General features: G+C 39.0%; 7 protein-coding genes across 8 annotated transcripts; all 7 read left to right on the top strand.

Annotated features, from left to right (window-relative positions):
* Positions 1–45,267: 45,267 nt before the first annotated feature.
* Positions 45,268–50,656, top strand: LOC127137550 (uncharacterized). The gene is made up of 8 exons (XM_051064008.1): positions 45,268–45,467; positions 45,705–46,755; positions 46,916–47,187; positions 47,266–47,497; positions 47,722–47,867; positions 49,001–49,088; positions 49,201–49,347; positions 50,371–50,656. The coding sequence occupies exons 2-8, from the start codon at positions 45,727–45,729 to the stop codon at positions 50,617–50,619; spliced, it is 2,163 nt and encodes a 720-aa protein (XP_050919965.1). The 5' UTR covers positions 45,268–45,467; positions 45,705–45,726; the 3' UTR covers positions 50,620–50,656.
* A 6,429-nt stretch (positions 50,657–57,085) lies between these two features.
* On the top strand, positions 57,086–57,913 carry LOC127137549 (U11/U12 small nuclear ribonucleoprotein 31 kDa protein). The gene has a single exon (XM_051064007.1). The coding sequence runs from the start codon at positions 57,086–57,088 to the stop codon at positions 57,911–57,913; it is 828 nt and encodes a 275-aa protein (XP_050919964.1).
* A 5,376-nt stretch (positions 57,914–63,289) lies between these two features.
* Positions 63,290–115,870, top strand: LOC127075509 (U11/U12 small nuclear ribonucleoprotein 31 kDa protein). Of its 2 annotated transcripts, XM_051016971.1 has the most exons (4): positions 63,290–63,500; positions 63,738–64,676; positions 104,979–105,128; positions 115,638–115,870. In XM_051016971.1, the coding sequence occupies exons 2-3, from the start codon at positions 63,760–63,762 to the stop codon at positions 105,091–105,093; spliced, it is 1,032 nt and encodes a 343-aa protein (XP_050872928.1). In that variant the 5' UTR covers positions 63,290–63,500; positions 63,738–63,759; the 3' UTR covers positions 105,094–105,128; positions 115,638–115,870. The 2 variants fall into 2 exon arrangements, with proteins under 2 accessions (XP_050872928.1, XP_050872927.1); XM_051016970.1 differs by lacking the exons at positions 104,979–105,128; positions 115,638–115,870 and having other exon boundaries at positions 63,300–63,500; positions 63,738–64,814.
* On the top strand, positions 64,609–68,689 carry LOC127075507 (protein NCA1). Its single transcript, XM_051016968.1, has 7 exons — positions 64,609–64,826; positions 64,933–65,220; positions 65,299–65,530; positions 65,755–65,900; positions 67,034–67,121; positions 67,234–67,380; positions 68,404–68,689. The coding sequence occupies exons 2-7, from the start codon at positions 64,955–64,957 to the stop codon at positions 68,650–68,652; spliced, it is 1,128 nt and encodes a 375-aa protein (XP_050872925.1). The 5' UTR covers positions 64,609–64,826; positions 64,933–64,954; the 3' UTR covers positions 68,653–68,689.
* LOC127137548 (U11/U12 small nuclear ribonucleoprotein 31 kDa protein) lies at positions 109,984–110,808 on the top strand. The gene has a single exon (XM_051064006.1). The coding sequence runs from the start codon at positions 109,984–109,986 to the stop codon at positions 110,806–110,808; it is 825 nt and encodes a 274-aa protein (XP_050919963.1).
* Positions 112,043–113,022, top strand: LOC127137546 (protein NCA1). Its single transcript, XM_051064005.1, has 3 exons — positions 112,043–112,308; positions 112,387–112,618; positions 112,843–113,022. Exons 1-3 carry the CDS (start codon positions 112,043–112,045, stop codon positions 113,020–113,022), a joined length of 678 nt encoding a protein of 225 aa, XP_050919962.1.
* On the top strand, positions 114,014–119,386 carry LOC127137545 (uncharacterized). Its single transcript, XM_051064004.1, has 8 exons — positions 114,014–114,213; positions 114,443–115,493; positions 115,654–115,925; positions 116,004–116,235; positions 116,460–116,605; positions 117,739–117,826; positions 117,939–118,085; positions 119,109–119,386. The coding sequence occupies exons 2-8, from the start codon at positions 114,465–114,467 to the stop codon at positions 119,355–119,357; spliced, it is 2,163 nt and encodes a 720-aa protein (XP_050919961.1). The 5' UTR covers positions 114,014–114,213; positions 114,443–114,464; the 3' UTR covers positions 119,358–119,386.
* The last annotated feature ends 15,292 nt before the right edge of the window (positions 119,387–134,678 follow it).

The following is a 134,678-nucleotide window of genomic DNA, read 5'->3' as shown; positions in this document are numbered from 1 at the left end:
TGTCTTCCGTTTATTTCGGAACCCGTGAGTCTGATTGATGATTGTTTGTTCCTCAGATGGTTATGATCAGTTCAGAGTCCAGATTCAGTGCAGATGATCAGATGGCTTGGAGGATGGCAACGCATTGCATTCATTCATCAGCATCATTACATTTTGCATTAATTGCATCTAACACATGTTTACCCATATGCAGGGACACTTTCGATCGAGATTCTGGTTGAGAGACTTGCTGCTCCGATATGAGGACCGGTCTGAAGCCCGATGTTGTGTACAGTTTCTTTGATCCTGAGATTGGTGTGCTCAAGGATATGATAGCATTGATTACTCCCGACCATGTGGGGATGTTCAGAGAGGCATATGGTGGTATCCTGAAGATGGTTTTCAGACTCAGTGACAGTGACCGAAGTGCTGTTCATACTCTTCTTCAGTTCTATGATTCAGGGCTGAGATGTTTCGTGTTTCCAGACTATCTGTTGGGACCTCTGATGGAGGATTATGTTAGCATCTTGGGTATTCAGGTCCGAGATCAGGTTCCTTTCCATGTTACGAGGGTAGATCCAGATATCCTTGGGATTTCCCGTGCTCTTTATTTGAGTCCGGGGATGGTCAAGGAAGGGTTGAAGGAGAAGGGAAAGTTACCTGGATTTCATTTGAGTTTCTTGGAGGCTAATGCCAAGGAGCATGCTGCCATGGGTAACTGGAAGACGGTTTGTGCTCTGATTGCTGTGAGCATTTATGGGATTGTTCTGTTTCCTAACCAGAAGAATTTCGTGGACCATAATGCTATCAGGTTGTTTATGCAGAGAAACCCTATTCCTACCCTGATTGGAGATGTGTACTACTCAGTGCATAACAGGAATGAGAAGAGGCGGGGTGGTCTGGTCAGATGCTGCTCTCAGTTGCTCTTTAAGTGGTTCATGGGATATTTGCCTTCCCGAGGTGCCTTTGCTCAGATTGATCCTAGTGTGAAGTGGTCCTTTCGATTGATGGGTCTGCGGGCTGATGACATTGCTTGGACTCATAATGGTTTAGCTGGTCGGGACTTCATTTGCAGTTGCGGGAGTTTACCTAATGTGCCTTTGGTGGGAGTTCAGGGTTGCATTAATTACAACCCGATGCTTCTCCGGAGACAGATGGGGTTCGCTATGGAGGTTCCTCCTCTCGGGCGAGAGATTCAGGAATCCTTTTACTTTCCGATTGATGGCAACCAGGCCAAGCTGAGGCAAGTGTTAGACGAGTGGCGAGATATCCAAAGGAAGGGTAAGGTTCCGTTTGGCAAAGTCAACAGTCGGTATTTTCCACTATTCGAAGATTGGTTGCGGAAGAGGATTGAAGTTACATTTTTACCATTTCCTGGGGGTGATTTGGGGTGTCCTATGATCGAGGGACCAAGTTCTTCTGTCAGCATGGAGGAATTCCTTGAGATGAAGAGGGCCAGAGATCAGTTACTTGCAGAGAAAGCTGAGTTGGAGAGAAGTGTTGCTCATTTTCAGGCAGTTAATCAGGAGATCAAGATAAAGATGGAAGATCAAGACAAGCGACATGCCTTGGAAGCCAAACGCTTCGAGATGGATACAGCCTACTATGGGAAGATCAGCCAAGCTTTAGCATCATCCAACCGGGAGCATGATGTCACTAAGGATAAGCTGTTCAGAGCATCGAAGGTCATTGAAGATGAGAAGAGAAGGCAAATCTTGGTGAAGGATCAGAGGGATGACCGAGTCAAGGGTCTCATTGCTGAATGGGAGGCCAAGTTGAAGGTCAAGGAAGCAGAGAATCTGAAGATCACCGCTGAGAGAGATCATTACATGGCTGAGAGAGACCACTACTTCAGGCAGATGAAGATTCATCAGAAGGAAGTGGGGAGACTACAGCAGGAGAATACCGAGCTCAGGTTTGCCGTGGAGTTCGCGAGGATGGAAGAAGAGATAGGGCCATCTGTGGGACCCTCATCCAGTTAGATCTTTCATTTGTGTTGGATTACCGTCAGGCTTGTTGGCGGAATTCACTTGTCTGTATTTCTTTCCTATTCTGGAGGATTGTATTTGACTTTATTTGACTTGATGTATGACTATGGCACTGATTGTGCACTCTCTGGCTATGTGATGGTTATATTTTCAGTCAGTGATTGACCTTCAAGCTTTATTTGCTTTACCGTATGCACTTACACAAGCACGCACATGGTTGGGGGTATCATGCTAAATCACATATCTCCGATCTGCACGATGAAATCAAACGCTGAATACAGAATATTGATGTCGGATTATTATTTGTCTCGATGATGCCAGGATCGAGAGACAAAGTGTCCTTCATATGGATAGACACTGCATCCATGCATTGATCATAATGACTGTGTTTTATTTTGCAGGTGTTTGGTACTAACGTGCTTGTTTGTGACAGGAATCATTGCTCGCGCTCGAAGAACGGTACCTTTGCACTCAACACGCCCTCACAGATATCATACCAGAAGAAATACTCCCAGACTCATGGAGCTTCCCAGTGCAGATATGCTTGAGCTAAAAGATAAAATGAACGAGCTGATCAACATAATGCAAGGTTTCGCAGTTGGTCAGAAAGCGTTGGCAGACAAAGTTGAAAAGCTCGAGCGGGCTTCTGCAGCAAACAGTGGGGTTAACCTGGATGGAGTCTCCAACCAGGGGCAGGGGTCTAGAGACGGCGGAAAGAGGACGACTGTGGGTCTTGTGAATAATACTGGCGGTCTTGGTGGTGCTGGTGGCCAACCGGGTCAGAATCAGAAGGACCACTGGGTGCCTCCGTTCTTTGGGTTCGATGAAGACCAGGAGGAAGATAGAGAGGCTGATCAGTTCTCGATGCAGAACGAGCCGTTTGTGCCTTATAATGTTCCTCCTCAGAATAAGGAGATCCAGCTGCTGGCTGAGAAGATAAAGGTGCTCGAGAGCTATGCCACGCCTGGGGTGGTAAATATGTCTAACATGGGGCTGGTAGAGGGGATTGTGATTCCGCAGAAATTCAAGGCGCCCAGTTTCGACAGATATAATGGGAGTTCTTGCCCAGAGACGCACTTACAAGCTTTTGTTCGCAAGATCTCTGCATACACGTCGGATCAGAAGTTGTGGATGTACTTCTTCCAGGACAGCCTGTCTGGAGGCTCCCTGGAGTGGTATACTAAGCTGAAATCTTCTGAGATAAAGAGTTGGCAGGATCTTGGAGATGCTTTCTTCAAGCAATACCAGTTCAATGCAGATATGGCTCCGAGCCGTACCCAGTTGCAGGGTATGTCTCAAAAGCACAATGAGGGCTTTAAGGAGTATGCCCAAAGATGGAGAGAACTGGCTGCGAGGGTTCAGCCTCCGCTCGTTGATCATGAGATGTCGGACTTGTTCATGGGGACCCTGCAGGGGCCATTTGCAGAAAGGATGGTGGGTTGTCCTGTCACTAATTTCTCCGATATTGTGGTAGCTGGAGAGCGGATTGAAAGTTGGTTAAAGTTGGGTAAGATCCAGGGTACTGCTTCTGCGTCTTCTTCCGGTTCGAAGAAGCCATTCGGTAATGGGGGGCAGAGAAAGAAGGAAGGAGACACCAGCGCTGTGTATACTCAACGTGGACCCAGTAGGGACCGTTACTTCCAGCACACTGCTGCGGTAACAATCCCTGCTGAGCCTCAATCCGCACAGCAACAACAGCAGCAACAGCAACAGAGACAACAACCCTTTCAACAGAGGCAGCAAAGGGCTGGTTATCAAGTTCGGGGCAGAGCACAGGATCGTCAATTTGATAGGCCTCCGGTGAGCTATGCTTTCTTGTTCAAGAAGCTGCAGGATTTGGGCCTTGTGCAGACCAGAACTCTGGCACCTTTGAGACCTGATCAAAGGCCAGCCAATTATGACGAGAATGCTAAGTGTGAATTCCACTCGGGTGCGCCTGGGCATAACATTGAGAACTGTAAAGCTTTTAAGCACACAGTTCAAGATTTAGTGGATTCAAAGGCTATTAATTTTGCTCCATCTCCCAATGTCAATGCAAATCCCATGCCCGCGCATGGTCAGAGGGGAGTAAATGCCATCTCCGTGGAGAACGGAGTTGGGTTGTCTGGTGTTGATCAGTTGAAGACGCCTTTGGCTGAGGTCAAGAGGTAGTTGTTGAAGAATGGGGTGTACCCGGGCTGTGGTGTTGTTTGTGTTGAGTGCACAGTTTCTGTGAATGGTTGCAAGCTTCTGAGGAAGTGTGTCCAAGGGCTGATGGACGAGGGGGTTATCCTGGTTGAGAGGGCTGATGAAGGGAAGGAAGAGGTCTCCACCATAACCATTTATTATGATCCGGTGGATTTGTCGAACCTTAGTGAGGAGGCTCCAGTTACCATCACGGTACCTGGGCCGATTCCTTATGACAAAGATGATGCCGTGCCGTGGCATTATGGTGGGGAGGTGTATTGTAACGGTGAGAAGATTGAAGAGCAGTCTGCAAGTGAAACCACCGTGCTAAAGGTGGATAATGCCGGTCCTAGTGGTTTCACTCGCAGCGGTAGATTATTTGCTCCTGATTCATTAAGAAGAGGTGAAGAGGAAAAAGATAAAAAAGAAAAGGCCGAGGCTTTAGCCAGGGCAAAGGGAAAGGCTGTGGTGGATAATGGTGATACTCCTGTGATGACACCGGCGCCTGCGGGGTCGGATAACAAATTTGATGATGAGGCGGAAGAGTTCTTGAGAATAATTAAAAAGTCGGAGTACAAACTGGTTGATCATTTGCAGCAAACTCCTTCCAAGATCTCAATTCTTTCGTTGTTGTTGAGTTCAGAGGGGCATAGGGAGGCCTTATTGAAAATTTTGAAGAAGGCTTATGTTCCTCAGGAGATCACGATCAACCAATTGGAGACGGTCGTATCCAACGTGCATGCTAGCCATGGGTTGGGCTTTACTGATATGGATTTGACCGTAGATGGAAGAAACCACAATAGGGCGTTACACATTGCAATGGAGTGCAAAGGAGCCGTGCTTTCGCATGTGCTGGTAGATACCGGCTCCTCGTTGAATGTGTTGCCTAAGAAAGCCTTGGCAAAGCTGAACTGTGAAGGGCTGATTCTGACCCCGACTGATCTGATCGTGAGAGCATTTGATGGGTCTAAGAGGGCCGTGTTCGGGGAGGTGGAATTGCCAGTAAAGATTGGCCCCGAGGTGTTTAAGTCCACATTCTATGTCATGGACATTCAGCCGGCATACAGTTGCCTGTTGGGTCGCCCATGGATCCATGCTGCGGGAGCAGTTACCTCGACTTTGCACCAGAAATTGAAGTATGTCTGGGGAGGTCAAGTCGTCACCGTCTGTGGAGAGGAGGACATTTTCGTCAGCCACCTGTCTTCATTTAAGTACGTGGAGATGGATGGAGAGATATGGGAGACGCCTAGCCAGGCATTCGAAACCGTCAGGGTGGAGAATGCTCTGTTTGCTAAGCAAGAAGAAGAGAAACCATCCATCGCTTCCTACAAGCAGGCTGCCGAGGTGGTCAAGAGCGGAGAGGCTCCTGGTTGGGGCAGGATGATGGAGATCCCCGAGAAGAAGGACAGGTTTGGGGTTGGATATCAGCCGAGTCGAGGCTTTGGGCCGAGCAGGAAAGGTCGTATGCCGGTTACCTTCACGAGCGCTGGAATGCTGGATCCAGATCAAATTTGCATGCTGGGTGAAGACACTGATAGTGACTGCGACATCGACCAATGGATAAAGCCGTGCGAACCAGGGATGGAAATCCAAAACTGGAAGGCCGAAGAGATCATCCGGGTCACTCTCCTCGAAGAGTAATATTTTTCTTGTTTCCTTCTTATATGCATGAAAACCTTACGTGTTGCCCGACGCGTAATGGTTCATTGTAAGGGCCACCTCATGTCATAATTTGCAAATTCTTGCATCATGAATAAAAGGATGTTTTTCAATCAAAAAAAGCGGTGTTCCCTGTTTTTCATTTATTTTTGCAGTTTAAAAATAAAAACAAATAAAAATGGCAATGTTTTCATTTTTCTTTTCTAATTTTCTCACACCGGTTCTAAAGCAATGCATGAATCAACATTCATGCAGATGCGATTCTTCTCCGGATCTCACTGATAACAATCCTGTTACACCCTTGTATGACTTCGACAATCCAATCTATCTTGCTGAAGAAGAAGACGAAGAAGATTGCGAATTACCAGGGGAATTAGCCAGGTTGTTGAAACAAGAGGAGAAGGTGATTCAGCCGCACGAAGAGCCGATCGAGGTAGTGAATCTGGGTACCGACGAGGTTAAGAAAGAAGTGAAAATCGGGGTTGCTTTGGAGGAAAGTGTAAAGAGCAGAATGGTGGCATTGTTGAAAGAGTATGTCGACATCTTTGCCTGGTCTTATCAAGATATGCCAGGGTTGGATACCGATATCGTCGTGCACAAGCTACCGTTGAGAACAGATTGTCCTCCAGTGAAGCAGAAGTTGCGCAGAACTAGACCTGACATGGCAGTGAAGATCAAAGAAGAGGTGCAGAAGCAGTGGGATGCTGGTTTCCTTGCTGTCACTAACTATCCGCCATGGGTTGCAAATATTGTGCCAGTCCCGAAGAAAGATGGGAAGGTGAGAATGTGTGTGGACTACCGAGATCTGAACAGAGCTAGTCCGAAGGATGATTTTCCACTACCTCACATCGACGTGTTGGTAGATAATACAGCTCAATTCTCGGTGTTTTCCTTCATGGATGGCTTTTCTGGCTATAATCAAATTAAAATGTCGCCAGATGATATGGAGAAAACAACGTTCATTACACCGTGGGGCACTTTTTGTTACAAGGTGATGCCATTTGGTCTCAAGAACGCCGGTGCTACTTATCAGAGGGCCATGGTGACTTTGTTTCATGATATGATTCATCATGAAATCGAATGCTATGTTGATGATATGATAGCAAAGTCCCATACAGAAGAGGGGCATTTGGTAGATCTGGCTAAGTTGTTCGACCGGTTGAGACAATTCAGACTGAGGTTGAATCCGAACAAGTGCACGTTCGGAGTGCGGTCCGGTAAATTGCTGGGGTTCATTGTAAGCGAAAAAGGAATCGAGGTTGATCCTGCGAAAGTAAAAGCGATAAGAGAAATGCCTGAACCGAGAACGGAGAAGGAGGTTCGTGGTTTCTTAGGTAGATTGAACTACATTTCACGGTTCATATCTCACCTAACAGCCACGTGTGAACCGATATTCAAATTGTTGAAAAAAGATCAAACGGTCAGGTGGAATGAGGATTGCCAAGCGGCATTTGACAGAATAAAAGAATATTTGCAGGAGCCTCCGATTCTGATGCCTCCTGTGGAGGGAAGACCATTGATTTTGTACCTGACAGTCCTCGAGGGGTCTATGGGGTGTGTATTGGGGCAGCATGACGAATCTGGTCGAAAAGAGCATGCCATATACTACCTTAGCAAAAAGTTTACCGACTGTGAAACAAGATATTCACTGCTCGAGAAAACTTGTTGTGCTTTGGTCTGGGCTGCTCGCCGACTAAGGCAGTACATGTTGGTTCATACCACTTTATTGATTTCCAAGATGGATCCAATCAAGTACATTTTCGAGAAGCCAGCATTGACCGGACGGGTTGCGAGGTGGCAAATGATTTTGACTGAATATGATATACAGTACACCTCTCAGAAGGCTATCAAGGGGAGCGTATTGTCTGATTACCTTGCCCAGCAACCTATTGATGATTATCAACCGATGAAGTTTGAATTCCCTGATGAGGACATCATGTTTCTCAAATCGAAAGATTGCGAGGAACCAATCCCGGAGGAGGGGCCTGACCCTGAATCCGAATGGATTCTGATGTTTGATGGGGCCGTTAACGTGAATGGAAGCGGTGTTGGTGCTGTTTTGGTTACGCCGAAAGGATCCCATATTCCTTTTGCTGCCCGGCTAACATTTGAGTGTACCAACAACGTGGCTGAATATGAAGCTTGCATATTGGGGATTGAGGAGGCGATTGATTTGAGAATCAAGAACCTTGTCATATATGGAGATTCAGCTCTGGTGATTAATCAGGTTAACGGAAAATGGTATACGCATCAATCTCATTTGGTTCCGTATCGAGATTATACGAGGAGATTGTTGACGTTTTTCACCAAGGTGAAGCTGCATCATGTGCCCAGAGAGGAGAATCCTTTGGCGGATGCTTTGGCTACTCTAGCTGCCTTGATTAAGGTACAGTGGTGGAATCAGTTCCCCAGTGTTGAAGTGGGACGTCTGGATAGACCGGCTTATGTGTTTGCTGTGGATACAGCACCTGATGATGAGAAGCCGTGGTATTATGATATCAAACGCTATCTTGAGACTCGAGAGTATCCTGAGGGAGCATCGAAGAAAGATAGAAAGACTCTGCGGAGGTTAGCCATGGTATTCTACCTGAATAAGGATGGGGTTTTGTACAAGAGGAATTTTGACTGGGTCTTGCTCAGATGTGTTGATGATGCAGAAGCAAGCCAATTAATGAAAGAGGTTCACGAGGGATCGTTCGGTACCCATGCCAGTGGGAATGCAATGGTAAAGAAGCTGCTAAGAGCAGGTTATTACTGGATGACAATGGAGGCCCAATGTTTTAATTTCGTGCGGAAGTGTCATAAATGCCAGATTTATGCTGATAAGGTGCACGTACCTCCAAATCCGTTGAGCTTAATGTCGTCTCCGTGGCCGTTTGCTATGTGGGGCATTGATATGATCGGAAAGATAGAGCCTACAGCTTCGAATGGGCACAGGTTCATATTAGTGGCTATTGATTACTTCACCAAGTGGGTAGAAGCGGCCTCTTATGCGAACGTGACGAAGCAGGTCGTTGCCCGGTTTCTCAAGAGAGACATCATTTGCAGATATGGGGTTCCCGAGAGAATCATTACTGATAATGGTTCTAATTTGAATAATAAGATGATGGAAGAACTGTGCCGGGAATTCAAGATTGAGCATCACAATTCTTCTCCCTATCGTCCAAAGATGAATGGGGCGGTTGAGGCAGCCAACAAGAATATAAAGAAGATTGTGCAGAAGATGGTGGTAACCTATAAGGACTGGCATGAGATGTTGCCGTTTGCGTTACATGGGTATCGAACGTCGGTGCGCACATCTACTGGGGCAACTCCGTTTTCCCTGGTATATGGAATGGAGGCTGTATTACCTGTTGAGGTTCAGATTCCCTCGTTGAGAGTCCTGATGGACGTGAAGTTGCAAGAGGCTGAATGGGTAAGGACCCGGTATGAAGAGTTGAGCCTGATTGAGGAGAAGAGGCTAGCAGCCATCTGTCATGGGCAGTTGTACCAGCAAAGGATGAAGCGTGCTTTTGACAAGAAGGTGCGACCTCGGGTGTATCACGTGGGTGATATGGTGCTGAAAAGGATCCTTCCTCCTCAAAACGATCGAAGGGGAAAATGGACACCGAATTATGAAGGTCCATTCGTGGTCAAGAAGGTTTTCTCTGGCGGAGCCTTGTTGTTAACGACCATGGATGGCGAGGATTTTCCATCCCCTGTGAATGCGGACGCAGTTAAAAAATACTTCGTATAAATTGACCCGCTGGACGAAAAGAACAAAATAGTCCAGGCAAAAATGGGCATCCCGGCGAACCAAAAACAGAAAAAGGTTCGGGCAAAAATTAGGGATAGAATGAAAAATGTACACCCGGCAAGTCGAAAACCTGAGAAGGCGACTTGGGCAAAAATGGGTATCCCGGTGGACTGAAAACCCGAAAGGGCGGTCCAGGCAAAAGAGGGATTGAAACGAACAACTGCGTCTAGCATGATCGTTTGCGCTTTGTTTACAGCATCATGGATAATACCCGGTAGGGATCAATCAGAAACGTCTTGTTCAGAAGGCAGAGAGCATGGAGAGTCTGAGGACATATGGGGTGTAACCGAGTTGGAACTCGATGAGATCACGGGTTTCACATTGCCATTAGGATAGATTTTCCTTTTGAGCGCAATTACCTCTTTTCAGGAATTGCTTCCTTTTGTATTGCTCATTTGAGCCACACTTTTCTAATCAATAAAATGCATATTCAGTCAAATAATGTTGTTTTTGTTTTTCATTACCGCTTTGATTGCAAAAACATCCGATTATTTTGATAAAGGAACTTTGCATTTTAAAACATACAGGTCCCTTCCGATGCATGTTTATAAGATTGAATGCTTGAAATCTTATTTGGAAGGTTGAGTGACCCAAGTGTTGGAATCTTGACACGCCTGGGGCACGATTTTATCTAACGGTCTGTTTTGCAGGAACTGTTAGGTATTTTCACTCACTTGCAGGTTGTGATGTGGAAGCTTTGTGATAAGTCCCAGAGAGTTTGCTCAGGAACGGTGAAGCGAAGACGTTGCGACGTACGACGACCCTTGATGGTAATCAAGAAGACTCTTCAAAGTCGGAAGACTTGAGAGTGTGTAATTCCCCGCAGAGTTCGATCAGGGACAGATGAATGGGTAGAAAGGTGGTGAGAGACGACGAGGGACGTCCGACGACCTTTGGAATTAATCAAGAAGACTCTTCAAAGTCGGAAAATTGAGATTTCTGTATAAGTCCCAGGAGTACGTTTCCGTCGAGCACGGCGCGCCCTGGAATACAAGATGATGGAGCAGAAAAGGCCCAGACGAGTCCGGGAGTTCTCAAAAGTGGAAAGCGGATACGAGTTTGGGAGGTGGATACCGTGGTTCGACGAGTCGACGGGTGTTCTGTACCAACTTTTCTCATTTTCCAGCTAGGTCCCCGAGCAGAGTTAAGAGGACCAACTCCCTAGCAGATGCCAGATCTGTGACTTCCCCAGCCGAGTCGGGAAGGTTATCCAAGGCAGGTTTACGACGGTGTTTCCTTAAGCAGCCGGGTCTGAAGGTTGCTATTCCCCGAGTGGAGCGGGTCTTTTTCAAAGAAATATATCTCCAACAGTGTTCATCCTACCAGCGGATTGAACAAGTTCCCGTAGCGGACGAATTTTTACATCCCCAGCTGGGTATTCTGCATATGGATTGCATGGGTTGTCCCCCAGCGGAGTGGTATGCGTTTCCCTAGCAGGATCAAGGTGGTTATCCCCAGCAGGTGATAGAGTGATATTTCCCCAGATGAGTCTGGAGCTTGCTATTCCCCTAGCAGAGTCTCTGTGAGTATTCCCCAGTGAAGTCAACAAATATCTGTGAGGGTTTTCCCGAAGCGGAGTCAAGATTGATATCCCCAGCAAGTCAAAAGATTGTTGTATCCCCACAGAGTGTTGGTGGTACTTATCCCCAGCAGTTTCTCAAGTGGATTGGGTGCAAAGGAGGTTCTTCCCAGCAAGGGTTGCCTTATTCCCAGCAGCAGTGCTATTCCCCAGCAGGGCGGAATCGGAGATTGACAAGTTCCTCAGCAGAGTGTCTCGTGCTCCCCAGAAGAGTCCCTTGAGGGGGATATTTCTTTTTTATGCATTCATCATGAAAAAATAACATGGCATATTGCATAAAAAAATAAATAATAGCGTAGCATTTCCATGATTATGGAGCATTACGCAGAAAAAAATCAATCATGCATCATTGCAAGCATAAGCTAGTCTCAAGCTGTGGTTACCGTTTGAGAAGTGGTTCTTGCCAGACAGTGAAGGTGTTGCTCTGAGGAGTTTAGCCTCATGATTAGATCAAAGGTATTTCCCCAGTAGTGCGATACTGGAGGAGGTTTTTGTCGTGTGAGACAGAAGGTGAAGATGTTACTCTGAGGAGGTTAGCATCACAACGTCAGATCAGCAATGTTCCCCCAGTAGTGCGATATTGGAGGAAATGTTTCCGTCGGACAGAGGTGGAAATGAAGTCAAAGGACGTTACGCGATCAGCGCGATTCCGGGGTTCAAAAGGAGAAAAGGAAATGTGGAGACATTTTCTGGAGATGGGGTTCAAATGGAGAAAAGGAAATGTGGAGACATTTTCTGGAGAGCGGGGTTCAAATGGAGATAGAGTTGAAGATTATATCCAGGATGGGGTCCGTAGGATTATCTTCTGTTCATGTGTCACCCTAGACTTTGGCGGGTGCCAGTGGAAGTTGTTACGGGTGTCTTCTGAGGAAGAGATACACATGCTACCTTCTTTTATGAAGGTTTACCCTCTGACATGTCGCCCTCAGAGTGGTTTGGTGTTATTTCCGGCGTTGCCAGCGGAATTATCACGAGAGATTGGAGAAAAGGATATGCTGAGGCATTTTCCTGGGGTTCAAATGGAGAAAAGGATATGCTGAGGCATTTTCCTGGGGTTCGAACGGAGAAAAGGAGATGTTGCGACATTTTCTGGAGCATGGGGTTCATTCTGGCGATCGAGAGTTATCGTCAGGCGACTGGGGTTCAAACTGGAGATGGGGTTCATTATTTTGGCAAAGAAGGAGTGCTGAGGCATTTTCCGGGGTTCAAATTGTCGCATCGCGCGAAAAACCGGCGGGAAAAGAAAGAACAACAGAGCCGCCACCGTGCGTTATTTATCCCAAAAGAGGGAAAGGAAACGCTCAGAGTAAACCTGGAAAGAACATGGTCTCGCGACCAAAGAGAATGGGTTCGGGAGTCGGTTATGCGAAGGGAAGGTATTAGCACCCCTACGCATCCGTCGTACTCGACGGGATCCACGCACAATAGAAAGGAAATTGGTTGCTAAACACTGCTCAAATACTCACACACACTGGCTGAAAGATACGCAAGAGACTGACTGAAACTGACTCGGCAGGATATCGTATCCTGGGCCTACTTAGTCTATCAGGCATAGACATCAGAGTCGAAGTAGTTCGGACTGGGGAAACGACACATGCTCGCTAGGATATCGCATCCTATGCATACGTATCTTCTCGGACGAGAGAAGAATCAGAGCATTCGTAGCTCGGCTGACACGCACACAAACAAAACAAAACACAGGCAAACGTGGAGCCCGACTGCCAATCACTGGACTTATATCAGCATCCGAACCTAAACACACGCACACTGGAACCCAAATGCCACTCGATGGACTTACATCGGCTTCCAAGCACACAACAACACTACAGGTTGATAGGGAGTCGGGGACTCGAACCTATAACTGTCAAACACACACTCAAACAAGACAGACAGCAAATGCTAAGGAGTCAGGGACTCGAGCCTAGCAAAGGTCAGACAACACACACAAAAAGAAAAAAGGGCGCCCGGAGAGATCAGCTCAATCTCCTGCCTACATACTTCATCTGGTGTGAAGATCAGGGCGATGTAGTTCCCCTATGCAGGGATAAGGATCTAGCCTAACCGGATAACAGAGGGAGACACAACTAGGGAGACTACGACTCGAGCCTAGATGTTATCATGCAGGATCATCCCTAAGTTAAGGTTTCTAGCTAAATGGTACGAGGGCCAACCTATCCTAAGTATGGCTCACACAGGGAGCAAGCCACACACACTTAACTTGCACAGGAAGCAAGCCAAGCAAAACCCTACTTGCACAGGAAGCAAGTCTAAACTAATCCTAACTTGCACAAGAAGCAAGTCAAACAATCCTATCTTGCACAGGAAGCAAGTCAAACAATCCTATCTTGCACAGGAAGCAAGTCAAACAATCCTACAAGCACAGATAGCACACACTATACACAAGCAAGAGGCTCAAACAAGGGTTAGGTTTTAGTCAAGGGGTCATATCAACCTCAACAAACAAACCTCTGGAATGGGGTGAGTGTTGCTCTTAACCTTGCCATTGAGGGGCTAAGGTGAAGCAGATGAAAGGATGAAGTGAGGATGAGACCTCACAGCTCTTGTCCCTGGCCTGGGAGAGCTCAAGACAAGAATGTGTGGGTTCAGAAAGTGGGAACCCTTCTACACATTTAAAACTGACTCAACTGTGCAATTGCACAAGATCTTGGGTTTGTATCTGCAATGCATCAACACAGTGGTGTGAGCAAAGCAGATGACACACTGAATAGTGGGGGATAGATTGCATATCCCTACCTTCCACCAATTGCCTCTTCACTTAGGAGGTCTTTGACTCTATGCAAGGACAAAAGTAAACAGTCACAAACATTGCCTCTTAAGGAGGACTTCAGACAGTTGCCTGGCCAAGTAACAGGCCAGGTCTTCCAGACTACATGAAGACAAAGAGACATACCTCAATGCAAATTGCTTATACAAGCAAAGCAAAGCAAAAGTTCACAAGGAACTAAAAGCAACTAAAGTACCTGAAATCAGTCAAGCACAGTTAGTATACAAGTCAGAGTTAAATCAAAATGAAACAGACATCAACCAGTCAACACAAGCAAGTGAATGTGCAAGGCACAAGGCTTAAGGCATGTGAGCCAAGCCACCTATAAAACAAACAAGTTAGACAATGATATTCAAGCAAGCTCAATCAAATTGTAATGATCTCTTTGAAGCATTTGTAGCTTAACCTGAAAACATAAGCTCAAAAGTGAGTACCAGGACCACTAGGGCAAGCCTAGGGTCAAAAATAAATGAGAAAGTCAAAACAGCAAGGGATATCCAATCAAAGTCAAGTTTAAACATTCAAGAAACAAACTCAATTGGGTTCACATTCATATCCATCACTATCATCATTTCATGAACCATTTAGGTCAAAGTATGGCAAACAGAAGCTCATAGAAGTCAACAGCAAGACTTGCATCAAAACCAATCTCAAACATTTCCAAAAATCATTAAATAAATCATGATCAATCATAACCCACAGCATGGTAAGCATGTCAAATTTCATCTCATTTGGACAAGTGGAAGGCGGTCAATGAAAATCTTAAAGTCAAAGCCATTTTGAACATGCTCAAAGAAGTCAACCAAACATGCATCAACTTAGAAAATTCATAAATCAGTGATAGCATATGATAAATGAATGGGACTAAAACCATGGCAAAGATGAGGATGTCTAGTTATCTCATGTAAAATTTCATGTCCATCCAATAAAGTATGAGAATTCCACAAATGAAATGGGAACATGTGTCACACAAAGTCAATATTTGACCAAGCAGGGGAGAAAATCTCAAACAATTAGGAAAATGCCTCAAATAATTCCAGGAAAATTCACATGTAAACTAGACATACAAGAGTAGGTTCATGCAAAAAATCAGATCAATTGGAGGTCAAGAAGTATGGTAATGAAAATCATGAAGTTGGGCATCAATGGTGTGACACAAATTGTCACACCCTAATTCAAAAATTCATAACTCACAAACCACAAATGATAAATTCACAAACTTTACACCAAAATCACCACGAGTGTGTCTAGTTTAAGCACAAAAAATTTGGGAGCCATTGGATACATTCTCATCATTTCACAAATGTTTTGGCAAAGTGTACAAGAATTTGGTCACATGTCACAAACCCTAGCACCATTTAAAATTCGACCATGAAAAAATTCTGGAAAATATATGACAAAAAACTAGAGATCAAGATGGACGCAACACAAAAAATCCCATTAAATTTGGATTAAAAATGAACAAGTTATGATTTTTGTAAGTTTGAGTGATTAAATGAAATAAAAATTGAAAATTAAATGGATTAATGGAATAAATAAAGAAACAATGGGGGGGGTCAACGCCCCGGTCAACGCGCCCAGTAGCAGCGCTCCTTTTTAAATATATATTTTAGAAGGCATTTAATAATTGAATTGGCATCGCGCCCCAGTGGTAAAACACTTGGTATTTGAAGCAAAGGTCTGGGGTTCGAATCCCCCTCGCCCCAGACCTTTTGACATTTATTTAATAGGCTTTGCTACAGTAAAAAACAGAAAATCCAGCATTCATATTGCAGTAGTATTCATATTGCAGAGAAAAAAAAACTACAGTAGCAGCTTCAACAACTACAAACCCAGGTTGAATTTTTTTTGCTTCAAAATTAAAAAAATAAAAACACCAATATGTGCATCTAAACATGCTCAAACCTAAACCAAACTCCATATTCACTAAATCAAACTAAACAAAAAGAAATAAGCAAAAACAAGTTTGGATGCGAAACTTCAACTCAACATAACTTGCTAAATACTAAACCATTTTCAACCATTCAAAGCTCATAATGATCAGGGAAAGGAGATCTACAAAGTGTGTATCATGATTTTGGGAAAGGTGAGAGTCGAAATTTTACCGAGTTGGAAGAGCAGTGCTGATTCGGTTGTTATTCGGCCATGTTAACGCGAAACAGGTGCTTTAAAACCCTCCTAATGATGAATGGTGAAGATGCTTGGTTCAAAACAACTTGCAATGGCTTAAAATTTGGACTGGTTTTTGAAAATGCACAAAATGAAGCTTTTTTAGAATGAGATGTTTTTGTGTTTTTTGCTGCAACTAAGGTCTTCTATTGACAGAAAATGATGCTTTGGTCTGCTGTTTGATGTTGCTTTTGGCAAGGCAAAGCTTGGTCTTTTGGAAGTTTTTTTTTTGACAGGTTTTGGAAAAAATGCCAAGAAGAATATGAATGAATGAAGTTCTGTTGTGTATGGTTGCTTCTAGTCTTCACTTGACAGAAAAAAAATGATATAAAATCTTTTTGCTAAGAGATACAAAGCATGGCTCATGGATAGTATGGATAGGTATGGTTGCAAATTGTACTTTTTCTCCAAAATCAAGCAAGCAAGCATGGCCTTTGTTTTGCTGGTTTTTTAGGCTGCAAATGAGGCTTCAAATGACAGAAAATGATGCATAATGCTGCTGTCCTTTTGAGGTACAAGGCATGGTATGAAGTAGCATGGTTTAGCATGATGAAAGTGTCCTTTTTTTGCAAATTCCAAGCAACCAAGCAAGATTCACATGTGCTGCATAATTTGACTTTGCAAACACATTTAAAATGATATTTATGAGCTGTCCCAATTGGCCAAATGCTGAAAAAATGTTTGAATCAAAAAGTCAACCCTTGGTCAAACTTCCATTTAAATGAAAAAGGTCAAAATATGCTATTTTGATTGGTGAAGTTTTGGGTCATGAAATTTATATTTTTGGAAAGAGGATGAAAAATGTGGTTTGTAGGAAAAAACCCCACCAAATTTGGCCAAACGGTTTGGGAGATATGGCCCTTTGAAGTTCAAGATTTTCTAAAATCGATTCGATCATAACTTGCCAACCGTACATGGGAATTGAGAGTTCTAGGACTTTTTGGAAATGGGAGAACAAGATATTCAACTTTCATGTTGGGCAAAAATTCATTTGAGGCTTGTATCACAATGTAAGTTTGAGGATCAAAACTTTCCATTTTTGGTAAGTTTCAGTTACAGGCCCAGTTTCCGTTTTGGGAAATTCATGATCTGGCTTCAAATTCTTCCATGATGGTGTTTGGCATGACATATAATGACTATTTGGACATGAATGAACTCCCACAAACCAATTCCAATCATCAAATCTCTGATTAAATGGACAGTTGACCAACAGTTGACTATTAGGGTTTTTGTCTGATTATGCATTGACTGATGAATTCCAAACCCTAATTCCTTGAGAATTTGACTTCAAATGATGTCCCAAGTTGTATGAACTCTTGATTGTTGACCATGGTGCCCAAATTCCACAAGAATGACCACCATCCACTGCTTTGACTGACAGTTGACTTTTCTAGGGTTTTTGACTGTCTGGGCATGAACTGCTGACCTCTGAGCCCTTAACCCTTGACATGAACACTTCAAATAGACCTCCAAACCATGTGAACTTGTTGGACAAACCCCAAGGCCTTGATTCAATGAGAAATTCCTTTGCTTGCTTGATTGACTGATCAGGAGATTAGTTTGACCTAATTCTTGACTGCTTGCACTTGAGGCAACTGAGGAACAATGCAAATGCTATGCAATGGATCATGACATGCTATGACCTAATATGAAAATGTATGTATAATGATAGGTGCAAATTTGAGGTGCTACAGCTGCCCCTATTCAATCAGCTGGGAACCCGAATGGATGATAGCGATGGCTGTCAGACTTTCAGGGTAAACAGGGATTGAATACCAAAGAACCGTAGAATTTGCACAGACTGGATATAATACAAAAGAACCACGTCATTTACCGATGACAAACTGCATGACAGCTTCAGAAAAGCAAAACCATTTACCGATGGTTGAAGAACTGGGAACTTGATATTTACCGATATCAACTTCAGCAAGACCATTTACCGATGGCGGCTTCAAAGAAACTTGACATTTACCGATGTCAACTTAGCAAGACCATTTACCGATGGCTGCTGCAACTGGGAACTCGATATTTACCGATATCGAAGAAAACGGGGCCATTTACCGATGGCGTCTCCACTTGGGGAGGAACAAAATCTTTGTGGTGATACCAGACAAGACGTTTACCGACGACTTCTGGGGATTTTGATTTTATTGACCAGACATTTACCGATGACTGGGATGAGACTCGATGTTTACTGACATCGAAAGATGATGTTTACCGACATCAAAAGAAATGACCAGACATTTACCGATGACTGGGAATGAGAAATTTATTGGTGAGAGACAAACAAATATTCGTAACTGGAAACCAGATAGGACATTTACAGATGACTCTACCGGGGATTTCTAGCTGGGGATTTATCAGACATTTACCGATGACTGAGGAAAAAGACTTGATGTTTACCGACATCGAAAGATGATGTTTACCGACATCAAAAAATGACCAGACATTTACCGATGACTGGGGAAAAACTCGATGTTTACAGACACCGAAACAATGGTGTTTACCGACACCAACAATAATAACCAGACATTTACTGATGACTGGAGAGAAACTCGATGTTTACAGACACCGAAACAATGGTGTTTACCGACACCAACAATAATAACCAGACATTTACTGATGACTGGAGAGAATACCGATGTTTACAGACACCGAAATAATGGTGTTTACCGACACCAAAAATGATGACCAGACATTTACTGATGACTGGAGAGAATACCGATGTTTACAGACACCGAAATAATGGTGTTTACCGACACCAAAAATGATGACCAGACATTTACTGATGACTGGAGAAAAACTCGATGTTTACAGACACCGAAACAATGGTGTTTACCGACACCAACAATAATAACCAGACATTTACTGATGACTGGAGAGAATACCGATGTTTACAGACACCGAAATAATGGTGTTTACCGACACCAAAAATGATGACCAGACATTTACTGATGACTGGAGAGAATACCGATGTTTACAGACACCGAAATAATGGTGTTTACCGACACCAAAAATGATGACCAGACATTTACTGATGACTGGCGAAAATACTCGATGTTTACCGACACCGAAACAATGGTGTTTACCGACACCAAACGAATAAGCACACGCGGGTGCTGGCGTGACACTTACTGGTATCACAAGAACGACATCTGAGATATGTCAAGGCAAGGTTGACCACTTGCTGGGGGTCTTACTGAGGAGAAACAAACTTTCTGTCACCATCGGGTGAGGAAATAAACCTCTGTGGGGAATAAACAATTCTGAATGCTGTCAAGAGCAACTGTAGCAGTCTTGCTGTGCTGATGTTGAATGAAATGATCCGCCTCTGCCGGGGATACGGTCTGGTGAAGTTAACACATGAATGCATATGTTTGAATTTTTCTATGGCGTAATGCTCCATATTGAATGGGAATGCTACGCAATTTTTGAGGATGCAATGATTACTACATGCAAAATGCAAATGAACCCTGGCTAGGGAGCCGAAATGATCAGATACTCTGACTCTGTGGGGAGACTCCTCTTGGGGAAATATTCTGCGGGGAACTCTGCTTGAGGAATGGTAAAGCGACTTCACACTCATGTTGGAGAATATCACTGCTGCTGGGAAAAGGTAAACTCCGCTGGGGATATCCTTCAGTCCACAGATAGGATAAATGCTGGAGATAAAATTCAATGAACCTGCCTCGCTCGGGGAGGAAATCGGCAAATACAGGCCTGCTGGGGATAGGCAATCCTCAGATCTGTTGGGGAATAGAAGGCACTATCCACAGACGTCTCTGCAGGGGAACATAGCTCTGGTAGCTTCCAAACTTGCTTGGGGAAAATATCTACTGAGGGAACGTTCTCACAGATGCCAATCTGAAAAAGAAACAACAAAATGCCCCCAGGGGATACATGGACAAGATACGCTCAAGTGTCCTCAACATTCAAAATGATTTTCAGATGTTTCGTCATCCTGCGAGTTATTGTGTAGCCTCCATGTTTTATATATGCAATGCTTATCAAAAATTCGGACATTTTGCAAACAAAACAGTAAAAATAAAAACAAGAGAGCTATTTATCTGAATAACGACTTTTATTGATTGAAAATGTGCCTGAAGAGGCAAAATACATTGGGAAGCAATTCCTAGAAAGAGGTAATTGCGTACAAAAGGAAAAATCTATCCTAATGGCAATGTGAACACGGCATCCACTATTTCCCAATTCTGTTATAACTCACAGATCATCAGTTTTCCTCCCAACTCCTTGCCTTCTGAGAAGAATGACTGGACAGATCACATCTTTCGAGATGGCAGACGACAAAGCTCGATGAAGTACAGACAACTCAGACTGTAGTCTTCGCTTTAATTCCTAACTTTTGCCTGGATCGCCCTTTCGGGTTTTCAATCCACCGGGATACCCATTTTTGCCTAAGCCGCCCTTGCGGGTTTTCGACTTACCGGGTGTACAAATTCTTTTTATTTTATCCCTAACTTTTGCCCGAACCTTTTCTTTCTGTTTTTTTTTTTTTTTTTTTTTGGTTCGTCGGGATGCCCATTTTTTTGCCTGGACTCTTTTATTCTTTTTGTCCAGCGGGTCAATTTATGCGAAGTACTTTTTGACTACATCTGAGTTGACAGGAGACGGAAAATCTTCACCATCCATAGTTGTAAGCATCAAGGCTCCACCGGAGAAGACCTTCTTCACAACATACGGACCTTCGTAATTAGGAGTCCACTTGCCCCTGTTATCTGTACCGGGAGGGAGGATCCTCTTCAAAACTAAATCACCGACCTGATAGCTTCGGGGACGCACTTTCTGATCAAAGGCTCGCTTCATCCTTCGCTGATACAAATGTCCATGACATACAGCTGCTAATCGTCTCTCCTCGATAAGGCTCAACTCGTTAAACCTTGTTCGAATCCACTCAGCTTCGTCCAGCTTGACATCCAACAAAACTCTCAGAGAAGGAATCTCTACTTCAACAGGTAGAACAGCTTCCATACCATACACAAGGGAGTAAGGGGTTGCCCCGGTCGACGTACGTACTGAGGTACGGTACCCATGCAAAGCGAAAGGCAGCATCTCATGCCAATCCTTGTACGTGACGACCATCTTCTGCACAATCTTCTTGATATTCTTGTTTGCCGCTTCTACAGCACCATTCATCTTCGGTCTGTAAGGAGAAGAGTTATGATGTTCAATCTTGAAATCTTTACAAAGCTCTTTCATCATCTTGTTGTTGAGATTCGAACCATTGTCAGTGATGATTCTCTTAGGAACTCCATAACGACATATGATCTCTTTCTTGATGAATCGGGTAACCACTTGTTTGGTAACGTTAGCATAGGAAGCTGCTTCCACCCACTTGGTGAAATAATCAATCGCAACCAAGATGAAGCGGTGTCCATTCGAAGCAGTAGGCTCAATCTTCCCAATCATATCAATGCCCCACATAGCAAACGGCCAAGGCGAATTCATGATATTCAGAGGGCTTGGTGGTACGTGCACCTTATCAGCATAGATTTGACACTTATGGCACTTCCGAGCATACTTGAAACAATCGGATTCCATAGTCATCCAGTAATAACCCGCTCTCAACAATTTCTTAGCCATTGCATGTCCGCCGGCATGAGTACCGAAGGAACCTTCATGAACTTCCTGCATTAACATGTCTGCCTCGGGTCTGTCCACGCATCTGAGCAAGACCATGTCAAAGTTTCTCTTATACAACACATCATCCTGATTCAAGTAGAAGCTTCCAGCTAGCCTCCTCAGGGTTTTCTTGTCATTCTTCGACGCACCTTCAGGATACTCCTGAGTCTTGAGGAAATTCTTGATGTCATAATACCACGGCTTCTCATCAATCACAACAGACTCGGCTGCAAACACATACGCAGGCCTCTCAAGTCGATTCACCGCAACATGTGGCACATGATTCCACCAATGAACTTTGATCATAGACGACAAAGTTGCCAAAGCATCCGCCATTTGATTCTCATCCCGGGGGACATGATACAACTTTACTTTCTTGAAGAACGTCAGTATTCTTCTGGTGTAATCTCTATACGGAATCAAATGCGGCTGATTCGTATTCCAATCTCCGTTAACTTGGTTGATTACTAGAGCTGAATCTCCAAATATGTCAAGTGTTTTGATCCTCAGATCAATGGCTTCTTCTATCCCCATGATACAAGCCTCATACTCAGCTTCGTTGTTGGTGACGTCAAATGTCAATCTGGCAGAGAAAGGTATATGAGCACCTTTAGGATTGATCAATACTGCCCCAACACCGTTACCGTTCATGTTCACAGCCCCATCAAACATCAGTGTCCATTTGTCATCCGGGTCCGGTCCTTCCTCGACAAGAGGCTCTTCGCAATCTTTCATCTTAAGATACATGATGTCTTCGTCAGGGAATTCAAACATCATAGGCTGATAATCTTCAATCGGTTGCTCGGCGAGGTAGTCTGACAGAATACTACCTTTGATGGCCTTCTGTGACGTGTACTGAATGTCATACTCTGTTAAGATCATCTGCCAACGGGCAACACGTCCGGTGAGAGCTGGCTTCTCAAAGATGTATTTTACTGGATCCATCTTAGAAATCAATAAGGTAGTATGGTTCAACATATACTGTCTCAGTCGGCGAGCAGCCCAGGCCAAAGCACAGCAAGTTTTCTCGAGCAGTGAATATCTTGTTTCACAGTCGGTAAACTTTTTGCTAAGGTAGTATATGGCATGCTCTTTTCGACCAGACTCGTCATGCTGTCCCAATACACACCCCATCGAGTTCTCAGTCACTGAAAGGTACATTATCAGTGGTCTCCCTGGAACTGGAGGAATCAGGATTGGAGGTTTCTGCAAGTACTCCTTGATTTTGTCAAAAGCTTTCTGACAGTCATCGTTCCACTTGATTGCTTGATTCTTTCTAAGCAGTTTGAAAATTGGTTCACATGTAGCAGTTAGGTGAGATATGAACCTTGCAATGTAGTTCAACCTCCCTAAAAACCCACGGACTTGCTTCTCCGTCTTCGGTTCAGGCATCTCTTGAATAGCTTTGACTTTTGCTGGATCAACCTCAATCCCTTTCTCACTGACAATGAAACCTAAGAGCTTCCCTGATCTCACCCCAAACGTACACTTGTTCGGATTCAACCTCAGCTTGAACTTTCTCAACCGGTCAAACAGCTTCTGCAAATTAACCAGGTGCTCCTCTTCTGTCTGCGACTTCGCAATCATATCATCTACGTACACTTCAATTTCTTTGTGCATCATGTCATGAAAGAGAGTCGTCATTGCCCTCTGATAGGTAGCACCAGCATTCTTTAGCCCAAATGGCATCACCTTATAGCAGAACGTGCCCCAAGGTGTAATGAATGTCGTCTTTTCCATGTCCTCTGGCGCCATCTTGATCTGATTATATCCGGAGAAACCATCCATGAAAGAGAATACCGAGGATTGAGCCGTATTATCAACCAATACATCAATGTGAGGTAATGGGAAATCATCTTTCGGACTCGCTCTATTCAAATCCCGGTAGTCGACACACATTCTGACTTTACCATCCTTCTTCGGCACAGGAACGATGTTGGCCACCCACGGTGGATAACTGGTAACAGCCAGAAAACCCGCATCCCACTGCTTCTGAACCTCTTCCTTGATCTTAGTTGCCATGTCAGGACTCGTTCTACGAAGCTTCTGCTTGACTGAAGGACATCCTTCTCTAAGAGGTAATCGGTGCATCACAATATCTGTATCCAATCCAGGCATATCTTGATATGACCAGGCAAATATCTCCACATATTCTCTCAGCATCTCAATCAGCCTCCTCTTGACAGAGTCTTCTAAAGCAGCCCCAATCTTAATTTCCTTTTGGCGTCCTCAGTACCCAAATTAATAGTTTCCAACTCCTCCTGATGAGGTTGGATGACCCTTTCCTCTTGCTTCAGTAGTCTGGCCAATTCTGCAGGGAGTTCACAGTCTTCCTCACTCTCCTCTTCAGCTTGGTAGATGGGATTGTCGAAATCATACTGAGCCATAACAGGATTGTTCATAGTGAATGCCGTAAGATCGCTTCTGCATGTTTTATGCTTTGTTTTAGAAAAAGAGTTCGAGAAAGTCACAAAAAAACAAAAATATTGCCATTTTTTATTGTTTTGAAAAAGTGAAAACAAAAATAGAAAAAACAGGGATCACAAAGTTTGATTGCAAAAAATGTCCTTCATTAATGATAATCATTAAAACATGATGAGGCCCTACAAAATGAATCACTACGCCTTGGGCAGAACGTAGGATTTTCATGCAAAATGACAAAACAACAGAAAATTACTCTGTCAGAAGAGTAACTGGAACCACTTCTTCAGCCGTCCAGTTGTTGATAGACCCCCCTGGTGCACAAGGGCGAACCCAGTTGTCCAGATTACAGTCACTGTCACAGTCTTCACTACTGGTTGCAGAGACGTCGCCATGATTCATCAGCCCAGCGCTGGTAAAGGTACTCGGACCCGCTCGACCATTCTGCTCTGCCTGGAGAGGCTCGTAACCAACACCAAATTTGTCTTCTTTAACCGGCAAATCCACCATCTTGCCCCAGCCTTCAGCTTTTCCAGAATCAACAACCTCCTTAGCCTGCTTGTAAGAAGTAATTGAAACACCTGGCTTCCTCTGCTCAGCGTACGCCACTTTCTCAAGAGCCACAGTCTCAAACGCCTGGCATAAGGTTTCGTGGATCTCGCCATCCACCTCAACATATTTGAACGAGGATAGATGACTCACCAGAATCTCTTCTTCACCGCACACAGTCACAATCTGACCGTTCCAGACATACTTGAGCTTTTGATGGAGAGTCGACGAGACTGCCCCTGCTGCATGAATCCATGGACGCCCCAACAAACAACTATAGGCAGGCTGGATGTCCATAACATAGAAGATGATATCAAAAACCTCAGGACCTATCTTCACAGGCAAGGTAACTTCTCCACACACAGAACGTTTGGATCCGTCGAAAGCACGAACGATCAGGTCACTGGGATTAAGCACAAACCCTTCCGCATCAATCTTCCTCAGAATCTGCTTAGGCAACACATTCAGCGACGACCCGGTGTCTACCAATACGTGAGACAACACTGCCCCCTTGCACTCCATGGTGATGTGCAAGGCTTTGTTATGGTTTCGCCCTTCAGGCGGTAAGTCCAAGTTGGTGAAACCTACACCATGCCTGGTGCTCACATTGGCCATCACACCCTCCAGTTGATTGACAGAAATCTCTTGAGGCACGTAAGCCAGATTCAACATCTTCAGCAAGGCATTACGGTGTGCCTCAGAGCACATCAACAGTGAAAGTATAGAAATCTTGGACGGAGTTTGATTCAACTGGTCTACAATCTTGTAGTCACTCTTCTTGATTATCTTCATAAACTCCTCCACATCTTTCTCAAATGACCCCTCGGGCGCTTCTTTCTGAACAGGTTCTTCCTCAACCACAGCTTGCTTACCCTTTGCTCTGGCAAGAGCCTCAGCATTATTGTCCCTCAAAGGCTGCGGTGCGAACAGGCGACCGCTTCTGGTAAAACCTCCTGGACCCCCTACATTGTCCACAGCCGGACCAACAGTTGCAGGAACTCTATTCGGTAAACCAATTGTCACTGGAGTTTGATTCACTGGTCTTGTCTGACTTTCAGCCCTTCTGTAATTGCGGTGAGCATTATCATACTTCCACGGCACGGCTTTACTATTCTCAACAACCCTTCTTCCAGACGCCACGGTAGTAGTCGGAACACTGATGGTTACAGGCACGGGAATGGTAACTGGGGTACCATTCGTTGCGGGTGCACTGACGATCCTTTGTCCACGTTCTTCAGACGGTTTAAAGTAAATGGTGATAGTTGATGCTGTTTCACGATCTTTTACAGCCCTACTGAATTGCAAACAACCTTCATCCATCATACCCTGGATACCGGTCCTCAACTGGTCGCAACCATTCTCAGATTCTGCACAGCCCAAACAATTCTCATCACAGCCCGGGTAGACACCCCCATTCAGCAGACGGCACTTCACAACTAGCAGAGAAGTCTGAACATCATCCACATTAACAACCAGATCTTCAGCTTCTTTCCCTTCAATATTGTTCACTCTATGCCCACCATGCTGAGGCATAGGGTTGTTTACGACATTAGGCACTGGAGCGAAGTTGATTGCCTTGGCATCGATCAAATCTTGAACCTTGTGCTGGAGAGCTCGACACTTCTCAGTATGGTGGCCTGGTGCCCCAGAATGAAAGTCACATCTAACATTAGCATCATAGCCAGGAGGCAGCACTGTAGGCGGAGCCATTGTACGCAACTCAATCATCCCCAACTTGAGTAGTTCGGGTAATAACTCTGTGTAAGACATGGGCAGAGGATCAAATCTTCTATCAGCCTGCAATTTCTGTCTGGGCTGATAAGGACGTTGCTGTTGTTGTTGTTGTTGTTGCGGTTGTTGAACTCTTTGTTGTTGTTGTTGACGAGGTTGAGGTGTCGGAATGGTTACTGCAGCAGCTTGACGGTATTCAATTCTATTCTGATCTCTGCGGTGTTGAACAGCATTAGTTTCACCCTCTCTTCGACGAGGTGCCCCAACAAACGGCTTCCTAGAAGAAGAGGAACCAGCATCTTGAATCTTCCCAGTTTTGATCAAGCTCTCAGTCCTCTCCCCACAAATGACGACATCAGAAAAACTACCGAATGGGCAGCTCCCCATCCGGTCCATAAACACACCTTGAAGAGTACCAATAAACATGTCTGTCAACTCCCTCTCCAGCATAGGGGGTTGAACTCTAGCAGCCAGTTCACGCCACCTCTGAGCGTACTCCTTGAAGCTTTCATTGGATTTCTGACATAGACTCTGCAGCTGAGTCCGGCTCGGTGCCATGTCCATGTTGTGTTTATACTGTCTGAGGAACGCTTCACCCAGATCTCTCCAGCATCGGATCGAATCTCTCTTCAATTCCATGTACCAGTCCAAAGAAGCCCCAGATAGACTATCTTGGAAAAAATACATCCACATCTTTTCATCATCGGTATACGCAGAGATTTTCCTGTAGTAAGCCTGCACATGGGTGCGAGGGCAAGAAGTACCGTTGTATTTGTCGAATGACGGTGCCTTGAACTTGTGAGGGATCCTCAAACCTTCAACCAATCCCATATTAGTAACATCAAAACCAAGAGAATTTTGACTTTCCATAGCACGGATCTTCTCAGCAAGAGCTTCAACTTTGCGGTCTCTCTCATTAACCCTTCCCAGAACGTCTTCGTCTTCACTGAGCAGAGAGAACAAATCCTCTTGTCTGTCAACAATCGGAACAGGATTGCGGGCCGGAGCACGGACTACTCTGGCATTAGCGGCATCTGGAACAATAGGTTGACCGTTGATTCGAATACCCCCCAACTCATCACCTGCAGCATAGTTGTTGACGGGTACAGCAGCAGCAACATTGTTATCATTGACCGGGCCTCCCTCTGGCGGAGCATGGTTGATCGGTGGATTTGCAGCCTCTTGTCTCTGAACCATGGCTCGGAGTTCTTCTTGACCTTGCGCAACCCCTTGCATCATATTCATAAACTGGGCCATGCTAGCCTTCATCTCAGCCAACTCAGCTTGAAATTGATCCATACTTCTCTGTTGATTCAGTCTTGTTGAGTAGCGGTGCGGACGTTGATCAGCTATCCTGCCTGAACAGGAACCAAGAGTGAGAAGCCACGATCAAGAACACCTGTTATGTAAAATGATATGAGTATGATGCTAATGATGCGTATGATGCACATGATATGCTCATTTCTCAGGCATTCAAAGAGCCTGACCCATCCTGAAAAGATGGCAACCTGCAGCAACAAGAGAACAAACAGATACAAGGGAATGCTGACATCCTTATACATACATAAAGGTAAAAGGCATACAACCAATGTCAACAGAATATCTGAATAAACAACGTACAAAGAAAAAGAATCCCATCCAACAAGCCTGGAGGTGATTCTCATCAAAAAAATCCAAGAGATGGCTTACACGCAAATGAATCCCATCCAACAAGCCTGGGGGTGATTCTCAACAAAATACAATCAGAGATACAAACTAAGACAGACGGTCTTCCGGAATGAGGGTCTTCAGGTAATGGCACTGGTCTATCAACAGCGAGCATTCTGAGCAATCTGGTAAAGGAGTGATCTTCTCTTTCAACTGTCTTCTGAGCTCCAAGACTTCTCCTCCAAGGTGGTCCTCTGATCTTTGTCTCAACTCCATCTCCTTCTTCAACTGAGCATCTTTGTCTCTGAGTTGCTTCTCCAAGTCTCTGATCTTCTTCTGATAACTGGCTTCTGCTCTCTGCAGTCTCAAGCGCTCCCGGTGTTCTGCATCTAACATACTCTCCATCTCCTCGTAGGATCTCTTCTTACTTCTCAGTCTGCTAGCCTTTTCTCCTTGCACCTCCCTGAGTTGATGGGCCAAGTGCAGCTTATCAGCCTGAGCTTTGTACAACTCCATCTGGGTGTCTTGCTCCTTCTCCCTCAAACGGCGATTCTCCATCAGGGCTTGCTTATAGTGCTCAGCAGGTACACTATCAGCAAGGATCAAAGGTGGTTGCTCCTGCAACGGCTCCATCCTATCATAGGGTAACAACAAAGTTTCCACTCTCTTCTTGACCCAATCAGTGTAATCAGGCATAGCAACGGCAAACTTCTTCCCTAAGACAGATCCATCCTTCACACCAATAGACTTCCAAGCTCTCCCTATCTGCTCCAATCTAGCCGGGTCACTCTGCTTCTCAAAATACACACTTTCAGCTACCTCAGCCTCAAGTGGTCTTCCCTTTATCACAAACCCCAACTGGCGAAGAGAAAGAACCGGGTTGTAATTGATGCAACCCCTAGTCCCTATGAGTGGCACATTACGGAATCCTCCACAGCTCATAATGACGTTACGCACATCCATCCGGTAAGATTGCCACCTGATATCATAGGAGGTAAGAGACATAACCCTCTGAGTCCACTTCAGAGTGCTCTGGGTATCCACAAATGGCCCACTGGCTGGCAGGAGAGACATGAACCATTTGAACAGAAGAGGTAGACAACATCTGATGGCTCCACCCTTACCATGCTTGCTGTGAATGGCATAGTAAGTATCTGCTAGAAGAGTAGGGATTGGATTCCCTCTGATGAAAATGCTGACTGCAGCATAGTCAACAAAATTCGGCATACTCGGAAACAAGACGATCCCATAGATCATGACGGCCAACTGAGCATGAAAGGCTTCCCAACTTCCCTTCTCTGCTTCTTCTCTAGCTACCCTCAACAGAAATTTCAAAGGCAATCCCACAACATCCCCACAGGGTTTCCAATTCTTACCAACCTCCTCAACACTCAACCGGAGAGCTCTGGCAATCAATCTGAAGTCGACCTCCTTTGGGACGTCCAAGAAGGGAGTCTGATGCTGAATAGGAACACCCAACAGAATAGAGTACTCCTCGAGAGTAGGCGCCAACTGATAATCCTGGAAAGTGAAACAACGAAGCTCTGGGTCGTAGAACTGTAGAAGAGTCTGCAACGGCACCGGATCGACTACCATCTTCAACAGTGTCAGAATATCTCCATACTGGTCAACAAACCCCCTCTGGTTACCACTGGTCACAAGGTTGCTCAACTCAATCAGAGACGTCAAAGGTTCACGGTGAAAGCTGTAGGAACAAGTCTTCCGCTTCAACTCTGGGACTGTTGCCATCTCTATCAGTGAACAAGCTCTGGAATGTACCTGAGAAATGATATGCATGCAGAGATTAGTTTTTTTTTTTTTTTTTTTTTTGATTTTTTTTCATTTTCTTTTTTTCAATGCGTTTCTTTTGAAAAATAAATATGCTATGATGCACATGATGCAGACTGGACTGGCTGGTTGTGCAATCTCTGATCACTAGGTCGGAGCTTCAGTCAAAATCAGAACATAAATCCAACTTAAGGTCAACTGAACACTGTCTGAACACAAAGTCACCATCAGAACCAAGTCACCAACAGAACCGAGTCACCAACGGTACCTGTAATGAAATAACCCTTCCCCACTCACGGGTGTAGTCTAGGCCAGGGTAAGGCTGAGAGAAACGCAGCATAAATAACCTTTCGCAGAATACTATCATATACACACCCGAAGTATGTAATGACAGCATCCCACCAGGGTCTGAACTGCTCGTGATATCAATGTTCCGCTAAGTGGCGCCATACCACCCGCTTCCCATGAATCACTCTATTCCTAGGTATCCTAGATTGCACTCATGGTCTGGGTATTGGACCTTTTACCTCAACTGACTCTTCCCCCCCACACAGAGAGAAACAAACAACCAGCCAGGTGAACAGATGAATAAATGCAAACATTAATGCAAACATAGATGCAAACAATAAACAATGAATGCAAACAGTAAATAATGAATGCAATAAATAAACACAGCACAAAGCAACCAAGCCCTAACCTAGAGAGCGCTAGGAGAGACTCGCTCAGGGAAGATGGACCAGCATAGGTCAACTTCTCTATGTCCCCAGCAGAGTCGCCAGCTGTCGCATCGCGCGAAAAACCGGCGGGAAAAGAAAGAACAACAGAGCCGCCACCGTGCGTTATTTATCCCAAAAGAGGGAAAGGAAACGCTCAGAGTAAACCTGGAAAGAACATGGTCTCGCGACCAAAGAGAATGGGTTCGGGAGTCGGTTATGCGAAGGGAAGGTATTAGCACCCCTACGCATCCGTCGTACTCGACGGGATCCACGCACAATAGAAAGGAAATTGGTTGCTAAACACTGCTCAAATACTCACACACACTGGCTGAAAGATACGCAAGAGACTGACTGAAACTGACTCGGCAGGATATCGTATCCTGGGCCTACTTAGTCTATCAGGCATAGACATCAGAGTCGAAGTAGTTCGGACTGGGGAAACGACACATGCTCGCTAGGATATCGCATCCTATGCATACGTATCTTCTCGGACGAGAGAAGAATCAGAGCATTCGTAGCTCGGCTGACACGCACACAAACAAAACAAAACACAGGCAAACGTGGAGCCCGACTGCCAATCACTGGACTTATATCAGCATCCGAACCTAAACACACGCACACTGGAACCCAAATGCCACTCGATGGACTTACATCGGCTTCCAAGCACACAACAACACTACAGGTTGATAGGGAGTCGGGGACTCGAACCTATAACTGTCAAACACACACTCAAACAAGACAGACAGCAAATGCTAAGGAGTCAGGGACTCGAGCCTAGCAAAGGTCAGACAACACACACAAAAAGAAAAAAGGGCGCCCGGAGAGATCAGCTCAATCTCCTGCCTACATACTTCATCTGGTGTGAAGATCAGGGCGATGTAGTTCCCCTATGCAGGGATAAGGATCTAGCCTAACCGGATAACAGAGGGAGACACAACTAGGGAGACTACGACTCGAGCCTAGATGTTATCATGCAGGATCATCCCTAAGTTAAGGTTTCTAGCTAAATGGTACGAGGGCCAACCTATCCTAAGTATGGCTCACACAGGGAGCAAGCCACACACACTTAACTTGCACAGGAAGCAAGCCAAGCAAAACCCTACTTGCACAGGAAGCAAGTCTAAACTAATCCTAACTTGCACAAGAAGCAAGTCAAACAATCCTATCTTGCACAGGAAGCAAGTCAAACAATCCTATCTTGCACAGGAAGCAAGTCAAACAATCCTACAAGCACAGATAGCACACACTATACACAAGCAAGAGGCTCAAACAAGGGTTAGGTTTTAGTCAAGGGGTCATATCAACCTCAACAAACAAACCTCTGGAATGGGGTGAGTGTTGCTCTTAACCTTGCCATTGAGGGGCTAAGGTGAAGCAGATGAAAGGATGAAGTGAGGATGAGACCTCACAGCTCTTGTCCCTGGCCTGGGAGAGCTCAAGACAAGAATGTGTGGGTTCAGAAAGTGGGAACCCTTCTACACATTTAAAACTGACTCAACTGTGCAATTGCACAAGATCTTGGGTTTGTATCTGCAATGCATCAACACAGTGGTGTGAGCAAAGCAGATGACACACTGAATAGTGGGGGATAGATTGCATATCCCTACCTTCCACCAATTGCCTCTTCACTTAGGAGGTCTTTGACTCTATGCAAGGACAAAAGTAAACAGTCACAAACATTGCCTCTTAAGGAGGACTTCAGACAGTTGCCTGGCCAAGTAACAGGCCAGGTCTTCCAGACTACATGAAGACAAAGAGACATACCTCAATGCAAATTGCTTATACAAGCAAAGCAAAGCAAAAGTTCACAAGGAACTAAAAGCAACTAAAGTACCTGAAATCAGTCAAGCACAGTTAGTATACAAGTCAGAGTTAAATCAAAATGAAACAGACATCAACCAGTCAACACAAGCAAGTGAATGTGCAAGGCACAAGGCTTAAGGCATGTGAGCCAAGCCACCTATAAAACAAACAAGTTAGACAATGATATTCAAGCAAGCTCAATCAAATTGTAATGATCTCTTTGAAGCATTTGTAGCTTAACCTGAAAACATAAGCTCAAAAGTGAGTACCAGGACCACTAGGGCAAGCCTAGGGTCAAAAATAAATGAGAAAGTCAAAACAGCAAGGTATATCCAATCAAAGTCAAGTTTAAACATTCAAGAAACAAACTCAATTGGGTTCACATTCATATCCATCACTATCATCATTTCATGAACCATTTAGGTCAAAGTATGGCAAACAGAAGCTCATAGAAGTCAACAGCAAGACTTGCATCAAAACCAATCTCAAACATTTCCAAAAATCATTAAATAAATCATGATCAATCATAACCCACAGCATGGTAAGCATGTCAAATTTCATCTCATTTGGACAAGTGGAAGGCGGTCAATGAAAATCTTAAAGTCAAAGCCATTTTGAACATGCTCAAAGAAGTCAACCAAACATGCATCAACTTAGAAAATTCATAAATCAGTGATAGCATATGATAAATGAATGGGACTAAAACCATGGCAAAGATGAGGATGTCTAGTTATCTCATGTAAAATTTCATGTCCATCCAATAAAGTATGAGAATTCCACAAATGAAATGGGAACATGTGTCACACAAAGTCAATATTTGACCAAGCAGGGGAGAAAATCTCAAACAATTAGGAAAATGCCTCAAATAATTCCAGGAAAATTCACATGTAAACTAGACATACAAGAGTAGGTTCATGCAAAAAATCAGATCAATTGGAGGTCAAGAAGTATGGTAATGAAAATCATGAAGTTGGGCATCAATGGTGTGACACAAATTGTCACACCCTAATTCAAAAATTCATAACTCACAAACCACAAATGATAAATTCACAAACTTTACACCAAAATCACCACGAGTGTGTCTAGTTTAAGCACAAAAAATTTGGGAGCCATTGGATACATTCTCATCATTTCACAAATGTTTTGGCAAAGTGTACAAGAATTTGGTCACATGTCACAAACCCTAGCACCATTTAAAATTCGACCATGAAAAAATTCTGGAAAATATATGACAAAAAACTAGAGATCAAGATGGACGCAACACAAAAAATCCCATTAAATTTGGATTAAAAATGAACAAGTTATGATTTTTGTAAGTTTGAGTGATTAAATGAAATAAAAATTGAAAATTAAATGGATTAATGGAATAAATAAAGAAACAATGGGGGGGGGGGTCAACGCCCCGGTCAACGCGCCCAGTAGCAGCGCTCCTTTTTAAATATATATTTTAGAAGGCATTTAATAATTGAATTGGCATCGCGCCCCAGTGGTAAAACACTTGGTATTTGAAGCAAAGGTCTGGGGTTCGAATCCCCCTCGCCCCAGACCTTTTGACATTTATTTAATAGGCTTTGCTACAGTAAAAAACAGAATAGGCTTTGCTACAGTAAAAAACAGAAAATCCAGCATTCATATTGCAGTAGTATTCATATTGCAGAGAAAAAAAAACTACAGTAGCAGCTTCAACAACTACAAACCCAGGTTGAATTTTTTTTGCTTCGAAATTAAAAAAATAAAAACACCAATATGTGCATCTAAACATGCTCAAACCTAAACGAAACTCCATATTCACTAAATCAAACTAAACAAAAAGAAATAAGCAAAAACAAGTTTGGATGCGAAACTTCAACTCAACATAACTTGCTAAATACTAAACCATTTTCAACCATTCAAAGCTCATAATGACCAGGGAAAGGAGATCTACAAAGTGTGTATCATGATTTTGGGAAAGGTGAGAGTCGAAATTTTATCGAGTTGGAAGAGCAGTGCTGATTCGGTTGTTATTCGGCCATGTTAACGCGAAACAGGTGCTTTAAAACCCTCCTAATGATGAATGGTGAAGATGCTTGGTTCAAAACAACTTGCAATGGCTTAAAATTTGGACTGGTTTTTGAAAATGCACAAAATGAAGCTTTTTTAGAATGAGATGTTTTTGTGTTTTTTGCTGCAACTAAGGTCTTCTATTGACAGAAAATGATGCTTTGGTCTGCTGTTTGATGTTGCTTTTGGCAAGGCAAAGCTTGGTCTTTTGGAAGTTTTTTTTTTGACAGGTTTTGGAAAAAATGCCAAGAAGAATATGAATGAATGAAGTTCTGTTGTGTATGGTTGCTTCTAGTCTTCACTTGACAGAAAAAAAATGATATAAAATCTTTTTGCTAAGAGATACAAAGCATGGCTCATGGATAGTATGGATAGGTATGGTTGCAAATTGTACTTTTTCTCCAAAATCAAGCAAGCAAGCATGGCCTTTGTTTTGCTGGTTTTTTAGGCTGCAAATGAGGCTTCAAATGACAGAAAATGATGCATAATGCTGCTGTCCTTTTGAGGTACAAGGCATGGTATGAAGTAGCATGGTTTAGCATGATGAAAGTGTCCTTTTTTTGCAAATTCCAAGCAACCAAGCAAGATTCACATGTGCTGCATAATTTGACTTTGCAAACACATTTAAAATGATATTTATGAGTTGTCCCAATTGGCCAAATGCTGAAAAAATGTTTGAATCAAAAAGTCAACCCTTGGTCAAACTTCCATTTAAATGAAAAAGGTCAAAATATGCTATTTTGATTGGTGAAGTTTTGGGTCATGAAATTTATATTTTTGGAAAGAGGATGAAAAATGTGGTTTGTAGGAAAAAACCCCACCAAATTTGGCCAAACGGTTTGGGAGATATGGCCCTTTGAAGTTCAAGATTTTCTAAAATCGATTCGATCATAACTTGCCAACCGTACATGGGAATTGAGAGTTCTAGGACTTTTTGGAAATGGGAGAACAAGATCTTCAACTTTCATGTTGGGCAAAAATTCATTTGAGGCTTGTATCACAATGTAAGTTTGAGGATCAAAACTTTCCATTTTTGGTAAGTTTCAGTTACAGGCCCAGTTTCCGTTTTGGGAAATTCATGATCTGGCTTCAAATTCTTCCATGATGGTGTTTGGCATGACATATAATGACTATTTGGACATGAATGAACTCCCACAAACCAATTCCAATCATCAAATCTCTGATTAAATGGACAGTTGACCAACAGTTGACTATTAGGGTTTTTGTCTGATTATGCATTGACTGATGAATTCCAAACCCTAATTCCTTGAGAATTTGACTTCAAATGATGTCCCAAGTTGTATGAACTCTTGATTGTTGACCATGGTGCCCAAATTCCACAAGAATGACCACCATCCACTGCTTTGACTGACAGTTGACTTTTCTAGGGTTTTTGACTGTCTGGGCATGAACTGCTGACCTCTGAGCCCTTAACCCTTGACATGAACACTTCAAATAGACCTCCAAACCATGTGAACTTGTTGGACAAACCCCAAGGCCTTGATTCAATGAGAAATTCCTTTGCTTGCTTGATTGACTGATCAGGAGATTAGTTTGACCTAATTCTTGACTGCTTGCACTTGAGGCAACTGAGGAACAATGCAAATGCTATGCAATGGATCATGACATGCTATGACCTAATATGAAAATGTATGTATAATGATAGGTGCAAATTTGAGGTGCTACACAAATGCAAAGATCCGAGGATCGTTTGCGCAGAGGAAAATTTCGGGGTCCAAGAAAAGAAAAAAGAGCAGAAAAATTTCGGGGTTCAAGAAAAAGCATAAAAAGAAGAGATGATAATCCCGCGTGGATGTGTGGTGTTCAAGCCATGGTTGTCCCTGTGTTACCATTTATTTTGGTATCCAGGTCGACGTTTCCGAAATTGTTTCTTCGCCGATGCTGACAGGCGTTGTTAATTATTATCCCATCAGAGTGCAAATTGTTCGTCTGTTCTTGGTATTCAATCACTCTTCATCCTGATCATCCGAAAGCCGAGGCTATTTCGTATCGACAGGTTCACAGTGGATTGAATAGGGGCAGCTGTAACACCTCAAAATTTGCCCTCCTCTCTTGGGACTAGCATTAACATATTACATATCATTTTTTAGGTCATTAGGCATTGCATATTGCATATCATGTGGTTACATGGTGCAAGCCATTCTCCCAAGTCTTGGTCAGAAGATGGAGAAGTCAAAGTGCAAGCCTAGGGTTTATTGATTGATCATGGGCCATCTGAGGATTGGGCTGTGAATGAGGGTTTCATGATTCTCAAGGGATATTGGTCTTTATCTTGATTGAAGTGATACATCATCATCATCATGGTTGGATGTCATCAGAAGATTGAAGCAAGATTCCTTGCGATTAGGGTTTTGACCACTGGTCAACCCTAATCAGTTGCATTGGGCCAATCAGGGTTTAATCAGGAGATGAGGCTCATGATGGTTTTGAGGTGCATTCTTTGGTTATATTGTGATTATTGAAGCTAGGGTATCATGCTTGAGCCATTTCAGTTGGAGATTGGGGCTTAAGTTGATCAATGCATTGCCTGATTCATCTGTCAGTTGAAAAGTCAACTGTGGTCAACTGTACATGATCTGATGGATTTGGAGGTGGAAAACAAGTAAGATACACTTCATTCATGTTGGAACAAGTGTTGAATGACATCTCAAAGCTTAAAAATGAAGAAAATCAAGTCAAGACAAAAACTGCCAAAAATAGAAAGTGACTTGTAATTGAAGTTTCCAAAAATGGAAAGTTTTTTGACCTCAAGGCCACGTGTCCAAGGAAGCTTCAAATGAAAATTTGTTCAACATGAAAGTTGTAGATATTGTTCTCACCTTTCCAAAAAGTCCAAGAACTTGAAAATCCAATGTATGGTTTGAAAATTAGGGCTCAGTGAAATTCAGAAAAGACCTGTAATCAAGAGGCCATAATTTCCACATACTTTGTCCAAATTGCAAGTTCTTTATATGCACAAACTCCATTTGACATGTACTTCAAGGGTGCATCATTGGATTTGTCCAAAAATGGCCAAGGCAAAAAGTCACTTTTCAACTGGACAGCTGAATTGGACCAGGGGCAAAATTGTCCAACTCTCAAAATAATTGGAATTTTTGGATGGGACTTTTTTCTACACCTCATAATTGGCATTTTAAACTTGTTGGAAGCATCATTTTATGGCTAATGCATATGGTTTGAGAATTGGCTTGAAGAATGGAAATGGCAAAAATGGACAAATGCATCCACATGGTGATTTTGAGATTTACACAACCAATGGGCATGAGGAAAGTTTCTACAGCTCACATATGATAATTGGAAGGTGTATGTGCTGTCAAAACAGGTGGCACTAGCTGGCATAGTGAAATACCATTTTTACCCCTCACTTGAAACAACCATTTGCACTAACATTCCATTTTTGCTAATTAACATGATTAGTGGAGGATTAAGCTACCATATATAATCTAAATCATTGCCTAATCATAACAGAAACACACATTTCCCAAAGTTGGATCAAGAACCATTCCAATTCTCTCAAACCCTCAAGAACACAAAAACCTTCAAATCCAAATTTCATCATCAAATCTTAACCAATTTACACGATTCTTGTTGCATTCAACCACAATAATCATCCTCTCAAACTGTTTTGGGAGATTGAAAGGAAAGGTGCATCGAATCTTGACTGTTGCATATGGAGCATCAATGGTGAAATGCGAATTTCCTGCTCTAGAGACCATAACAATTGAAACTGAGCACATCACTCGACTTCCTGAAGCTGTTGGCGCATCTGTTTGAGGTTGATTTGCTCAAGGAACCACGCGATTAACACTGCCATATCCAAGTGAGTGAAATTCGAAACTCATGTTTTGCTCAATAATCATATGCTTTCGAAAGTGCGTGTTATGTAGATCATCATGATAGTTTTAGTTTTGCAAATGGATGAACCTAGGGAGAGATATCTGGATTCGAAATTATGAACACAAACCCTAAGTGATTCGATCCGTTCAATTTAGGAAGTGTTAGGTTAAGATAAGTGGATATTTGGATTGTGTGTGGAGAGACGAGTCCAACGGATATCTACTTGTTCATTTCCATGAACTTTTCGTGTTCTTCGAATTTTTGAAAATCTGGAAATTTGTTTGGTTGAAGACGATGAGCTGAGCTTGCTAGATCCAAAATCCTGTTTGAAAGTTCAAATTACATGTTTCCCTCCCGCGCCAAATTAATTACCAAATTGCCATTATGTATTTTAATTAATTTGTTTAATTCACAAAAAAATTCTAAAAAATATTTTAACACATGAAAAAATTCATAAAAAATAGTAGAAAAATCAGAAAAATATGGAGATTTTTTCTATGACTTCCTTGTTGACTTTAGGACTTTTTTGACCTATTGGTCAAAGTTGTGCTTGGTAGAATTTTCATTTGACTTAGGCTTTTCTCACATGTATGATATTTTGATACACTTTGCCAATTGTTTCATGAAATTCTCATATTGTAAAATAAATTCTTGCCAATTTTTGTGGTGATTCTTGACTGGTTGATGTTCATTTATATGTAAATTTCATGCATTTTTGATACCTGGCCATTGAGATATGATTTTTGGAACTTAGGTGTGACAATTTGTGTCACACCTCTTGATGTCAACTTGTTGAATTTATTTGATGGACCTATACATGTTGAAATGAGATGAAATTTTACATGAATGTTGATTTGCATATTAGGAAGCTATGAGAATTTTTGTGGAATTTTTCATGTCATTTTCAAATTGATTGTGATTTTTCATTTCTGTTGACCAATTGTGCAAATTCATATGATACATGTTGGTAGATTGATTGAGAAATGCTCATATTGTATTGTATGGTCATGAAATTTGGTATGAATGTTGTAGACACATAATGTGACATCCCTGTTTTGGTCCCATCCATTTCTTTTTTGTTTTCATTGAGATATGAATTTTTGAAGTGGATGCATGTGTTGATGTTGTGAATTGAAGCATGTAATTGTGTCTGTTTTTGTTGATTTTCATTGACATGGTTCCATTTGCCCAAATGAGCTCAAATTTGACATGGTAGACCTTGAATACCCCCTGTTTAGGTGTAAATTATTTGAGAATTTTTGGATGTGCTTTGGTATGGATTTGAATGCAATACTTCTGTTTGTATGCTTGGTGCTTCCTTTGAGCCAATTTGCCTTGTTTTGTGCATAGCATGAGTATAATGAATGATCTAAACATGAGACCAATGATGTTTGCTCTTGTTTGATGTTAATTTGAGATTGGTTGGTGAATACCTTGCTGTTTTAAATTTTTTCTTGCTTTTGGACCCTAGGCTTGGCCTAGTGGTCTAGTTGCTAATGTTTGCTTGATTTTTCAGGATCAAAAAGCAATGCACATGGAGAATGATCTAAGTTAAATGCAATTGATGTTGTTGATGTTTGTACACTAATATAACATTGTTTTGTAGGTTGTGGAGCTTGGGCTTAGGCCTTAAGCTTGCCTTGTGTTGTGCATTGAGTTGTATATTCTAATTGTTTGAACTTGTTGTTTAGCTTTGTCTGTCTGAATACTAACTGTGTGTGACTGTTTCCAGGTACCTTTAGTTGCTCAGTTCCTTGTGAACTTTTGCTTTGCTTTGCTTAAGCAACTTGCATAGAGGTATAATATTCTAACTTCATGTAGTCTGGAGACCCGGCTGTTACCGGGTCGGGCAAATTGTCTGAAGTGCTCCTTAAGAGGCAATGATTGTGGTTGTTTATTTTTAAGCCCAAGCAGGTGAAAGTCCTTTAAATAAGGCAATTGGTGGAAGGTAGGGGTATGCAGTCTACCCCCCACTATTCAGTTGAGTCTTCTCCTTGCTCCCATTGCATGGTTGAAGCATTGAGATCCAAGCCCAAGATCCAGTGCTGTGCACATTGAGTCAGAGTCTCTGAGTATAGAAGGGTTCCCCCATTCTGGACCCATGCTCATTTGTCAGATGCTCTCCCTGGTTAGGGATATGAGCTGTGAGGTCTCATCCTCACTTCACCTTTTCATCTGCTTCACCTTAGCCTCGTAATGGCAAGGTTAAGAGCGCATAAAAACCATGTACAGACGACTCGCTTCGGCGGTCAAACCCATTGATTGAGCCTCTTGTTTGGTTATAGTGGGTGCTCTGTGATTATTTGTCTGACATGCCTGCTTGATTTGTCTGTATTGTTTGAGATGCCTGTTCTCATTTGATGTATGCTTGTATGCTTTCTTCTTTCCTGGTTAGGATTAGATTGCACTGATGCAAGTAGGTTAGAAACCTGAACTTAGGGCGACTTTGCATGACAACATTAGGCTCGAGTCTCAGCTCCCTAGTGTCGTGTTTTCCCCTCGGGTTCTGGTTAGGAGAGTTTCTCCCCTGTTTAGGGGAACTACATCGCCCTGATCCTCGTTCCAGACGAGGTATGTAGGCAGGTGGTCGTGCGAGACCACTCCGGGCGCCTTTTTTCTTTTTTGCGTGTGTTATCTTGTTATCTGATTGTTTGTTTTGGCTCGGATGCCGACGTAAGCCCAGTGATTGGCTGTCGGGCTCCACGTTTGCCATTTTGATTGCGTTTTGGTTCGGATGCCGACGTAAGCCCAGTGATTGGCTGTCGGGCTCCATGTTTGCCATCTGTTTGTGTGTTTGTGTTGTTTGGCGTGCGTAAGCCGAACTACAGTGGCTCTGATTCTCGTTCCAGACGAGATATGTAGGCATAAGGTGCGATGCCTTATCGAGCCCTTTTCTCTTAACCCCACCTGCGTTTCCCCGTGTGTGTGTGTGATGTTTAGCAACCTATTCTTTATTTTAGAACGTGGATCCCTAGGAGTACCTAGGACGTGAGGGGTGCTAATACCTTCCCCTCGCGTAACCGACTCCCGAACCCTTTCTCTTTGGTCGCGAGACCATGTCTTTTCCAGGTTTTTCTGAGCGTTTCCTTTCCCTATTTTGGGATAAATAACGCGCAGTGGCGGCTCTGTGTGTTTTTTTTTAGGCTCGCCGGTTGATTTTTCGCAGGATGCGACAAGGAGTAGTCAAACCCAATGGCACATGCACTCAACTTTTGTACATAGGCGCCAACATGTATGGCACATGCATATAGGACATGCCATTGCATGTGGCCCATGCATGCATCCTCTATGAGCATATGCCACAAGAAGTGGCAATTGTGTTGTCTTGTTAGTATTATTATTTTTTAGTTTAACAAGAAAATAATATTAAGTAAAATGTTAAAATAATATTAAATTATAATATTATTCTATCAAATAGAATTACACAATGATTGAATAGAAATTTAATGACCCGCTCGATCGTAACATCCACCGGTTCCACACCCTGACACATTCGTTTGCTTTCGAGGTCTCCCACGATTTCTCTGAGGTGTTTAGAGTCTCCTAGAATTCACCTGAGCCAAAGGTGGTTGGTGCGAGTTTCCTGGGATATTAGTGTCATCTAACAAATCTTTGATTATATCTCCCTAGTAGTCAACGTTGTCGTGATTGAGTTTGGTGTCCATGTTGTCGTATTTGGGTCATGTTGGTTGAGTTACATGTTGACGGGCTGGTTGGGGTTAGTTGAATTGAGACATTGAAACGAAGCAATAATTCTTGTGGTGTTTGAAAGATATGTGGTGGTTGAGTGCTTTGACGATGTGATGTTTGGGTGCTTTAGTGGTGTGATATTTGATGTACATAGGTTGTGGGCTATGGTGGGATGGGGTGGAATCATATGCGTCATTGGGGATATAGTAAGATGTGGTGGTGACATGTGGTTATTGGTGGTATATGACATGCTCTTGGTTTTGTGTTTGGATGTGTGGCATGAATTGGTTGCGAGGTTGGATGTTTATGGGTTTGTAATCATGTTTGATTGGTGGTTGGGTGTATTTGGTATGGTGATGTTGTGATGTTGGTTGTTGGGTTTGGGTGGGTTAACATTGTTTTTGGGTTTGGTAATGGTGTGAGGTAGGTTGTTGGGCGGGGGTTTGTTGTTGGACATATGATGACGAAGCTCGTTGGCGTGAGTCGATTAAATACCTTGGGTCAGACACAAACTGTGTCGTTGTAACCGACCTATACCAATTCATATGATTTTGAGTTGGTCTAGCATCATGTATGATATGTTCGTTTAAGATGTGTTGATGTCGATTCTTCCATCGATGACATATCTCTCTAGCAAAATATCTCTAATCAGAATAACTCCATTGGGCATCGACTCTTAGTTGATGCCAAAATATCTCCAATCAAAATATCTCTATAAAGTAAGTAAGCAGAAAAAATAATATAAATTTACTTTGTTGCGAAGGGGAATATGAAACGGTTCTTGTTGACTGGGCGACTAACGACATTCTCGGTCAACCCCATGCTTGGAGCAAAAAAGCGCAAGAATAAAACGAATAAGTATCCTTTTATATGTTTTTACACAAAGAACTATATAGATGAGACAAAACAGTTGAATCCAAACTATATGTTCCTATTTTATTTATGTTTCTTAACAAAGGCAATATACATAATATTTATTATATTACCAGTAGTTTTAGGAAATAAAAATTACTAAATAGTATCATATATAACACCGAGTTAATTTTTTTTCATACTCAGTCGAATCTTCGATTAATATTATGCTTGAATATTGTTGTTTAGGATACTTTAGATTATTGACCCCTTGTTGTGTCTTCACACAAAGGGGCACCCAAAAGTTCTTCATATTGTATTATCTTGGTTAACTCTACCATTAACAACCCTACCTTCGATAGATAGATCCAATAACATGTACACATCCTCTAGTATGGCAATACATTCATCGAACGACATGTGAAATGTGTGTGTCTCGGGTCTCCATCTTTTTACCAAAGCGAGGATAAATTTGTAAATAATAGAGTATAGACTATGTTGAGTAAATGACCAAAATCGTCTGCTTGTAAATATGGTTTTATCAATTCGTCGTGTGGTGCATATTCATGTACACGACAGCGAAATATTTTTGGATCCTAATAAAAAATAATTAAGGAAAATAATTAATGACTTACAAACTTTGGATCCTAATGAAAAGTATTAACGGGAAATTTTGTAATACATTCAGAATAATAACTTACAAACTCAACAATGTTGTTGATAATTCCTTGATGTGTCTCACCCATGGTTAATAGAGCCATTTTTTTGGAATGCTTATGAGTGTTTATTGCTGGTAAAGTGTATATCCTGGGTGTGTTTAATGGAAATGATGAGTTGTATAACCATATTTATAGATGGAACAATGCATTCACGTGAAGCGAAAGTTGCATGAAGCCTACAACTAATGCGCCATACCCAATGACGCGTGGGTTATTTTTTGTAAGCATGCGCCAATGGCGCAAAAGGTGAATCGATAATATCCCATTGGAAAAGTGGACCAGGGCATTCAACAATGGTCAACGGTGGAGTCACATGACCATAAATCTCGTGGACTTAATGAACTTTGTTTTTAAAGGCATCTGAAACCTATCGATAACCGCTTTGGTGAGAGCAACCTATTTTAGGTTAGGGTCACTGTTTGAGATCAGACGTTCAAAATGGAGTTCAGTGTTACAATCATGTGAGTTGTTCAGTGAAATTTAAATGAAATTAATTAAGGATGAAGTTGCTAAAGCTAACACACACGTGGTCATAATATTTGACTGTCGTAAAGGTTGGTTCAGTGTAGATGAGACAATGAACCATAATGAGGGGAGCCAAAGGGGATACTATCGAGTCGAACGAGATAGAGCTTGGTGTGATTGTAGAAAGTTCTAAGCCTTATGTATTCCTTGCTCCCATGTCATAGCGGAATGTTTAAAGGATCGACATGACCCTTCCAGCTTATTATTCGTCATTTACAAAGTCATAAACGTATGCAATGTGTACAATAATAGCTTTCCGGTGGTCACAAAGGAGGATTATTAACATGCATATCAATGAGAGATAGTTTGGCACAATGAAAATATGCGAAGAAAGAAAAAGAGTCGCCCTAACAACGCACATATTCGAATCGAAATGGATACGACGAACAAAATGGTAAGATTATGCAGTTTATGTCGTTAGTCCGGACACAATCGTACAAACTGTTCCAATGTGGGAGCAAGCACCACAACATAATTTTATATGTAATTCATTTTATGTAACCATTTTATTTGAAATTGAAAATAACGTTCATTTCATAAATATCACAACATTTGGTTACAAAAATTTAAAGTACAACTAAACAATAATTTAAACAACAAGACAAACAAGTACAACACTTAAACAACATATCTATGCGATTATAACTATCAAGAGAATCTCCTCACAGCTATGCATCATAATACAATAATTAGTATCGATTTTAACTGATTTCTAGAAACGACTTTCTCCATTATCGTTGTACACCGTAACAACCCTTTGAATTCTTCGGATCTTTTCACCGTCTGCAATGTGTCCATCTAACCAACAGATCAAACTCCTCTAAATATGCTCGAACGTCTTCGTACTCCAAAGTCAGATCTTCATCGGAGACTTTACTGTCGAATAAATCAATTGACATTTCTCTTGTGTATATAAGACGACATATAATAAATCAAATTGACATTTCTCTTGTGTATATAAGACGACATATAAGACAACATGTCGAAGAAAAATTGAAGAAAAAATTTAGAAAATGAGTGAAAGATGATGAAGAGGAATTGCATTATATATAAAAAACCCTAACCTAACATATTGGCCATTTTAAATTTTTTTATTATTATTTTTGCTCGCATACATATTCAACCCTCCATTAATTTACACATTTTTTTCTTCCTATTTTATGTGGTTGCGTATGAAATACATATAAACTTAAGGAGTAAAAACGAAATATAAAAGATAAGCCCAACCTCGATCTCCAACCAACCGCAAACTCAGTCCACAATTTTCTCAGAAATCATCGCACATCCCTCTCACAAACAAAACCAAAGGTTGAAGAACACAACAACAACAATCAAATCCCTCTTCCCGTTTCGTCTCTCTATATCCTGTAACAATCTCATCTTCATTTATTTACTTTTGAAAAAAATTGAATCTTAGTTTAATTTTAGTATCCAGTTGAAAATTGATGATCTTGGTTATGAATGCATAGATGTTACTTTTCTAGGTTTTATTTATTTATTTATTTTTTTAAATTGATAGAATTTTTTTATTTATCTTTTTAATTCATGTTTAATACTCTAATTTAATGATGAGTTAACTGAATGCAAAGATGTTGTTTTTGTAGGCACTTGTGGTATTGAATCAATATGAAACCGGTTTGTCCTTTTGTTAAAATTCCTCGGCCGGACGATAGTAATGCTTCTAAAAAACCGAGTGAAAGCTCAACTAAATATCATGTAGAACATGAAAGTAAGGTGAAGAAAGAGGTTAATGACCGAACGCCGGAAACCGAACGCCGTTGCCGGAAACAAAACGCCGTTGCCGGAAACAAAAATCCTGAACCGAAAAAAATGTCAAGCAAGAAGAAACACAAACGAAAACACAGCGACAGCGACGACGACGTTTTCTACTACCGCTACTGCGCTTCGTCCTCAACCCCCAACACCACCACCGGCACCACATCCAGTAATCAACCCCAATCAAAACCGAACAACATAGGATCATCAATAGGAGGAATAGGTGAACCCTTAGCACCATCAAAATCGACGCTATACGTTTCTAATCTAGATTACTCCCTAACAAACTCCGATCTCCTTACGCTCTTCTCTACTTTCGGCCGCATCGCGCGTGTAACCGTTCTCAAAGACCGACACACGCGCCTAAGCCGCGGTGTCGCGTTTGTCCAATTCGTTTCTCGTAATGACGTCCAACGCGCCGTGGCGGAGATGAATAAGAAGATTCTCAATGGAAGGACTCTAACTGCTTCTATTGCTGCTGATAATGGACGTGCTCCGGAGTTTATTCGAAAGCGCGTGTACAATACTGAGACTGCTTTGTGTTATGAGTGTGGGGGGCATGGTCATTTGTCGTATGAGTGTCCTAAGAATCAGTTGGGGCCGAGGCCGCGGCCTCAGCCTAAGAAGCCGCGGCGGGGATTTAGTGGGCTGAGGGATAGGGATGGGGAGGAGGAAGGTGATGATGAGGAGGAAGAGGGTGGTCAGATTGCTGCGGAGCAGTTTGAGGATAATTGGGCTTCTGTTGTGGATGATGAAGCGGGTGAAAGGTTGCTGGGGAGAAACAGAAATGATGGTGAGGGTTTGGACAACAACAAGACGAAGAAGAAAGGGAAGAAAGCTGGGTATTTCAGTGATGAGAGTGATCATGATGATGATGATTGATCATGACTATGTAGCATTGACACTTTAGATTGAAGGTGTGTGTTTTAAATTGATAGAATTTTTTTATTTATCTTTTTAATTCATGTTTAATACTCTAATTTAATGATGAGTTAACTGAATGCAAAGATGTTGTTTTTGTAGGCACTTGTGGTATTGAATCAATATGAAACCGGTTTGTCCTTTTGTTAAAATTCCTCGGCCGGACGATAGTAATGCTTCTAAAAAACCGAGTGAAAACTCAACTAAATATCATGTAGAACATGAAAGTAAGGTGAATAAAGAGGTTAATGACTCGGCCAGCGTTTCACCGAAGTGTCCAATGGGATATGACTCTCAGACGTTTAAGCTTGGTCCTCTTAGCTGTATGGTATGCCAAGCGCTGCTGTTCGACACCAGTAAATGTGTGCCTTGTTTGCATGTTTTCTGCAAGTACGTATCACGGCCCGTGTTTATCATTGCATACATTGTTTTTGGATGATTTCTGATTTTATGTGTATATGATGTTAGAGCATGTATATCGCGCTTTGAGGACTGTCCGTTATGTGGAGCTGATATTGTGAAGATTGAGCCCGATGACAATCTTCAAGGTGTAGTCGATCGCTTTATTGAAGGTCATGCTAGGATCAAAAGGTCTGTTAATTTAGACAAAGGCGAAGAAGCAACAGAAAATAATAAGCCGGTTATATACGAAGATGTGTCTTTGGAAAGAGGTTCTTTCTTAGTACAACAGGCCATGAGGGTAAGTATGTCCTTTTCAAATGTAAATGTGGATGAAGTCTTGTATATGAAGGATTAAATTGAGAAAGAATGATGATCCTTGAGTTTTTTGTCGTTAACTATTATCATCCACAGTGTAAATGTCACTAGTCTTAATTCAATGCTTATGCTATAAGTGCTTATCATTTAACTATTTTTCTTGACCACTTGATAATGAGCATTTTACCATATGAAATTCATAAACAGGCATTCCGCGCTCAGAATTTAGAAAGTGCCAAATCAAGACTCAGCCTATGTGCAGAAGACATTCGTAGTCAGATAGAAAAAGTTGGTAACACTTCAGAGTTATGTTCACAACTTGGAGCAGTCTTGGGTATGCTCGGCGACTGCTGGTATGTTGTAGGATATTATCGTTGTATTCTATGATAAGATATTGTTTACATATATGTTGTGCTTAGTGAAATATAGAAAAAATTTCTACCAAGAGTAGTGTATCTGTCAAGAGGACAAAATAGTCTGATATACAAAGGCGTGGTTAAAAATACTAGCATAAATAGTAACCAGTGTTGTAACATAGCAACTACAGTGCTATAGCATAGCAAAATTTGAACAAATCACTGTTTACGTAGAGGAATTTCAGGAGACCACTATTTTTTGTGATCCATGGTTGACAACACTGATAGTAACACTGAATATAACTAGACTGAGACCAAAAATGATAAAATCAAATAGGGATGCTTAGAATCGGTGGAAATTGTTAAACTAGTGTTCTGAATCCGAATCATCTTTGGTATTGAGGACATTTTGAGTTTTGGTTATCTGTATCTCTACCAGAAATTGTTTCCGTTGTATATATCTATATGGAATCCGAATCATCTTTGGTATTGAGGACATTTTGAGTTTTGGTTATCCATGTCTGTACCAGAAATTGTTTCCACTGTTTCCTCTACATCTATAATATAGTGTAAAATGTTCAATTTCCTATACTGCTTTAGCCATTTTTGGTGTACAGAAATAACCACTTCAGTTGGAAGAAGCTCCTAGTTTTCCCTGTTGCCTCCCACTTTAAAACATGTCCTAAACCCATTAGCATATAGTTACATCCTCTGAAGCAGAAGCACTGACAGACATTGGTAATAATTTGAGAAAATGGAAATGATTATATGTAATCACACGTATTAGTATCGTGTTGGTGCTGAACAAACATAGACACACCTTCAATATGAAGTTTCAGTGCCTCGTGTTTGTGCTCTTAAATCTATTATGTAGTGCGCCTTTTGGTCTCTTTGTGGTGCAGTTTATCGTTATTTTAGAGCGGTTTTGATCGTGAACATTTTGAGAGATTATTGATCTCTTTTTTGTTTTTTAAGCCTTTTGTTTTCTTCTTATTCTCTGCTTTTTCCTTTTTTTCATTCATGTGTCACATTTCTTTTTGTATCACAAAGTTTAACAGAATATAGTTTAATTACATGTTTAATGGAGGAGGTGGATTGTGATCTTCATGTTTACAAAATAATTTCTGCAGCCGAGCAATGGGTGATAGCAGTTCTGCAGTAACTTATTTTGAAGAAAGTGTTGAATTTCTGTCAAAGTTGCCAAAAGATGATTTGGAGGTTATTTCATTAGAACCTTGCTTTTCTCAGCTCTCATGAGAAATGATAGATTACCAGATCAATCTGGTTTTGTTTATTGTCAATTTATTTCTTTGACCTTGTTATCTTACAGATTACACATACACTTTCCGTTTCACTTAATAAAATTGGTGATCTTAAATATCATGGGGGAGACCTCCAAGCTGCGAGATCATACTATTTTCAATCCTTAAATGTTCGCCGTGATGTTGTCAAGAACAATTCAAATGTTTCATCTCAGGTTGGTAAATGCTTTCCACCTATATTTGAATTAAATTTAACAGTAGTGTTTTCTGACTTGCTTTAGAGCTTATTAAGTTGACTTATTTAAGGTTACCCAGTAAGCATATTTAGGAGAATTTATAGAAACAACTTATGACATATCCATAAGTAATTTTTAGCTTATTTATGTAACCTCTTTAAGATAGTTTATGAAAATAGTTTATAATTTATAGGAAAAGAGATCAATTTTATTTACCGTCATAGAAATATGGTATTGGATAGAACATTATGGCAAAATTTGATTCATGTAGCCGACTCCACCTAGTGGGATAAGGCTTGGTTGTTTGGTTGTTATAGAAATAACCTAAGCACTTGTATGATGAGGTCTTACACTAAGCACTTAATTAGATGTTTGTCCAAAAAGGGCCTTATTAAGTGGATTTTACCTTACTAGCTTATTTACTCACCGAAGTTTCATTATGTAATTTACACCAATCATGTTTGTTAGATTCTTTTCTATGCATAGCACATGAAACACTTGTTTTGACAAGGCTTGGCAGCTGTTTTGTCCATGAAAAATGATAAAAACATAAAATAGTAAGAGAAAAGAAGTCGAGTAGAAAAATCAGAGAGTGATAAAGACGGAGAGATTGGCACGTTAGTGCCTGTTTGCATGCTAGTGAAAAATAAAATGGAAACAAAACTCTTACACTCATCATTTGCACCCCTAGTTTCTTCATTACACGAGTTCTTGATACTTGTAGATAATTTTCAGTTTGATATTTTTTTCTTGTTTTGAAACAACTCAACCATGTAAAAAGTTAGTATAAATCATCTTGCCCATTAACTAGTTAGGTTAAATTAATCTTTAATCACCCATTCAACCATGTAAAAAGTTAGTATAAATCATTGGCCATTAACTAGTTAGGTTAAGTTAATCTTTAATCACCCATACAAATTGTCACATTAGAACATGTATTGTGGCCAGTAGGCATGACCAATTTTCAAATTAACCATTTTTTTATTGTTTATGTCAATTTAGGTCTTAGATGTTGCTGTTTCTCTCGCAAAAGTAGCGGATGTTGACAAAAGTCTAGGAGATGAAAAGTCGGCTAGTGACGGATTTCAAGAAGCTATAAACTTGCTGGAATCACTTACTTTAAAATCTGAAGCCAGTGGGCTTGAGCAAGTTGTTACTTTATGTATGCTAATAAAGAAGTGCTATATTATTGTATTCCTCCTCTGTTTCCGCATCCATAACACAAGCACAGACGTGTGTATACATATATAATATATATATAGGAGGAATCAAATTACTCAGTGAATAACTTTTGCAGAGTTACTTTGTTAAATAATTCATTGCTTAAACTTTCAATAATGGCAAGATTTACTCATTTAGTAACTTAATTTGATGAGGACCTAAAGTGAACTAATTAGGAGAAAAACAAGAAAAATTTTAAGTCAAGACTTTAGAATAGTTTTTAGTTTTATTTGTGTTTAATTTGAATCGTAATAATTTTTTTTATTGAGTGGTGTAGGCCTAATAATACGGGCCTAGAGAATCGGCCCTCTGGCCCATTTTAGGATTAGGTTGAGTCTTTCTTTAAATGCCGTTGTAAGACTCTAATTTGCTAAGTTTGGAATGAATTGAATTTTCTCTCATGAGAAATGTGAGTGTGAATAATCTCCTCTTTGGTTCTTGGATTAGAATTCTAATTGAATCTTATCAATGATTTCCTTATCGTTGTGGCGATTCTTCCTGGCTTATCAAGCATCCTGACTGTGGCATCTTTCTTCCGCAAATTCATCTTTTGTTCATTTTCCCCTTTCATTTGCCACCCTTTGATTCAAGATCGCTTAGTGCGAGCTTTTGTTATATGTGGAAGCATATCCATCGACATCATAATTGCTCTTTACAAATACACACACATGCACACAAATATGACAGTTATGACAGTTGAATGGAAGTCCTAATTGGAGTAAATTAAGCCTAAGATTTCATAGAAATTAAAAATTGACAGTAACATATAGCGTGTGATTCAAATGCAAACATGATGATCAAGTTGATATAACTTGATTCAATGTAGATTGCTAAATTTGTATTACACTAACTTATTATGTAAAGTGTCTAATATTTAAGCCTAGTATGGAGTGTTATCATTACTTAGTATCTTGAATACAAGTTTCATTTTGTGCTGTATTTCAACATAAGATCTTGAAATTAACATATGTTTTTGTTCTTATAGCGGCTATCAGTTCTAGACTTCCTTAGAAGCCAACTGACAGATGATGATAAACAAGAACAAGTCAAACAAACAGTTTGAGGTCAGGTAGATGCTTAGCGAGCAAAAAGGAAGCATCAATTCAGATGCAATAAATGTTTCTTTATATGATTGGATACGAATGTAAAATAAGCTCGGGTCTGCAGAGGCGTTAAAATAGAGAAATGAAATCTTCATTTTGTTTCGAGTGATGAGGATCATTATCATTTTGGGGACTGCAGTACTTGTCTTTGAGATTCTACAAAATTCCCTATGTGTTTCTTATACTACACCACTGTAGTTTTTGTATCCACCTCTTTAGTTGAAGCTTGGATCCTCTCCCGTTACCGGAAGTTCCTTTCTGATGACCAGTACCTTATTTGTGCACAAGGGCTATTGTGATGGGTCTTCCTTGCATTTATGTAGCTGATATATATACTTCTCTAATAAACTAGAATTGAAGAAACATGTAGGTTGTGTTTCCAACTTGAATACATTCTATAATGTGAAGAGTGAAATTTATAGAATATTCATAAATCTTTGTGTTTGGGCGAGTTTTGATAAACACGTTTTTGAGTAGAATTCATTTTGTAAAACTTTTCTTTATTGAGCTCCAAGAGATTGGTGCTACACCGGTCATAAATATATTGTGTGCAATACTTTTCTTTTTATTTTGGTCTCCACTTAAATCAAATTTAGTGTAGCCATGTATCTCTACATCTGTGTTTGTATTCTTCTACCTTGAAATTAACACATTTGAAATTAACACACCATGGTCGATTGTTCCCTTTATGTATCTTAACACTCTCTTTACTACATTGAGATGACATTTTTATGGCTTCTTCATAACTCAGCTTAATAGCACAACTTTTTGACAAATGACGGGTCTGGTATTGCTTATATATACCTTAAGGATCCAATTATTTACTTGTACAATGTGCACTTACAAATTCATCATTTGTATTCTTTCTCAATTTTGCTCCGGTGTCGAATGGTGTGGCAGTTTTACTACAGTTGCTCATCTTGAACCTTTTCTTGAGCATACTTCTTCTGGTGCAAGAACATTCTTTCACATGTGTCTTTAAACTCCATCCCTAAGAAATATGAAACATTTCCTAGGTCAAACATTTCAAATTCATGCATCAACTCAACTTTGTCTCCTTTTATTTCTGCCTCATCTGCATTTGTGATCAATAAGTCATCCACATATAAGTATATAATGACTTGATTGAATCTGCTTGCATTGTTGACATACATTTCATGCTCTGAAACATTTTAATGAATCTTGCTTGTAGTGCTTGTTCCGCCACTTTCTCCCTTTTTGAGATTCTTTGCTTCAGTCTCATCTCATGAGCCTCCAATGAAGTTTGAAGTTCTTCCACCTTCATATTAGATAGGTTATTGGACTCTTTAATAGACATAACGATGTAATCAAAACTTGTAGTCAGGGATCTTAACACTTTCTCATTCTTCTGCAAATCAGTGATCAACTCACAACACGTCTTCATCTAGTTTATTAGCAGTGCCATACGCGAAAATAAATTTGTAGCTGACTCGTCTTCTTTCATTTGAATCATCTCAAATTGCTTTCTCAGCGTCTACAACTTCATCCTTTTCAGTTTATCTCCCGCATACAAGTTCTTTAACTTGTCTCACGATCATTTGGACGTTTCTTCATCAATGATCTTCTCAAACACATTTGGATCGTGAATCAAGAAAATAGCTTTTCCATATTTCTTCCTTTGTTCATTGCACACAACCTTTTGAACATTATTTGCATATGCTTCTAATGCAGGTACCGTCACGATTTCAGCCACATCTTGAAATTTGAAGACGTCATTCATTTGTGTAATATGCCTCTCGTAGTTCTCACCAGTAGATTTGAAAGAAATTGCATTGATGTTGTGTTGTCATTTTCCATTACCGATTGACTGAATCTCAATCGGGTTCGTTGATACCAATTTGTTGAAACAATTAATGTTTTTAATAAGAGTGAAGAAGAGGATAGAGAAGAAAGAAAATATAAAATAAAAATGGATTTTATTATTATGAAGTTCTTTGAAGTTTACATCGTTACCTGTATATACAGGCAAACAAAGCATAACTTATAACTATAGTATTCAACTTTGTCAAATACTTACTTACACACTTCGACACACATGTTGTATTAGACTCCGTCGAACACAACTTACTTCTACTTAGCTTACTTCGACCCTGTTGTCTAACACAACTATTTTGAATACAACTTTTCTACTAGGACATTGAATTAAATCTTCTAACAAGTACAACCAAACGATCACCATCATTCTATGAACATATTGACTCACTTCATTCGTATACTCCACTTGTTGGGAAAAAACAAAATAGAGAAAAATAACAGATACAATCACAACACAATAAAATAACGTGGAAGTTCCAAAGTCGGAGAAAAACTACATGTGTTGTGAAATGACAACCAAAGAATAACAATATGTGGACCTTTTTACAACACATAATTTACCCTTAACCACCCACAGACTCTAGTACACCCACATCCTCCAAAACAAATATTTAACTACATCTCACAACACTCTAACACAAGAGTGTAAGAGGACAAAGAAAGTTAAATACAAAAGTGCTTTTGAATGATGCATTTTATAATGAAGAAATTGAATCCTTTATATAAACTTGGACTTCATTTTCCTTTACAAAACTAAGCAGTGTGGGATATTTTCAACATGTATATTTTCAACCAACCCCAACAATATCCACTTTGATTGAAAATAATACATCAACTTTAATTGTCTTCAGCGACAACCATAGTTCAAAGAGAACTATCATACTCTACCATAAAGAGTATAGTCACTTGAAATTATACCGCTCTAAGAATTTTCACATTGTCTTCACCGACGATCATACTTCAAAAACTATCATAGCATACCATAAAGAATATATTTGACTTGAAGTTAAACAGTTTCAGTAATTTCACATTGTCATTACCAACAATCATATTCTCTATCATGAAAAATATATTTCACTTGAAGTTAAACTAGTCCAAGAATTTCACATGTCTAAAATCAGGCTAAAAAATTATAGTGAAACTTCCATGTTGGCAAAAAGCTCATCAATCACTGACATAATCTCATAGTACACCTTGCATCAATGTCCATTAATGATATGTACTAACCACTAACCAACATCATGTGTAATCTTGATTGTATAAACATATATTTGACTTGAATTTTCCATAGGTAAAAAATGATTCTTCCATAAATTTACTCTAGCCCAAACTCCACGGTGAAATTTATGACTTCAGCTCAACAACTCTTCCATAACACCACCATTCTTTTCTGATGTGGAATATCAGACAAAGTTGCAACCATAAAGTATACTAAAAACTCCTATCCCCGAATCGAACCAAAAGCTATGTTACCAGTTGTTGTGAAAAAGTTGACATATAAAAAAAATAAAAGAACACAATCACAACACAAGGATATATCATAGAAACTCTAAAATCGGAGAAAATACCACGACCGTTGAGAATAACACTATGTGAAAATTGTTACAACACATAATATACCTTCAACCAGACCCATTCGTCTGATACACTCACACTATCCAAAATAAATATTTAACTACATCTCACAACACTCTAACACAAGAGTATAAAAGAATAAAGAAAGTCAAATACAAGCTTAAAGTGCTTTTAACCGGTACGTTTTGTAATGAAGAACTTGAATCATTTGCAAAGCCTTTGACTCCCTCTTATTTTACAAAAATAAGCAATGTGAAACTTTTTCAACATGTATATTTTCACTCAACCCTAACACCACCTTCACAATCCAAAAAATCTGCTAGCAAGGGGTGCACGAATTTACAAAGCACCATCTTCACCACCTTTACCAAAAATAAAATACATTGACATTATTGTAGGTGTTAAAGTTGATGGTAATTGTGGATTTTGAGCCATTTCATCTTTAATTGAAAGAGTGAGAAGAATTGAACTCTTGTCTGTTATAGTCTTATCAAAGTGCTAACTTCTCATTAGAATGATTACATGCGACTCTATATGACTAATGCACAGATACAAGCTATTCAAAATCCTTCGATTCTTAGTAAAATTGATGTCCCTACAACGACAATAAAGTGGATGAATTTTTCTGAAATGAGTCATCTTATATCAAATTGCTACTAAGATGCATTTTATACAAGCTTATTTGAAACGAGGGTGTCCTCTACCACCAACATTCGTAGAATGGAGAGAACGTCTTAAGGAAGAAAAATCTGAGTGAGAACTTTGTTTTTTTTGGATAGGATGCATGAGATATAGAAATTAAATGATGTTGAAAAATAATACAATAGAAAAAAGTCTAATGCGAAAAGTTCAATAAATTTAAAAAGATGTCTTCGATTTTGATGCATTTTAATCGTATGTACTTCTAATTTTGTTCATTCACTATGTTCATTTTTATTCTTATATCTTTATTTTAAGATGTCCAAACATAATCTAAGTGTATAAATAAAACATTACTTTTGAAAACAAATTAATTGTTGAGTTTTTAATAAGAGATGAGTCCTCTTCAATTCTCGACAAATTCTACATAAGAGTTTTTAAATGTTGTGAAATTGAAATTATTAGACTAAGATTTTGCTTAAGTTGATGCAATGAGATGATATGAAGTGATATGAGATGAAATAGAATAAGATTCCATTGTTTGAGTTAATTAAAATCAGACCCAGTATAATGAAATTTTATTATTCTATTTCATTTCATCACTTTTCATTAGCATTATTTTCCTTAGATATGAGGAATAAAAAATTACATCACTTTCTACTAGTATTGATCACTTTCTACTAGTATTGTTCCCTTTAATATGAGCAGAATGAAATTTTTCATCACTTTCCATCAGTATTGTTTCTCTTTTATATGAGCAGAATAAAAAACTTACTTTGTTTTTATCGCTAATTATTCAAATAATAAAGTAATAAAATTTCTATTCCACTCTATTCTATTTTTGCTAAATTTCAATAACTCTATTTATCTTAAGATATTAAAACATAATCTATAATAATATAATAAAATTGTATATCTAACGAACTAGAAATTTTTGTCTTAAAAAATCTAGCATCATACTAACAAAAAATTATTAAAGTTTATATATGCAGATGGTTGGCTGACCAATTAAATAAAAAAATATTAAAACATAATTTTTTTAGTTTTATGCTATCTTTACAAGTACTCTGGAGGTGAGCAAGTTATCCATTTACATATGGATAATACTGCTTATAAAAAAATAAGAATGGATAAAACCACATATAAAACCAATCCAAAATATCCGGATCCATGTCCAGATCCGCTTGGAGTTTCGCTTCACTTCTCTAGGGTTTCTCAAACGCATTATAGAATCTCTCCACTCTCAGATTTCCTCTCTATAGATTAAAGAAGCATCGGAGAACTAATTCCGTCGCCGGAAACCGAACGCCGTTGCCGGAAACAAAAATCCTGAACCGAAAAAAATGTCAAGCAAGAAGAAACACAAACAAAAACACAGCGACGAAGACGACAACATTTTCTACTACCGCTACTGCGCTTCGTCCTCAACCCCCAACACCACCACCGGCACCACATCCAGTAATCAACCCCAATCAAAACCGAACAACAAAGGATCATCAATAGGAGGAACAGGTGAACCCTTAGCACCATCAAAATCGACGCTATACGTTTCTAATCTAGATTACTCCCTAACAAACTCCGATCTCCATACGCTCTTCTCTACTTTCGGCCGCATCGAGCGTGTAACCGTTCTCAAAGACCGTCACACGCGCCTAAGCCGCGGTGTCGCGTTTGTCCAATTCGTTTCTCGTAATGACGCTCAACGCGCCGTGGCGGAGATGAATAAGAAGATTCTCAATGGAAGGACTCTAACTGCTTCTATTGCTGCTGATAATGGACGTGCTCCGGAGTTTATTCGAAAGCGCGTGTACAATACTGAGACTGCTTTGTGTTATGAGTGTGGGGGGCATGGTCATTTGTCGTATGAGTGTCCTAAGAATCAGTTGGGGCCGAGGCCGCGGCCTCAGCCTAAGAAGCCGCGACGGGGATTTAGTGGGCTGAGGGATAGGGATGGGGAGGAGGAAGGTGATGAGGAGGAGGAAGAGGGTGGTCAGATTGCTGCGGAGCAGTTTAAGGATAATTGGGCTTCTGTTGTGGATGATGAAGCGGGTGAAAGGTTGCCGGGGAGAAACAGAAATGATGATGAGGGTTTGGACAACAACAAGACGAAGAAGAAAGGGAAGAAAGCTGGGTATTTCAGTGATGAGAGTGATCATGATGATGATGATTGATCATGACTATGTAGCATTGACACTTCAGATTGAAGGTGTGTGTTTGGTATTCCGCATTACCGCATTATTCAACTAGTCAATGTCCTGTGTGTCGTGTCTATATATGTGCCAGTGTTTCATAGATCTAAATGGCAATTTTTTGTTTTTATCAAGATATGGTGTAATTGATGAAATTGTTTATATGTTGTTGGCCTTGTTGGATGTGTTTATGGTTTTGATCACAAGCACATGTTAGTTATTAGTTATTGTGGTAGTAATTGGTGATAGTTGTGGTGAATTGGTGATGAGCATTTTTGTGTATTCCATATTTTCATAGTTAATGAATGATGACAGACGAGTCTCTTATTTATCGGCTTAATTTAGCATTCAGTTTACCTGTAAAACAGAAAGGAAAAGCCTGTTCGTTATGTTTTTTATTTTGGTTCAGCTAAAACATGTAATGTAATCAAATTGTAACACCCTGGTTTACTTTATGCACATCTTTTTATTATAATAAATAAGGTTTTTAATTACAGTTGTGGTGGTTATGTTATGATATTTGATATGTAGAATATTGTAGTCAGATATAGGTGGATTTGATGTAGTTGTTGAAATCTTGAAAAGCATAGGTTGTAGACTTGTAGGCACAATTACTGTCACGGTTCTTGTGGAAAGCAGTTTAAAACCATGATTCAAAATGCAGAACACAGTTCTTATGTTCTGTTCCTTTCTAGCTTATGTGCCAAATTCTATCTAGTTAGCATGTCATAAGTTTCAGCTACTATGCATTACACTAAATGGGTTGTACTAAAGGAGAAATAGAGGAGCATAATACAATGAAGTTGTCATTTTTGCATAGTTGACGCAGAAAATAAAAGAGATTCCCTGTTGTAATAAGATTACAAGAAAATAGACTGGATCTGCCTATGCTTATTTTTTTGCCCTAAAGGTACCCTACCTAAATAAATTGGTGTATCTTCTATTGAAGCAAAAGTTCTGCTATTTTTTGCAACCTTCTATTTTAGTATCCAGTTGAAAATTGACGATCTTTGAATGATTGAATCTTGGTTATGAATGCATAGATGTTACTTTTCTAGGTTTTATTTTTTTTTTATTTTTTAAATTGATAGAATTTTTTTATTTATCTTTTTAATTCATGTTTAGTACTCTAATTTAATGATGATTGATACTTTGTTCTTAAGTTAACTGAATGCAAAGATGTTGTTTTTGTAGGCACTTGTGGTATTGAATCAATATGAAACCGGTTTGTCCTTTTGTTAAAATTCCTCGGCCGGACGATAGTAATGCTTCTAAAAAACCGAGTGAAAACTCAACTAAATATCATGTAGAACATGAAAGTAAGGTGAATAAAGAGGTTAATGACTCGGCCAACGTTTCACCGAAGTGTCCAATGGGATATGACTCTCAGACGTTTAAGCTTGGTCCTCTTAGCTGTATGGTATGCCAAGCGCTGCTGTTCGACACCAGTAAATGTGTGCCTTGTTTGCATGTTTTCTGCAAGTACGTATCACGGCCCGTGTTTATCATTGCATACATTGTTTTTGGATGATTTCTGATTTTATGTGTATAAAAAAAAATTCTAAAATAGGCGCACAAGAGGAGTAGTCAAACCCAATGGCACATGCACTCAACTTTTGTACATAGGCGCCAACATGTATGGCACATGCATATAGAACATGCCATTGCATGTGGCCCATGCATGCATCCTCTATGAGCATATGCCACAAGAAGTGGCAATTGTGTTGTCTTGTTAGTATTATTATTTTTTAGTTTAACAAGAAAATAATATTAAGTAAAATGTTAAAATAATATTAAATTATAATATTATTCTATCAAATAGAATTACACAATGATTGAATAGAAATTTAATGACCCGCTCGATCGTAACATCCACCGGTTCCACACCCTGACACATTCGTTTGCTTTCGAGGTCTCCCACGATTTCTCTGAGGTGTTTAGAGTCTCCTAGAATTCACCTGAGCCAAAGGTGGTTGGTGCGAGTTTCCTGGGATATTAGTGTCATCTAACAAATCTTTGATTATATCTCCCTAGTAGTCAACGTTGTCGTGATTGAGTTTGGTGTCCATGTTGTCGTATTTGGGTCATGTTGGTTGAGTTACATGTTGACGGGCTGGTTGGGGTTAGTTGAATTGAGACATTGAATTGTTTTGGAAACGAAGCAATAATTCTTGTGGTGTTTGAAAGATATGTGGTGGTTGAGTGCTTTGACGATGTGATGTTTGGGTGCTTTAGTGGTGTGATATTTGATGTACATAGGTTGTGGGCTATGGTGGGATGGGGTGGAATCATATGCGTCATTGGGGATATAGTAAGATGTGGTGGTGACATGTGGTTATTGGTGGTATATGACATGCTCTTGGTTTTGTGTTTGGATGTGTGGCATGAATTGGTTGCGAGGTTGGATGTTTATGGGTTTGTAATCATGTTTGATTGGTGGTTGGGTGTATTTGGTATGGTGATGTTGTGATGTTGGTTGTTGGGTTTGGGTGGGTTAACATTGTTTTTGGGTTTGGTAATGGTGTGAGGTAGGTTGTTGGGCGGGGGTTTGTTGTTGGACATATGATGACGAAGCTCGTTGGCGTGAGTCGATTAAATACCTTGGGTCAGACACAAACTGTGTCGTTGTAACCGACCTATACCAATTCATATGATTTTGAGTTGGTCTAGCATCATGTATGATATGTTCGTTTAAGATGTGTTGATGTCGATTCTTCCATCGATGACATATCTCTCTAGCAAAATATCTCTAATCAGAATAACTCCATTGAGCATCGACTCTTAGTTGATGCCAAAATATCTCCAATCAAAATATCTCTATAAAGTAAGTAAGCAGAAAAAATAATATAAATTTACTTTGTTGCGAAGGGGAATATGAAACGGTTCTTGTTGACTGGGCGACTAACGACATTCTCGGTCAACCCCATGCTTGGAGCAAAAAAGCGCAAGAATAAAACGAATAAGTATCCTTTTATATGTTTTTACACAAAGAACTATATAGATGAGACAAAACAGTTGAATCCAAACTATATGTTCCTATTTTATTTATGTTTCTTAACAAAGGCAATATACATAATATTTATTATATTACCAGTAGTTTTAGGAAATAAAAATTACTAAATAGTATCATATATAACACCGAGTTAATTTTTTTTTCATACTCAGTCGAATCTTCGATTAATATTATGCTTGAATATTGTTGTTTAGGATACTTTAGATTATTGACCCCTTGTTGTGTCTTCACACAAAGGGGCACCCAAAAGTTCTTCATATTGTATTATCTTGGTTAACTCTACCATTAACAACCCTACCTTCGATAGATAGATCCAATAACATGTACACATCCTCTAGTATGGCAATACATTCATCGAACGACATGTGAAATGTGTGTGTCTCGGGTCTCCATCTTTTTACCAAAGCGAGGATAAATTTGTAAATAATAGAGTATAGACTATGTTGAGTAAATGACCAAAATCGTCTGCTTGTAAATATGGTTTTATCAATTCGTCGTGTGGTGCATATTCATGTACACGACAGCGAAATATTTTTGGATCCTAATAAAAAATAATTAAGGAAAATAATTAATGACTTACAAACTTTGGATCCTAATGAAAAGTATTAACGGGAAATTTTGTAATACATTCAGAATAATAACTTACAAACTCAACAATGTTGTTGATAATTCCTTGATGTGTCTCACCCATGGTTAATAGAGCCATTTTTTTGGAATGCTTATGAGTGTTTATTGCTGGTAAAGTGTATATCCTGGGTGTGTTTAATGGAAATGATGAGTTGTATAACCATATTTATAGATGGGACAATGCATTCACGTGAAGCGAAAGTTGCATGAAGCCTACAACTAATGCGCCATACCCAATGACGCGTGGGTTATTTTTTGTAAGCATGCGCCAATGGCGCAAAAGGTGAATCGATAATATCCCATTGGAAAAGTGGACCAGGGCATTCAACAATGGTCAACGGTGGAGTCACATGACCATAAATCTCGTGGACTTAATGAACTTTGTTTTTAAAGGCATCTGAAACCTATCGATAACCGCTTTGGTGAGAGCAACCTATTTTAGGTTAGGGTCACTGTTTGAGATCAGACGTTCAAAATGGAGTTCAGTGTTACAATCATGTGAGTTGTTCAGTGAAATTTAAATGAAATTAATTAAGGATGAAGTTGCTAAAGCTAACACACACGTGGTCATAATATTTGACTGTCGTAAAGGTTGGTTCAGTGTAGATGAGACAATGAACCATAATGAGGGGAGCCAAAGGGGATACTATCGAGTCGAACGAGATAGAGCTTGGTGTGATTGTAGAAAGTTCTAAGCCTTATGTATTCCTTGCTCCCATGTCATAGCGGAATGTTTAAAGGATCGACATGACCCTTCCAGCTTATTATTCGTCATTTACAAAGTCATAAACGTATGCAATGTGTACAATAATAGCTTTCCGGTGGTCACAAAGGAGGATTATTAACATGCATATCAATGAGAGATAGTTTGGCACAATGAAAATATGCGAAGAAAGAAAAAGAGTCGCCCTAACAACGCACATATTCGAATCGAAATGGATACGACGAACAAAATGGTAAGATTATGCAGTTTATGTCGTTAGTCCGGACACAATCGTACAAACTGTTCCAATGTGGGAGCAAGCACCACAACATAATTTTATATGTAATTCATTTTATGTAACCATTTTATTTGAAATTGAAAATAACGTTCATTTCATAAATATCACAACATTTGGTTACAAAAATTTAAAGTACAACTAAACAATAATTTAAACAACAAGACAAACAAGTACAACACTTAAACAACATATCTATGCGATTATAACTATCAAGAGAATCTCCTCACAGCTATGCATCATAATACGATAATTAGTATCGATTTTAACTGATTTCTAGAAACGACTTTCTCCATTATCGTTGTACACCGTAACAACCCTTTGAATTCTTCGGATCTTTTCACCGTCTGCAATGTGTCCATCTAACCAACAGATCAAACTCCTCTAAATATGCTCGAACGTCTTCGTACTCCAAAGTCAGATCTTCATCGGAGACTTTACTGTCGAATAAATCAATTGACATTTCTCTTGTGTATATAAGACGACATATAATAAATCAAATTGACATTTCTCTTGTGTATATAAGACGACATATAAGACAACATGTCGAAGAAAAATTGAAGAAAAAATTTAGAAAATGAGTGAAAGATGATGAAGAGGAATTGCATTATATATAAAAAACCCTAACCTAACATATTGGCCATTTTAAATTTTTTTATTATTATTTTTGCTCGCATACATATTCAACCCTCCATTAATTTACACATTTTTTTCTTCCTATTTTATGTGGTTGCGTATGAAATACATATAAACTTAAGGAGTAAAAACGAAATATAAAAGATAAGCCCAACCTCGATCTCCAACCAACCGCAAACTCAGTCCACAATTTTCTCAGAAATCATCGCACATCCCTCTCACAAACAAAACCAAAGGTTGAAGAACACAACAACAACAATCAAATCCCTCTTCCCGTTTCGTCTCTCTATATCCTGTAACAATCTCATCTTCATTTATTTACTTTTGAAAAAAATTGAATCTTAGTTTAATTTTAGTATCCAGTTGAAAATTGATGATCTTGGTTATGAATGCATAGATGTTACTTTTCTAGGTTTTATTTATTTATTTATTTTTTTAAATTGATAGAATTTTTTTATTTATCTTTTTAATTCATGTTTAATACTCTAATTTAATGATGAGTTAACTGAATGCAAAGATGTTGTTTTTGTAGGCACTTGTGGTATTGAATCAATATGAAACCGGTTTGTCCTTTTGTTAAAATTCCTCGGCCGGACGATAGTAATGCTTCTAAAAAACCGAGTGAAAGCTCAACTAAATATCATGTAGAACATGAAAGTAAGGTGAAGAAAGAGGTTAATGACCGAACGCCGGAAACCGAACGCCGTTGCCGGAAACAAAACGCCGTTGCCGGAAACAAAAATCCTGAACCGAAAAAAATGTCAAGCAAGAAGAAACACAAACGAAAACACAGCGACAGCGACGACGACGTTTTCTACTACCGCTACTGCGCTTCGTCCTCAACCCCCAACACCACCACCGGCACCACATCCAGTAATCAACCCCAATCAAAACCGAACAACATAGGATCATCAATAGGAGGAATAGGTGAACCCTTAGCACCATCAAAATTGACGCTATACGTTTCTAATCTAGATTACTCCCTAACAAACTCCGATCTCCTTACGCTCTTCTCTACTTTCGGCCGCATCGCGCGTGTAACCGTTCTCAAAGACCGACACACGCGCCTAAGCCGCGGTGTCGCGTTTGTCCAATTCGTTTCTCGTAATGACGTCCAACGCGCCGTGGCGGAGATGAATAAGAAGATTCTCAATGGAAGGACTCTAACTGCTTCTATTGCTGCTGATAATGGACGTGCTCCGGAGTTTATTCGAAAGCGCGTGTACAATACTGAGACTGCTTTGTGTTATGAGTGTGGGGGGCATGGTCATTTGTCGTATGAGTGTCCTAAGAATCAGTTGGGGCCGAGGCCGCGGCCTCAGCCTAAGAAGCCGCGGCGGGGATTTAGTGGGCTGAGGGATAGGGATGGGGAGGAGGAAGGTGATGAGGAGGAGGAAGAGGGTGGTCAGATTGCTGCGGAGCAGTTTGAGGATAATTGGGCTTCTGTTGTGGATGATGAAGCGGGTGAAAGGTTGCTGGGGAGAAACAGAAATGATGGTGAGGGTTTGGACAACAACAAGACGAAGAAGAAAGGGAAGAAAGCTGGGTATTTCAGTGATGAGAGTGATCATGATGATGATGATTGATCATGACTATGTAGCATTGACACTTTAGATTGAAGGTGTGTGTTTTAAATTGATAGAATTTTTTTATTTATCTTTTTAATTCATGTTTAATACTCTAATTTAATGATGAGTTAACTGAATGCAAAGATGTTGTTTTTGTAGGCACTTGTGGTATTGAATCAATATGAAACCGGTTTGTCCTTTTGTTAAAATTCCTCGGCCGGACGATAGTAATGCTTCTAAAAAACCGAGTGAAAACTCAACTAAATATCATGTAGAACATGAAAGTAAGGTGAATAAAGAGGTTAATGACTCGGCCAGCGTTTCACCGAAGTGTCCAATGGGATATGACTCTCAGACGTTTAAGCTTGGTCCTCTTAGCTGTATGGTATGCCAAGCGCTGCTGTTCGACACCAGTAAATGTGTGCCTTGTTTGCATGTTTTCTGCAAGTACGTATCACGGCCCGTGTTTATCATTGCATACATTGTTTTTGGATGATTTCTGATTTTATGTGTATATGATGTTAGAGCATGTATATCGCGCTTTGAGGACTGTCCGTTATGTGGAGCTGATATTGTGAAGATTGAGCCCGATGACAATCTTCAAGGTGTAGTCGATCGCTTTATTGAAGGTCATGCTAGGATCAAAAGGTCTGTTAATTTAGACAAAGGCGAAGAAGCAACAGAAAATAATAAGCCGGTTATATACGAAGATGTGTCTTTGGAAAGAGGTTCTTTCTTAGTACAACAGGCCATGAGGGTAAGTATGTCCTTTTCAAATGTAAATGTGGATGAAGTCTTGTATATGAAGGATTAAATTGAGAAAGAATGATGATCCTTGAGTTTTTTGTCGTTAACTATTATCATCCACAGTGTAAATGTCACTAGTCTTAATTCAATGCTTATGCTATAAGTGCTTATCATTTAACTATTTTTCTTGACCACTTGATAATGAGCATTTTACCATATGAAATTCATAAACAGGCATTCCGCGCTCAGAATTTAGAAAGTGCCAAATCAAGACTCAGCCTATGTGCAGAAGACATTCGTAGTCAGATAGAAAAAGTTGGTAACACTTCAGAGTTATGTTCACAACTTGGAGCAGTCTTGGGTATGCTCGGCGACTGCTGGTATGTTGTAGGATATTATCGTTGTATTCTATGATAAGATATTGTTTACATATATGTTGTGCTTAGTGAAATATAGAAAAAATTTCTACCAAGAGTAGTGTATCTGTCAAGAGGACAAAATAGTCTGATATACAAAGGCGTGGTTAAAAATACTAGCATAAATAGTAACCAGTGTTGTAACATAGCAACTACAGTGCTATAGCATAGCAAAATTTGAACAAATCACTGTTTACGTAGAGGAATTTCAGGAGACCACTATTTTTTGTGATCCATGGTTGACAACACTGATAGTAACACTGAATATAACTAGACTGAGACCAAAAATGATAAAATCAAATAGGGATGCTTAGAATCGGTGGAAATTGTTAAACTAGTGTTCTGAATCCGAATCATCTTTGGTATTGAGGACATTTTGAGTTTTGGTTATCTGTATCTCTACCAGAAATTGTTTCCGTTGTATATATCTATATGGAATCCGAATCATCTTTGGTATTGAGGACATTTTGAGTTTTGGTTATCCATGTCTGTACCAGAAATTGTTTCCACTGTTTCCTCTACATCTATAATATAGTGTAAAATGTTCAATTTCCTATACTGCTTTAGCCATTTTTGGTGTACAGAAATAACCACTTCAGTTGGAAGAAGCTCCTAGTTTTCCCTGTTGCCTCCCACTTTAAAACATGTCCTAAACCCATTAGCATATAGTTACATCCTCTGAAGCAGAAGCACTGACAGACATTGGTAATAATTTGAGAAAATGGAAATGATTATATGTAATCACACGTATTAGTATCGTGTTGGTGCTGAACAAACATAGACACACCTTCAATATGAAGTTTCAGTGCCTCGTGTTTGTGCTCTTAAATCTATTATGTAGTGCGCCTTTTGGTCTCTTTGTGGTGCAGTTTATCGTTATTTTAGAGCGGTTTTGATCGTGAACATTTTGAGAGATTATTGATCTCTTTTTTGTTTTTTAAGCCTTTTGTTTTCTTCTTATTCTCTGCTTTTTCCTTTTTTTCATTCATGTGTCACATTTCTTTTTGTATCACAAAGTTTAACAGAATATAGTTTAATTACATGTTTAATGGAGGAGGTGGATTGTGATCTTCATGTTTACAAAATAATTTCTGCAGCCGAGCAATGGGTGATAGCAGTTCTGCAGTAACTTATTTTGAAGAAAGTGTTGAATTTCTGTCAAAGTTGCCAAAAGATGATTTGGAGGTTATTTCATTAGAACCTTGCTTTTCTCAGCTCTCATGAGAAATGATAGATTACCAGATCAATCTGGTTTTGTTTATTGTCAATTTATTTCTTTGACCTTGTTATCTTACAGATTACACATACACTTTCCGTTTCACTTAATAAAATTGGTGATCTTAAATATCATGGGGGAGACCTCCAAGCTGCGAGATCATACTATTTTCAATCCTTAAATGTTCGCCGTGATGTTGTCAAGAACAATTCAAATGTTTCATCTCAGGTTGGTAAATGCTTTCCACCTATATTTGAATTAAATTTAACAGTAGTGTTTTCTGACTTGCTTTAGAGCTTATTAAGTTGACTTATTTAAGGTTACCCAGTAAGCATATTTAGGAGAATTTATAGAAACAACTTATGACATATCCATAAGTAATTTTTAGCTTATTTATGTAACCTCTTTAAGATAGTTTATGAAAATAGTTTATAATTTATAGGAAAAGAGATCAATTTTATTTACCGTCATAGAAATATGGTATTGGATAGAACATTATGGCAAAATTTGATTCATGTAGCCGACTCCACCTAGTGGGATAAGGCTTGGTTGTTTGGTTGTTATAGAAATAACCTAAGCACTTGTATGATGAGGTCTTACACTAAGCACTTAATTAGATGTTTGTCCAAAAAGGGCCTTATTAAGTGGATTTTACCTTACTAGCTTATTTACTCACCGAAGTTTCATTATGTAATTTACACCAATCATGTTTGTTAGATTCTTTTCTATGCATAGCACATGAAACACTTGTTTTGACAAGGCTTGGCAGCTGTTTTGTCCATGAAAAATGATAAAAACATAAAATAGTAAGAGAAAAGAAGTCGAGTAGAAAAATCAGAGAGTGATAAAGACGGAGAGATTGGCACGTTAGTGCCTGTTTGCATGCTAGTGAAAAATAAAATGGAAACAAAACTCTTACACTCATCATTTGCACCCCTAGTTTCTTCATTACACGAGTTCTTGATACTTGTAGATAATTTTCAGTTTGATATTTTTTTCTTGTTTTGAAACAACTCAACCATGTAAAAAGTTAGTATAAATCATCTTGCCCATTAACTAGTTAGGTTAAATTAATCTTTAATCACCCATTCAACCATGTAAAAAGTTAGTATAAATCATTGGCCATTAACTAGTTAGGTTAAGTTAATCTTTAATCACCCATACAAATTGTCACATTAGAACATGTATTATGGCCAGTAGGCATGACCAATTTTCAAATTAACCATTTTTTTATTGTTTATGTCAATTTAGGTCTTAGATGTTGCTGTTTCTCTCGCAAAAGTAGCGGATGTTGACAAAAGTCTAGGAGATGAAAAGTCGGCTAGTGACGGATTTCAAGAAGCTATAAACTTGCTGGAATCACTTACTTTAAAATCTGAAGCCAGTGGGCTTGAGCAAGTTGTTACTTTATGTATGCTAATAAAGAAGTGCTATATTATTGTATTCCTCCTCTGTTTCCGCATCCATAACACAAGCACAGACGTGTGTATACATATATAATATATATATAGGAGGAATCAAATTACTCAGTGAATAACTTTTGCAGAGTTACTTTGTTAAATAATTCATTGCTTAAACTTTCAATAATGGCAAGATTTACTCATTTAGTAACTTAATTTGATGAGGACCTAAAGTGAACTAATTAGGAGAAAAACAAGAAAAATTTTAAGTCAAGACTTTAGAATAGTTTTTAGTTTTATTTGTGTTTAATTTGAATCGTAATAATTTTTTTTATTGAGTGGTGTAGGCCTAATAATACGGGCCTAGAGAATCGGCCCTCTGGCCCATTTTAGGATTAGGTTGAGTCTTTCTTTAAATGCCGTTGTAAGACTCTAATTTGCTAAGTTTGGAATGAATTGAATTTTCTCTCATGAGAAATGTGAGTGTGAATAATCTCCTCTTTGGTTCTTGGATTAGAATTCTAATTGAATCTTATCAATGATTTCCTTATCGTTGTGGCGATTCTTCCTGGCTTATCAAGCATCCTGACTGTGGCATCTTTCTTCCGCAAATTCATCTTTTGTTCATTTTCCCCTTTCATTTGCCACCCTTTGATTCAAGATCGCTTAGTGCGAGCTTTTGTTATATGTGGAAGCATATCCATCGACATCATAATTGCTCTTTACAAATACACACACATGCACACAAATATGACAGTTATGACAGTTGAATGGAAGTCCTAATTGGAGTAAATTAAGCCTAAGATTTCATAGAAATTAAAAATTGACAGTAGCATATAGCGTGTGATTCAAATGCAAACATGATGATCAAGTTGATATAACTTGATTCAATGTAGATTGCTAAATTTGTATTACACTAACTTATTATGTAAAGTGTCTAATATTTAAGCCTAGTATGGAGTGTTATCATTACTTAGTATCTTGAATACAAGTTTCATTTTGTGCTGTATTTCAACATAAGATCTTGAAATTAACATATGTTTTTGTTCTTATAGCGGCTATCAGTTCTAGACTTCCTTAGAAGCCAACTGACAGATGATGATAAACAAGAACAAGTCAAACAAACAGTTTGAGGTCAGGTAGATGCTTAGCGAGCAAAAAGGAAGCATCAATTCAGATGCAATAAATGTTTCTTTATATGATTGGATACGAATGTAAAATAAGCTCGGGTCTGCAGAGGCGTTAAAATAGAGAAATGAAATCTTCATTTTGTTTCGAGTGATGAGGATCATTATCATTTTGGGGACTGCAGTACTTGTCTTTGAGATTCTACAAAATTCCCTATGTGTTTCTTATACTACACCACCTTGTCTTTGAGATTCTACAAAATTCCCTATGTGTTTCTTATACTACACCACTGTAGTTTTTGTATCCACCTCTTTAGTTGAAGCTTGGATCCTCTCCCGTTACCGGAAGTTCCTTTCTGATGACCAGTACCTTATTTGTGCACAAGGGCTATTATGATGGGTCTTCCTTGCATTTATGTAGCTGATATATATACTTCTCTAATAAACTAGAATTGAAGAAACATGTAGGTTGTGTTTCCAACTTGAATACATTCTATAATGTGAAGAGTGAAATTTATAGAATATTCATAAATCTTTGTGTTTGGGCGAGTTTTGATAAACACGTTTTTGAGTAGAATTCATTTTGTAAAACTTTTCTTTATTGAGCTCCAAGAGATTGGTGCTACACCGGTCATAAATATATTGTGTGCAATACTTTTCTTTTTATTTTGGTCTCCACTTAAATCAAATTTAGTGTAGCCATGTATCTCTACATCTGTGTTTGTATTCTTCTACCTTGAAATTAACACATTTGAAATTAACACACCATGGTCGATTGTTCCTTTTATGTATCTTAACACTCTCTTTACTACATTGAGATGACATTTTTATGGCTTCTTCATAACTCAGCTTAATAGCACAACTTTTTGACAAATGACGGGTCTGGTATTGCTTATATATACCTTAAGGATCCAATTATTTACTTGTACAATGTGCACTTACAAATTCATCATTTGTATTCTTTCTCAATTTTGCTCCAGTGTCGAATGGTGTGGCAGTTTTACTACAGTTGCTCATCTTGAACCTTTTCTTGAGCATACTTCTTCTGGTGCAAGAACATTCTTTCACATGTGTCTTTAAACTCCATCCCTAAGAAATATGAAAAATTTCCTAGGTCAAACATTTCAAATTCATGCATCAACTCAACTTTGTCTCCTTTTATTTCTGCCTCATCTGCATTTGTGATCAATAAGTCATCCACATATAAGTATATAATGACTTGATTGAATCTGCTTGCATTGTTGACATACATTTCATGCTCTGAAACACATTTTGTGAAACCTGCCCTGATTATGAAGCTATTTATTATCTTATTCCAATCCTTGGGGTTTGCTTTAAACCATAAAGAGTCTTCCTCAATTTGTACACCTTTTGCTCATGCCTTTTGATTTCGAATCCTGGTGATTGACTGACATAAACCTCATATTCCAATGCTCCATTCAGAAATGTTGATTTTATATCTTGTTGATGTATCTTTCATCCTCTGTATGTTGTGGTTGACATAACAATTATGATGATTTCTATCCTTGCAACAGGTGCATAGACTTCGTCGAAGTAAATACTAGGTTTTTGCAGAAAACCTCTTGCCATAAGTCTTACCTTATACTTGGCAATTTCACCATTTAGCCTTAGATTCAACTTGTAGACCCACTTCACATCAATTGGCTTCTTGATTGAATTTTCTACAAGCTCCCAAATATTGTTCTTCTTGATTTCCCTAAGTTCTTATTGCATGATTGCCAACCAATTTGAAACATTCATAGCTTGATCCAAATCAATTGGTTCTAATTCAACCATCATCATCACTTCTCCTATGAAGTCATCATCTGCATTGATTGCTTGATTTGGAAATCTCTCATATCCAGCTATCCTTGTTAACTCAATTTTCGTTCTAGTGGATCTTCTAACATTCTGCTAAGGTGGTTCTTTATTTTGACTGGTTGTGACTTCAGTTTGTTGGTCTTATTCAAGCACATTTACGTCTGCATTTTGCTTATGTTGAACTAACCCCTGAGTCAAACTCCACCCCTTGCTTTCCTTCACTAGAACATTCATACTGATCACTAGTTTATCATAATTTGGTGAATACAATTTATATCCACCAGTTGAACGATAACCTATGAGCACCATGGTCTGACTTCGACCATCTAGCTTATTCTTCAATTATTCAAGTACATGCCTGAATTACATTGATCCAAAATCTCTAAGATGGCTAATATTTGGCTTCATTCCTGTCCAAGCCTCATAAGGCGTCTTCTCGACTATCTTCTTAGTTGAACATCTGTTTAGAATGTATATTACTGTCGATACTGCTTCACCCCAAAATATCTTTGGTATTTCTTTAGCTTTCAACATACTCCTGGTCATATTTAGTATACTTCTATTTCTCCTATCAGTTATACCATTGTGTTAAGGTGTATAGGGTGCAATGACCTCATGTCTTATACCTCCCTCATTGGAAAATCTTGCAAATTCTATAGAGGTATATTTACCTCCATCATCAGTTCTCAATTCCTTTAGCTTGCATCCGCATTATTTCTCGACATGCAATTTAAACATCTTGAACTGTTTAAATACCCCACTATTCTTTTCAATACGGTAATCCACATATATTTGACGAATTCATCTATGAAACTTAGAAAATATAAATTACCTCCATTCGACCTTACTTCAAAAGGTACACACACATCATAGTGAACAAGCACCAACTTTTCTCTTAACTTCATGGACAAGTCATGTTTGAATGCTTTCCTAGCTTGCTTTGCTTTGAAACATTCCTCACACACCTGACTTGGTTCCTTCACTTGAGTTAATCCATATATTATCTTCTTCTGGTTGAGTATACATATACCTTTGAAGTTTAGGTGTCCATACCTATGATGCCATAACCAGTTCTTATCTTCAACAACAGTCGAAGCAAGACATTGATGACCAACCATGTCGATCTTAATCTTGAAGGTTTTGTTATCTTCCAATGGTGATTTCATGATCATATTTCTTTCACCATTATACATCTTCATCTGATTCTCTTCCACCTTCATGTTATACCCCTTTGCAAGTAATTGACCTATGTTAATTAAACTACTTATCGTAAAAGATACATGCAATACATCAGTAATACTGGTCTTCTAGCCATCTCTTCTAATCACAACTATGTTTCCTCTTCTAGTTGATGTGACATGTCTTCCATCTGCAAACCTGGTCACTTTCTTAACCGATTCATCTAACTTGGTGAACTAGTTTTTATCTTCAGTCATGTGGTTGTTGCATCCTGAATCTAGGTACCACATATTGGTTTGTTAATTATTTGACTGAGTATTTGCCACGAGTAGCATATCATTGGAATCTCTTTCTCCAACATGTGCATATTGCATTTCTTTATTTTATTTTGCTCTTGATTCCTTCTTTCTTCGACAATCTCGAGCATAATGACCAAATCCTTAACGATTGTAACATTGCACCACCTTCATGTCAACTTTCTTCCTTGAATACTTGTTGCCCATACCTTTCTTGGTTAAATCAAAGTTATTCTTTGAATTCTTTCTTGACTTCTCATCATTTGAAATATTATTTCTCTGTTTCTCCTTTTCTCTACGAGACATTTTAATGAATCTTGCTTGTAGTGCTTGTTCCGCCATTTTCTCCCTTTTTGAGATTCTTTGCTTCAGTCTCATCTCATGAGCCTCCAATGAAGTTTGAAGTTCTTCCACCTTCATATTAGATAGGTTATTGGACTCTTTAATAGACATAACGATGTAATCAAAACTTGTAGTCAGGGATCTTAACACTTTCTCATTCTTCTGCAAATCAGTGATCAACTCACAACACGTCTTCATCTAGTTTATTAGCAGTGCCATACGCGAAAATAAATTTGTAGCTGACTCGTCTTCTTTCATTTGAATCATCTCAAATTGCTTTCTCAGCGTCTACAACTTCATCCTTTTCAGTTTATCTCCCGCATACAAGTTCTTTAACTTGTCTCACGATCATTTGGACGTTTCTTCATCAATGATCTTCTCAAACACATTTGGATCGTGAATCAATAAAATAGCTTTTCCATATTTCTTCCTTTGTTCATTGCACACAACCTTTTGAACATTATTTGCATATGCTTCTAATGCAGGTACCGTCACTATTTCAACCACATCTTGAAATTTGAAGACGTCATTCACTTGTGTAATATGCCTCTCGTAGTTCTCACCAGTAGATTTGAAAGAAATTGCATTGATGTTGTGTTGTCATTTTCCATTACCGATTGACTGAATCTCAATCGGGTTCGTTGATACCAATTTGTTGAAACAATTAATGTTTTTAATAAGAGTGAAGAAGAGGATAGAGAAGAAAGAAAATATATAATAAAAATGGATTTTATTATTATGAAGTTCTTTGAAGTTTACATCGTTACCTGTATATACAGGCAAACAAAGCATAACTTATAACTATAGTATTCAACTTTGTCAAATACTTACTTACACACTTCGACACACATGTTGTATTAGACTCCGTCGAACACAACTTACTTCTACTTAGCTTACTTCGACCCTGTTGTCTAACACAACTATTTTGAATACAACTTTTCTACTAGGACATTGAATTAAATCTTCTAACAAGTACAACCAAACGATCACCATCATTCTATGAACATATTGACTCACTTCATTCGTATACTCCACTTGTTGGGAAAAAACAAAATAGAGAAAAATAACAGATACAATCACAACACAATAAAATAACGTGGAAGTTCCAAAGTCGGAGAAAAACTACATGTGTTGTGAAATGACAACCAAAGAATAACAATATGTGGACCTTTTTACAACACATAATTTACCCTTAACCACCCACAGACTCTAGTACACCCACATCCTCCAAAACAAATATTTAACTACATCTCACAACACTCTAACACAAGAGTGTAAGAGGACAAAGAAAGTTAAATACAAAAGTGCTTTTGAATGATGCATTTTATAATGAAGAAATTGAATCCTTTATATAAACTTGGACTTCATTTTCCTATACAAAACTAAGCAGTGTGGGATATTTTCAACATGTATATTTTCAACCAACCCCAACAATATCCACTTTGATTGAAAATAATACATCAACTTTAATTGTCTTCAGCGACAACCATAGTTCAAAGAGAACTATCATACTCTACCATAAAGAGTATAGTCACTTGAAATTATACCGCTCTAAGAATTTTCACATTGTCTTCACCGACGATCATACTTCAAAAACTATCATAGCATACCATAAAGAATATATTTGACTTGAAGTTAAACAGTTTCAGTAATTTCACATTGTCATTACCAACAATCATATTCTCTATCATGAAAAATATATTTCACTTGAAGTTAAACTAGTCCAAGAATTTCACATGTCTAAAATCAGGCTAAAAAATTATAGTGAAACTTCCATGTTGGCAAAAAGCTCATCAATCACTGACATAATCTCATAGTACACCTTGCATCAATGTCCATTAATGATATGTACTAACCACTAACCAACATCATGTGTAATCTTGATTGTATAAACATATATTTGACTTGAATTTTCCATAGGTAAAAAATGATTCTTCCATAAATTTACTCTAGCCCAAACTCCACGGTGAAATTTATGACTTCAGCTCAACAACTCTTCCATAACACCACCATTCTTTTCTGATGTGGAATATCAGACAAAGTTGCAACCATAAAGTATACTAAAAACTCCTATCCCCGAATCGAACCAAAAGCTATGTTACCAGTTGTTGTGAAAAAGTTGACATATAAAAAAAAATAAAAGAACACAATCACAACACAAGGATATATCATAGAAACTCTAAAATCGGAGAAAATACCACGACCGTTGAGAATAACACTATGTGAAAATTGTTACAACACATAATATACCTTCAACCAGACCCATTCGTCTGATACACTCACACTATCCAAAACAAATATTTAACTACATCTCACAACACTCTAACACAAGAGTATAAAAGAATAAAGAAAGTCAAATACAAGCTTAAAGTGCTTTTAACCGGTACGTTTTGTAATGAAGAACTTGAATCATTTGCAAAGCCTTTGACTCCCTCTTATTTTACAAAACTAAGCAATGTGAAACTTTTTCAACATGTATATTTTCACTCAACCCTAACACCACCTTCAATTTCCAAAAAATCTGCTAGCAAGGGGTGCACGAATTTGCAAAGCACCATCTTCACCACCTTTACCAAAAATAAAATACATTGACATTATTGTAGGTGTTAAAGTTGATGGTAATTGTGGATTTTGAGCCATTTCATCTTTAATTGAAAGAGTGAGAAGAATTGAACTCTTGTCTGTTATAGTCTTATCAAAGTACTAACTTCTCATTAGAATGATTACATGCGACTCTATATGACTAATGCACAGATACAAGCTATTCAAAATCCTTCGATTCTTAGTAAAATTGATGTCCCTACAACGACAATAAAGTGGATGAATTTTTCTGAAATGAGTCATCTTATATCAAATTGCTACTAAGATGCATTTTATACAAGCTTATTTGAAACGAGGGTGTCCTCTACCACCAACATTCGTAGAATGGAGAGAACGTCTTAAGGAAGAAAAATCTGAGTGAGAACTTTGTTTTTTTGGATAGGATGCATGAGATCTAGAAATTAAATGATGTTGAAAAATAATACAATAGAAAAAAGTCTAATGCGAAAGGTTCAATAAATTTAAAAAGATGTCTTCGATTTTGATGCATTTTAATCATATGTACTTCTAATTTTGTTCATTCACTATGTTCATTTTTATTCTTATATCTTTATTTTAAGATGTCCAAACATAATCTAAGTGTATAAATAAAACATTACTTTTGAAAACAAATTAGTTGTTGAGTTTTTAATAAGAGATGAGTCCTCTTCAATTCTCGACAAATTCTACATAAGAGTTTTTAAATGTTGTGAAATTGAAATTATTAGACTAAGATTTTGCTTAAGTTGATGCAATGAGATGATATGAAGTGATATGAGATGAAATAGAATAAGATTCCATTGTTTGAGTTAATTAAAATCAGACCCAGTATAATGAAATTTTATTATTCTATTTCATTTCATCACTTTTCATTAGCATTATTTTCCTTAGATATGAGGAATAAAAAATTACATCACTTTCTACTAGTATTGATCACTTTCTACTAGTATTGTTCCCTTTAATATGAGCAGAATGAAAATTTTCATCACTTTCCATCAGTATTGTTTCTCTTTTATATGAGCAGAATAAAAAACTTACTTTGTTTTTATCGCTAATTATTCAAATAATAAAGTAATAAAATTTCTATTCCACTCTATTCTATTTTTGCTAAATTTCAATAACTCTATTTATCTTAAGATATTAAAACATAATCTATAATAATATAATAAAATTGTATATCTAACGAACTAGAAATTTTTGTCTTAAAAAATCTAGCATCATACTAACAAAAAATTATTAAAGTTTATATATGCAGATGGTTGGCTGACCAATTAAATAAAAAATATTAAAACATAATTTTTTTTAGTTTTATGCTATCTTTACAAGTACTCTGGCGGTGAGCAAGTTATCCATTTACATATGGATAATACTGCTTATAAAAAAATAAGAATGGATAAAACCACATATAAAACCAATCCAAAATATCCGGATCCATGTCCAGATCCGCTTGGAGTTTCGCTTCACTTCTCTAGGGTTTCTCAAATGCATTATAGAATCTCTCCACTCTCAGATTTCCTCTCTATAGATTAAAGAAGCATCGGAGAACTAATTCCGTCGCCGGAAACCGAACGCCGTTGCCGGAAACAAAAATCCTGAACCGAAAAAAATGTCAAGCAAGAAGAAACACAAACGAAAACACAGCGACATCGACGAAGACGACGACGTTTTCTACTACCGCTACTGCGCTTCGTCCTCAACCCCCAACACCACCACCGGCACCACATCCAGTAATCAACCCCAATCAAAACCGAACAACAAAGGATCATCAATAGGAGGAACAGGTGAACCCTTAGCACCATCAAAATCGACGCTATACGTTTCTAATATAGATTACTCCCTAACAAACTCCGATCTCCATACGCTCTTCTCTACTTTCGGCCGCATCGCGCGTGTAACCGTTCTTAAAGACCGTCACACGCGCCTGTAATACCCCAAAATTTACCCTTCATTTTTTCTGGAAGCATACGCTTTACACCTCATGCATGCATTCATTTTTAGGTCATTTAACATTAGATACATTGCATTTCATCATGTCAATCAGAATTAGATCCAAGAAACTTAAATAAAAAAAAAACGAATAAAAAAAAAAGTTAAAAATAAATAAATAAATAAAATTAATTAAATAAATAAATAAAATATAACAAATTTTTTTGGACTTGGGTCTCCCTCATTTGAGCCCACTACCCACGAAAATCAGTCTATAAATACTGAAGTTTCAGTTGAGGAAAACACACTTGGAGTTACACTGGGGGATTCACTGGAGAAAGATTTTGAGAGAAGGAAACCTAGGAACTACTCTGCAGCGACCTTCAGGCAGCCCTGAGAAGTTCACTCCGCCTCACACAAACCCTAGTATTACTTTGCAGATCCGGCCGTACCATTCAATCTTAATCAATCTCTCCAATCAGGTTTGCCATATATCCATCATCTTTATGCCTTTAATTTGAATGCTCTAAATGTATGAGGTATTATGGGTGAATTTGATACCCTTTTGATGCATGTGTTTGACAAGAGGTTTAGGCCTCCTACCCTTGACTGCTTTTTGTGAATTTTGATGGAATTATTCATGTGGTTACATATTGATTTAGGGGCAACTCTTGGTTACCCTATTTTGTTTCTCTAACCTGTCTTTGTGTTGCCATGGCATTGTTTTCCCTGGATTTCACCTTGTTTGTCTAACCTTTCTGTTGAGTTTTCGTGAGGGCTCACATACTCTTGCAGGGATACCATCCGGAGGTTTATCCTGATTAATCGTATTGACTGATTTTCTTTGATGGTCTAGCTGGAGAGATCTCAGGGTTGCTAATCCTTTAATTGCTGTAACTTCGGATCTTTATCCGTGTGGTAATTTTTTCCTTTTCTCGTACTTTATCGCTTTCTTAGCTGGAAGACCTCGATAGGAGGCAATGTTTGAGCCCCTTGGTGGCATTTTACTTTGAGATACATGTTTTGTGTTTTGTATTCATATCCCCACATGTAGCGCGGTTCCTTCGTCAAGGGCTGTTTGTTTGCCCTCGAGCATCCCAAACCCTAAAACCCAAAGCAACACGTGTACTCCTTCTACTACAGGCGAGTAAGTCTCCAAAGGTCGAGCATCCGGTAGATTGCGTAGTGACGTCGTTCGTCCAAAACCCAATCCATAACCCCGTAGTTAGCCGAACTACGGCTTGCTCTGATTCTCATTCCAGATGAAATACGTAGGCATAAGACGCGATGTCTTAGCGAGCACACATCCCCTAACCCATAGGTCAGCCGAGCTACGAAGACTCTGATTCTCATATTCATATGAGATACGTATGCAGTGGATGTGACATCCGCGCGAGTCATTTCTCTTAAACCTTTTTAGTAAATAAACACATTAGGTAAACCCACACCCTTTAGACAAAAACCACAAAAGTGGATCCCGTAGAGTACTATGGATGCGTAGGGGTGCTAATACCTTCCCTTCGCATAACCGACTCCCGAACCCAAGATTTGGTTGCGAGACCCGGCTTGTCCTTTCCTTTTTCAGGTTTACTTCGAGCGTTTCCTTTCCCTCCTTTGGGATGAATAACGCACGGTGGCGACTCTCCTGTCTTTTTCTTTCGCCGGTTGTTTTTTCGCGCACTGTATTTTTCAGGTTGCGACAGCTGGCGACTCTGCTGGGGACACTAAGAAGTTGACCTCTTGCTGGTCCATCTTCCCTAAGCGAGTCCCTCCTAGCTTTTGTGATTTCTTGTTCATTGGGTGTTCATGCTTTTGTACATTTATTTACTTACTTGCTTGCATTCATCTGTTGTATCTGTTGGAGCTGTTGTTTGTTTGTTGGGATGGGATGTTCTACGAGAGATAAGCCCATTACCCAGGCTTGAGTGTACACACAGGTTTTAGAGTGGATGATCATGAGGCTTGCGTGGCATGTTGCTACGTTAAGTCGTTCGTGAAGAACCACACCCAGACGAGGTTTCTTTTGGATATATTATGTCCTACGGATGTTCCGTAACGACATGATGTTCCTTTAGAAATCGTCGACTCTGGTGACCATTTCCCGAGAACTCAGTCGAGGCCTCTCCTCCGAGACGTGATTATGTTAGCTCTGGTGGGCGCATTCTCGCTGATCAATCCGAGGACCCCGAGACTGGGAACTTGCTTTAGGATGTCCTGTTGAGGGGAGTCAGTGGAGGTCTTTTATCCCGTAATAATGCCAAACCTTCAGTGGTAAACGTATTATTCGCGACTGAAGGGCTGAAGCTGACGAACTTCTGTTCTTAGAACCTACCAGTGAGGGGCGGGCTAAATTCAGGAAACCTTAACCTCCAACCAACCCGGTTTTCTGGAGCAGAGATCTGATCTTATATTATATTCTTCAGTGGGTTTTCTCTTCAGACAGTGTAACCCGACAGATGTTCAAGAAGATACAGCAATCCTGATTGACATACCACTGCATTGCATTCACATCATCACATCATTTTGCATTCATAATCATTCACACAGGTTTATCCATTTCTGTGGGGTTTATATCTTCTACTTGATTCTAGTCAGAATTTTCTTGGTTCTCATCAACGGCTTAGTCTTTTTTTTTACATCGTTTATCTATTGAGAGACTGGAATCAAGGGGATAGAATACCTTTGGAATTGATAAACATGTCATTGCATTTACATATTCATTAGCATGTCTTGCATAACAGGTACCTCCACATTGTTCTTAGTCTGTTTGGTGTTCCATCAACAAGATAGCTGACTCAGGCATTCACCGATACGGTACCCGAAGGAATCAACTGGAATTCAGGTGCTGCTCCCGGTTGGGGGCGTCTGTTGGAATTACCAATGAAAGACGACAAGTTCGGGATTGGGTACCAGCCAGCTCTGACTTCTACAACTTCAACACTTCAGACACTTCAGGGGCCGATCACTTTCTCTAGTGCTGGCATCATTCAGTATGGTCAAGTCTCTGCGGTCAACAATGAAGATGGGGATAATGATTGCGACATCGACAACTGGGTGCGTCCGAGGATCCCAGGTGAAGTCATCAACAATTGGTCTTCTGAAGAGATTATCCAAGTCACTCTTCTTGAAGAGTAATTTTCTTTGTTTATTCATGCATATCCAAGTCTTACGTTCCACCCAGGGCGTAATGACTCATTGTAGGGCCCGTCTATGTGACACTTGCATTTTTATCATAAATAAAGGACGTATTTTTGCATTCAAATATTTCGTTCCCTGTCTTTCTATTTTTGCAATTTTTCAAAATAAAAAAAGATGGCAATGTTTTGTTTAGTTTCCACTTTTTTTTCACACTCATAAGCACATACCATCACTCATGCAGATGCACATCACCGGATCCTATTGATAACGTTTCTGCTACGGCTCGCTTCGACTTTGAAAATCCAATCTTTCAAGCTGAAGAAGAGGATGATGAAGACTGTGAACTCCCTGAAGAGCTTACCAGGTTATTAAAACAAGAGGAAAGGGTTATTCAACCACATCAAGAGTCTGTTGAAGTGATTAATCTCGGCACCGAGGACGCCAAGAGAGAAATCAAGATAGGGGCTGCTTTAGAAGACAATGTGAAGAAAGGGCTGATTGAATTGCTGCAAGAATACGTTGACATCTTCGCCTGGTCTTATCAGAACATGTCTGGGCTGGACACAGACATCGTGGTACACCGCTTGCCTCTCAAAGAAGGTTGTCCTCCGGTCAAGCAGAAGCTCAGAAGAACAAGACCAGAGATGGCTGTCAAGATAAAGGAAGAAGTACAAAAGCAGTTGGATGCAGGGTTTCTAGCAGTCACAAATTATCCGCCATGGGTTGCAAACATCGTCCTAGTACCTAAGAAGGATGGAAAGGTACGGATGTGTGTCGACTACCGGGATTTGAACAAAGCTAGCCCTAAAGATGATTTCCCATTACCTCACATCGACGTTTTGGTGGATAATACAACTCAGTTCTCGGTATTCTCCTTCATGGATGGCTTTTCTGGCTATAACCAAATCAAGATGCCACCAGAAGACATGGAAAAGACAACTTTCATAACCCCATGGGGCACCTTCTGCTACAAGGTGATGCCGTTTGGTCTGAAAAATGCCGGAGCAACATATCAACGAGCTATGGTAACTCTGTTCCATGATATGATTCATCATGAAATCGAAGTTTATGTGGATGATATGATTGCCAAATCTCAGACAGAAGAGGAACATTTGGTGAATTTGCAGAAACTGTTTGAGCGTTTGAGGAAATTCAAACTGAGACTTAACCCGAACAAGTGCACTTTCGGGGTGAGATCGGGAAAATTGCTGGGTTTTATCGTTAGCGGAAAAGGGATTGAGGTGGATCCCGACAAAGTAAAAGCGATACAGGAAATGCCAGAGCCAAGAACAGAGAAGCAAGTCCGTAGTTTCTTAGGGAGGTTGAACTACATTGCAAGGTTCATCTCTCACCTAACAACCACGTGTGAGCCAATTTTCAAATTGCTGAGGAAAGATCAGGCTATCAGGTGGAATGAAGATTGTCAAAGGGCTTTCGAGAAGATAAAAGAGTATCTACAGAAACCTCCGATCCTTATACCTCCAGTTCCTGGGAGACCTCTGATAATGTACCTATCAGTGACTGAGAACTCGATGGGGTGTGTATTGGGACAGCATGACGAGTCTGGTCGAAAAGAGCATGCCATATACTACCTTAGCAAAAAGTTTACCGACTGTGAAGTCAAATATTCGCAGCTTGAGAAAACTTGCTGTGCTTTGGCCTGGGCTGCTCGCCGACTGAGGCAGTATATGTTGAACCATACTACCTTGTTGATTTCTAAGATGGATCCAGTGAAATACATATTCGAGAAGCCAACTCTCACCGGAAGGGTTGCCCGTTGGCAGATGATTTTAACAGAATATGATATCCAGTATACGTCATAGAAGGCCATCAAAGGTAGTATTCTGTCAGACTACCTTGCCGAGCAGCCGATTGATGATTATGAGCCGATGAAGTTTGAATTCCCTGATGAAGACATCATGTTCCTCAAGATGAAAGACTGTGAAGAGCCAGTTGTTGAGGAGGGACCTGATCCAAACGAAAAGTGGACTTTGTTGTTTGATGGGGCTGTCAATGCTAGAGGAAGCGGAATTGGCGCTGTCATTACTACTCCGAAAGGTGCCCACCTGCCTTTCACCGCTCGTTTGACTTTTGAGTGCACAAATAGTGAAGCTGAGTACGAGGCATGTATCTTGGGTATTGAGCAAGCCATTGATCTGAGAATCAAGACTCTCGACATCTTCGGAGATTCAGCTCTGGTGATCAATCAAGTAAATGGTGATTGGAATACTCTCCAACCCACTCTGGTCCCCTACAGAGATTACACGAGAAGACTGTTGACTTTCTTCACAACAGTAAAATTGTATCATATACCTCGTGATGAGAACCATATGGTAGACGCACTTGCTACTCTATCCTCCATGATCAAGGTAATTCGTTGGAACCATGCTCCCAGGATCGATGTGATGCGCCTTGACAGGGCCGCGTATGTGTTTGCTGCTGAACTGGTAGTCGATGACAAGTGTAACACCCTTCTAAAATACCCCAAATATTTAATTAAAATATTAACATATAACAATCAGAGTAATTATGCACCAAGGGTGTCACACAATATTTCACACCAATTACGTAGTCATGCTCATTATTTAATTCAAAACATAAAATACTTGCACAATACGCAGCGGATAGAGGTCAACTCAATCATGCAAAACATGTAGCATATTACATGTAAAATGGTCCAACAACCAACCACAAAACAATTAAAAATATTCCCTCCCGATGTTACATCTATCAGAGCATGACCCACTAAGGAGACTACACTAGACTCCAAGCATTCGCTTCTAATCAACTCATTTCTCGTTACCTGAAAAATAGTTGTAAGGGTGAGTTCCTCAATCAATATAATAAGCATTATAAAATATTATGTCATGTTAAGTAATTTAACACATCAATCACCCTAATTGCAACATACATTCAGTAACAGCACATCAGCTCAACATCATACTCAACACCAACATAAAACACAAGTATAATCTCATATCATACTTCATAACAACACAAACACACGTATAATATTGGAATACATCCATTCATATTATACGCCATACATACATTATGCAATGAGACTCCACACATGCGGTACCGACTATTCTTGAACATATAGTCCAAGCTCACCGATCAAAACCAGATACGGCTACTAAGCTCACTAGTCCCACTCATTTGAGACCTAGTGACTCACTCACTAATTCCTCACTATGGGAATTTGCTACAGCCCCAAAGGCTAGACTATGCACACTAATCATCTAGCATACAACCTCAACAACAATTCCACAATGATTCACTCACTAATTCCTCACTATGGGAATTAGCTACAGCCCCAAAGGCTAGACTATGCACACTAATCATCTAGCATGCAACATCAACAACAATTCACAATGGACATATGCTCACACTCTAAGCCATACAACAGTCCATTCACCAATACACGCATAATATATACATTCACAACATTATGCATATCATCATACATCATCAACACATGTATCAACACATCATTATCATGTCAATCAATTAAACACAGTATTAACACTCTCTACTAATACCTATACTGCTCAAAACAGCGGGATATAATTCCTATTACATCATATGCCAACATAGGCCAACTCTCAATTATGTACACAACAGTAAAAAGCCAATTTTTCCACTCTGCAACAGTGTTAACCGGTTAACGCCCTGGGTTAACCGGTTAACGCAGGCAAAAACACATTTTCTGGCAAAACGCAACAGTGTTAACCGGTTAACGCCCTGGGTTAACCGGTTAACGCAGGCAAAACAGTACATTTTCATAATTCAAAACAGTGTTAACCGGTTAACGCCCTGGGTTAACCGGTTAACGCAGACGAAACAGCAGTTCCTGCGCTAACACAAAGCAGAATGCAGAATTCTCCGTATTTTCCGCCGTTGGAGGACTTCCGAACCTCCGATTTCAATTCCGTAAAAAGCTATACGATCGGGAAAACACTACCCATCTAATTACCGATTAAATTTCAGCTTTTACACAACTTATTCATCACAATTTTCCAACATGCACAATCCCAATTAGGGTCAATTTAACGGTTTATCACTACCCATTACATATTATCCCATAATACCCAATAATCAACGATAAACCCCCCTTACCTGATTAATCCGGCAAATCTTTGAGCTTCAAGCTTTTCCGTTCTCCAACCCTTGCTCTTTAGCTCTTCCTCTTGCCCTTTTCTCCTCTTCTCTGCAGCTTCTCTGTTTTCACGTGAAAACACTTTCTTTACCAAATGGGATTCTTTTTCCTTATTTCCAACTTATATATTTTCCAAATTATATTATAATCCAATTATTCTAATAATAATAATAATAATAATAATCCAATTATCTAATTAAATTAATAAACATATTATTAACTTAATTTAAATAATTATAATATTATTATCGGGGTGTTACAACTCTCCCCCACTAAAAGAGTTTTCGTCCTCGAAAACATACCTCAAGTGAACAACTCTGGATAAGACTCCTTCATCTTACTCTCAAGTTCCCAAGTTACATTGCCACCTGCTGGTCCTCCCCAAGCTACCTTCACCAAGGCAATCTCTTTACCCCGCAACTGCTTCAACTCTCGATCCTCGATCCTCATAGGTGATGTTTCAACAGTCAGATTATCTCTCACCTGTACATCATCTACTTTGACTATATGCGACGGATTATGAATGTACCTCCTCAACTGAGACACATGAAAAACCTCATGAAAATTCGCAAGCGACGGCGGTAAAGCGATACGATAGGCTACTTCTCCTATCCTCTCCAAAATCTGATAAGGACCAATAAATCGAGGTGTCAACTTCTTCGACTTCAAAGCTCGACCAACACCAGTTATCGGAGTAACACGCAGAAACACATGGTCTCCCTCTTGGAACTCAAGTGACTTCCTCCTCTTATCGTGATAACTCTTCTGACGACTCTGAGCAACTCTCATCTTCTCCTGAATCATCTTAATCTTTTCCGTAGTCTGTTGAACAATCTCCGGTCCAACCACAGCACTCTCACCGGACTCTTACCAACATAAAGGTGTCCGACATCTCCTACCATACAAAGCCTCAAACGGTGCCATACCAATGCTCGAATGAAAACTATTGTTGTAGGTAAACTCAATCAAAGGTAAATAACAATCCCAAGCACCTCTTTTTTCCAAAACACAAGCTCTCAAAAGATCCTCTAATGACTGAATCGTCCTCTCAGTCTGACCATCAGTCTGCGGATGATATGCAGAACTCAATCTCAGCTTAGTTCCCAAAGCCTTCTGCAAACCTTCCCAGAACTTCGATGTAAATCTAGGATCTCTGTCCGAAACAATACTCGACGGAATACCATGCAAACTTACAATCTTCTCAATATACAACTCGGCTAGTCTCTCTAACGGATAATCCATTCTGATCGGAATGAAATGAGCCGATTTCGTCAATCTATCCACAATCACCCAAATAGCTTCAAAATTCTTATTTGTCCTCGGTAAACCAGAAACAAAATCCATACTAATACTATCCCACTTCCACTCTGGAATAGCCAGCGGTTGCATTAGCCCAGACGGCTTCTGATGCTCAATCTTTGACTTCTGACAAGTCAAACAGGAATAAACAAAACTTGCAATTTCTCTTTTCATTCCCGGCCACCAAAATAACCTTTTCAAATCATGATACATCTTCGTAGCTCCAGGATGAATACTCAGACCACTACGATGTCCTTCTTCAAGAATACTCTTCTTAAGCTCAGTAACATCCGGAATACACACCCGATTACCAAATTTCAAAACACCATTCTCATCAACTCTGAATTCACCACCTTGACCTTGATTCACTAGAGTCAACTTATCAACCAAAAGCATATCGGATTTCTGACCCTCTCTGATTTCATCCAGAATACCACTCGTTAACTTCAACATTCCTAATTTAACACTATTGTGAGTACTCTCACACACCAAACTTAAATCTCTAAACTGCTCAATTAAATCCAATTCCTTAACCATTAACATAGACATATGTAATGATTTTCGACTCAATGCATCAGCTACTACATTTGCTTTACCCGGATGGTAATTCAAACCAAAGTCATAATCCTTCAGAAATTCTAACCATCTCCTCTGTCTCATATTCAGCTCTTTCTGATCAAAATAATACTTTAAACTCTTATGGTCACTGAAAACCTCAAATCTTGACCCGTACAAATAATGCCTCCACAATTTCAGAACAAATACCACAGCTGCCAACTCTAAATCGTGCGTCGGATAGTTCCTCTCACGAACCCTCAGCTGTCTCGAAGCATAAGCTATAACCTGCTTATTCTGCATCAACACACCACCCAAACCCAACAATGAAGCATCACAGTAAACCTCAAATGATTCCGACGGACTCGGTAATATCAGAATAGGAGCACTAGTCAACCTTCTCTTTAACTCTTGGAAACCTTCTTCACATTTTGAGTCCCAAACAAACGCTTGCCCCTTTCTAGTCAACATCGTCAACGGTAAAGCCAACTTAGAAAATCCCTCAATGAACTTCCTATAATAACCTGCAAGTCCAAGAAAACTTCTTATCTCAAAAACTGACTTCGGAGCCTCCCACTTAGATACCACTTCTATCTTAGAAGGATCAACAGCAACACCACCTCTCGAAATCACATGACCAAGAAAACTAACCTCTTCTAACCAAAATTCACACTTAGACAGTTTAGCAAATAACTTCTTTTCTCGCAGAACTCCTAAAACCACTCTCAAATGCTCAGCATGCTCTTCTTCAGATTTCGAATACACCAAAATATCGTCAATAAACACCACAACAAACTCATCTAGATACGGATGGAAAATCCTATTCATGTACTCCATAAATACTCCAGGCGCATTAGTCACACCAAAAGGCATTACAGAATACTCATAATGTCCATACCTTGTTCGGAAAGCAGTCTTCTGAATATCCTCAGTTTTCACACGTATCTGATGATACCCAGATCTCAAATCTATCTTGCTGAACACACTCGCACCAACCAACTGATCCATCAAATCATCAATCCTCGGCAAAGGATACCGATTCTTGATCGTCACTTTATTCAGTTGCCTGTAGTCTACACACAACCTCATAGTACCTTCTTTCTTCTTAACCAACAACACTGGTGCACCCCACGGTGACACACTCGGACGAATAAATTTCTTATCCAACAGATCTTCCAACTGACTCTTCAATTCATCTAACTCAACAGCAGACATACGATACGGAGCCATCGATATCGGTCTAGTACCAGGTACCAAATCAATCGAGAACTCAACTTCACGCTCTGGCGGCAATTCATTCACTTCCTCAGGAAACACATCAGGAAAATCACACACCACGGCTAGATCGCCAATCACCAGTTTATCTTTAGCCTCCAAAGTCGCTAACAGCATAAACAACTCCGCCCCATCTGCTACTTCCTCATTCACCTGCCTGGCTGATAGAAACAAATCCTTTCCTTCCTCAACCTCAGGAAATATCACAGTCTTATCAAAACAGTTGATAGAAACTCGGTTAAACACCAACCAGTTCATACCCAAGATAACATCAATCTGCACTAGTGGAAGACACACAAGGTCTATCCCAAAGTCTCTACCAAAAATACTCAAAGGACAATTCAAACAAACTGAAGTAGTAGTCACTGAACCCTTTGCAGGAGTATCAATCACCATACTACCATACATCTCAGATATCTCTAACTTAAGTTTCACAGCACAATCCAAAGATATAAAAGAATGAGTAGCACCGGTGTCAATAATAACTACAAGAGGAAAGCCATTAATATAACACGTACCTCGAATCAAACGATCATCTGCAAAAGTCTCAGAACCCGATAAAGCAAAGACCTTGCCTCCTGACTGATTCTCTTTCTTCGGCTTAGGACACTGTGGACTGATATGACCCAACTCTCCACAGTTGAAACAAGTTACAGTCTTCAACCGACACTATGCAGCCAAATGACCACCCTTGCCACACTTGAAACACTTCATCTCAGCACTGGTACACTTATGAACACGATGTCCAGCCCGACCACATCTATAACACTTAACAGGAGCACTAGAGTCTCCCCCACTAGGCCTCTTCATCCCACTCTGCTTCTGGAAACCTTTGCCAGCTGCATACGGTTTTCCGCGATCATTCTGATTCTTGCCTTTCCTATCAACCCTCTGCTGATAGCTCTCTGCTCTAGCCTTGGAATCCTGTTCAAAAATCCTGCAACAGTCAACCAAGTCAGAAAACACTCTGATCCGCTGATATCCAATAGCCTGTTTGATCTCGGGACGTAACCCGTTCTCAAACTTCACACACTTCGAAAATTCTCCAGCAGCCTCATTACAGGGAGTGTAATACTTTGACAGCTCTATGAACTTAGCAGCATATTCAGTAACAGACCGATTGCCCTGCTTCAATTCCAAGAACTCTATCTCTTTCTTTCCTCTGACATCTTCTGGAAAGTACTTCCTCAGGAATCTCTCTCTGAACACAGCCCAAGAGATCTCAGCATTACCAGCAGTTTCTAATTCAGTGCGGGTAGCAACCCACCAATCATCAGCTTCCTCTGACAGCATATGCGTACCGAACCTGACCTTCTGGTTATCGGCACACTCAGTCACTCGGAAGATTCTCTCGATCTCCTTCAACCACTTCTGAGCACCATCTGGATCGTATGCTCCCTTGAACATTGGAGGATTGTTCTTCTGGAACTCACTCAGTTGACGAGCAGCTCCCATTCCCACAGCATTCGGATTTCCTCCAAGTACTCCAGCTAGCATACCCAGAGCCTCAGCAATCGCAGCATCATCTCTACCTCTTCCAGCCATCTCTATTCTGAAAACCCAACAAGCTGAAACAATAAGTACTGATAGGGTTACACAACACCTATCCCGTACAGGGGAAACAGAATAATTACGACTCGACTCGACCGACTATGCTCTGATACCACTAATGTAACACCCTTCTAAAATACCCCAAATATTTAATTAAAATATTAACATATAACAATCAGAGTAATTATGCACCAAGGGTGTCACACAATATTTCACACCAATTACGTAGTCATGCTCATTATTTAATTCAAAACATAAAATACTTGCACAATACGCAGCGGATAGAGGTCAACTCAATCATGCAAAACATGTAGCATATTACATGTAAAATGGTCCAACAACCAACCACAAAACAATTAAAAATATTCCCTCCCGATGTTACATCTATCAGAGCATGACCCACTAAGGAGACTACACTAGACTCCAAGCATTCGCTTCTAATCAACTCATTTCTCGTTACCTGAAAAATAGTTGTAAGGGTGAGTTCCTCAATCAATATAATAAGCATTATAAAATATTATGTCATGTTAAGTAATTTAACACATCAATCACCCTAATTGCAACATACATTCAGTAACAGCACATCAGCTCAACATCATACTCAACACCAACATAAAACACAAGTATAATCTCATATCATACTTCATAACAACACAAACACACGTATAATATTGGAATACATCCATTCATATTATACGCCATACATACATTATGCAATGAGACTCCACACATGCGGTACCGACTATTCTTGAACATATAGTCCAAGCTCACCGATCAAAACCAGATACGGCTACTAAGCTCACCAGTCCCACTCATTTGAGACCTAGTGACTCACTCACTAATTCCTCACTATGGGAATTAGCTACAGCCCCAAAGGCTAGACTATGCACACTAATCATCTAGCATACAACCTCAACAACAATTCCACAATGATTCACTCACTAATTCCTCACTATGGGAATTAGCTACAGCCCCAAAGGCTAGACTATGCACACTAATCATCTAGCATGCAACATCAACAACAATTCACAATGGACATATGCTCACACTCTAAGCCATACAACAGTCCATTCACCAATACACGCATAATATATACATTCACAACATTATGCATATCATCATACATCATCAACACATGTATCAACACATCATTATCATGTCAATCAATTAAACACAGTATTAGCACTCTCTACTAATACCTATACTGCTCAAAACAGCGGGATATAATTCCTATTACATCATATGCCAACATAGGCCAACTCTCAATTATGTACACAACAGTAAAAAGCCAATTTTTCCACTCTGCAACAGTGTTAACCGGTTAACGCCCTGGGTTAACCGGTTAACGCAGGCAAAAACACATTTTCTGGCAAAACGCAACAGTGTTAACCGGTTAACGCCCTGGGTTAACCGGTTAACGCAGGCAAAACAGTACATTTTCATAATTCAAAACAGTGTTAACCGGTTAACGCCCTGGGTTAACCGGTTAACGCAGACGAAACAGCAGTTCCTGCGCTAACACAAAGCAGAATGCAGAATTCTCCGCATTTTCCGCCGTTGGAGGACTTCCGAACCTCCGATTTCAATTCCGTAAAAAGCTATACGATCGGGAAAACACTACCCATCTAATTACCGATTAAATTTCAGCTTTTACACAACTTATTCATCACAATTTTCCAACATGCACAATCCCAATTAGGGTCAATTTAACGGTTTATCACTACCCATTACATATTATCCCATAATACCCAATAATCAACGATAAACCCCCCTTACCTGATTAATCCGGCAAATCTTTGAGCTTCAAGCTTTTCCGTTCTCCAACCCTTGCTCTTTAGCTCTTCCTCTTGCCCTTTTCTCCTCTTCTCTGCAGCTTCTCTGTTTTCACGTGAAAACACTTTCTTTACCAAATGGGATTCTTTTTCCTTATTTCCAACTTATATATTTTCCAAATTATATTATAATCCAATTATTCCAATAATAATAATAATAATCCAATTATCTAATTAAATTAATAAACATATTATTAACTTAATTTAAATAATTATAATATTATTATCGGGGTGTTACAACAAGCCCTGGTATCACGATATCAAGTGCTTCTGCAGGGGCATCCAGCAATGACAGAAAGACTTTGAGAAGATTAGCAGGCAGCTTCTTCTTGAACAAAGACGATGTGCTGTATAAGAGGAACTTCGACATGGTTTTGCTCAGATGCGTGGACAGAGACGAGGCGGACATGTTAATGCAGGAAGTTCATGAAGGTTCCTTCGGTACTCATGCCGGCGTACATGCAATGGCTAAGAAATTGTTGAGAGCGGGTTATTATTGGATGACCATGGAATCAGATTGCTTCAAATATGCTCGGAAGTGTCATAAATGCCAGATTTATGCTGATAAGGTGCATGTGCCGCCAAATCCTCTGAATGTGATGAATTCGTCGTGGCCGTTTGCTATGTGGGGAATTGACATGATTGGAAAGATTGAGCCGACTGCTTCCAATGGGCATCGCTTCATCCTTGTTGCCATCGACTATTCACCAAGTGGGTCGAAGCAGCGTCGTTCGCGAATGTCACCAGACACGTGGTTGCCCGTTTCATCAAGAAAGAAATCATTTGTCGCTATGGGATTTCCGAAAGAATCATTACTGATAATGGTTCTAATCTCAACAACAAAATGATGAAGGAGTTGTGTCGGAACTTCAACATTCAGCATCACAATTCTTCCCCTTACCGCCCTAAGATGAACGACGCGGTTGAGGCGGCAATTAAGAACATAAAGAAGATTGTGCAGAAGATGGTCGTCACGTACAGAGATTGGCATGAGATGCTACCCTTCGCCTTGCATGGGTACCGTACTTCACTACGTACGTCGACCGGGACAACCCCTTACTCCCTGGTGTATGGTATGGAAGCAGTCCTACCTGTTGAAGTGGAGATTCCTTCTCTAAGAGTCATGTTGGATGTCAAGTTAGACGAAGCCGAATGGATTCGGACAAGGTTCAATGAGTTGAGTCTTATCGAAGAGAAGCGAATGGCAGCCATTTGTCATGGGCAGTTGTATCAGAGTCGGATGAAGAGAGCCTTTGATCAGAAAGTGCGTCCTCGTTGTTTCCAAGTCGGAGATTTAGTGTTGAAAAGGATCATTCCTCCTCAGACAGATCACAGGGGCAAGTGGACTCCTAACTATGATGGACCGTATATTGTCACCAAAGTTTTTGATGGTGGGGCCTTAATGCTTGCAACTATGGATGGTGAAAACTTCACTTCCCCTGTGAACTCAGACGCAGTTAAAAAATACTTCGCATAAAATAGACCCGCTGGACAGTAAAAAGAATAGTCCAGGCAAAAATGGGCATCCCGACGAACCAAGAAAATGAAAAGGTTCGGGCAAAAATTAGGGATTAAAAATGAAAATTGTTGGTGTAAGCCCTAGAGGCCAATACTTTTTGGTACTTGTATCGAATTAATAAAAGGCTTTTTCTTTATTATGATTGATTAATAAAGTCCCTAGAATAGATAGTCCGTTTAATGTATTAAGTGTGACTTAATCATGAGAACACATTAAACATAAGGGCGTTATTCTTAAAGTATCCGTAGTCGAGCTTTAGTGTGAAGTGGGATAACATTAAAGCATTAAGACTATTATGTTTGTAGACTGATGATCACATCTCATGGATCATGAATAAAGAGTTATTAAGTCTTAAACATAGGTATGAATATTAAGAGTAATATTTATACCGGATTGACCCGCTATGAGAATACTATATAGAACGTTATACAAAGTGTCATAAGTTATTCTCATGGTGATAATAGTGTATTCCACTCTTCGACCTGAAACCACTATGGATCCTAGGTGTAGAGTCGAGTGCTTTATTGCTGATCCAACGTTGTCCGTAACTGGATAACCATAAAGACAGTTGATGGGTACTCCACGAAGCATGCTGAGGGACATGAGTGACCTAGATGGAATTTGCCCATCCTGCATAACAGGATAAATGTCTACGGGCCCAATATTGAATTGGACAAGGATGACACAGTCTATACCTTGTGTTCAATATAGACATAAGGGCAAAAGGGTAATTATACACATAATTATTATCACAGATGGTTTTGTCAGATCACATTACATTTTCGTGTCTTGGGTAGCAGTGATGTGTTGCTAGATACCGCTCACTGTTTATTATGTTAAATACGTGATTTAATATAATTGCCAACGCCGTGAAAACCTATAGGGTCACACACAAAGGACGGATTGATGAGAGATAGAGTAACTAAGGAATACCGTAAGGTACGGTGCCCTTAAGTGGATTATAGAACATCGTAAGGTACGGTGTACTTGAGTAGAATACGAAATATGGTAAGGTACCATGGGCTTAAGTGATTTTGGGCATATTATAAGATATGGGCCAAAATACACTTAAGTGGGCTTTTAGCTTGAAGCCCACACAAGTGGTTCTATAAATAGAACCCTTGTGCAGAAGCACAAAGTGCGGTTGCATTCTTTTCGTTTTCACTCTCTCTCTCTCACTCAAAAGCCTTCATTCGTACCAGCTAGCACTGAGATTGAAGGAAGCCGTTCGTGTGGACTGAGTAGAGACGTTGTCATCGTTTAACGTTCGTGATCGCTTTGTGGATCTGCATCAAAGGGTTTTGATCGTCACAAGAGATCCGCACCAAAGGTTTCAACCGTCACAAGAGGTAAATATTCTATCACTGATCATGACCATTCGTAAGGATCTCTAAAGGAGAAATTTTAATTTCCGCTGCGCTTTGGGTCACAATTCTCCTTCAGTGGTATCAGAGCCACTTACGAAACCATGAATCGGATAGGTGTTTAATTTCTGTATTAATATGATTAAAAGACAGAATGAATCAATTAATTAAACGGGCAATTAATTTTGGCATCATGAGTGTACGAGTTGGATGATTGATGTTGACTATGCTTCGGAATCCGACTTTAGTATGGTGAAGCAGCGATACATCGATCGTCCATAGGTTACACAATTGAGACCGATCAACTTATATATGATATAAGTAATCCTAATGCAAAGTACGGTATATGTGATATACTGTTTTTGTTTCATTCATTCGAACACTAAATGATTGTTTTTCTTTGAGCGATCAATGGTCATTTGCTTCGGAATCCGACATTAGTATGGTGAAGCAATGACCTATTGATCAATCATACTGAATCAACAATCGAGGTGTGTTTGACGGTCTGAAATCGGCGCATTAGGGTTTGTGACGGCGCAAGGGTTGTGCCGTCAAAGAGTTGTGGGCTTTTGGAACACGTCTGTTGAATGTTTCAAAGTTTGTTACGTTAGACGTGTGACGCTCGTAACAGACCCATGACGGTCGTAACAAGCATGTGACGGTCGTCACGTGCTTTGTGACGGTCGTCACACTCACAGAATTCTAGGGGTTTTTGTTTTGACCTGTGACGGTCGTATCAACCCTGTGACGGTCGTAACACAGCCTGTGACGGTCGTCACACTCACAGAGTCAAAATTTGGGGTTCCTGTTTTGTGATTACGCAAGGGTTGTGTTCATGCAAAACAATGTCCATTTCAAATGAATTGTTCATTAAAATTTTGGACAGGGGCGCTAACCCTCCAACCCCGCAAGGGCGTTGCCCCTTGACCCCGTCCGCTGATCGGTCAGCGGAACCACCGTCCGCTGACCGGGCAGCGGAACCCCCGGCTAACTCTGCGTAGTGTGATCGGTCGCCGAAATTTAATTTGGTTTTAATTAATTAAAGGAATTAAGATTAATAATAATAATAATAATGTGTTTATTATTGTTGCCTTGTTGTGATCAGTTATGGCCTTAGTCTTCCTTTATTTTGTTTTGGGTTTTTAAATACGACCTGCGTGTCGTGCCTCTCCTTTTGATCTCTTAATGTAAATTCTTTTCTCATCTCAATCCCTCGTATGTAAAACGAGTTTCTTCTGTAATGTAATGATATGAAGAAAAGAAGAATTCAATATTAAAGGAGGACAACCTTGAAGATCTTGCTTGGAGAAGCTTAGATCGTTATTAGGTTAGCTTAGGTTCTCTCATTGGCTTGGGAGAACAATTGCGCTAGGGGCCATAACTGTTTCATTGTGTATGTATGTTGATGCATGTGAATGTATGTGAGTGTATCTTGATGCATGTGAGAGACGATTTATATGATAAACAAGCCGGTGAGATCAGTATAATTGCAATTCCCTCAAAAATTAAATATTAAGTTTATGCTTTCCAAGTTTTAACACTCATCAAGACTAGTAATGGATAATGTAGGTTTCGCCTACGCGAGGTGCATGATCTATATATTAGTAAGGTGCGATGGGATAATTGTAATGTCCAACTGTTAAAACAATGGGTCAAACTTAACTAAACAAATTATAATAAGATTATATATGTTTTAGAAGCAAGAGTTGGGAATGATCCATATGATGGATTGGAATAAGGAGTTATTCACCCAACTGAAATTTCGAGAGTTGTATGAGATACAATTGGAAGGAGTTCCTACCTAAATAACCTAGTTTTGTGTAATCCGCCTACGCGGACTTAGAACGAAGTGAAATAGGGATCTCGACCCACTAGAAAATCTTCCAACGGGATTTTCCGAATCAAATGATGAGGGTCATTTGTTTTGAGTAAAATAGTGGGAGCATATTTGATTAAAGGCCTAATTAAATATGTCAATGATACTTATATTTTCTTAATCCTTATGTAGATAACCATGACAGCAAACACCTCTAACAACATCTTGCGATCAATCCTTGACAAGGAAAAATTGTCTGGGACAAATTTTCTGGATTGGCACCGAAACCTGAGGATTGTCCTCAAACATGATAAAAAGCTGTATGTCTTGGAGACACCTGTTCCTGAAGAGGAACCTCCTAGTTCTGCACCTAAGGCAGAAAGAGATGCTTATAAGAAGCATGTTGATGATGCCAATGAAACTGCTTGTCTCATGCTGGCTACTATGAACTCAGAATTGCAAAAGCAACATGAGAACATGTCAGCATTCGATATGATCGAACACCTGAAGTTGCTCTATCAAGAGCAAGCAAGGCATGAGAGGTTTGAAGTTTCAAAAGCCCTTTTTCAAAGCAAGTTAGCTGAGGGAGCCCCTGTAGGTCCCCATGTACTCAAGATGATTGGGTATGTGGAAAACCTTGAGAGATTGGGTTTTCCCCTCGAAAAGGAACTTGCAACTGATTTGATCTTGCAATCGTTGCCAGATAGTTTCAGTCAATTTGTCCTAAATTTCAATATGATTGATATGGAAAAATCTCTTCCTGAACTGCTCGCCATGTTAAGAACTGCCGAGCAGAATCTGAAGTCAAAAGGGAAGTCCATTCTGATGATCGGAAATGGAAAGAGACAGAACAAAAGGCCCACTAAGCATGGTGATAAAGGGAAGGGCAAGGAAGTTGCCAAACCCAAACCCACCGTTGATGCTTTGAAGCCTAATGGAGGCATAGCAAAAGAAGGCACCTGCTTCCATTGCGGTAAGACCGGACACTGGAAGAGAAACTGCCCAAAGTACCTGGAAGATAAGAAGAATGGAGTAGAGACTTCAACTTCAGGTATTTTTGTTATTAATTCATCTACTTATGCATCATGGGTATTAGATACTGGATGCGGTTCTCACACTTGTACAAATGTGCAGGGGCTGAAAGGGAGTAGAGATTTGGCAAAAGGTGAAGTTGACCTACGAGTTGGCAATGGAGCAAAGGTTGCTACTTTAGCCGTAGGATCTTATTAACTTTACCTAGTGGTTTTATAATTCAGTTAGAGAACTGTTATTATGTATCTGCAATTAGCAGGAATATTATTTCCATTTCTTGTTTGGACAAGTTTGGTTTTTCATTTATAATAAAGAACAATTGTTGCTCAATTTATTTGAATGATATATTCTATGCTACTGCACAAATGAGCAATGGACTATATGTCCTTGATCTCATAATGCCAACTTATAACATTAATACTAAAAGGATGAAACCTAATGAGTTAAATCCATGATGAGTCACGCCGATCTTCCAAACTCCATTTGCAGACATGCACTATTGACAACAGCTTACACACTTAACCGTATTCCATCCAAAAGGTTGATAAGACACCATATGAGATATGGAGTGGTAAGAAACCACATATGTCTTACATAAAGATTTGGGGTTGCAAAGTTTATGTGAAACGACAAGTTTTAACTAAGCTTGAGCCCAAATCTGACAAATGCTTATTTGTGGGGTATCCTAAAGAAACAAGAGGGTATTACTTCTACAATCCTTCAGAGGACAAAGTGTTTGTCGCTCGAACTTGAGTTTTCCTAGAAAGGGATTTTATTTCCAAAGGAATCAGTGGGAGGAAAGTAGAACTTGAAGAAATTCAAGAATCACAAAGTATCGATACACCTATGGAGGAATTAGAGCAGGAAACACAAATAGTTGTGTAAGAGCAATTTGCTCAAGTAGAACAAGACCATCGTAGGTCAGGCAGGATACGTCACCTGACTAAGATATATGGATATCTGATCTAGGTGATGTATTACTCATGGATCGAGGTGAGCCTGTGACCTACTCATGGAATCTTCGTTTTGATGAAACAGTGAAACTGTATGGATTTGTTAAGAACGAAGATGAGCCTTGTGTCTACAAGAAGGTTAGTGGGAGCATGATCGTTTTCCTGGTATTATATGTAGATGACATATTACTCATTGGAAACGATATCCCTACCCTACAACAAGTAAAGTCTTGGTTAGGGAAATGCTTTTCTATGAAAGACCTAGGTGAAGCAGCCTATATATTAGGAATCAGAATCTATAGAGATAGATCACAAAACTGCTTGACCTAAGTCAAAGTACATACATAGACAAAGTGCTGAGACACTTTAATATGCATGATTCCAATGGTTATGTGTTTTGCTTAAATGGTGGCGCTGTGAGCTTGAAAAGTTCAAAGCAAGATACAGTTGCTGATTCTACTACTGAGGACGAGTATATTGCTGCCTTAAGTGCAACAAAGGAAGTTGTTTGGATCAATAAACTTGGCATAGTCCCTAGCATTGTGGATCCCATTGGTCTCTATTATGATAACAATGGTGTTATCGCACAAGCTAAGGAGCCTAGATCTCACCAACGATCCAAATACATACTTAGGCGTTGTGTGAAAATATGTAAAGTACCTACACTTGACAATATAGCTGACCCACTGACAAAGCCTCTTGCGCAGCAGAAGCATGATGGCCATACTAGATCAATGGGCATAAGGGGTATGCCTGATTGGCTCTAGTGCTAGTGGGAGATTGTTGGTGTAAGCCCTAGAGGCCAATACTTTTTGGTACTTGTATCGAATTAATAAAAGGCTTTTTCTTTATTATGATTGATTAATAAAGTCCCTAGAATAGATAGTCCGTTTAATGTATTAAGTGTGACTTAATCATGAGAACACATTAAACATAAGGGCGTTATTCTTAAAGTATCCGTAGTCGAGCTTTAGTGTGAAGTGGGATAACATTAAAGCATTAAGACTATTATGTTTGTAGACTGATGATCACATCTCATGGATCATGGATAAAGAGTTATTAAGTCTTAAACATAGGTATGAATATTAAGAGTAATATTTATACCGGATTGACCCGCTATGAGAATACTATATAGAACGTTATGCAAAGTGTCATAAGTTATTCTCATGGTGATAATAGTGTATTCCACTCTTCGACCTGAAACCACTATGGATCCTAGGTGTAGAGTCGAGTGCTTTATTGCTGATCCAACGTTGTCCGTAACTGGATAACCATAAAGACAGTTGATGGGTACTCCACGAAGCATGCTGAGGGACATGAGTGACCTAGATGGAATTTGCCCATCCTGCATAACAGGATAAATGTCTACGGGCCCAATATTGAACTGGACAAGGATGACACAGTCTATACCTTGTGTTCAATATAGACATAAGGGCAAAAGGGTAATTATACACATAATTATTATCACAGATGGTTTTGTCAGATCACATGACATTTTCGTGTCTTGGGTAGCAGTGATGTGTTGCTAGATACCGCTCACTGTTTATTATGTTAAATACGTGATTTAATATAATTGCCAACGCCGCGAAAACCTATAGGGTCACACACAAAGGACGGATTGATGAGAGATAGAGTAACTAAGGAATACCGTAAGGTACGGTGCCCTTAAGTGGATTATAGAACATCGTAAGGTACGGTGTACTTGAGTAGAATACGAAATATGGTAAGGTACCATGGGCTTAAGTGATTTTGGGCATATTATAAGATATGGGCCAAAATACACTTAAGTGGGCTTTTAGCTTGAAGCCCACACAAGTGGTTCTATAAATAGAACCCTTGTGCAGAAGCACAAAGTGCGGTTGCATTCTTTTCGTTTTCACTCTCTCTCTCTCACTCAAAAGCCTTCATTCGTACCAGCTAGCACTGAGATTGAAGGAAGCCGTTCGTGTGGACTGAGTAGAGACGTTGTCATCGTTCAACGTTCGTGATCGCTTTGTGGATCTGCATCAAAGGGTTTTGATCGTCACAAGAGATCCGCACCAAAGATTTCAACCGTCACAAGAGGTAAATATTCTATCACTGATCATGACCATTCGTAAGGATCTCTAAAGGAGAAATTTTAATTTCCGCTGCGCTTTGGGTCGCAATTCTCCTTCAAAAAGATCGTACACCCGGTAAGTTGAAAACCTGAAAAGGCAACTTAGGCAAAAATGGGTATCCCGGTGGATTGAAAACCCGAAAAGGGCGATCCAGGCAAAAGTTAGGGATTAAGCGAATGACTGCGTTCTGAGTTAGTTCTGAATCTCATCTCATGTCGATGACTGGAAAATTTCGAAAGGTAGGAAACAGTCCAATCACCTTTTCAGAAGGCTGATCATCTGGAGGATCTTGAAGACGGGCAAGTCATAGCAGAATTGGAACCCAATAGAAATCCATTTCACATTGCCATTAGATTAATTTCTATTTTTATCTTTTGTGCGATTACCTCTTTCCAGGGATTGCTTCCTAATGTAAATGCCTATTCAGAGGCCATTCAATCAATAAAATCATGTTATTCAGTATATCTCTGTTTTCATTTTCATTTTACTGTTTTGTTTGCAAAAATGACGTCCGAATTTTTGATAAACATTGCATCATGACACATAAAGGCTTTACAGGTACATGCTTAATAAACATTTAAAATTGCTGTAAATTTTAAGTGCTTTGGATCGCCTATCCAGAACAGATACCCTCGGGGCATTTCCTTAAAATCCCCTGCAGATGACCGTGAATATCTTCCCCAGTGAAGTCACCAACAGACGAATTCGGTATCTTATCCCTGCAAAGCTGATCAGAGTGTTGGATTCTTCAATCCCCAGCAGGTTCTCACCACCGTACTTCCCCAAGCAGTTGTTTCAGAATATACACTCCCCAGTAGAGTTGACAGTGCCAGATTGTATACCCCCAGCGGAGTTGACAGTGCCAGACTGTATCTTCCCGGCAGAAGTGGATGCTCCTTAGAGTTCGAGGCCAGATCGATAATCCCAATGCCAGATCCATGGTTTCTTTCCTTGAAGCAGAACCTCGGTACCGTATCGGTGTTTGCTTCCCTTGCTGAGTCATCTCTCGCAAATCGTGGTTGCCAGAACCACTATCGCTTTCCCCAACAGCAGGTTTTCAGTGTCGTTCTCTCCCCAGTCAGAATCTCGGTATTTCGTCATTGCTAGAACACCGTGTGGCGGGTCATTTCCCCACAGAATTCTTTGCGCTGTGCATCTCCAACAGCCTTGCCAGGGTCCAGAAGATGGTGATCATTTCCCCAGTAGATCCCCTTGCCTCAGCTTGGCATTCTACCCAGCATTTCGCATCCCTGCATGTAGAATCATATTGCATTGCATCCTCCCAAATCGCATAGCATTTCCATTTTCATGGAGCATTACGCCATTGAAAGATTCAAACATACGCATGTAAGCATAACACATTCTCGGTATCCCAAGTGATAAGCTAGAAGTTGTTTCCAGTACTCAGACTGAAGATTGTTCATGACTTACCTTTGTTATCCCCAACAAGTGTCATTGGCCCATTCGCCGCCTCTATTATCTTTCCCTATTTCTGCCGATGCTGACAGGCATGAAGTTTTTCCGGTATTCAGACCGAAGTGGCATTCAGGCCAGTTTTCCGGTATCCAGACCGAAGTGGCATTCAGGCCAGTTTTCCGGTATCCAGACCGAAGTGTCATTCAGGCCAATTTTCCGGTATCCAGACCGAAGTGGCATTCAGGCCAGTGTTCCGATGTTCAGATCGAAGAAGTTTCCGACGTTCAGGTCGATGCGACTTGTGGCATTCAGGCCAGTGTTCCGATATTCAGATCGAAGTGGCATTCAGGCCAGTTTTCCCGATATTCAGATCGAAGTGGCATTCAGGCCAAGTCTTTCCGATGTTCAGATCGAAGAAGTTTCCGACGTTTAGGTCGATGCGACCTGTGGCATTCAGGCCAGTGTTCCGATATTCAGATCGAAGTGGCATTCAGGCCAGTTTTCCCGATATTCAGATCGAAGTGGCATTCAGGCCAAGTCTTTCCGATGTTCAGATCGAAGAAGTTTCCGACGTTCAGGTCGATGCGACTTGTGGCATTCAGGCCAGTGTTCCGATATTCAGATCGAAGTGGCATTCAGGCCAGTTTTCCCGATATTCAGATCGAAGTGGCATTCAGGCCAAGTCTTTCCGATGTTCAGATCGAAGAAGTTTCCGACGTTTAGGTCGATGCGACTTGTGGCATTCAGGCCAATTTTCCGATGTTCAGATCGAAGTCATTTCCAGTATTCAGACTAATGAGCGGCATTCAGGCCATGGTTATTTCTGTGTTACCATTTATTTTGGTATCCAAGTTAACATTCTTTTTCGGTATTTAGACTGACTCTCACCGTACCAGACGGATTCTTCTTTCAAGACCACCTCTTTGCCGATTCTAACAGACATTGTTACTTCACTTCACTTCAGTGCAAATTTTTGGACTTTTATTGTATTCAATCCCTTGATACCTCGAAAGTACGAAAGCAGCTGCCCTCTTCTTTCCGGGTCTCCAGTTGATTGAATAGGGGCAGCTGTAATACCCCAAAATTTACCCTTCATTTTTCCTAGAAGCATACGCTTTACACCTCATGCATGCATTCATTTTTAGGTCATTTAACATTAGATACATTGCATTTCATCATGTCAATCAGAATTAGATCCAAGAAACATAAAAAAAAAAAAACCAAAAAAAAAAGTTAAAAATAAATAAATAAATAAAATATAACAAATTTTTTTGGACTTGGGTCTCCCTCATTTGAGCCCACTACCCACGAAAATCAGTCTATAAATACTGAAGTTTCAGTAGAGGAAAACACACTTGGAGTTACACCGGGGGATTCACTAGAGAAAGATTTTGAGAGAAGGAAACCTAGGAACTACTCTGCAGCGACCTTCAGGCAGCCCTGAGAAGTTCACTCCGCCTCACATAAACCCTAGTATTACTTTGCAGATCCGGCCGTACCATTCAATCTTAATCAATCTCTCCAATCAGGTTTGCCATATATCCATCATCTTTATGCCTTTAACTTGAATGCTCTAAATGTATGAGGTATTATGGGTGAATTTGATACCCTTTTGATGCATGTGTTTGACAAGAGGTTTAGGCCTCCTACCCTTGACTGCTTTTTGTGAATTTTGATGGAATTATTCATGTGGTTACATATTGATTTAGGGGCAACTCTTGGTTACCCTATTTTGTTTCTCTAACATGTCTTTGTGTTGCCATGGCATTGTTTTCCCTAGATTTCACCTTGTTTGTCTAACCTTTCTGTTGAGTTTTCGTGAGGGCTCACATACTCTTGCAGGGATACCATCCGGAGGTTTATCCTGATTAATCGTATTGACTGATTTTCTTTGATGGTCTAGCTGGAGAGATCTCAGGGTTGCTAATCCTTTAATTGCTGTAACTTTGGATCTTTATCCGTGTGGTAATTTTTTCCTTTTCTCGTACTTTATCGCTTTCTTAGCTGGAAGACCTCGATAGGAGGCAATGTTTGAGCCCCTTGGTGGCATTTTACTTTGAGATACATGTTTTGTGTTTTGTATTCATATCCCCACATGTAGCGCGGTTCCTTCGTCAAGGGCTGCCTGTTTGCCCTCGAGCATCCCAAACCCTAAAACCCAAAGCAACACGTGTACTCCTTCTACTACAGGCGAGTAAGTCTCCAAAGGTCGAGCATCCGGTAGATTGCATAGTGACGTCGTTCGTCCAAAACCCAATCCATAACCCCGTAGTTAGCCGAACTACGGCTTGCTCTGATTCTCATTCCAGATGAGATACGTAGGCATAAGACGCGATGTCTTAGCGAGCACACATCCCCCAACCCATAGGTCAGCCGAGCTACGAAGACTCTGATTCTCATATTCAGATGAGATACGTATGCAGTGGATGCGACATCCGCGCGAGTCATTTCTCTTAAACCTTTTTAGTAAATAAACACATTAGGTAAACCCACACCCTTTAGACAAAAACCACAAAAGTGGATCCCGTAGAGTACTATGGATGCGTAGGGGTGCTAATACATTCCCTTCGCATAACCGACTCCCGAACCCAAGATTTGGTTGCGAGACCCCGTCTTGTCCTTTCCTTTTTCAGGTTTACTTCGAGCGTTTCCTTTCCCTCCTTAGGGATGAATAACGCACGGTGGCGACTCTCCTGTCTTTTTCTTTCGCCGGTTGTTTTTTCGCGCACTGTATTTTTGAGGTTGCGACAGCGCCTGAGTCGCGGTGTCGCATTTGTCCAATTCGTTTCTCGTAATGACGCTCAACGCGTCGTGGCGGAGATGAATAAGAAGATTCTCAATGGAAGGACTCTAACTGCTTCTATTGCTGCTGATAATGGACGTGCTCCGGAGTTTATTCGGAAGCGCGTGTACAATATTGAGACTGCTTTGTGTTATGAGTGTGGGGGGCATGGTCATTTGTCGTATGAGTGTCCTAAGAATCAGTTGGGGCCGAGGCCGCTAAGAAGCCGCGGCGGGGATTTAGTGGGCTGAGGGATAGGGATGGGGAGGAGGAAGGTGATGATGAGGGGAAGAGGGTGGTCAGATTGCTGCGGAGCAGTTTGAGGATAATTGGGCTTCTGTTGTGGATGATGAAGCGGGTGAAAGGTTGCTGGGGAGAAACAGAAATGATGATGAGGGTTTGGACAACAACAAGACGAAGAAGAAAGGGAAGAAAGCTGGGTATTTCAGTGATGAGAGTGATCATGATGATGATGATTGATCATGACTATATAGCATTGACACTTTAGATTGAAGGTGTATGTTTGGTATTCCGCATTACCGCATTATTCAACTAGTCAATGTCCTGTGTGTCGTGTCTATATATGTGCCAGTGTTTCATAGATCTAAATGGCAATTTTTTGTTTTTATCAAGATATGGTGTAATTGATGAAATTGTTTATATGTTGTTGGCTTGGTTGGATGTGTTTATGGTTTTGATCACAAGCACATGTTAGTTATTAGTTATTGTGGTAGTAATTGGTGATAGTGGTGGTGAATTGGTGATGAGCATTTTTGTGTATTCCATATTTTCATAGTTAATGAATGATGACAGACGAGTCTCTTATTTATCGGCTTAATTTAGCATTCAGTTTACCTGTAAAACAGAAAGGAAAAACCTGTTCGTTATGTTTTTTATTTTGGTTCAGCTAAAACATGTAATGTAATCAAATTGTAACACCCTGATTTACTTTATGCACATCTTTTTATTATAATAAATAAGGTTTTTAATTACAGTTGTGGTGGTTATGTTATGATATTTGATATGTAGAATATTGTAGTCAGATATAGGTGGATTTGATGTAGTTGTTGAAATCTTGAAAAGCATAGGTTGTAGACTTGTAGGCACAATTACTGTCACGGTTCTTGTGGAAAGCAGTTTAAAACCATGATTCAAAATGCAGAACACAATTCTTATGTTCTGTTCCTTTCTAGCTTATGTGCCAAATTCTATCTAGTTAGCATGTCATAAGTTTCAGCTACTATGCACTACACTAAATGGGTTGTACTAAAGGAGAAATAGAGGAGCATAATACAATGAAGTTGTCATTTTTGCATAGTTGACGCAGAAAATAAAAGAGATTCCCTGTTGTAATAAGATTACAAGAAAATAGACTGGATCTGCCTATGCTTATTTTTTTGCCCTAAAGCTACCCTACCTAAATAAATTGGTGTATCTTCTGTTGAAGCAAAAGTTCTGCTATTTTCTGCAACCTGCTATTTTAGTATCCAGTTGAAAGTTGAAAATTGACGATCTTTGAATGATTGAATCTTGGTTATGAATGCATAGATGTTACTTTTCTAGGTTTTATTTCTTTTTATTTTTTAAATTGATAGAATTTTTTTATTTATCTTTTTAGTTCATGTTTAGTACTCTAATTTAATGATGATTGATACTTTGTTATTAAGTTAACTGAATGCAAAGATGTTGTTTTTGTAGGCACTTGTGGTATTGAATCAATATGAAACCCTATACGCGAAAATAAATTTGTAGCTGACTCGTCTTCTTTCATTTGATGTTGTGTTGTCATTTTCCATTACCGATTGACTGAATCTCAATCGGGTTCGTTGATACCAATTTGTTGAAACAATTAATGTTTTTAATAAGAGTTAAGAAGAGGATAGAAAAGAAAGAAAATATATAATAAAAATGGATTTTATTATTATGAAGTTCTTTGAAGTTTACATCGTTACCTGTATATACAGGCAAACAAAGCATAACTTATAACTATAGTATTCAACTTTGTCAAATACTTACTTACACACTTCAACACACATGTTGTATTAGACTCCGTCGAACACAACTTACTTCTACTTAGCTTACTTCGACCCTGTTGTCTAACACAACTATTTTGAATACAACTTTTCTACTAGGACATTGAATTAAATCTTCTAACAAGTACAACCAAACGATCACCATCATTCTATGAACATATTGACTCACTTCATTCGTATATCCACTTGTTGGGAAAAAACAAAATAGAGAAAAATAACAGATACAATCACAACACAATAAAATAACGTGGAAGTTCCAAAGTCGGAGAAAAACTACATGTGTTGTGAAATGACAACCAAAGAATAACAATATGTGGACCTTTTTACAACACATAATTTACCCTTAACCACCCACAGACTCTAGTACACCCACATCCTCCAAAACAAATATTTAACTACATCTCACAACACTCTAACACAAGAGTGTAAGAGGACAAAGAAAGTTAAATACAAAAGTGCTTTTGAATGATGCATTTTATAATGAAGAAATTGAATCCTTTATATAAACTTGGACTTCATTTTCCTTTACAAAACTAAGCAGTGTGGGATATTTTCAACATGTATATTTTCAACCAACCCCAACAATATCCACTTTGATTGAAAATGATACATCAACTTTAATTGTCTTCAGCGACAACCATAGTTCAAAGAGAACTATCATACTCTACCATAAAGAGTATAGTCACTTGAAATTATACCGCTCTAAGAATTTTCACATTGTCTTCACCGACGATCATACTTCAAAAACTATCATAGCATACCATAAAGAATATATTTGACTTGAAGTTAAACAGTTTCAGTAATTTCACATTGTCATTACCAACAATCATATTCTCTATCATGAAAAATATATTTCACTTGAAGTTAAACTAGTCCAAGAATTTCACATGTCTAAAGTCAGGCTAAAAAATTATAGTGAAACTTCCATGTTGGCAAAAAGCTCATCAATCACTAACATAATCTCATAGTACACCTTGCATCAATGTCCATTAATGATATGTACTAACCACTAACCAACATCATGTGTAATCTTGATTGTATAAACATATATTTGACTTGAATTTTCCATAGGTAAAAAATGATTCTTCCATAAATTTACTCTAGCCCAAACTCCACGGTGAAATTTGTGACTTCAGCTCAACAACTCTTCCATAACACCACCATTCTTTTCTGATGTGGAATATCAGACAAAGTTGCAACCATAAAGTATACTAAAAACTCCTATCCCCGAATCGAACCAAAAGCTATGTTACCAGTTGTTGTGAAAAAGTTGACATATAAAAAAAATAAAAGAACACAATCACAATACAAGGATATATCATAGAAACTCTAAAATCGGAGAAAATACCACGACCGTTGAGAATAACACTATGTGAAAATTGTTACAACACATAATATACCTTCAACCAGACCCATTCGTCTGATACACTCACACTATCCAAAACAAATATTTAACTACATCTCACAACACTCTAACACAAGAGTATAAAAGAATAAAGAAAGTCAAATACAAGCTTAAAGTGCTTTTAACCGGTACGTTTTATAATGAAGAACTTGAATCATTTGCGAAGCCTTTGACTCCCTCTTATTTTACAAAACTAAGCAATGTGAAACTTTTTCAACATGTATATTTTCACTCAACCCTAACACCACCTTCACAATCCAAAAAATATGCTAGCAAGGGGTGCACGAATTTGCAAAGCACCATCTTCACCACCTTTACCAAAAATAAAATACATTGACATTATTGTAGGTGTTAAAGTTGATGGTAATTGTGGATTTTGAGCCATTTCATCTTTAATTGAAAGAGTGAGAAGAATTGAACTCTTGTCTGTTATAGTCTTATCAAAGTGCTAACTTCTCATTAGAATGATTACATGCGACTCTATATGACTAATGCATAGATACAAGCTATTCAAAATCCTTCGATTCTTAGTAAAATTGATGTCCCTACAACGACAATAAAGTGGATGAATTTTTCTGAAATGAGTCATCTTATATCAAATTGCTACTAAGATGCATTTTATACAAGCTTATTTGAAACGAGGGTGTCCTCTACCACCAACATTCGTAGAATGGAGAGAACGTCTTAAGGAAGAAAAATCTGAGTGAGAACTTTGTTTTTTTGGATAGGATGCATGAGATCTAGAAATTAAATGATGTTGAAAAATAATAAAATAGAAAAAAGTCTAATGCGAAAAGTTCAATAAATTTAAAAAGATGTCTTCGATTTTGATGCATTTTAATCGTATGTACTTCTAATTTTGTTCATTCACTATGTTCATTTTTATTCTTATATCTTTATTTTAAGATGTCCAAACATAATCTAAGTGTATAAATAAAACATTACTTTTGAAAACAAATTAATTGTTGAGTTTTTAATAAGAGATGAGTCCTCTTCAATTCTCGACAAATTCTACATAAGAGTTTTTAAATGTTGTGAAATTGAAATTATTAGACTAAGATTTTGCTTAAGTTGATGCAATGAGATGATATGAAGTGATATGAGATGAAATAGAATAAGATTCCATTGTTTGAGTTAATTAAAATCAGACCCAGTATAATGAAATTTTATTATTCTATTTCATTTCATCACTTTTCATTAGCATTATTTTCCTTAGATATGAGGAATAAAAAATTACATCACTTTCTACTAGTATTGATCACTTTCTACTAGTATTGTTCCCTTTAATATGAGCAGAATGAAAATTTTCATCACTTTCCATCAGTATTGTTTCTCTTTTATATGAGCAGAATAAAAAACTTACTTTGTTTTTATCGCTAATTATTCAAATAATAAAGTAATAAAATTTCTATTCCACTCTATTCTATTTTTGCTAAATTTCAATAACTCTATTTATCTTAAGATATTAAAACATAATCTATAATAATATAATAAAATTGTATATCTAACGAACTAGAAATTTTTGTCTTAAAAAATCTAGCATCATACTAACAAAAAATTATTAAAGTTTATATATGCAGATGGTTGGCTGACCAATTAAATAAAAAAATATTAAAACATAATTTTTTTTAGTTTTATGCTATCTTTACAAGTACTCTGGCGGTGAGCAAGTTATCCATTTACATATGGATAATACTGCTTATAAAAAAATAAGAATGGATAAAACCACATATAAAACCAATCCAAAATATCCGGATCCATGTCCAGATCCGCTTGGAGTTTCGCTTCACTTCTCTAGGGTTTCTCAAACGCATTATAGAATCTCTCCACTCTCAGATTTCCTCTCTATAGATTAAAGAAGCATCGGAGAACTAATTCCGTCGCCGGAAACCGAACGCCGTTGCCGGAAACAAAAATCCTGAACCGAAAAAAATGTCAAGCAAGAAGAAACACAAAGAAAAACACAACGACGAAGACGACAACGTTTTCTACTACCGCTACTGCGCTTCGTCCTCAACCCCCAACACCACCACCGGCACCACATCCATTAATCAACCCCAATCAAAACCGAACAACAAAGGATCATCAATAGGAGGAACAGGTGAACCCTTAGCACCATCAAAATCGACGCTATACGTTTCTAATCTAGATTACTCCCTAACAAACTCCGATCTCCATACGCTCTTCTCTACTTTCGGCCGCATCGAGCGTGTAACCGTTCTCAAAGACCGTCACACGCGCCTAAGCCGCGGTGTCGCGTTTGTCCAATTCGTTTCTCGTAATGACGCTCAACGCGCCGTGGCGGAGATGAATAAGAAGATTCTCAATGGAAGGACTCTAACTGCTTCTATTGCTACTGATAATGGACGTGCTCCGGAGTTTATTCGAAAGCGCGTGTACAATACTGAGACTGCTTTGTGTTATGAGTGTGGGGGGCATGGTCATTTGTCGTATGAGTGTCCTAAGAATCAGTTGGGGCCGAGGCCGCGGCCTCAGCCTAAGAAGCCGCGGCGGGGATTTAGTGGGCTGAGGGATAGGGATGGGGAGGAGGAAGGTGATGAGGAGGAGGAAGAGGGTGGTCAGATTGCTGCGGAGCAGTTTAAGGATAATTGGGCTTCTGTTGTGGATGATGAAGCGAGTGAAAGGTTGCCGGGGAGAAAAAATGATGATGAGGGTTTGGACAACAACAAGACGAAGAAGAAAGGGAAGAAAGCTGGGTATTTCAGTGATGAGAGTGATCATGATGATGATGATTGATCATGACTATGTAGCATTGACACTTCAGATTGAAGGTGTGTGTTTGGTATTCCGCATTACCGCATTATTCAACTAGTCAATGTCCTGTGTGTCGTGTCTATATATGTGCCAGTGTTTCATAGATCTAAATGGCAATTTTTTGTTTTTATCAAGATATGGTGTAATTGATGAAATTGTTTATATGTTGTTGGCCTTGTTGGATGTGTTTATGGTTTTGATCACAAGCACATGTTAGTTATTAGTTATTGTGGTAGTAATTGGTGATAGTTGTGGTGAATTGGTGATGAGCATTTTTGTGTATTCCATATTTTCATAGTTAATGAATGATGACAGACGAGTCTCTTATTTATCGGCTTAATTTAGCATTCAGTTTACCTGTAAAACAGAAAGGAAAAGCCTGTTCGTTATGTTTTTCATTTTGGTTCAGCTAAAACATGTAATGTAATCAAATTGTAACACCCTGGTTTACTTTATGCACATCTTTTTATTATAATAAATAAGGTTTTTAATTACAGTTGTGGTGGTTATGTTATGATATTTGATATGTAGAATATTGTAGTCAGATATAGGTGGATTTGATGTAGTTGTTGAAATCTTGAAAAGCATAGGTTGTAGACTTGTAGGCACAATTACTGTCACGGTTCTTGTGGAAAGCAGTTTAAAACCATGATTCAAAATGCAGAACACAATTCTTATGTTCTGTTCCTTTCTAGCTTATGTGCCAAATTCTATCTAGTTAGCATGTCATAAGTTTCAGCTACTATGCACTACACTAAATGGGTTGTACTAAAGGAGAAATAGAGGAGCACAATACAATGAAGTTGTCATTTTTGCATAGTTGACGCAGAAAATAAAAGAGATTCCCTGTTGTAATAAGATTACAAGAAAATAGACTGGATCTGCCTATGCTTATTTTTTTGCCCTAAAGCTACCCTACCTAAATAAATTGGTGTATCTTCTGTTGAAGCAAAAGTTCTGCTATTTTTTGCAACCTTCTATTTTAGTATCCAGTTGAAAATTGACGATCTTTGAATGATTGAATCTTGGTTATGAATGCATAGATGTTACTTTTCTAGGTTTTTATTTTTTTTTATTTTTTAAATTGATAGAATTTTTTTATTTATCTTTTTAATTCATGTTTAGTACTCTAATTTAATGATGATTGATACTTTGTTCTTAAGTTAACTGAATGCAAAGATGTTGTTTTTGTAGGCACTTGTGGTATTGAATCAATATGAAACCGGTTTGTCCTTTTGTTAAAATCCCTCGGCCGGACGATAGTAATGCTTCTAAAAAACCGAGTGAAAACTCAACTAAATATCATGTAGAACATGAAAGTAAGGTGAATAAAGAGGTTAATGACTCGGCCAGCGTTTCACCGAAGTGTCCAATGGGATATGACTCTCAGACGTTTAAGCTTGGTCCTCTTAGCTGTATGGTGTGCCAAGCGCTGCTGTTCGACACCAGTAAATGTGTGCCTTGTTTGCATGTTTTCTGCAAGTACGTATCACGGCCCGTGTTTATCATTGCATACATTGTTTTTGGATGATTTCTGATTTTATGTGTATATGATGTTAGAGCATGTATATCGCGCTTTGAGGACTGTCCGTTATGTGGAGCTGATATTGTGAAGATTGAGCCCGATGACAATCTTCAAGGTGTAGTCGATCGCTTTATTGAAGGTCATGCTAGGATCAAAAGGTCTGTTAATTTAGACAAAGGCGAAGAAGCAACAGAAAATAATAAGCCGGTTATATACGAAGATGTGTCTTTGGAAAGAGGTTCTTTCTTAGTACAACAGGCCATGAGGGTAAGTATGTCCTTTTCAAATGTAAATGTGGATGAAGTCTTGTATATGAAGGATTAAATTGAGAAAGAATGATGATCCTTGAGTTTTTTGTCGTTAACTATTATCATCCACAGTGTAAATGTCACTAGTCTTAATTCAATGCTTATGCTATAAGTGCTTATCATTTAACTATTTTTCTTGACCACTTGATAATGAGCATTTTACCATATGAAATTCATAAACAGGCATTCCGCGCTCAGAATTTAGAAAGTGCCAAATCAAGACTCAGCCTATGTGCAGAAGACATTCGTAGTCAGATAGAAAAAGTTGGTAACACTTCAGAGTTATGTTCACAACTTGGAGCAGTCTTGGGTATGCTCGGCGACTGCTGGTATGTTGTAGGATATTATCGTTGTATTCTATGATAAGATATTGTTTACATATATGTTGTGCTTAGTGAAATATAGAAAAAATTTCTACCAAGAGTAGTGTATCTGTCAAGAGGACAAAATAGTCTGATATACAAAGGCGTGGTTAAAAATACTAGCATAAATAGTAACCAGTGTTGTAACATAGCAACTACAGTGCTATAGCATAGCAAAATTTGAACAAATCACTGTTTACGTAGAGGAATTTCAGGAGACCACTATTTTTTGTGATCCATGGTTGACAACACTGATAGTAACACTGAATATAACTAGACTGAGACCAAAAATGATAAAATCAAATAGGGATGCTTAGAATCGGTGGAAATTGTTAAACTAGTGTTCTGAATCCGAATCATCTTTGGTATTGAGGACATTTTGAGTTTTGGTTATCTGTATCTCTACCAGAAATTGTTTCCGTTGTATATATCTATATGGAATCCGAATCATCTTTGGTATTGAGGACATTTTGAGTTTTGGTTATCCATGTCTGTACCAGAAATTGTTTCCACTGTTTCCTCTACATCTATAATATAGTGTAAAATGTTCAATTTCCTATACTGCTTTAGCCATTTTTGGTGTACAGAAATAACCACTTCAGTTGGAAGAAGCTCCTAGTTTTCCCTGTTGCCTCCCACTTTAAAACATGTCCTAAACCCATTAGCATATAGTTACATCCTCTGAAGCAGAAGCACTGACAGACATTGGTAATAATTTGAGAAAATGGAAATGATTATATGTAATCACACGTATTAGTATCGTGTTGGTGCTGAACAAACATAGACACACCTTCAATATGAAGTTTCAGTGCCTCGTGTTTGTGCTCTTAAATCTATTATGAGTGAAAGATGATGAAGAGGAATTGCATTATATATAAAAAACCCTAACCTAACATATTGGCCATTTTAAATTTTTTTATTATTATTTTTGCTCGCATACATATTCAACCCTCCATTAATTTACACATTTTTTTCTTCCTATTTTATGTGGTTGCGTATGAAATACATATAAACTTAAGGAGTAAAAACGAAATATAAAAGATAAGCCCAACCTCGATCTCCAACCAACCGCAAACTCAGTCCACAATTTTCTCAGAAATCATCGCACATCCCTCTCACAAACAAAACCAAAGGTTGAAGAACACAACAACAACAATCAAATCCCTCTTCCCGTTTCGTCTCTCTATATCCTGTAACAATCTCATCTTCATTTATTTACTTTTGAAAAAAATTGAATCTTAGTTTAATTTTAGTATCCAGTTGAAAATTGATGATCTTGGTTATGAATGCATAGATGTTACTTTTCTAGGTTTTATTTATTTTTTTAAATTGATAGAATTTTTTTATTTATCTTTTTAATTCATGTTTAATACTCTAATTTAATGATGAGTTAACTGAATGCAAAGATGTTGTTTTTGTAGGCACTTGTGGTATTGAATCAATATGAAACCGGTTTGTCCTTTTGTTAAAATTCCTCGGCCGGACGATAGTAATGCTTCTAAAAAACCGAGTGAAAGCTCAACTAAATATCATGTAGAACATGAAAGTAAGGTGAAGAAAGAGGTTAATGACCGAACGCCGGAAACCGAACGCCGTTGCCGGAAACAAAACGCCGTTGCCGGAAACAAAAATCCTGAACCGAAAAAAATGTCAAGCAAGAAGAAACACAAACGAAAACACAGCGACAGCGACGACGACGTTTTCTACTACCGCTACTGCGCTTCGTCCTCAACCCCCACCACCACCACCGGCACCACATCCAGTAATCAACCCCAATCAAAACCGAACAACATAGGATCATCAATAGGAGGAATAGGTGAACCCTTAGCACCATCAAAATCGACGCTATACGTTTCTAATCTAGATTACTCCCTAACAAACTCCGATCTCCTTACGCTCTTCTCTACTTTCGGCCGCATCGCGCGTGTAACCGTTCTCAAAGACCGACACACGCGCCTAAGCCGCGGTGTCGCGTTTGTCCAATTCGTTTCTCGTAATGACGTCCAACGCGCCGTGGCGGAGATGAATAAGAAGATTCTCAATGGAAGGACTCTAACTGCTTCTATTGCTGCTGATAATGGACGTGCTCCGGAGTTTATTCGAAAGCGCGTGTACAATACTGAGACTGCTTTGTGTTATGAGTGTGGGGGGCATGGTCATTTGTCGTATGAGTGTCCTAAGAATCAGTTGGGGCCGAGGCCGCGGCCTCAGCCTAAGAAGCCGCGGCGGGGATTTAGTGGGCTGAGGGATAGGGATGGGGAGGAGGAAGGTGATGAGGAGGAGGAAGAGGGTGGTCAGATTGCTGCGGAGCAGTTTGAGGATAATTGGGCTTCTGTTGTGGATGATGAAGCGGGTGAAAGGTTGCTGGGGAGAAACAGAAATGATGGTGAGGGTTTGGACAACAACAAGACGAAGAAGAAAGGGAAGAAAGCTGGGTATTTCAGTGATGAGAGTGATCATGATGATGATGATTGATCATGACTATGTAGCATTGACACTTTAGATTGAAGGTGTGTGTTTTAAATTGATAGAATTTTTTTATTTATCTTTTTAATTCATGTTTAATACTCTAATTTAATGATGAGTTAACTGAATGCAAAGATGTTGTTTTTGTAGGCACTTGTGGTATTGAATCAATATGAAACCGGTTTGTCCTTTTGTTAAAATTCCTCGGCCGGACGATAGTAATGCTTCTAAAAAACCGAGTGAAAACTCAACTAAATATCATGTAGAACATGAAAGTAAGGTGAATAAAGAGGTTAATGACTCGGCCAGCGTTTCACCGAAGTGTCCAATGGGATATGACTCTCAGACGTTTAAGCTTGGTCCTCTTAGCTGTATGGTATGCCAAGCGCTGCTGTTCGACACCAGTAAATGTGTGCCTTGTTTGCATGTTTTCTGCAAGTACGTATCACGGCCCGTGTTTATCATTGCATACATTGTTTTTGGATGATTTCTGATTTTATGTGTATATGATGTTAGAGCATGTATATCGCGCTTTGAGGACTGTCCGTTATGTGGAGCTGATATTGTGAAGATTGAGCCCGATGACAATCTTCAAGGTGTAGTCGATCGCTTTATTGAAGGTCATGCTAGGATCAAAAGGTCTGTTAATTTAGACAAAGGCGAAGAAGCAACAGAAAATAATAAGCCGGTTATATACGAAGATGTGTCTTTGGAAAGAGGTTCTTTCTTAGTACAACAGGCCATGAGGGTAAGTATGTCCTTTTCAAATGTAAATGTGGATGAAGTCTTGTATATGAAGGATTAAATTGAGAAAGAATGATGATCCTTGAGTTTTTTGTCGTTAACTATTATCATCCACAGTGTAAATGTCACTAGTCTTAATTCAATGCTTATGCTATAAGTGCTTATCATTTAACTATTTTTCTTGACCACTTGATAATGAGCATTTTACCATATGAAATTCATAAACAGGCATTCCGCGCTCAGAATTTAGAAAGTGCCAAATCAAGACTCAGCCTATGTGCAGAAGACATTCGTAGTCAGATAGAAAAAGTTGGTAACACTTCAGAGTTATGTTCACAACTTGGAGCAGTCTTGGGTATGCTCGGCGACTGCTGGTATGTTGTAGGATATTATCGTTGTATTCTATGATAAGATATTGTTTACATATATGTTGTGCTTAGTGAAATATAGAAAAAATTTCTACCAAGAGTAGTGTATCTGTCAAGAGGACAAAATAGTCTGATATACAAAGGCGTGGTTAAAAATACTAGCATAAATAGTAACCAGTGTTGTAACATAGCAACTACAGTGCTATAGCATAGCAAAATTTGAACAAATCACTGTTTACGTAGAGGAATTTCAGGAGACCACTATTTTTTGTGATCCATGGTTGACAACACTGATAGTAACACTGAATATAACTAGACTGAGACCAAAAATGATAAAATCAAATAGGGATGCTTAGAATCGGTGGAAATTGTTAAACTAGTGTTCTGAATCCGAATCATCTTTGGTATTGAGGACATTTTGAGTTTTGGTTATCTGTATCTCTACCAGAAATTGTTTCCGTTGTATATATCTATATGGAATCCGAATCATCTTTGGTATTGAGGACATTTTGAGTTTTGGTTATCCATGTCTGTACCAGAAATTGTTTCCACTGTTTCCTCTACATCTATAATATAGTGTAAAATGTTCAATTTCCTATACTGCTTTAGCCATTTTTGGTGTACAGAAATAACCACTTCAGTTGGAAGAAGCTCCTAGTTTTCCCTGTTGCCTCCCACTTTAAAACATGTCCTAAACCCATTAGCATATAGTTACATCCTCTGAAGCAGAAGCACTGACAGACATTGGTAATAATTTGAGAAAATGGAAATGATTATATGTAATCACACGTATTAGTATCGTGTTGGTGCTGAACAAACATAGACACACCTTCAATATGAAGTTTCAGTGCCTCGTGTTTGTGCTCTTAAATCTATTATGTAGTGCGCCTTTTGGTCTCTTTGTGGTGCAGTTTATCGTTATTTTAGAGCGGTTTTGATCGTGAACATTTTGAGAGATTATTGATCTCTTTTTTGTTTTTTAAGCCTTTTGTTTTCTTCTTATTCTCTGCTTTTTCCTTTTTTTCATTCATGTGTCACATTTCTTTTTGTATCACAAAGTTTAACAGAATATAGTTTAATTACATGTTTAATGGAGGAGGTGGATTGTGATCTTCATGTTTACAAAATAATTTCTGCAGCCGAGCAATGGGTGATAGCAGTTCTGCAGTAACTTATTTTGAAGAAAGTGTTGAATTTCTGTCAAAGTTGCCAAAAGATGATTTGGAGGTTATTTCATTAGAACCTTGCTTTTCTCAGCTCTCATGAGAAATGATAGATTACCAGATCAATCTGGTTTTGTTTATTGTCAATTTATTTCTTTGACCTTGTTATCTTACAGATTACACATACACTTTCCGTTTCACTTAATAAAATTGGTGATCTTAAATATCATGGGGGAGACCTCCAAGCTGCGAGATCATACTATTTTCAATCCTTAAATGTTCGCCGTGATGTTGTCAAGAACAATTCAAATGTTTCATCTCAGGTTGGTAAATGCTTTCCACCTATATTTGAATTAAATTTAACAGTAGTGTTTTCTGACTTGCTTTAGAGCTTATTAAGTTGACTTATTTAAGGTTACCCAGTAAGCATATTTAGGAGAATTTATAGAAACAACTTATGACATATCCATAAGTAATTTTTAGCTTATTTATGTAACCTCTTTAAGATAGTTTATGAAAATAGTTTATAATTTATAGGAAAAGAGATCAATTTTATTTACCGTCATAGAAATATGGTATTGGATAGAACATTATGGCAAAATTTGATTCATGTAGCCGACTCCACCTAGTGGGATAAGGCTTGGTTGTTTGGTTGTTATAGAAATAACCTAAGCACTTGTATGATGAGGTCTTACACTAAGCACTTAATTAGATGTTTGTCCAAAAAGGGCCTTATTAAGTGGATTTTACCTTACTAGCTTATTTACTCACCGAAGTTTCATTATGTAATTTACACCAATCATGTTTGTTAGATTCTTTTCTATGCATAGCACATGAAACACTTGTTTTGACAAGGCTTGGCAGCTGTTTTGTCCATGAAAAATGATAAAAACATAAAATAGTAAGAGAAAAGAAGTCGAGTAGAAAAATCAGAGAGTGATAAAGACGGACAGATTGGCACGTTAGTGCCTGTTTGCATGCTAGTGAAAAATAAAATGGAAACAAAACTCTTACACTCATCATTTGCACCCCTAGTTTCTTCATTACACGAGTTCTTGATACTTGTAGATAATTTTCAGTTTGATATTTTTTTCTTGTTTTGAAACAACTCAACCATGTAAAAAGTTAGTATAAATCATCTTGCCCATTAACTAGTTAGGTTAAATTAATCTTTAATCACCCATTCAACCATGTAAAAAGTTAGTATAAATCATTGGCCATTAACTAGTTAGGTTAAGTTAATCTTTAATCACCCATACAAATTGTCACATTAGAACATGTATTGTGGCCAGTAGGCATGACCAATTTTCAAATTAACCATTTTTTTATTGTTTATGTCAATTTAGGTCTTAGATGTTGCTGTTTCTCTCGCAAAAGTAGCGGATGTTGACAAAAGTCTAGGAGATGAAAAGTCGGCTAGTGACGGATTTCAAGAAGCTATAAACTTGCTGGAATCACTTACTTTAAAATCTGAAGCCAGTGGGCTTGAGCAAGTTGTTACTTTATGTATGCTAATAAAGAAGTGCTATATTATTGTATTCCTCCTCTGTTTCCGCATCCATAACACAAGCACAGACGTGTGTATACATATATAATATATATATATAGGAGGAATCAAATTACTCAGTGAATAACTTTTGCAGAGTTACTTTGTTAAATAATTCATTGCTTAAACTTTCAATAATGGCAAGATTTACTCATTTAGTAACTTAATTTGATGAGGACCTAAAGTGAACTAATTAGGAGAAAAACAAGAAAAATTTTAAGTCAAGACTTTAGAATAGTTTTTAGTTTTATTTGTGTTTAATTTGAATCGTAATAATTTTTTTTATTGAGTGGTGTAGGCCTAATAATACGGGCCTAGAGAATCGGCCCTCTGGCCCATTTTAGGATTAGGTTGAGTCTTTCTTTAAATGCCGTTGTAAGACTCTAATTTGCTAAGTTTGGAATGAATTGAATTTTCTCTCATGAGAAATGTGAGTGTGAATAATCTCCTCTTTGGTTCTTGGATTAGAATTCTAATTGAATCTTATCAATGATTTCCTTATCGTTGTGGCGATTCTTCCTGGCTTATCAAGCATCCTGACTGTGGCATCTTTCTTCCGCAAATTCATCTTTTGTTCATTTTCCCCTTTCATTTGCCACCCTTTGATTCAAGATCGCTTAGTGCGAGCTTTTGTTATATGTGGAAGCATATCCATCGACATCATAATTGCTCTTTACAAACACACACACACACACATGCACACAAATATGACAGTTATGACAGTTGAATGGAAGTCCTAATTGGAGTAAATTAAGCCTAAGATTTCATAGAAATTAAAAATTGACAGTAGCATATAGCGTGTGATTCAAATGCAAACATGATGATTAAGTTGATATAACTTGATTCAATGTAGATTGCTAAATTTGTATTACACTAACTTATTATGTAAAGTGTCTAATATTTAAGCCTAGTATGGAGTGTTATCATTACTTAGTATCTTGAATACAAGTTTCATTTTGTGCTGCATTTCAACATAAGATCTTGAAATTAACATATGTTTTTGTTCTTATAGCGGCTATCAGTTCTAGACTTCCTTAGAAGCCAACTGACAGATGATGATAAACAAGAACAAGTCAAACAAACAGTTTGAGGTCAGGTAGATGCTTAGCGAGCAAAAAGGAAGCATCAATTCAGATGCAATAAATGTTTCTTTATATGATTGGATACGAATGTAAAATAAGCTCGGGTCTGCAGAGGCGTTAAAATAGAGAAATGAAATCTTCATTTTGTTTCGAGTGATGAGGATCATTATCATTTTGGGGACTGCAGTACTTGTCTTTGAGATTCTACAAAATTCCCTATGTGTTTCTTATACTACACCACTGTAGTTTTTGTATCCACCTCTTTAGTTGAAGCTTGGATCCTCTCCCGTTACCGGAAGTTCCTTTCTGATGACCAGTACCTTATTTGTGCACAAGGGCTATTGTGATGGGTCTTCCTTGCATTTATGTAGCTGATATATATACTTCTCTAATAAACTAGAATTGAAGAAACATGTAGGTTGTGTTTCCAACTTGAATACATTCTATAATGTGAAGAGTGAAATTTATAGAATATTCATAAATCTTTGTGTTTGGGCGAGTTTTGATAAACACGTTTTTGAGTAGAATTCATTTTGTAAAACTTTTCTTTATTGAGCTCCAAGAGATTGGTGCTACACCGGTCATAAATATATTGTGTGCAATACTTTTCTTTTTATTTTGGTCTCCACTTAAATCAAATTTAGTGTAGCCATGTATCTCTACATCTGTGTTTGTATTCTTCTACCTTGAAATTAACACATTTGAAATTAACACACCATGGTCGATTGTTCCCTTTATGTATCTTAACACTCTCTTTACTACATTGAGATGACATTTTTATGGCTTCTTCATAACTCAGCTTAATAGCACAACTTTTTGACAAATGACGGGTCTGGTATTGCTTATATATACCTTAAGGATCCAATTATTTACTTGTACAATGTGCACTTACAAATTCATCATTTGTATTCTTTCTCAATTTTGCTCCGGTGTCGAATGGTGTGGCAGTTTTACTACAGTTGCTCATCTTGAACCTTTTCTTGAGCATACTTCTTCTGGTGCAAGAACATTCTTTCACATGTGTCTTTAAACTCCATCCCTAAGAAATATGAAACATTTCCTAGGTCAAACATTTCAAATTCATGCATCAACTCAACTTTGTCTCCTTTTATTTCTGCCTCATCTGCATTTGTGATCAATAAGTCATCCACATATAAGTATATAATGACTTGATTGAATCTGCTTGCATTGTTGACATACATTTCATGCTCTGAAACACATTTTGTGAAACCTGCCCTGATTATGAAGTTATTTATTATCTTATTCCAATCCTTGGGGTTTGCTTTAAACCATAAAGAGTCTTCCTCAATTTGTACACCTTTTGCTCATGCCTTTTGATTTCGAATCCTGGTGATTGACTGACATAAACCTCATATTCCAATGCTCCATTCAGAAATGTTGATTTTATATCTTGTTGATGTATCTTTCATCCTCTGTATGTTGTGGTTGACATAACAATTATGATGATTTCTATCCTTGCAACAGGTGCATAGACTTCGTCGAAGTAAATACTAGGTTTTTGCAGAAAACCTCTTGCCATAAGTCTTACCTTATACTTGGCAATTTCACCATTTAGCCTTAGATTCAACTTGTAGACCCACTTCACATCAATTGGCTTCTTGATTGAATTTTCTACAAGCTCCCAAATATTGTTCTTCTTGATTTCCCTAAGTTCTTATAGCATGATTGCCAACCAATTTGAAACATTCATAGCTTGATCCAAATCAATTGGTTCTAATTCAACCATCATCATCACTTCTCCTATGAAGTCATCATCTGCATTGATTGCTTGATTTGGAAATCTCTCATATCCAGCTATCCTTGTTAACTCAATTTTCGTTCTAGTGGATCTTCTAACATTCTGCTAAGGTGGTTCTTTATTTTGACTGGTTGTGACTTCAGTTTGTTGGTCTTATTCAAGCACATTTACGTCTGCATTTTGCTTATGTTGAACTAACCCCTGAGTCAAATTCCACCCCTTGCTTTCCTTCACTAGAACATTCATACTGATCACTAGTTTATCATAATTTGGTGAATACAATTTATATCCACCAGTTGAACGATAACCTATGAGCACCATGGTCTGACTTCGATCATCTAGCTTATTCTTCAATTATTCAAGTACATGCCTGAAATACATTGATCCAAAATCTCTAAGATGGCTAATATTTGGCTTCATTCCTGTCCAAGCCTCATAAGGCGTCTTCTCGACTATCTTCTTAGTTGAACATCTGTTTAGAATGTATACTACTGTCGATACTGCTTCACCCCAAAATATCTTTGGTATTTCTTTAGCTTTCAACATACTCCTGGTCATATTTAGTATACTTCTATTTCTCCTCTCAGTTATACCATTGTGTTAAGGTGTATAGGGTGCAATGACCTCATGTCTTATGTAACACCCTTCTAAATACCCCAAATATTTAATTAAAACAACAGCATATAAATCAATATCAGAGTAATCATGCACCAAGGGTGTCACATAATACTTCACATAATTCACCGTAAAAATCAGTCATGCTCATTATTTAATTCAACATAAACACTTCTTTAAAAATTCGCAGCGGATAGAAACATTCAACATCTGTAATATCTTAAAATTAACATTTATTCAACAAATAAAACATCCCGTCCCGATGTTACATCTATCAGAGCATGACCCCCTAACACCACACTAGACTTCAAGCACTAGCTTCTACTCACTCACTGCTCGTTACCTGAAAAATAGTTGTAAGGGTGAGTTCCTCAATCGATATAACAAATATTATAAATCATCATGTTATGTTAAGTAATCTTACTCGTTAATCACCCTAATTATATCATGCATTCAGTAACGGCACATCAACTCAAATATCATACTCAATCACAACGTAAATACAACTCAATAACAACATACAATGCAACTCAATAACAACATAAAATGCAACTCGATGAGACTCGACTCTTCATGCATGTGGTACCATTTGGAGTAAAACTCCCAACTTAAAATCATTGCCATTTTAGTGGGCATCAAGGCATAAGCCTTCAACTTTCAACTTAAAATTTTGCCAATCCAGGCCAACGTGGTGTGAGCAAAAGCCCCATAATTTTGCCAATCCAGGCCACCGTGGTGTGAGCAAAAGCCCCATAATTTTTCCAATCCAGGCCAACGTGGTGTGAGCAAAGCTCCGACTTAATGCATATGAATGTATATGGCATGTACGACTTGAAACTCAACAACATACGAATAACAGCAACACAACAGCTTTTTCAACAAAACAACTCATAATCAACTTTGGCTCATCAGCCTACAACTCAGTATTTTCAACAAAACAACTTATATTCAGCTTTGGCTCATCAGCCTACAACTCAGGATTTTCAACAAAACAACTTATCAACATATTTGCATCAACATTTCACAACATAAACCCAACAAATTGATTCATTACAATTAACTACAATGGGTCAGTCACCAATTACATCTACAACATAAAAATCAACTATTCTTCCACACTGCAACAGTGTTAACCGGTTAACGCCCTGGGTTAACCGGTTAACGCAGGACAAAAATACATTTCTTGGCAAAACGCAACAGTGTTAACCGGTTAACGCCCTGGGTTAACCGGTTAACGCAGGCAAAACAGCACATTTTCACAAAATATAACAGTGTTAACCGGTTAACGCCCTGGGTTAACCGGTTAACGCAGGCAAAACAGCAGTTCCTGCGCTAACACAAGGCAGAATGCAGAGTTTCCGCATTTTCCGCCGTTGGAGGACTACCGGACCTCCGATTCAATATCCGTAAAAAGCTATACGCTCAGAATTTCACAATACACTCAAATACAGATTCAATTTCGACTTATACACAACATATCTAACACAACTTCTCAGCATTCAAAAATCCCAATTAGGGTCAATCGACGGCTTATCACTACCCATTACATGTTAATCGATAATACCCATTAAACGACGATAAACCCCCCTTACCTGAGATAATCCGGCAATCTCTAAGCTTCAAGCTTTTCCGTTCTTCAACCTTTGCTCTACAGCTCTTTGCCCTTTTCCTCTTCTCTGCAGCTTCTCAGTTTTTCACGTAAAACCTTTTTACAAAATGAAAACCTTTTCTCTTATTCCAACTTATATATATTTTCCAATAATTATTATTCCAAATAATAATAATAATAATAATAATCCAATAATTCAATTTATTTAATTAAATTATTAAATATATTATTAACTTAATTAAATAATCCATCTTATTTAATTCAGGGTGTTACAACTCTCCCCTACTAAAAGAGTTTTCGTCCTCGAAAACATACCTCAAGCAAATAACTCCGGATAAGACTCCTTCATCTGACTCTCCAGTTCCCAAGTCACATTGCCACCTGCTGGTCCTCCCCAAGCTACCTTCACTAAGGCAATCTCTTTACCCCGCAACTGCTTCAACTCTCGATCCTCGATCCTCATAGGTGATGTTTCAACAGTCAGGTTATCTCTCACCTGTACATCATCTACTTGGACTACATGCGACGGATCATGAATATACCTCCTCAACTGAGACACATGAAAAACCTCATGCAAATTCGCAAGTGACGACGGTAAAGCGATACGATAGGCTACTTCCCCTATCCTCTCCAAAATCTGATAAGGACCAATAAATCGCGGTGTCAACTTCTTCGACTTCAGAGCTCGACCAACACCTGTTATCGGAGTAACACGAAGAAACACATGATCCCCCTCTTGGAACTCAAGTGACTTCCTCCTCTTATCATGATAACTCTTCTGACGACTCTGAGCAATTCTCATCTTCTCCTGAATCATCTTAATCTTTTCCGTAGTTTGTTGAACAATCTCCGGTCCAATCACAGCACTCTCACCGGACTCATACCAACATAACGGTGTCCGACATCTCCTACCATACAAAGCTTCAAACGGCGCCATACCAATGCTCAAATGAAAACTATTGTTGTAGGTAAACTCAATCAACGGTAAATAACAATCCCAAGTACCTCCCTTCTCCAAAACACAAGCTCTCAAAAGATCCTCCAATGACTGAATCGTCCTCTCAGTCTGACCATCAGTCTGCGGATGATATGTAGAACTCAATCTCAACTTAGTTCCCAAAGCCTTCTGCAAACCTTCCCAGAATTTCGAGGTAAATCTAGGATCTCTGTCCGAAACAATACTCGACGGAATACCATGCAGACTTACAATCTTCTCAATATACAACTCCGCTAATTTCTCTAACGGATAGTCCATTCTGATCGGAATGAAATGAGCCGATTTCGTCAATCTGTCAACAATCACCCAAATAGCTTCAAAATTCTTAATTGTTCTCGGTAAACCAGAAACAAAATCCATGCTGATACTATCCCACTTCCACTCTGGAATAGCCAACGGTTGCATTAGCCCAGACGGCTTCTGATGCTCAATCTTTGACTTCTGACAAGTCAAACAAGAATAAACAAAACTCGCAATTTCTCTTTTCATTCCCGGCCACCAAAATAACTTTTTCAAATCATGATACATCTTCGTAGCTCCAGGATGAATACTCAACCCACTGCGATGTCCTTCTTCAAGAATACTCTTCTTAAGTTCGGTAACATCCGGAATACACACCCGATTACCAAATTTCAAAATACCATTCTCATCAACTCTGAATTCGCCACCTTGACCTTGATTCACGAGAGTCAACTTATCAACCAAAAGCACATCGGATTTCTGACCCTCTCTGATCTCATCCAGAATACCACTTGTTAACTTCAACATTCCCAATTTAACACTATTGTGAGTACTCTCACACACCAAACTCAAGTCTCTAAACTGCTCAATTAAATTCAATTCCTTAACCATTAGCATAGACATATGTAATGATTTCCGACTCAACGCATCAGCTACCACATTTGCTTTACCCGGATGGTAATTCAAACCAAAGTCATAATCCTTCAGAAACTCTAACCATCTTCTCTGTCTCATATTCAGCTCTTTCTGATCAAACAAATACTTTAAACTTTTATGATCACTGAAAACCTCAAATCTTGACCCGTACAAATAATGCCTCCATAACTTCAGAACAAACACCACAGCCGCCAACTCTAAATCGTGCGTCGGATAGTTCCTCTCATGAACCCTCAGCTGTCTTGAAGCATAAGCTATAACCTGCTTATTCTGCATCAACACGCCACCCAAACCCAACAATGAAGCATCACAGTAAACTTCAAACGGTTCCGACGAACTCGATAATATCAGAATAGGAGCAGTAGTTAACCTTCTCTTTAACTCTTGGAAACCTTCTTCACATTTTGAGTCCCAAATAAACGCTTGCCCCTTCCTAGTCAACATCGTCAATGGTAACGCCAACTTAGAAAATCCCTCAATGAACTTCCTATAATAACCAGTCAAACCAAGAAAACTTCGAATCTCAGCAACAGACTTCGGAGCTTCCCACTTAGATACCGCTTCTATCTTAGAAGGATCAACAGCAACACCACCTCTTGAAATCACATGACCAAGAAAACTTACCTCTCCTAACCAAAATTCACACTTGGACAATTTAGCAAATAACTTCTTTTCTCGTAGAACTTCTAAAACCACTCTCAAATGTTCAGCATGCTCTTCTTCAGATTTCGAATACACCAAAATATCATCAATAAATACCACAACAAACTTGTCTAGGTACGGATGGAAAATCCTATTCATATACTCCATAAATACTCCAGGCGCATTAGTCACACCAAAAGGCATTACAGAATACTCATAATGTCCATACCTTGTTCTGAAAGCAGTCTTCTGAATATCCTCGGTTTTCACACGAATCTGATGATACCCAGATCTCAAATCTATTTTGCTGAACACACTTGCACCAACCAACTGATCCATCAAATCATCAATCCTCGGCAAGGGATACCGATTCTTGATCGTCACTTTATTCAGTTGCCTGTAGTCCACACACAACCTCATAGTACCTTCTTTCTTCTTAACCAACAGCACTGGTGCACCCCACGGTGACACACTCGGACGAATAAATTTCTTATCCAACAGATCTTCCAACTGACTCTTCAATTCAGTTAACTCAACAGCAGACATACGGTACGGAGCCATCGAGATCGGCCTAGTACCAGGTACCAAATCAATCGAGAACTCAACTTCACGCTCTGGCGGCAATTCATTCACCTCTTCCGGGAACACATCAGGAAAATCACACACCACGGCTAGATCGCAAATCGCCAGTTTATCTTTAGCCTCCAAAGTCGCCAACAGCATAAACAACTCCGCCCCATCTGCTACTTCCTCATTCACTTGCCTCGCTGATAGAAACAAACTCTTTCCTTTCTCAATCTCAGGAAAGACCACCGTCTTATCGAAACAATTGATAGAAACTCGGTTAAACACCAACCAGTTCATACCCAGAATAACATCAATCTGCACTAGTGGAAGACACACTAGGTCCATCCCAAAGTCTCTACCAAAAATACTCAAAGGACAATTTAAACAAACCAAGGTAGTAGTCACTGAACCCTTCGCAGGAGTATCAATTACCATACTACCAAACATCTCAGATATCTCTAACTTAAGTTTCACAGCACAATCCAAAGATATAAAGGAATGAGTCGCACCTGTGTCAATAATAGCTACAAGAGGAAAGCCATTAATATAACACGTACCTCGGATAAGTCTGTCCTCACTGGAGGTTTGAGTTCCGGTCAATGCGAACACCCTCCCAGTCTGAGATTTCTTTGGCTTCTGACACTGACTTCCAATATGCCCTTCTTCGCCACAATTAAAACAAATCACTTCCTTGTGCTTGCAATCAGCTATTGCATGACCAGTCTTACCACAGCGAAAACACCTCTTTACTTCAGCAGTGCATACATTACTCTTATGACCAGCTTGACCACATTTGAAGCAAACTATACCAGTAGGAGCACCTCCCCCACTAGCTCTCTGAACCGGAGCAGCTCTTTGCTTCCCTTTTCCAGCTGGAACATCATACGGCTTGCCACGGTTTTGATGTTGCTTGCCTCTGCGATCACTGACAATCTTGTAATGAGCATTATTGTCTTCTTCAAATATCCTGCAGCTGTCAACCAATTCAGTAAAAATGCGTATCTTCTGATACCCAACAGCCTTCTTAATTTCAGAGCGCAGTCCGTTTTCAAACTTGATGCACTTTGAAAATTCAGCACCAGCACCAGTGTAATGAGGATAAAATTTGGACAGCTCCACAAATTTCGCAGCATAATCAGTGACAGACATGTTTCCTTGCTTCAGCTCAAGGAACTCGATTTCCTTCTTACCACGGACATCTTCCGGATAATACTTTCTCAGGAATTCTCTACGGAATACATCCCAAGTAACGACTTCACCTGCCGCGGTCAACCTCTCGTGAGTCTCTAGCCACCAGTCATCAGCTTCGACTGCTAGCATGTGAGTACCATACCGAACCTTCTGAGCTGGAGTACAATCCATAACACGGAAGATTCTCTCAATCTCTTTCAACCATCCCAAGGCTGCATCTGGATCATGCTTCCCTTTAAACACCGGCGGATTCTCTCTTTGAAAAGTCGCCAAACTACGTGATCCAGCATCTCCACCAGCATTTGGCAAGTTCTGCACAGCTTGTGCCATCGCTTGCATTGCGGCAGCCATTGCAGCATCATTCCTTCCAGCCATTTCAACTTATCAATACAACACAACTTAAAGTTAGATTCGTAACAATACACAATTGTTAGACAAAACGACACGACAACTGGCCGGACAGACCGACCTGCTCTGATACCACTAATGTAACACCCTTCTAAATACCCCAAATATTTAATTAAAACAACAGCATATAAATCAATATCAGAGTAATCATGCACCAAGGGTGTCACATAATACTTCACATAATTCACCGTAAAAATCAGTCATGCTCATTATTTAATTCAACATAAACACTTCTTTAAAAATTCGCAGCGGATAGAAACATTCAACATCTGTAATATCTTAAAATTAACATTTATTCAACAAATAAAACATCCCGTCCCGATGTTACATCTATCAGAGCATGACCCCCTAACACCACACTAGACTTCAAGCACTAGCTTCTACTCACTCACTGCTCGTTACCTGAAAAATAGTTGTAAGGGTGAGTTCCTCAATCGATATAACAAATATTATAAATCATCATGTTATGTTAAGTAATCTTACTCGTTAATCACCCTAATTATATCATGCATTCAGTAACGGCACATCAACTCAAATATCATACTCAATCACAACGTAAATACAACTCAATAACAACATACAATGCAACTCAATAACAACATAAAATGCAACTCGATGAGACTCGACTCTTCATGCATGTGGTACCATTTGGAGTAAAACTCCCAACTTAAAATCATTGCCATTTTAGTGGGCATCAAGGCATAAGCCTTCAACTTTCAACTTAAAATTTTGCCAATCCAGGCCAACGTGGTGTGAGCAAAAGCCCCATAATTTTGCCAATCCAGGCCAACGTGGTGTGAGCAAAAGCCCCATAATTTTTCCAATCCAGGCCAACGTGGTGTGAGCAAAGCTCCGACTTAATGCATATGAATGTATATGGCATGTACGACTTGAAACTCAACAACATACGAATAACAGCAACACAACAGCTTTTTCAACAAAACAACTCATAATCAACTTTGGCTCATCAGCCTACAACTCAGTATTTTCAACAAAACAACTTATATTCAGCTTTGGCTCATCAGCCTACAACTCAGGATTTTCAACAAAACAACTTATCAACATATTTGCATCAACATTTCACAACATAAACCCAACAAATTGATTCATTACAATTAACTACAATGGGTCAGTCACCAATTACATCTACAACATAAAAATCAACTATTCTTCCACACTGCAACAGTGTTAACCGGTTAACGCCCTGGGTTAACCGGTTAACGCAGGACAAAAATACATTTCTTGGCAAAACGCAACAGTGTTAACCGGTTAACGCCCTGGGTTAACCGGTTAACGCAGGCAAAACAGCACATTTTCACAAAATATAACAGTGTTAACCGGTTAACGCCCTGGGTTAACCGGTTAACGCAGGCAAAACAGCAGTTCCTGCGCTAACACAAGGCAGAATGCAGAGTTTCCGCATTTTCCGCCGTTGGAGGACTACCGGACCTCCGATTCAATATCCGTAAAAAGCTATACGCTCAGAATTTCACAATACACTCAAATACAGATTCAATTTCGACTTATACACAACATATCTAACACAACTTCTCAGCATTCAAAAATCCCAATTAGGGTCAATCGACGGCTTATCACTATCCATTACATGTTAATCGATAATACCCATTAAACGACGATAAACCCCCCTTACCTGAGATAATCCGGCAATCTCTAAGCTTCAAGCTTTTCCGTTCTTCAACCTTTGCTCTACAGCTCTTTGCCCTTTTCCTCTTCTCTGCAGCTTCTCAGTTTTTCACGTAAAACCTTTTTACAAAATGAAAACCTTTTCTCTTATTCCAACTTATATATATTTTCCAATAATTATTATTCCAAATAATAATAATAATAATAATCCAATAATTCAATTTATTTAATTAAATTATTAAATATATTATTAACTTAATTAAATAATCCATCTTATTTAATTCAGGGTGTTACATCTTATACCTCCCTCATTGGAAAATCTTGCAAATTCTATAGAGGTATATTTACCTCCATCATCAGTTCTCAATTCCTTTAGCTTGCATCCGCATTATTTCTCGACATGCAATTTAAACATCTTGAACTGTTTAAATACCCCACTACTCTTTTCAATACGGTAATCCACATATATTTGACGAATTCATCTATGAAACTTAGAAAATATAAATTACCTCCATTCGACCTTACTTCAAAAGGCACACACACATCATAGTGAACAAGCACCAACTTTTCTCTTAACTTCATGGACAAGTCATGTTTGAATGCTTTTGCTTTGCTTTGAAACATTCCTCCCACACCTGACTTGGTTCCTTCACTTGAGTTAATCCATATATTATCTTCTTCTGGTTGAGTATACATATACCTTTGAAGTTTAGGTGTCCATACCTATGATGCCATAACGAGTTCTTATCTTCAACAACAGTCGAAGCAAGACATTGATGACCAACCATGTCGATCTTAATCTTGAAGGTTTTGTTATCTTCCAATGGTGATTTCATGATCATATTTCTTTCACCATTATACATCTTCATCTGATTCTCTTCCACTTTCATGTTATACCCCTTTGCAAGTAATTAACCTATGTTAATTAAACTACTTATCGTAAAAGATACATGCAATACATCAGTAATACTGGTCTTCTGGCCATCTCTTCTAATCACAACTATGTTTCCTCTTCTAGTTGATGTGACATGTCTTCCATCTGCAAACCTGATCACTTTCTTAACCGATTCATCTAACTTGGTGAACTAGTTTTTATCTTCAGGCATGTGGTTGTTGCATCCTGAATCTAGGTACCACATATTGGTTTGTTAATTATTTGACTGAGTATTTGCCACGAGTAGCATATCATTGGAATCTCTTTCTCCAACATGTGCATATTGCATTTCTTTATTTTCTTTTGCTCTTGATTCCTTCTTTCTTCGACAATCTCGAGCATAATCACCAAATCCTTAACGATTGTAACATTGCACCACCTTCATGTCAACTTTCTTCCTTGAATACTTGTTGCCCATACCTTTCTTGGTTAAATCAAAGTTATTCTTTGAATTCTTTCTTGACTTCTCATCATTTGAAATATTATTTCTCTGTTTCTCCTTTTCTCTACGAGACATTTTAATGAATCTTGCTTGTAGTGCTTGTTCCGCCACTTTCTCCCTTTTTGAGATTCTTTGCTTCAGTCTCATCTCATGAGCCTCCAATGAAGTTTGAAGTTCTTCCACCTTCATATTAGATAGGTTATTGGACTCTTTAATAGACATAACGATGTAATCAAAACTTGTAGTCAGGGATCTTAACACTTTCTCATTCTTCTGCAAATCAGTGATCAACTCACAACACGTCTTCATCTAGTTTATTAGCAGTGCCATACGCGAAAATAAATTTGTAGCTGTCTCGTCTTCTTTCATTTGAATCATCTCAAATTGCTTTCTCAGCGTCTACAACTTCATCCTTTTCAGTTTATCTCCCGCATACAAGTTCTTTAACTTGTCTCACGATCATTTGGACGTTTCTTCATCAATGATCTTCTCAAACACATTTGGATCGTGAATCAAGAAAATAGCTTTTCCATATTTCTTCCTTTGTTCATTGCACACAACCTTTTGAACATTATTTGCATATGCTTCTAATGCAGGTACCGTCACGATTTCAGCCACATCTTGAAATTTGAAGACGTCATTCATTTGTGTAATATGCCTCTCGTAGTTCTCACCAGTAGATTTGAAAGAAATTGCATTGATGTTGTGTTGTCATTTTCCATTACCGATTGACTGAATCTCAATCGGGTTCGTTGATACCAATTTGTTGAAACAATTAATGTTTTTAATAAGAGTGAAGAAGAGGATAGAGAAGAAAGAAAATATATAATAAAAATGGATTTTATTATTATGAAGTTCTTTGAAGTTTACATCGTTACCTGTATATACAGGCAAACAAAGCATAACTTATAACTATAGTATTCAACTTTGTCAAATACTTACTTACACACTTCGACACACATGTTGTATTAGACTCCGTCGAACACAACTTACTTCTACTTAGCTTACTTCGACCCTGTTGTCTAACACAACTATTTTGAATACAACTTTTCTACTAGGACATTGAATTAAATCTTCTAACAAGTACAACCAAACGATCACCATCATTCTATGAACATATTGACTCACTTCATTCGTATACTCCACTTGTTGGGAAAAAACAAAATAGAGAAAAATAACAGATACAATCACAACACAATAAAATAACGTGGAAGTTCCAAAGTCGGAGAAAAACTACATGTGTTGTGAAATGACAACCAAAGAATAACAATATGTGGACCTTTTTACAACACATAATTTACCCTTAACCACCCACAGACTCTAGTACACCCACATCCTCCAAAACAAATATTTAACTACATCTCACAACACTCTAACACAAGAGTGTAAGAGGACAAAGAAAGTTAAATACAAAAGTGCTTTTGAATGATGCATTTTATAATGAAGAAATTGAATCCTTTATATAAACTTGGACTTCATTTTCCTTTACAAAACTAAGCAGTGTGGGATATTTTCAACATGTATATTTTCAACCAACCCCAACAATATCCACTTTGATTGAAAATAATACATCAACTTTAATTGTCTTCAGCGACAACCATAGTTCAAAGAGAACTATCATACTCTACCATAAAGAGTATAGTCACTTGAAATTATACCGCTCTAAGAATTTTCACATTGTCTTCACCGACGATCATACTTCAAAAACTATCATAGCATACCATAAAGAATATATTTGACTTGAAGTTAAACAGTTTCAGTAATTTCACATTGTCATTACCAACAATCATATTCTCTATCATGAAAAATATATTTCACTTGAAGTTAAACTAGTCCAAGAATTTCACATGTCTAAAATCAGGCTAAAAAATTATAGTGAAACTTCCATGTTGGCAAAAAGCTCATCAATCACTGACATAATCTCATAGTACACCTTGCATCAATGTCCATTAATGATATGTACTAACCACTAACCAACATCATGTGTAATCTTGATTGTATAAACATATATTTGACTTGAATTTTCCATAGGTAAAAAATGATTCTTCCATAAATTTACTCTAGCCCAAACTCCACGGTGAAATTTATGACTTCAACTCAACAACTCTTCCATAACACCACCATTCTTTTCTGATGTGGAATATCAGACAAAGTTGCAACCATAAAGTATACTAAAAACTCCTATCCCCGAATCGAACCAAAAGCTATGTTACCAGTTGTTGTGAAAAAGTTGACATATAAAAAAAATAAAAGAACACAATCACAACACAAGGATATATCATAGAAACTCTAAAATCGAAGAAAATACCACGACCGTTGAGAATAACACTATGTGAAAATTGTTACAACACATAATATACCTTCAACCAGACCCATTCGTCTGATACACTCACACTATCCAAAATAAATATTTAACTACATCTCACAACACTCTAACACAAGAGTATAAAAGAATAAAGAAAGTCAAATACAAGCTTAAAGTGCTTTTAACCGGTACGTTTTGTAATGAAGAACTTGAATCATTTGCAAAGCCTTTGACTCCCTCTTATTTTACAAAAATAAGCAATGTGAAACTTTTTCAAC

Source organism: Lathyrus oleraceus, chromosome 4, assembly GCF_024323335.1.
Source record: "Lathyrus oleraceus cultivar Zhongwan6 chromosome 4, CAAS_Psat_ZW6_1.0, whole genome shotgun sequence".
NCBI lineage: Eukaryota > Viridiplantae > Streptophyta > Magnoliopsida > Fabales > Fabaceae > Lathyrus > Lathyrus oleraceus.
This window is presented reverse-complemented; position numbering and strand designations above follow the sequence as displayed.

What these genes read in the sequence shown, in the direction of transcription:
- LOC127137549 (XM_051064007.1), top strand. Translation starts at nt 57,086, where the DNA reads ATGTCAAGCAAGAAGAAACACAAACAAAAACACAGCGACGAAGACGAC.
- LOC127137546 (XM_051064005.1), top strand. Translation starts at nt 112,043, where the DNA reads ATGAAACCGGTTTGTCCTTTTGTTAAAATCCCTCGGCCGGACGATAGT. An exon ending in TGTTTGCATGTTTTCTGCAA is followed by an intron (nt 112,309 to 112,386) that starts GTACGTATCACG and finishes ATATGATGTTAG; the next exon opens with AGCATGTATATCGCGCTTTG. An exon ending in TAGTACAACAGGCCATGAGG is followed by an intron (nt 112,619 to 112,842) that starts GTAAGTATGTCC and finishes ATTCATAAACAG; the next exon opens with GCATTCCGCGCTCAGAATTT.
- LOC127137550 (XM_051064008.1), top strand. Translation starts at nt 45,727, where the DNA reads ATGAAACCGGTTTGTCCTTTTGTTAAAATTCCTCGGCCGGACGATAGT. An exon ending in TAGTACAACAGGCCATGAGG is followed by an intron (nt 47,498 to 47,721) that starts GTAAGTATGTCC and finishes ATTCATAAACAG; the next exon opens with GCATTCCGCGCTCAGAATTT. An exon ending in GGTATGCTCGGCGACTGCTG is followed by an intron (nt 47,868 to 49,000) that starts GTATGTTGTAGG and finishes TAATTTCTGCAG; the next exon opens with CCGAGCAATGGGTGATAGCA.
- LOC127075509 (XM_051016971.1), top strand. Translation starts at nt 63,760, where the DNA reads ATGAAACCGGTTTGTCCTTTTGTTAAAATTCCTCGGCCGGACGATAGT. An exon ending in GATGATGAAGCGGGTGAAAG is followed by an intron (nt 64,677 to 104,978) that starts GTTGCTGGGGAG and finishes AGCGGGTGAAAG; the next exon opens with GTTGCTGGGGAGAAACAGAA.
- LOC127137548 (XM_051064006.1), top strand. Translation starts at nt 109,984, where the DNA reads ATGTCAAGCAAGAAGAAACACAAAGAAAAACACAACGACGAAGACGAC.
- LOC127137545 (XM_051064004.1), top strand. Translation starts at nt 114,465, where the DNA reads ATGAAACCGGTTTGTCCTTTTGTTAAAATTCCTCGGCCGGACGATAGT. An exon ending in TGTTTGCATGTTTTCTGCAA is followed by an intron (nt 115,926 to 116,003) that starts GTACGTATCACG and finishes ATATGATGTTAG; the next exon opens with AGCATGTATATCGCGCTTTG. An exon ending in GGTATGCTCGGCGACTGCTG is followed by an intron (nt 116,606 to 117,738) that starts GTATGTTGTAGG and finishes TAATTTCTGCAG; the next exon opens with CCGAGCAATGGGTGATAGCA.
- LOC127075507 (XM_051016968.1), top strand. Translation starts at nt 64,955, where the DNA reads ATGAAACCGGTTTGTCCTTTTGTTAAAATTCCTCGGCCGGACGATAGT. An exon ending in TAGTACAACAGGCCATGAGG is followed by an intron (nt 65,531 to 65,754) that starts GTAAGTATGTCC and finishes ATTCATAAACAG; the next exon opens with GCATTCCGCGCTCAGAATTT. An exon ending in ATTCAAATGTTTCATCTCAG is followed by an intron (nt 67,381 to 68,403) that starts GTTGGTAAATGC and finishes ATGTCAATTTAG; the next exon opens with GTCTTAGATGTTGCTGTTTC.